We start from the raw sequence: 132,694 nt of genomic DNA on the forward strand, positions 1-132,694 counted from the left end.
TTACCACTAAGTATCTAAATTTAAGGGAAAAAAAGTAAAATTATCTAGAATTGAATTGGACTTTCCCCCTTGAATATAGTCTCATTGGGTTGGACAAAGCAATAGCCATAGGCTTTTTGGTGTGGTTTGGTTTGGTTTTGGGTTTTATACTAAACACTTTTTTTTTCTGATTTCTACAGTTTGCTGTGGAGTTTGGCAGTTTGATTCAAAGGGCAAAGCTGAGGAGAGGGCTGCTTTCTTGCTGTTCTGGTGCAATAGAAAGAAAAATGTTTCCTTTAGTGTTCACCACCATGTTGGGGGTTTTCTTCCATTGGTGGATGAGAAGGTTGAGAGATAAGACTGAGACATTTCAGCCCCTCCTTTTGCCAGGTCATTATGTTTTCTAAAGGCAGTTTATTTCACCTGCCACTTCTAGGAAAGGTGAATAGTGACAGGAGCAAGAAGCAAACCCAATGAAAAGCCATAGCCTAATTTTCAGGATAAAAAATAATAGGATAAAAAATTTTTCAGGATAAAAAAAAATTTTGAATATTTAAGTCAATTTTTTTTGTCAGTTAAATTAATAACATCCAAACCAAAATAATTTATGCCTGGCTCTTGTAAGGTCCTTGAGAAATCAAGAAAATTAGTTATGTTGTATGTTGAACTGTCAATTTAATCTTCAAGTAAGCTAAAGAAAAACTAAAAGGGAAGTAACGAAATACTATTTTTTCATGCTGTATAAATCTCCTTTCCACAAAATCACAGCCCTCTATACAAAGTTGTTTAGCAGGTATAATTTATTATTTATATTATGTTACCAGCTCATTAGCTTGCTTCAACCAAATCCAACTTTTACTGTGCAGAGCACTGCACAAATATATATAAATGACATTTCCTGGAGCTATGTGTAACAGAGACCATCAGTCACACTGTACATATTGAAGTGGAATTACATCCAACTGAAGGCATAGGGGCTGTGTCACTGATTTCAGTAGAGGTGGAATTTCACTCACATAAATTAAGCCACAAAAATTAGTTGACTTATTACCTTGAGGCAAGATAGAAAGAATCTCAAAGTGCAGTGTGGAGAATTTTGTTTTTATTGTTTACGTGGAATTCAATGAACCATGGATCAGATCAAACATTTAGTTTTATATATTCCCATTTATTGATCAAAGCCTGAGATTATCCATGTAGTACAATTTTCCAAGCAGAAACACAGGACTGTATGTAGTGGTTTGGTCCAAGATACTCATTACTGTTTATCTTCTGTGAGATAAGAATTAGGAGAAACGCAAAGCAGGCCCCAAACGTGAAAGAATATAAAGAAGTTTATTAACAGACCTAAAAGAAGGAAAAAGAAAAAAAAAATTATACCACACCTTCAGAACTCTTCTCCTCCCCCCACCTTCCTCCCTTCTCCCACTGACAATGTAAAAAGACAACCCTTAAGATGTTCAGTCTGTTTACCACTTCCATAATAACCTTGTTCAGTCCATTTAGAAAGAGAAGTCTCTTCTTGCTCATGCTATGAAAACATTATCACAACGAGACAGCCACCCACTTCCAAATATTGTTCAGTCCATTTAGGAAGAGGAGTCTCTCTGCTCGCATGTGAGTCCCTTCCCCCGACTTGCAGCTTTTCCCACAACTGCTTTCGAGGGTCCGCTCTTGAAGTTTTCTGGGGTACAATTTTAAGGTTGAGCCGTTCAGAAACAAAAGTTCTCTTCCCCCATCTCTGGGAGCATTTCATCTCTAAGAACAGAGGCCCTTCTCCTTCCCTGGGAGCAAAGGATCTTCCTCAGCATCATCTTTAGGACTATCTCTGGGAGCATCTCTAGGAACTGAGGTTTTCTCCTTTCCCGTTTGGAGCAAAAGTCCTCATCGCTTCCATCTCTCCCTGTTCAAACTTCTCATGAAATTACAGCTGCGTCAGCATCTGCCTATCTCAGCGCAGGTGCTTTTGCTTGCGAGTTGAACACTCCACCCCCCATATCTTCATGAAATTACAACGGGTACTCTGATATATCATAGCTTCACAACAGAATTTCAGCTTTAAGCATCTCCTCTCTCTCTTCCCTCATGTTTTCAGCTCTTCACAGCACTAAAAGGGTTAATCTCACCTCGGCCTTGCAGCTGGAATGTGGCTTATCGAAGTGGAGAGGGGGGAGAGCCGAGCTGCTCCGGCTGCCCACGGCAAGGCAGTGGGGGAGAGTTCCACGGCTGGAACAGGTCCATCGGCTCCAGGATGGCCGTGGCCCGGCCCAGCCTGGCCCGAGCAGGGCCTGGACCGGGCCCACTGGCCCCACACGGGGCCCGCAGCCACCTGTCCCAGCACCGGAAACGAGAGAGAGCTTGAGGGGGGAGTTTGTCTGTTCTTAAGTGTGTATCACAGAGGCGATCACAACTTCAAGTGGCTTAAAGCATTGTCCATATTCAAACTGGCCAGCTGATAGGTTCTATCAGGTCATAGAGGAAGCTGTAAGCACCCCTTTGCAAGAACATCACTTTCGAGACTATGCCTGCTAACCCATGACATTGTATTACACAATATAGCAATTGAAAACATTTTGTGTGTTCACCTACATTCCACACATATAAACAAAATATACAAAATGTAGTTAGTAAATTGAAAAAATTTTTTTTGATGATGAATATATTTATTTGGTATTTGATGCTTGCTAATTAATATATTCATGTTTCCCTTTTGGGATAGCTTAGAAATTCTGACCATTTGTTGCTTGCATATATGTGTGTCACACATTGTATACTGTGTAACAATCCAGTAAACCACTTAGTCTAATATTACACAAGACTAATAAATAATTTTCTATGTTTACACTTAGAATAGAATAAAATATATTACTATATAACAATGAATATTTTTATGTGTTCTATTATTTTTTAAACATTGAGAATATAATTTGTATCTTTTTGCTAATAAGCCTGCGTTCCAACCCTGTACCTTTGTTTCAGTATCTCGCATTTGAAGAAAACAAGATTAAGGTAGGAATTTTAGTGTTGTAGGCTTACTTGCTGTTTTGCTAGGCTGAAGCACCTAGAAGAAGTGCTGTGTAGGACATCCATAAACTCTACATAATAATTATATGAAGTTAATAAAATGATTAATGCACATGACAAAAAAATTCAGGCTTTACAAAAAAAATCCCAAATCCACAACTTCAAATGCTTTTTAATCTTTTTTGTTGTGGTGTAATGGTATGAAAAGTTGAGATTTTTTTTTTGACTAGTTTGTTTTGTGCTGGTATTGGCTCAAAAGAAACTTGTTTTTCTCTTCCAGTTGCTTTTGCAAAGCAACGCTAAACCAATGGACAAATGAAAATTAAATAGAAGTCAGCTGGACCGAGTCTTCTAACTTTGCAGGGTGGTTGTCTTTTAAATCAGGCCTCGCTGGGTCACTACAAAAATCCAGCAAGAGCAGCAGGCACTATTAGCTCTCCACACCACTCAGTGGCGCTTGGAAAAGCCCAGCCTGTGTTCTTAATGGATGAAGGCACACGTGGGCTAAAGAGCTGAGGCTGGGATCTCTTCCAGGGCATGTTCCTAGAAAATTAGGCCTGTGGCAGAAAGATGTTTGCGTGTCACTCCGAGTCACAAAATCCAAAAAGGGCACATGTAGGAGTTTGTAAGCATGTGGATGGTTGACCACTTTTTACATCGAGGGCTGAGATGAATAATCCTGACAGGAGGAATATGGCCAGGGTCCCCTTTCAAGAGATCACAAAAGTTCCATCTGAAATTCACATGCGATTGTCATAGGGGGGGAAAGTCTTATGCTATGAATATTTCATTATCAGAGTGAGAAAGCATTTTCCCCTCAAGCAGATTTTGTTAGTTAGCACTTTTCATCTCTAGCCTTTGCAGCAAAATCCCAGGTTGAATTACATGCTCCCTGAAATATGTTGAAGGAATTCCCCTCTGCTCGCCACAAAGTCATTTTCTGTGGTAGAGCATGGAAAGAAGGATAGAGAAAGAAAAATCAAAGATAATTAGAAGGGGAAAAATGAATAAAATATCACTAAGAAAATTCCTGCCATGGTGCATCAGGGAAATCAAGGAGAAAATCAGTATCTCAAAGACCTCTTTTTCAGTGTATATTCTTCCTTATGAAGAAAATATATAGACAGTAACCCATGGATTAGAAGTTAATGATTTCGAATATAACATGTAAATATAAAAATATTAATTATTTCACCATTCATACCTGAAGAATTCAAAACACTTTCTAACATTTTTTCTCTCTCTTCTGCTTTCACAAATGCAGTATGTAATATTAAAAATGTCTATGGACCATTGTCAGAAGATGGACTGCAAACAATATTTGGCCAGTTGTACACTCGTCTACCTATTTCACACACAATTGTATGAGCACTGTCACTGCACATATGTCCCAAAACATTTTATAGACTGCAGTGTGCAGAATTTTAAAGGGAATTTTTAAATGGATCAAGCTTAAATTTTCCATATAGTTGCTCTTTGAGGCAGTCTTGAATACAGGAGATTTGCTCTAACCACTAAAGGGCAGAGCAATTTTTTCATTTAGACATCTAAACTAATAACTCATATCAACCTTTTTTTTCCTCTAGACAGAGGCTTTTTCAATAATCATAAGCCAATACTTTTTTTAAAGTTTCATTTGGCTTCTTATATGTAGACTTAAGAAAATGTTTATATAAGTTTGAAATGTAAAGTTACTCTATGAGATGTGGAGGGAACAATCCTAATTAGACGATTTTTTATCTACAAGGTATGTGCTCTGAGACAAAACTTAAAGTGCATAAGTAATGTCATCATCTATTGTTTTGTAGTTGTCTATTTTGTAATCTACGGTTCAGTGCTCATCATTTATAGGTTTTTTTTCCTTTAAAAACCCTTTTAAGTCTTAACATTAAACATTAACAATAGGGTCAAACTAAGCACAGAAGGTGCACTTGAAAAAAAAAAAAATAGGGTGGCTGTTACCATGAAAGAAATTTTGAGGAAAAAAAACATTCAGGAAGTGTAGCCTCCTCTGGAAATGTCCCCCATAGATTTCTGTATGCAACACACATGGGAGAAACAGGAACTCACAGTGCTTCCTTCTCTAATTTGCAGGTCTTCATAAGGCTATGCGGAGCTGCCAGTTTTTGGAACATCCCTGGTATAATTACATTAACCTCATCTGGTGAAATCTGAATGTAAATTACATCTTCACTTAATAAGAGGATGTAATTGAAGTGTTCTCAGTCATTGTGTCAGATTTCTTAGGGAAGATTTGATATTATATACATTTTAAATGGTCCTTGGGTTTTAGAAAAAGTCTGTTGAAAAGGAATTTTACATCTCAGTGATTTTTAAGAATGAACTTCAAAGAAGGCAGGAAATATAAGTATTCTTGTCCTCACTGCAGCTATAAATGGTTGGGATCTTTAGTCATGGTAAATGAGAACAGGCATGGGGATTTCTGAATTAAAGTATCAGCCAGCCAATTAGCTGTAGAAATAACATCCTTCCCCTCAGGATGGAGTCATCTCTTCCCAGTTATAGCAGCCCAAATGTCAAATATGTAGTAAATGTTGTGAATGAGAAAATCTCAACACCTTTTTGCCTTATTTTAAACAAAACCAGTTAGGTGTTGCTTTTTCTTTTTTTTTTTTTTTTTTTTAGTAATTATGTTATTTGATCACCCAGCACAATTTTCTTCCTCCTCTGACATTGTCAGAGGTGGCAACAGGGGAGGGGACCAAAGCACTTTTCAAAGTGGTTAAAGAACACTATAATGATTGGCTACTAATTTTCTTCTCACATCATTGAATTTTTAGATGCCTTTGTACAATACTTTATTACTGAATACATTTAGTGGTATTTATTTCCCCTTAATAGGCCTCAAGGTGATGAAAGACAAGATAAAGAACTATAACAGAATTTTCTCTAGCTCAACACTTTTAGCCTTACAGAAGGTTTTTTATTAATTTATTTTTATTTCTTTTAATTTTATTTATTTCTGAGCTGAAAAAACCTGTTAATAACTTCTTCCACAGATTTTTTTTTGTCAAAAGAACTTTCTTTTTGCTAGAAAATAGTTAAAGATTCTTTATATAGAATTTCCCCCCCCTGTTTTGTGAAATATTGCAATGAAAGGAAGACATGTAAGAAGTAATTTCTTATTGAACTGACTACTTAATCGTTGGTCACAAAAACCTCTTGGCATCTCAGGGAAGTCTTATGTGTTCAATTTTTTATTCCATATCTCCCCCCCCCTTCCTCCTCAGTCTGTATCAGTTGGTCTAATAAAGCATATGACCATACTCTATGATCCTTATGTCTCTTACGCCTCTGGATTATCAAAGACAAATCATTACTACTCTTTTAAAAAATAATATCATTTTAAAATGTTTTAATAATTCCAAAACACTTCTTTATTGTAAAAAGAAACATGCTGAATGGAAAAAAACAGTGCTCTGGTGAAAAGATTGGTGATGTTGTCACTAAAATCTTACTGAAGGAAAAAAAAGCATGTTTAATTACAAAACCTCCAAAGTAAAAACATCTTTCTGAAAACAACACAAAGATAATAAACTATAACTGGAATTTGACACTAGACAATTTTCATCCAGAAATAAGATGCAAATGTTTAACAGTAAGAGTAATTAACCATTGGAATAAGTGACATTAAAATGAAGACAGGATGTTTCCTAAGAGGTATCATTTACTTCAGCCGTATTTATGGAACTGGAAGCAAGAATTAATTCAGGGAAGTGCATCCATTAGATGTCATGGATGAGTCAGCAACATCTCAGAAACAGCAGCATCAATCTTCTCATGAAACTATCATGTAGCACTTTGTCTATTACAAGCAGATCATTGACCACAGGCATTAATATCTGCCTTGCTCTGTATTGTAAAATGTCCTGAAACTAAGCTGCTAATAACCTAAGAAATTCAGATGGACTCTGAATCAGACCATCTTCACCATAATTTTTCCTAGCTAGGAGCACTCATGAAAAACAGGATCCTGTTGGGCTTGTTAGCATCAGGTGATGGCTGTTTAACAAATCTCTCTTATTTAAGGGTAGCTGGCTGCCCCAGAATGAGGCATGAGTAATGCCATAGCAAAAAACCCCCAAACGAAACAAACAAGGAAAGCAAATTTTAAAAGGAGAAATGGAGAAAAAGGAATCCACCTCACACCCTGTTATACTGTCACAAGCATAGACCAAAAGTTTGTGCCAGTACTATTTAATATAATATTTTTGGGAACCATTAATGTTGGTTTTATTTTCCCTTTGTGTACCAGATATGCTGCAGGTCTTAAGTGCAGCAACAAGGAGTTTTCTAGGTGGTCAGCTGTGGGATATGCCATTATTTCCCTTCTGAGGTCTCCCTGTAAATTCAGCCTGTCAGATGTTTGAGACCTACCCAGATACTGTGACTCTTTATTGCTGCACAGTGACAGCTAACAGGTTTTTAAAAACAAAAGAAACAGTATTGCAGATGCAGCTGGTGAGAGTTGAAGCCAGTGAGACACAATGTTTGCAAATAGACACACCTCTGTTTTTTATCCTCCCTGTCAGTCCTGGAGGTTTCCTGTGACATATTGCATTGTCTCGTTTACTGCAAAGAAATCACAAGCATCTTCAAAATACAGTCATATGGAAAATGATATAATAAACTAGTATGCTAATCTCAGTCTAACCAGATTCCTTTAAAATAATACTTCTGTTCAGAGTGAGACCTTCCAATCTCAGTCACAGAACCCTGGTTCCATGGATGAGCTTAAATAAGTTATTTTTTTGTAAATCAGGATGAAGAAGTTTCGTTAAAATGGAATTTGTTTAAACTACTAGTCAACAAAATCCTGCAAAGCATATGAGTAATGGCTTTATTTTTTTTTCCCCAACATAAACTTCTACATATATGTGCAGAAACACATGACCAAATGCCAGTCAAAACAAATAATACAAAAGCAGACTGTGCCACTTTTCCAGACACCTTTGTCCAAGACCAGTGGCTCCCCTGTAAAATGAGAATTTAATGTACTGACAAAAGCATGATGCAGGCTGGTATTTTCTACCCTGAAACCAGGAGGTCAGCTGAGTCAGGAACTGCCCTTTCATTTACCGTCAGTGGAAATCATCCTGCACAACATGCCACTGCTTTTACTGGCCACTGTCATGGGAATCCGTAAAGCAAGGCTCCATTTTCTTTAAATGAGAAACTGTGAAACCATCTGTCTAATAAGAGCATTTTACTTACTATTATTTTTTTTTTTGGACAATATAAAAGCCATTTAGATACAAAAGGTCCGAAGCAGCACCTTCAAATTCCTTCTGTTCACTGCAGAGGGATTATTTTATATTCAGATACATCATCAATGTTGTTAATTTGGGAATAAAATGACTTAAAGTCTTGAGTAGCAATATTGATGCTTCCTTTTATTCTTTTTGTAATCAGACAACTGAATTCCAGCTACAGCAATGTGTGCAACTAAACAAGATTATGTTTGTAATTTCTGAAATTATTGATAAGTCTGAGCTCCCTTTAGTATGATACTTACAACTTTTATTCACATTATTTCATTAGCTGTAATGGAGGATAACCAGAAACAAGAAAAAATAGTAGATTTTTATTCTCATTTTTTTAAACAACGAGACTTTATCATGATAGTCACTATATTTTAACATCATCTTCTGACATAGGTCATTGTGCTGAACATTACAGAGAAGTGCCTGGTGAAGGAGCGATTACCCTGACTAAATGGATTTCTAAGCAGGTTCAAAGAGAAAGATATCAACACGCAACAAAATGTACGTTAGTGAAATAAAGCTAAATCAAATGAGGTTTTGAAGACACTAAATGATCCTCAAATAATGCAGTATTCTAACTGCTTAATTAAAAAATGGTTTTCATGTTCAAGAGACTGTGTTACATTGTAGTTCAGCCATAGGATGTGTGAAATTGGCTGATGGGCTTCCTCTATGCCCAGCTTCTCCAGTTGTAACAATCAAAGGAGAGGCCACTGTAACAGAAAAAGAACTTGAGTTATGGCCCATGTGCTATCACCCTGAGGATAAATCTAGAGAGAAGTGGGGACCCTTGTCTCACAGCATCCCTTGGAGGCATATGGCTGTCCATGGATGTGGCTTCATGCTGACTCAATGGCAGCAAGGGTGGTCAATTGTGATGCTGTGTGGAGCAGCATGGACCAAATTTCAATGCACTTCAGCAAGCAAGGTCTGTGATGGGATATAAAACCTGCTGAGTTTCCTAATATCATATAGTGATTTGGGTTGGAAGGGACCCTAAAGACAATCTTGTTCCAACACCCCTGACATGGGCAAGGACACCCACTAGATCAGGTTGCTCAGGGTCCCATCCAACCTGGGCTTGAACACTTCAGGGATGGGGCATCCACAGCTACTCTGGGCAGCCTGTGCCAGTGTCTCACCACCCTCACAGTAAAGAATTTCTTCCTAATATCTATTCTAAAGCTACCCTCTGTAATTTCAAAAACATTCCCTGTTGTCCTATCATTACTCGCCCTTGTAAACGGTTCTCCAGATTTTTTGTAGGCCCCCTTTGGGTACTGAAAGACCACAATAAGGTCACCCTGGAATCCCCTCTTCTCCAGCTGATGCTTAGTTCTTTCTCCTGATGAAATGAAATGCTCAACATTATCAACTTTAATGTAATGCTCAAGTTTCAAAAATTTGAAACTTGATTGCATGTATTGTAATATTTAGCAAGTATTCATAAAAGTGTCATACTGCTGAAGAAAGGCCTGCGAAGTTTCTTTTCAGGTGTTCTAGGACCAGTGTTTTCACTGCACAAGCCATTTCACTTGTTTCACTAGAAATCTGTCTTTTTACTGATGGAGAAAACTTTACATTTGACATTATCACATTTTTCGGTATATACATTTACATAATATTTATTTCTTTAAAGAGGTAAAAGAAAAGAATTGCTTGGTAGGAGCTTCTATATCCATTTTATAGATTTTCATCAGACTAGCCCAAGGTGCACTTGTATTGATCATAGACTCAACACCAAATCCTGCTTCCCTGCATCATTTGGGAAGCCCCACTGTCCAATATGAGACAAACTTGGGCTCTACACATACCAGCTTAGGCTGATGAGGGAATTATGCTTTTGCAGGTTAGGGGCTGAAATGTTGAGAGGATAAAAGACCGATATTAAAGCTCATTTAAGGAGTGTTGTACCGCCCTGCTTCCCTCAGGCCTGCCATTCCCCAAAACAGAAAGGGAGAGATGTAACCTCCATTTTAGTGAAAAGGAGGGCTAGGTGGCCAGCCTGAGAAAGACTTGCATAGAAATTGGGTCTAATAGCATATAGCATAGTAACATTTTAGGCAGAAGAGGAAGTAGAGTATGGGACAACATGCTGCTCAGTTTTATAATTTCTTTTGTTCTGAGACTTTGGGCCATCTAGCACATAGTCCAGACTATAAACATAAGTATAGTCACATCAGGCTTGTGCCTAGAGCTGCTAAGCCTCCTGAAACAAAATGTCCAGGTGACAAATAAGGAATTGGGAATTTAAGCTCCAAGACCAAGTAATGAATAACGTTCTGATTTATCTGATCTTATTTTGACTCACCAGCTATTGTAAGAGAGGAAGGCTACTGACTCCACAGCCAACTCTGTAATGAGATTATTTGTTGGAGATTTTCTTGAAAGACTGCTGGATTTCACTGAGGCTGCAAGAAGTTGGTAGACCATGTAACATCTGTGTGACCTTGGTCCAGATTTAGCAGAGAAGAAAATGTCAAGAGACCCTCCATAGCCACCAACCTCACTGCAAGTTTAAAACCCAATTTGTTATTAGAATTGATAGAAAGGAAAGTCATGCTGTACCCTGAAGGAGACGTAAGATATTCTCAAACTGAGGTAACACAAGAGATTTATGCAGCTGACTTAAAGCAGGGCTGAGCTTTTACACATGCTGCTAATTTACACAAAACAGCTGTTCTATAGTCATGATCAGGAAGTGTTAGGATGCATTTATAAAATTAGACTTTGGAACACATTGCAAAACCTCAGAAGCAGACAACAATTATTCAATCACTATGAAACTGTGTTCATTTCAAGAGAGAACATTTTGTTTGACATGCCAGCTCAAGGCTTCTGCATGCTTGACTATGTTGATCCTTGAGAAATTACATGCATTGGAGGTTTGAATAACATACAGCAGATTAGCTAGAAATTGGAAAGCATTGTTTGAAAATGAATTTCAGACTACAAAAGGCTGAGCTGTGTTGGCAGGCATCCTTGAATTTGACAACTGATGCACAAAGGACAGGAACAAAACACTTTTTTTTCTGGGGGAAATTCTCTAAGGGAGTTGTCTAAGAAAGTGTTACAGAAAGTACAATAATGAAAAAGGAGTAACTACATCTTGTTATCAGTGTGAAAGCAAGAAGAGAATTAATTAGAGTCTGTTCTCGTTGTTTATGTCACAGTGGCCTATAGACTCTCATATCAGTTCACATCCACAGTATATATGGCACTGCACAGAAACAACACTGTGTGTGGCTGTGGGAAGGAAGGAGGGAGAGAGTTTGCTCACGACCTCCTCAGCAGCACTCAGCACCTTGAAAGATTTGACTCAAGATTTTTACCTGAAGTGCCATGCTTAAAACAGTGTGATGCTCTTTGAATATCTGAGCACTAATATCAAAATTTGACTATAAAATATTTTCATTTGTCCATTCAAAATTAATTTTGAATATTGAAACCACTTTTTTGCAGCTATCACGTGAGCTTAAAGGGGTTTGGTGAGAGAGAAGAAAGAAAAGATGATAGAGGAAAGGGATAGATTTTTGTTGACTACATCCCAAAATGATTACAAACTTTTTCCTCTGCAAACCTTATTCCTTCACTTAACCCTCCCCTATTAGCAACCAATCCCCTGAGATGGGATGACTTCTGTAACATATTTTAAAAGATATCTTTGAAATCTACAGAACCATTTTATGTTCCAAATTCCATGAAAGACCACTGATCTCCTGAAAGATATTTTCCTGCTTTATTGATCTTCCCAGGTTTTAGTGGAATCATAGAATGAATATGAGTTTAAACTCTATTTTAAATTTAGCAAATTGTTGAGTCTAAAGAGATAGTGTTCTAAATTTTTAGCTACTTAAACTCTGTACTGTAAACTCCTTTCTTCCAGCTAGTTTCAGGGGACCTTCCCAAATAACACCTGCATTGCTTGACATCATTCCATTCAATGAAATGTTAACTCCTAATCAAATGGCACTCACATGGATGGGTAGTAAATCATCTTCCCACCTCATTCCACTACAAAATATATTCAACCACTATATAAGAATTCTTAAACAGATTAATTGAATATACTGCTTCTTATTAGCCATATGAAAAGGTTTCAATAAATTCAAGGAGAAACCTTTGCTGAAGACCAGAGGATAAAAGACATTAATATTTTAACATTAATAATAAGGCATTTCTAGATGTTTGCTATTTTGAAATATTTTGCATATGCATATACATTAGAAGAACTGGTAATCTATGCTTTCAATGAGTTTTGGTATCCAAGGAAAAATAGTTACCATGATAATTCATTGCCCTATGCTTAAGCCAACACAGAGTAAGTTCAGTAATAATGCCAAGGGGTGATAATTAAAATAAAAAGAAAAGTTGTTGGCTTGGACATCTTAGTCCTACTTAAGTATTGTTGCTGAACCTAAGATGACAATTCTCAAAAGTTTCATTTTATCCTGTCAGTCCTTGCTCTGTTAAGCTTTGGTCCTTTCAACTCATTTGTGACCCACTTCTGCCTTTCACTAGACCTTTTCTCTGGAGATGAGCAGCACCAGATGAGGAGGACATGGGTGGAACATCCCAATTTCCAGAGCAATCATTGGATGGGGTGAGATGTGTGTAAGAGATTCAACTGATAAATTCCACTCTTTAGGCACCATGTATTCGCCTGCGGTCTTCTGAAACAGATATCCACCCTCCAGTCCTTTTGCTGAAGCTTTCTCTTAAATAATGAAGAGCTGGGAAACAAAGTGTGCAGGAACAGTGTGGAGCAAAACCCCGTAACTCCAGCCCCAGGAGAGGGAGCAGGTTCTGGCTTTCTTTCCAAAACCCAAGTGTTGTCTATTATGAGGGACCCTCAAGTGAACCCCCACTGTGCCCAGGCACACAGCCACAGGGCTGAAGTCTGCATGTCCTTTTCTCAAAGCTCAGATTTTCAAGGACATCAAAATAGATCTGATATTGGCATTTTTTATGATGCAAATCATCAGCAGTGGTATTTCTTTTTTAGTACCCAGTTGCTGTCATTCCTTTTGGAAGAGGTGACTAATAGACAATAGACATCAACGTGAATTAACTTGATATTAAAGCAGCTCTCAAGTGGGGCTCCAGAAGTGTTCGTTACAGATAAGCAGTATTAAGACATTAAGGCAAGTCATCCGTTGTTTTAAAGCAATGTGACGTCCCATTCACTCTGCGTATTACATCACCTCATGTTGTTTCGACATGGAACTTAACAGAACCTTGAAAAAAAAGAAAGAAAAGTTATTTTTAATACTAATTTCTCTGGTTGTCAGAATTTATCTTGGAGATATTTTTCACATAATGAGATATTCATTCACTGCATCAAGATCACTTATACAGTCAGACAGCAAACTGGGGACAGTATCCTTTTCTCTGAATAGACATCATTCCAGCAGCTTGGACTGTAGGAATTACATTTCCAAAGTTCTCTGTATGTTCTCACATTACACTCTGGTATGTTTTACAGTGACAGTAGGATGGATTTGATTACCTTTTTGGGTGAAGTATCACTTGCTTAAGTCTTTCTAGAATTTAAACAGAACTACCTGAGAGAAATTTACATTTACATGGTATATGGCAACTAAATAGTAAGATTTTATGATACTATAATATTTTATATCACATAACAAATAGCTATATTGTCAAAAGCACAGCATGTACAGTTGGGGTTAAATTCTCAAAAGAGCTCAATTGTCCCTTTGGGTACACAGATTACTCTTTCTTTTTTGCTCTCCCTCCTTTTTCAGACAGGTTTTAAAATCCTGGTCCTTGGTACTGTGTTTTTGGTATATATTTGGCATATTGAATACTTAAGAGCATAATACCCAGTAAAAAATACATTTGAACCTGACTGTTGTGAAAAAGATGAACTTGGGGGAGCAGCAGAGTTATGTCTAGCTATTTATTTTTATGTAGGAAATAATACAAATTCTAAGACTGAAGTTGAAGGTATGAAAATAGGGCAGGACATAATATAGGACAGAACGAGTTAAGTTATGAAAAATCCAATTTTTTTCCTAGATAAAATGACATTTCAAAATCAGTTATGTGTCTAAATCACATCATTTATTCCATATGAATTAAGCAAAGAATCTAAGTGAAAGTCATGAAAACTGCTCTGTAATTACCATGGAAAGATACAGCCTGCCTATTTGCATTAAAGGGCCAAAAATCTTTTGTGTATCTGATACATTAGCTTCATTGTTAAATCCAGCTTTGAGGGGGTTCCTTTTCTCCCTTTATACTTTATATTAATATAAATTACACTTCAATGGATCTCTTTCAACTACTTTTGGTATTGGCAAATGGCCATTTGAAATCAGAGGAGCTGGAAAGAGATTGGCAACCCTTCACAGGCAGGTCCAATCTTCTAGAAATACAAACAACTTAGAATTCAGAATAAAATATGAAATGCCAGTGTCTCCCATAGGGTAAGTTTCAAGGAATGTTTTAACATACTTTAGAAATATTTCATATAGATATCCAAACTAAAAGATTAGAGATACACATTTGTGCAGTATATAAATAGGGGATATTAAAGTTACTAATTTTTAAAATCATGCTTGTCATAATGGAATTAGTAAACAGGATTACCTTAAGGTCTGTACCAGTTTTTAAATATATTTTTTAACACTTATTCTAGGACATAATCATGAAAAATAAGTATGGATTTTTTCTCAAAAAAAAGGAAGCACTGTGAGTCAGAAGATCTGGCTCTGGCCCCAGATACATCCTGTGATTAATTGCTCTGAATGCATTCTCTGTGTATCAAGGTTCTTCTTCTCTAAAATGGGAATAGTTACCTAACTCTGAATAGTTCAGGTTTTGAACAGCAGTTCAAATTGTTAGTGAGTAGAAGCTGAGGGAATACCTTTGCACATTCTCTGAGCATTGTTTGTGATGCACAGCGATAAATCTAAATTAATGCATTTTTTAGATAGTGTGAAATGATTGTTGTTAAAATAGTTGTCTCATTCAGATTTACTCTTTAGGCACTTTATTATACATTAGGAGAGAAAAGGTTTTCAGTTCCCCGCAAAGAGAAACGTTAATTTCCTGAGCATGCCTTGCAAACACATATATTTTACATTCAGGTCATGGTTCAGAGCACACTTTTCTGAAAGACTTTCTTTAACAGCTCAAGCCATCACTACCCAACAGCCACCCTTGGACCTCCTCCTCTCGCACATACTCCATGGAGGAGTGCAGCATGCAGGTGGCTGCACACTAAAGCCCGTCCAGGAGGGGATTTGTCTGAAAAGAGATGTTTTGGTGGGTTCCATTTTGCTTCCTGATCCAATGGGATTTCCACCTCTTGTGCCCACACATTTTGGAAGATAGCATGGAGCAGGAATGAGCACCTTTGTGTGCTGGGATATACAATACTGCCACAACATGCATAGCCCTAGCAAATGCTATGTTTGTGAAACACATTCAACCACTGGCACTTATGAAGCAAGACAGACATAAATGCTAAAGTAAAATCTTACCTAGGGGCTGTGCAGCCTGGGTCAAGTGGCGTGCAAGGATAAGTACTGAAAGGGGCTTATGAAAAAGAAGGAGAATGATTTTTTCACAGGCTGACAGTGACAGGGCAAAGGGGAACAGTTTTAAACTAAAAGAGGAGAGGTTTAGACTAGATGTAGGAAGAAGTTCTTTACTCAGAGGGTGATGAAGCAGTGGCCCCGGTTGCACAGAGAAGGTGTGGAGGCCACATTCCTGGAAGTATTCAAGGCCAGGCTGGATGGGGGTTTGAGCAACCTGGTCTAGCAAAAGGTGTCACTGCCCATGGCAGGGGGATTGGAACTAGATGGGCTTTAAGGTCCCCTCCAACCCGTTCTAGGATTCTATGAAGGAGAAGGAACCTTTGGAAGAGCAAAAGGACAATCACATCTTCCTGCATCTGCACAGTATCCTGTCAGCTTTATGGGAGTTGTGCATGCAGCAGGCACTTTTCACACATTAATATTGCAGCCATGGGATTAGGACCACGGGGCACAGAAACTTTTACATTTTATCACGTCTTAAATGCTGTGGCATAAACTGATGACTTCTGGAGTAGTATATGTCTTCTCATGTTCAGTGTTGGTTGACTGGCAGCAAAAAATATAAGATCTGGTATTAGCTATTATTTGAAGACAAGATTTTTTTTTGGTGTATGTTGAATTAAGTTTCAAGTGAGAATTAGAGCTTTTTGTAACTAAGAGAGAATTTGATTTAAAGTACAGGATGTGTATAAAGGTCATATGAGAAAAATGAGGCAACTGTAGATTATGTATTATTTATGGATATAGAGAGGAATAAATATTCATAATTCAGGGAAAACAGATAACATGGGACTAAGTTATTGAGTGTTGTCTACTAAGAAAAAGAGAAAGTCTTTTTAAATGAAGAGAGATTATTCCTTCCCGTATGTGTAAAGACAGTTAGAAAAGTGTGATTTGTTCGACTGTGACTCATCCTTTCAACATTTGACGGATATGAATCAGATGACCTTCCCCTGGGAGCATATGCTGAAAACAAACTGAAGTTTCTGATTGTTTAGAACTCTTCAAATATAGTTCTTGCAGTCAACAGGATCATCTTCATTCAGTGCTCTTTTTTGTGGCTTTTTCCTTTTCCTATCAGCCACAGTCAAAGAGTATTATTCCTTGATAATGACTTGTTTCTCCAGTACAGAGTGAACAAGGTACTTAAACAGATTATATACTGGACCAGAGGATGGGAGACATGGAAGGGGAAGGACTCCAGCTGAGCGTGTTGATGGTTGATTTGACACCACTGTGCCACAAGAGGAACATCTGGGGGCACCAAGTCTGAGTGAGAACACTTGAGCAAACCAGTAAATTGTCCTGTGAAAAGGTCTGATCTTCAATTCTTGGACAAGTCACTTACTGAGAAGGTCCCCCTGGAAACCTATTTTAAGTTTTATGAAATGTTCTCCATCCACCTAATGGACAATGACAAAGTTGATTTGTAACCACTCCAGTTCCTCTGAGGCATTTAATTGACCTTGGGAAGAGGTCAAAGAGTCAAAGGAAGGAAGCTGCCAGTAATGAAAAAATATTTCTTTTATTCCCACAGTTACTGTTTTGTCTATTACACTTTCTGAAAGTCAGCCTATCATAGTTGACAAATCTAATTAAAAATCAACCACAGAAAAGTTGATACTCAGGTTGGGATCTCCCACAGCCGTGAAGAATGCAGCTGTGGGACTGAAGAAGTCCATGAGAAGAACAATTTACATTCAATAGGTAGACATTCCTAAGCATTTCCATAAGGTTACTCACATCCATGTGGCTCTGGATATATATACCTTGCACTGGAGGAAGTAAATCCCAACTGTCCCATGAAAGGCAAAAGGCTTTCCAGCTCCATCAGTGACATTTTATATTCTCTTGGTCATAAAAGACAAAGTGCTGTTCTGCCTTAGTTATCTTAATTTAAAAATGAAGATGTCCAGAAGCTGAAGCAGAGCCTAAATAGATTTTATTACTATGAATGAACCCAAAACAGTAAAGTACTGACATTTTTCTCAGAAGGTGGGGGGGAAATTTGAAAGCAGTAATCCTGAACCAAACCTAAGAGAAATATGGAGGGCTAATGGAATGAGAGTTTACAATGAAATGTGGCCAGGGAAATGAAGAAACCCTCTTTGTACTCACCCCTGCCAAGGCACACCATGGAGGACCATGGGCTCCACATAGCATTTGGATATGCTGCAGTTCCCATGGAGGTTTGCTCAGCCTGTGCTTGCTGATGTGGATGCTGCACAATCTAATCTTGGCTGCAGTTTGGGAAAATTACAGGTGCCAAATAACAGTCTCTCTTGTCTGAGTGTCTGAAAGGAGAAACACAGTGGAGGGAGAAAAATTAAGATGTATACAACCCTATCTGGAACAGGATGCAAGGAAGAGAGGACTATTTTGGCTAACTTCACAGGGAAAATATACCTAATAGTGAGATGTTCTGGACCATATTGTCAGCTCTGAAAGATACAGAAGTATCTCTCTTACTTGAGATATTTTAAATTGAATGGAACAAAATACCACCAAAGATGCTCTGGGAAGTAGATTTCTTCAAGCAGGAAGATGTACAAATGTAAGAGTTCTTCACTAAGTTTGATGGAAGAAAGGAGAGATACGTAAGATTTAACAACAAAGGGCAAAAATGCTGGTTAATGAATTATTCTAACAAAATTACCAGGGATTTTCCACAGCTTTCAGAAGTGAGAAAACACATCATTAGTTATTCATCTTTGACAATTCATGCTAGTATAAATCCCAGAGCATCACTTTGTTAGCCCTATCTCCCTTCCTTTTTGACAGATTACAGCAGTGCCTCAGCATGTTGCTAGAAGGTGATGAGATAGTGCAGGAAGCCCAGAAACAGAGTACCATAAAAGATGGGGAAACATATAAATAATTTACAGCCAAAATAACACTGAAGAGATTTCTTAAATTAAGATTCAGGAAATTCAAAAGCAACAATTTAAAACATAAAGATAAAATATTAAATGACTGGTTTCCTCTGCCGTTCAGATACTTTTGTCCTTTCTACATTGCCTTTTGCTCCCTCCCACCGAAATAGTAGCTTGCTCTTTGTCAGCTACCTGAAGTAGGGTGAGGGAATCAAGTTTATTTCTGCTTATGAATAAGAAACTGATTAACCTCTCATTTTAGTGGTTGTAAAAGTTGGCATCTCTACTGCCAAGCAGTGCTGGACAAGATCAACAGCTTTATTGCTTATGTACCAAATGAGTCTCAGCTCACAGGTGTTGATGTTAGGTTGAAATGCTAAATTAGTTTCTGTTACTTCAGGACATCAATCACCATTGTTTACATGTGAGAACCATCTGAACAACTAAATCTAGCTCTCTTCTATAGGCTTTAGCTTAGTCATTTTGTTGCAACCTGGTCTAGTGAAAGGTATCCCTGCCCAAGGCAGGAAGTTAGAACTGGGTAATCTTTAAGGTCTCTTTCAACCCAACCCTTTCCATGATTCTTACTTTATTTTGAATTATGGGAGCACAAATAATTAAATATGAGCATGGCTGATGAAAAGTGAAGCAAGTCCAATGTAAAAGAGAGGAAACCTACATTGTTCCTATTCAGTCCCCTTGGAAAGTAAGAAAATTCCCGCACCTCTGCTACCACTTCCTTTGCTAACCAAGCCAAGTAAAATAGTTTCTAAAGGGTCTTTCTCAAGGCAATGGGTTGGTTTGCTGTAGAGTAGAAGGTTGTGTTCAGAAAGACTTTGGCAGATAGCACAGTTAATAGAGTGCAGCAGGAGAACCCATACAACTACTGACACTTTGGAATGTGGTGTCAAGCACCATGAGTGTAATGGCTATATTCAACAATGCAATTTAAAAGATATACCAATAGACTGCAATTTCAGCCCCTGTCATGAGAGGTTAGGGAGCACATGCTGATTTCAGAGTCAGATGGAGGCACAGTATTGAAGATGGAAATGGTACTGGATTAAGATTATATTGAATTCGTTTAGAAGGAGGCTAGAGCAAGAGATGTGAAGTGCATAAAAAAATTAATGTTTAATAAAGTAAACCCGTAACCTTTGAGGGCATGCAATCACAAGCAGCTTCCAGAGGTCAAGAACTTAATTTGCGCAACTCAAGCCATGTCTACCCTGCCCAAAAAAGGTGAACTCTTAACTGGAGTCAGTTGAGTAAATATCCTGGCAAAGACAAGGCAGTCTATAATTTCCCTGTGAATCATCAAGCAGAAGTGAAGTTTCTTGTGCTGTGAGCTTTTGATTCAACCTGGTAAATCACACAAAAATTACATCATGCTTCATTGTCCATACATTGTCTACCTGACATTAAAACGCATAACTTTTCACAAAGTGAAGATAAAGCTCCATGTGGAAGACAGAGGTAGCTTCTGCAGGGATCTAGATAAGTATTAATGAGCCTCATTTTTAAAATCTGAAGATTAAACCATAAATTCTTAAGCATATGTGAGTGCCCACACAAATAGGTAAGTTTTGTATAAGCCTAGCTTTGGAAAAACCTAGGCTTTCCTTTCAGTTTTGCTGTCATTTCAGTGTGGAATTAATAAACAGATTAATGAGATCATCAGGTAATTTAAAGTTTGATGGTTCTTTAGAGATTAAGGTGTCCCTGATCTACTAAATTCGTAAAGCCATTTTTTCAGGTGTAAAGTAGCAAAAATATATGGGGAAACAGCCTACATTTGCTGAGTATAGAGACAAAAGGTGTTCCTTCTATGAAGGACTTTGAGAGGAAACCCTGTGAGGAGTGGCCAAAGGCACTTGGTCTGTCCAGCCTGGAGAAGAGAAGACTGAGGGGAAACCTCATGGCAATCTGCTGCTTTCTCATGATGGGAAGAGGAGGGGCAGGCGATGATCTCTGCTCTCTGGTGCACAGTGACAGGACCAAAGGAAAGACCATGAAGCTGAGTCAGGAGAGGTTTAGGTTGGATATTAGGAAAAGGTTCTTCACCCAGAGGGTAGTTGGGCACTGGAACAGGCTCCCCAGGGAAGTGGGCACGGCACCATCCTGGCAGAGCTCAAGAAGTGTTTGAACCATACTCTTGGGCACATGAAGGGATTCTTGGGGTGTCCTGTGAAGTGCCAGGAGTTGGACCCAATGATCCTGATGGGTCCCTTCCAACTCAGCATGTTCTGAAATTCTGTGATACCATCTGTAGCTATCTAGCACAGTATGAAGATGCCAAACATTCTTTTAGGAATTTGTATCTACAAAAAAATACTATAAAGTAATATTGGAATGCTTGGCTGAAAGGCATTGATATTAATATGCTGACCCATGTAAAACTAAAACTGGCATTGCAACAATGCATGTTAGCAAATAACAGGGCTATATAAACAAATATGTACAATGAGAAACAATGCTAGTCTCAAGTATTCAGAAATCTCTAAACAGATGAAAAAAGAAGTCACAGAAATCAGTTAAAAATTCAAGAGTTTTATCAAGGAATAAATGCTCAGTTCTAATTCAATTCCAATTTGCTGCACAATTTAGCAGTGTTTTTCAGCTTTTAGTGAAATCCTGAGTGCCAGAATTTCTTAAAAAATCACAGCTGATATTCGTATGAAGTTTCTTGTTTCTGGCACCTCATTTGAAAGTTTAGACAGCAGTATTCTGAGTTTTGCCATAAAACTGACTCTTGTCAAACCAACATGTTTAATCCAAACCAGTATGATAATACAATGGAATCGTGCTTTTTCAGCCTGAGGCTAGAAATGAACTAACTCAAAAATATTAAAAAAAAAAAATTTAAAAAAAGAGGTTAATTGTCCCTCCTGACAAAGGAAAGGAAGCCTCATTCTAACTTTTGATGTCCAGTTTATCTAATAATATCTCTCATTTTTCTCTGTACAATACCCCTGAAACTGGAGTTTATTCAAACAGACAGAGCTTTTATCCAAACTCTTTTATTTATCTCAAATATTGCAACCTCCTACCTTGACAAATGCAGCCTTGCCCCACTGATTTCCACCCTGAATGATCCACCAAGAGAATTTTTCTGACTCATCCGCCCATGCTGCTTCACCTGCATTGTTTATGCTAGACACTCCTCTTACCTCCAGTGCATCAAGCCTAAACTACTCACTCCAGCTGCTAAGGACATTTCTTTTGCCTACCAGTCTTCATTTGTTGGAGTATCTGCTGCCATTCAGCAGCAGGTACATTCTTTTACATGATGCCTACAAAACCAGAATGTGGGCTACTGATGTGTCTAATTCCAGCCTGCTGTGCTGACCAGTACTGTCTTCTTTCTTGGTATATAAAACCACAGAACTATTAAGGTTGGAAGAGACCTCTAAGATCATCCTGTATCATGCCATCTCGCCTTTCAACCATTTTGAGGCAGGGGCTTTCTCTCTTTTGTATATTATACTGGTTTTGGGTCCTGTTCCATGTTAAAACTCCTGAGCACTACCACCACAGAAAAACATATTTAATAGCAATAGTTAGCCATTTAGTAATGGAGAACTCTCAGAATACAGAGTGATGCAATAATGTGATAATAGGCAATGTTCTATCCTTTACAGGGGAGCAGTGGAGAATGCACTATACCTATACCATCACTTTAACCCAGAATGAACATAAGCAGCTTTATGCAGTAATGCTTGTAAACCTTTTTAAATCCTTGTAGAGGGTTCTGTAAGAGCACAAAATTCTTGGTGCTTTTAATGAAAAGGTAGCAGTAGGAAGTTATTAGCTTTATGCCTTTCGTTTTCTGTCTAGAAATACCCATCCATTCAGAGTGCAAGACGAGGCAGAATGTACCGGGTCTCCCTGAGAAAGGCATGCACCTGAAACAGAGCCAAACTCTGCACAGCTGTTGTTTCTGTTCAGCAAATCCTAATTTTCCAAAATGCATAAATATAGTACTTTAAAAATCATAATAGTGGCTACAAATGCATGAGATTTTGATGTTAAATTATCTAAATGTGTATTTAGTGCTTATCCTCTAAAGCTTGAAGTCTGTCTGTTTCATCTGATACTTTTTCCTCAGAGGATTTTTCATAAACATTAATAGAAAAAAAATTACAAAAAATCTTTTTACATTGATAAAGAGACACATGTTTTTGTGATGAGACCAAAGCTAGCAGGCACCAAAGCATTGAATGTTTTAATTGCAGCAAAATCCTTTGTTCTTAAATTTACTTATCTTTCCAGGACATGAAAATTACCTTGTATTGCTTTAACACCTTACCATTTTTTGATACTCTGAAGCTTATATAATGGACTCCACTACTTTGACTAAAAAAAAAAGCAAACCATACCAAAAAGCTCCAAAAAGCAGAAGCTGAAGTTACAAAGTTCTTAAGACTGAGAACTCACGCTCATCTTTAACTTCTTAACATACATTTACATTTTAAACTTCCATCATTTTTCTGAGCTGTTTGAACTCTGGGATTTTAGTGTGAGTTAAGATTCAGGGTCTAAGGCTGAAAATTATTTCCCCTGGAAACACATTTACCTCAGAGCATAATTTCTCCTAGGTTGGAACTTCTTGTTGAGCTTCTTTCTTCTGCTGTGCCAAATTGGAACTTGAGCAATGCTGTGATGATGTTATTGAGATGAAGCTTTACTTAATCTAGTTAGGGTAAATTAAATTTGAAAGAAGAAAGGTATAGGATGCTGTGCCAAGTAGTTTGGTCAAGGTACTGAGAACATAAATGAAACACCTGTTAAAAATGTGTGTGTGTAATCTTTGAATGGATGTGCATAGTATTCATGGACGTGCTGTTGTATCCTCCCCAGTCTCAGCTAAAGCAGTGTCATGGTTTAGGAATGGTATTCCCCAATTTAGTACTCCCAGTAAAAGATCAGTAAAAAACTCTCCTCTCCACCACTCTCCAATGGGAGACATAAAAGGCAGGGATCATGGGTTGACATAAGAACAATTTACTGGAAACAGGAATGAGATAAGAAAAAGAACAGTAACAGCAACAATATTAATAACAAAAGTACACAAAAGAGAGGATGATTCGCATGAAAAAATGCTCACTGAGAACTTTGGGTGACAATGAACAAATGGCAAACAGCTTCCCCTGCCACACTTTGTCAACTGGAAGCCCTGCTCTTCTTATCAGAAGCAAGAGGGTCCCCTGTCCCCAGCAATGATGTGGGGTGTTTTTGAATAACAGGGTCTGGACACACCCCCTTAGCCACTGCAAAATATTAACACTGTCCTTGGCAGAAACCAGGACATTCAGTATGCTGTGCTAGGATTAAGGTGAGCAAACCACAGCCTTTGCTCACTGCATGGAGTAGAACTGTCACTATGCATACCTGTCTGCATGAAATCATCACTTCTACTCATTAGTGCTCATGTCAGAGAATATTTTGGAAAGTCTTAGTCGATATAAGATTGGAGTGTTGGAGCCTGTACCTGCAGGCAAGGTGACAGAAACATGAAGTATCTGGGCTTGTAGAAATGCTGAATGCTTGGAGAGGAAGCAGACATCACAAGTATGAGGTGTGAGGATACCCTGCAAACAAGTTACAGAGTGTGCCACAGCTTGCCTGTTATCCAGCACACAAAACACAGCTCTTCCCTAGGTGGCTTCAAGCTCCATCAGGCATGTACATGTTAGGCAGAAAACCAGAGGAAGCCCACAGCTCCTGACAAAGAAGAGTCATTCATATTTACAGCAAAGGCAGCTAATATGTAGTCACACTGCCCTATAACTGAGGAAAAAAAAATTAATCCCATGCTAGGAAATAAAATAGAGAAGTTTCTCATGAAGAGACATCGTATAGATCCCTTCTGGAGGAATCTGGATAGACTGGAATGTTGGAGAAAGATCAGTATGATGGAATTTAACAAGTCCAAATGCTGGATTCTGCATCTGGGATGGAGTAACACCAGACACAGGTGTAAACTGGGAGAGGAGGGTCTGGAGAGCAGCCCTGCAGCCAGGGATCTGCGGGTGTCTGTCAGCAGCAGCCCACTGGAAGCCAGCAGTGTGCCCTGGCAGCCTGGAGGGCAAACTCCATCCTGGGGGGCATCAAACACAGCTCAGCCAGCCAAGCACAAGAGGTGATTATCCTGCTGAGTCCAGCCTTGGTGAGGCCTCACCTCCAGTGCTGTGTGCAGTTCTGAGCCCCACAGTCTGGATGTGAAGATCCTTGAATGCACCCAGAGAAGAGCAACAGAGCTGGTGAAAGGGTTGGAAAGGATGTCCTATGAGGAGCCACAAGGATTTTGGGTTGGTCTAGTTTGGAGAAAAGGAGGCTGAGGGGTGACCTCATTGCTCTCCACAGTTTCCTGGGGAGGGTAAGAGGAGAGGATGGCAATCTCTTCTCCCTGGGACCCAGTGATGAGTAGAAGTGGTTCAAAGCTGTGCTGGGGTAAGGTCAGACTGGATATTAGGAGGCATGTCTTTATGATGAGGTGGTCAAATGCTGGAACAACTTCCTAGAGAGGTAAGTGATGCCTCAGGCTTGTCATGGTTTAGAGGCATTTGGACAGTGCCCTTCATATATGCTTCAACTTTTGGTCAGCCCAGAAGTGCTATGGGAGTTGCACTAGAGGAGCACTGTAAGTCTCTTCCAAATGAAATATTATAATCTATTCTATCAAACTTATAAGTAATAGAATAACAGACACATAGCATAGCATATCTACAACTCTTGTGTCTACAACTGCCATTAACTGCAAGTATTTCTTGAAATGAATACTCTGTGTAACACAGCCTTCAGTAATTGATCAGAAATAGAAATAAAGGCTAGCAGTCGTTTTAGTTCCTCATGTCTTTTATTTACATTCCTTTCTTTCCCTATATGCAGATATAAGTGCCCATATGCAGATACTCAACCCCTACACCTATATGGAATTATGTTCCCACTCCCATCTAGTCTATAGCATTGCACCTCTAAATGGCAAGAGTAAGACACCATTTCAATTAAACCACATCTTTTATCTCCGTTTCCAGAGAGATCATGTTGGCACTTGTCACAGGTTAGCAAGCATAGTCCCGGAAGGGACGTCCTTGCTAAGGGGTGCTTACAGTTTCCTCTGGGAACTGATAGAACCTATCAGCTGGCCAGTTTGAATATGGACAATTCTCTAAGCCACTTAAAGTTGTGATCACCTCTGTGATCCACATTTAAGAATAGGCAAACTCCCCCTCCAAGCTCTCTCTCGTTTCCGGCGCTGGGACAAGTGGCTGCAGGCCCCGTGTGGGGGCCAGCGGGCCCGGCCAGGCCCTGCCTGGGCCAGGCTGGGCCGGGCCACGGCCATCCTGGAGTCGATGGACCTGTTCCAGCCGTGGAACCCCCCCCCACTGCCTTGCCGTGGGCAGCCGGAGCGGCTCGGCTCTCCCCCCTCTCCACTGCGATAAGAAAAATTCAACATTCCAGCTGCAAAGCTGCAAGGCCGAGGTGAGATTAACCCTTTTATTGCTGTGAAGAGCTGAAAACCTGAGGGAAGAGAGAGAGAAGATGCTTAAAGCTGAAATTCTGTTGTGAAGCTATGATATATCAGAGTATCCTGTTGTAATTTCATGAAGATATGGGGGGTGGAGTGTTCAACTCGTGAGCAAAAGCACCTGCGCTGAGATAGGCAGATGCTGACGCAGCTGTAATTTCATGAGAAGTTTGGACAGGGAGAGATGAACCAGATGAGGACTTTTGCTCCAAAGGGGAAAGGAGAAAACCTCAGTCTGTAGAGATGAACCAGATGAGGACTTTTGCTCCAAATGGGAAAGGAGAAAACCTCAGTCCGTAGAGATGCTCCCAGAGATAGTCCTAAAGATGAAGATGATGAAGACCCTTTGCTCCCAGGGAAGGAGAAGGGCCTCTGTTTTTGTTTCTGAACGGCTCAACCTTAAAATTGTACCCCAAAAAACTTCAAGAGTGGACCCTCGAAAGCAGTTGTGGGAAAAGCTGCAAGTCGGGGGAAAGGACTCACACGCAGGCAGAGAGACTCCTCTTCCTAAATGGACTGAACAATATTTGGAAGTGGGCGGCTGTCTCGTTGTGATAATGTTTTCATAGCATGAGCAAGAAGAGACTTCTCTCTCTAAATGGACTGAACAAGGTTATTATGGAAGTGGTAAACAGACTGAACATCTTAAGGGTTGTCTTTTCACATTGTCAGTGGGAGAAGGGAGGAAGGTGGGGGGGAGGAGGAGAGTTCTGAAGGTGGTATAATTTTTTTTCTTCTTTTAGGTCTGTTAATAAACTTCTTTATATTCTTTCAAGTTTGGTGCCTGTTTTGCATTTCTCCTAATTCTTATCTCACAGCAGATAAACAGTAATGAGTATTTTGGACCAAACCACTACAGCACTATTGAAGGTGTTTGACCACAACTGTTTCTCGTGTCATAATCTCTTTCCTTGCAATAGCCTCACTTCTAATTGCACAGAGACCTTTTCTTCCATGCACACAAGACTTGCAGAGACACTCTACTTCCCTAGACTAAGTGTTGGTGAAGTCATATTGCCTCATTTCCCATATGATGGGTTTAAGGATTTGTCAGAGGATGAAATATTTTGCAAACAATTTACTCAGTGCCACTGAGTGCATGTCAAATCATGGCCCAGACTACTGAAATAGTCTGTTATGACACTTTTGACAGCAAACCCCAAATTTGAAACACATTTGTGTCTGCACAATTTGCCCTAGACAATCACCTAATGATCGAGCTGTACAAGGAATCTTGTCTTGTACTGCTGCTTTCATGTTATATTACCTAAAGTGTTCAATTATTAGTTTACCAGCTTAGGTTTCTCTCACTTTCATTATTTATAAAGGCTCAACCTACTAGGGAAAAAACCCCAACATAAAATTTGAGGAACTCAAAGCCTGAACCTGAAAGAGTACAAAGCAGCACCTAATCTGAGGCTGTCTCATCTTGGCGTCCCTTCAGACTGATCCACAAAAGTACTCTAGGAGACAGACAGAGAGATGCTGGCAGATAATATTTCATTGTTCCTTTGTTGTTCTACATTTAAGTAAACCATGGCAAATGGTCCAATGGCAGCAGGACTGCAGCCCATGACACTGTAGGCAGAATTTTTTTGTTAGCACAGAGAAGGGCAACACATAGTAAATTAAGAGAGTGGAATGCTGCCTCAGTCCATCAAGGAGAGCAGCAGGTGCAGTATAAACACATACCTCCCATCTCATGGATTGATTGTCTTATGATATGGTACAAAGAAAAGGAATCACAGGAGCATTTGGAGTACTTCTGTCACCAAGCTGCACTGTGCCTGAGAGCAGCAAAAAGTGTTTGCTGTTTAGAAACAGGACACCACGAAGCAGGTGTGCCTGCCATTGTATGGATAACCAGACCCCCCTCCCAGTCAGGGAGATCTTGGCTCACTTTCCTCACGCTGAACAAGAGTGACATCTGAAAGCTGGTGAGCAAAGCTATTGCACATCCAAACATGCAGCTTTCACCCACTGCCAAGGCCAAAACAGCCTGAAAACACTTGTGTCCTTGTGACTCCAGGCTCGAATTACACCCATCTGAGCTCAGAAACAGGAGGAGAGGAAGTGTGAAGCAGATGGACAAGTTATAGGTCACCTGAAAGTATTTAATGAACTGAATGTCTCATATAAACAAGAGCCTAATGCTGAGAAGTATTTCTGCCCTCTGCTTTTGCTCTGCCATCAGGCTCCTACATGGTGATGCTCTGATGTTATGGATCAGCGCTGAACGCAAAATCCTTGCTATAAAGTTAGGTATGTCATCAGGAAAACAAGACAAACACAATTTTAAAGCACATTCTTGCACAGCAAGAAAGACACTTTGCTTAGTGTCAATGGCTGAAGATCTCTGGTATTCCTCCCTGAGCTGTCATGGACCCTATGCATGCTTCCTAGATGCACAGAAGCTCCTGCTTCTCCGTCGCCCACACACACTGAATCAAGCCTATCCCAGTGCTGTTTTTCATTGTTTTCCCACAGTAGAATAAGGATAACTTGGGCAGAAACCTTGCACTTCATGAAAATTAGGAATAGATGTCTTCCTTTAGGCCAACAGGAAGATGATTTTTCTGAGGCCAAACAAGCATGCAGCAGGTACCATCAGGCACTGCTCTGATGCCAGCAAAGAGCCCATCTGTTGGCACTGAGAAACTGGTCTTCACAGGAAAGGGTGTCTATAGTGGGGAAAGGTACTCGCCCAGTGTTTATCTAAGAGATGAAATGCACAAAACCTTCACATTAACATTATTCCAGTATTATTTTGCCCATTACCTTCTAAAGATTCCTTTCTGGCTCTAGTATCTTGCTAGTTAGCCCACCTTCACCTTGTCTGCATTAAAATAGAAAGTAAATTTGCTGTCGAATACTAACCCGAAAAGAATGGAGATAATGCCTCTTTAGCCATGTTAAGAATATCAGATGCTAAGCTGTTGTAACTTACAACCAATACCTGTTATTTGATGAGTGAAACTAAATCCACTAACATATATCTGATCAATTATTTTTCAGTACGAATTAACAAAAAAGCAAACTTTGAACACTCTGAACAGCATTTAGATATCAGCAATTGCTCTTAGCATAATGGTTTTATAAAATAGGTATGTTTGCAAAGTAAGGAAAAATCTTGAATGACTTCTGAGGGATTCGAGCTCCCACACATATTTATGTGTATATATATATGTATATATACACACATACATACACACTCTTCATTAGTTCTTGCACGCCTGTTCAAACAACCCCCATCTTCAAGGATCACATTTTCATTATCCATGTTAAAGCACCAGAAAAGAGTGAGAAGGATGACATGGTGTTAGAAGCAAGATCTTGTGTTTTCAACATAAAATACTTTAACTTGTATTTTGGATGTTGCCAGATATACTCTGAGACTTTAGCCAAGGCATTTGATACTCCAGCTTGTCACTATGCATGATTTTTTCCATCTTCAAAAGAGAAATAATACATCCCTACCTTATGTGGTGTTTCTTTCTCATTCCATACGGGAAAGCTTTGAAGTCCAAAGCAAATTCCAACTGAGAGATGGAAAAATATTTTCAATGAAAGTAAAGACCATCGAACTCTACAGATTCACTATTTTTCCCTTAAAAACAATCAAGCAAAAACAAAGTGAGAGGGAAGATTTCTGTGCAGAATAAACCCCACTAAATCTTACTCCATCTTGGATGTCCTAAAGCTCTCCTCAGAAGTCTAGTTATTGGGTCCTCAGCAGAAACCTTTTGCCTCTCTTGCATCTTCCTGACTTTATGAAAAAAATGGCCTTGCAAGCTAGAATTCCTGTTCACAGCTGAAGTGTTAGTACATTCACTTGGAATCACCATGAAGCAGGTGGGGTTTAGTTCGGGTGTCAGTTCAGATCCATAGCTATGCTATTGTCTGCCAACTCGGCAATCTTTTCTTTACTTTTCTTTACAAGCTTTTTCTTTACTCTCTTCCTTCTTCTCTGGATAACAGCAGAATCAGTCAACTATCCTGGCAAGGGAGGAAGGGACAAGTCTGTTGGCCACTGAGTCACTGAAAGATGTTAGGTAAAGACCAGAAAGTCTTTTCACATATGCCATATCACTGCCATCATTTAGTCATAGTATTAAACCCTCTAACAATACCAAGCTATGACCTGTGGAAGGATCAGACTTCTACCCTTAGACTTAATAGTACTAAAAAGCCACTGAAATGGTTAATGTCTACACAAATAAATATGGCCAGATATTCAGGTGTATATAGTGACCTGATACACCTTTCATGTAACATTAGAAATCTGAACTTGTGACTAGGTTTCAATGACAAAGTGTGTTAGACATCACCCAGACAAGCGATGATCATCTGCACTCCTTCTGAAGCAACGAGAAAGGCCTGTCCTCAGGCCTTAGGAAAAGTCAGCTCTTGAAAATAAGTACCAGTTATTTCTGCAATAGCACGTGGTCGGTCTAAGCATTAAAAATGTAAAATAACAACAATAAAAAATAATCTTTAGTTATGCCTGTTTTTTACAGAATAACATCATCTTACATAAAGAAACCAAGAAAGCAAATGGCTTAACAGAAGATGTCACTTATGGATAGGAATGCTAAATAGGACAGTTTGCATTGATTGAATTTTAGTAGGAACGTATTCAGTAATTGAAAGTCACAAAAGATTTATTTTGCTAATTGTTATGCATTTGTTTTTCTCTGTTTCACAAACTGTTAATTACTTGTGCATGGTTTCAGTTGGCACATGTCAGTATATTGAATCTTTGTTGGTTATTCTGCTGGCAAGCAAAGATCTTCAAATGCTGCAATTGTTTTTCTTTGGCCATTTAGTGACAGCAGATAAAACGCATGTCCTAGCATTCCAATGTCCAAATGAGGGAGCCAAGACATCTTCAACAGTCTTTATTTGGCTGTTGAATTGAAGTTAACAGTAAATATATAAATATACTGGATCAGCACTTCAGCAAATTACGGGCAGTTAATACATGTGTAGAATATTTGCCTAAATAAGGGGAGAGAAAAAAGAAAAATAGGCATACAACAGCTAGGCAGAACAAGTTGAGTTCTGATGAGCACCAAATTGCAAAGATAGCCAGTACAGTCGTTCAGGTATCCACCCACTACAGTTGGCACTATTTACAGATAATTGTTCAAAATCCAAGTTTATACAATTGGTATTCTGGAATGTATATTAAATTTGAGTACTAGTAAAGTGAATACTGTGGTAAAAGACATTTAAAAAATGCATTAAAAAAGCATAATACAAGCATTGCCTAGAAAGCCTTATCCTCCTACCAGGATTTCATCACATCTTTTGAAATACAGGAATTCCTGATGCACATTTCACTTTCTGTCTGTCAAGTATCTGTTTTCCCTTAATACATTCCATCTTCCTACTCTTACCTTATAAAAGATAATAAAAACCCTACATCTATTTGGCCATTTGTGCAGACCTCCTTCTTACAGAGCTTTTCCTATTTCTGGGAACCAAGGACTGGTATTTATAATACATTAGGAAAATGCATTGTTGATACATTAAAGGTCTGGTCTTCTACAGACTTTTGCTAGCTTAGACAAACAATGTTTCACCTCCAGAAAAAACATACATATATACAATTTTACTTACATTGCTAAGGTCTCCACACATGAATAGCATAAACTTATCATTGCATTTTAGTAAGAGGTTTATGGACAGAATATACTTCTGGGCTTAGAACGTATCAGCCTCAGAAAAAGGCAGTCAATGCTCTCCTCCTCTTCCTCCAATTAAAAAATCCAAACACAAAGGCAGAGAGCCATTAGGGAAGGTATGGTAAAAGCAAGCATTGTTATTTGTCCCAAAGTCACACTCAAATAAGAGACAGAAAGAGAAATCCTGTCATGTGAGACCACAGCTGGTGCTGACCAAAGAGACTGAATCATTTAATCATTAAAAATTTGAAAAACTTTGAAACTTAAAAACTTGTTTCCTAGCAAGTTCCAAAGATAGAACCATTTGCATAACCACACTAGTTCACAAATTATAGCAGTCTGTGATATACTTATTTCCACGAAGTGAGATTACTGAGGAAACAGTGCATGTGCTGTATCCCTATGAAAAGAACGAAGGGTCAAATAAATGGCATCAACTGTCCATCTCCCAGCAAAACCAGCAGTTATTATAAATCCCTTTTTATTCTAAAATTGAGTCTGGAATCCCACATCCAAGTTAAAAATAACTAGGGCTGACCCAACACGCTGTTAAAAGTTAGTGTTTATCTTTGTGAATGTTTATTACAGTACAGGTAAAGGGAGGTGTCAGTCTTATTGACACATTATCAAGAATTTATTGATGACTATCAAATACTCTGATTAAAGAAGACAAAGAATGCTATTAGACCACACAGAAGCATTATACTTTAACAGTATTGGCCACTTACAAGTATACCAAGGTTCCCAGACTAGCAGCCAAGAAGACAAGAAATCAGCCCCTTTTTCACTTCTAAGAGGAAACAAAAAAATCCGGTATTATAAGATGTTAAAATTCTTGACAAACTGTGTTTGTATAGGGAATGAAGATTAGAAAATTGGAGCATCCTCTGAAATACCTCCCAGTAGGAGACAAGAAGACAAGACAGAAGTTAAGCAGTCCTCATTGAAAATATTTAACTGCATCAAAACTTAGTAACAATTTAGCTGTTTTTAAAAGTATTTTTTCATTATAGGCAAATAAAGAGATTGCAGTACTAATGAAAAATTAATTCTGACATTTAAGAAAATTTTGAAAGAAACATTTATTTTTATGATGATTGACATAAGAGACCTGTTTTATGATGGCTTTGTTAATGACAATGAAAAACACTTCCTTTATAAGAAAACCAGGTGAACAAACCCAAGAGGGGACCATACACATGTTTGCTTTAATTCTGCTCACTGCAGTTATTCCACACAATTAAAATAACTGCCTCAGTTGAGACTGGACACTATTTTCTGTAGTTCAAATAATGAAACAAAAAAGGCCATAGAAGTTTCGTTGGAGTAGGATGAGCCATTGGTTCACAAATTCATGCTATCAAATAGTTAATTGATAAGAAGATAACCCTGTGTACCCCATTGTAGATGTAGAGAGGTTGTTAACATAGAGACAAGCAGTTTTACCATTATGACACTGCAAACATCAGTCCTGATGGAGCTGAGCTTAAGCCAGCTCAGTTTGCCACAGTTTCAACTATGCAGCAGTTAACATTTGTCCTTCTTCCATAGGTTATGCTTCCTGCTTAGCTTATCCTAGTTCTTCTGCTATGCATTGCAAAGCAGAGTTCCGAATTTTTAAAGAATTAGAAGTTTTAACTGACTGAGTTCCTTCAAGGTTCTTTTATTCTCCACAAAATGGACTAAATGTAGTCCTTTTAGTAAGTGTTAATGAATTAACATTCTGCCAGTGATGTCCGTATATAATCTTTTAAGTGTGTGATATCTTCAAACTATTTACACACTGCTAAAGCTCAAAACCATATAATTCAGTTCATTATACAAGCATACTGTGATAATGTATGTAATATTTCAGAAAAAAATCAGACCATAAAGGTCCATAACAGCTCTTCTATATATAGAATTTGGTATACCAAAAAGCAGAAAAACTCACAGTAAAGGATTAAAAGACTGTTAGTACAAATACCTAAGTTTTACTGCAGCATTCTTTCCTAAAGCTGAACACATGTTATTCATGCTTACCTGCCCAAGATGAAACATTTTCTTGCCTCTAAAAGTAGTCCAAAATGTAAATATTGTTTCATATGTTTTTTTAGTGATATATCTTATCAGCAAATTCATGTCAGTGGATGCCCTATTAATCATAGGGAATATTTCATCCATTGTAAACGGTTCTATCGACTGAAATGCTATTAGTATAGTTGCAGATTTCAAAAAGGTTCCTGTCTTTAAGCACATGATTATGGTAAATGCTATGGGAAATGCACAGTGCATATTCTTTTACATATATACATTAAGGGCTGATCAAACAACCATCAAAAAGTAATTTCTGAAAAACTATTTAAATACAAAGGATCTGAAATTTTTTGCATTCTCTTCTGTTGTTGCCTTAATTTTACATCTTTTAAATCTATACATGTTTACGAATATTATAAAATATGTTTATAGCCTTTGACATACTGAAAATGTACTTTGTGGCAAAATAATTTTTAAAAATTATTTTAATTTTAAAAGAATTTCTGAAATTAGTATTTGAAATAAGGACAAATTAGAATTTTGCCCTCATAAAAAAAATGGAAAAGGAGGCTATTAAGCTGTACAGCCTCCTTTTGTTATACTTTTTTCAATAGATCCATATATTATTTAATGGGTTTTGTAGAGATACACTTACATGAGTTCTATATCACATTACAGCTGATGAATGCCCAACACACAGGTATGTTATGAAAGGTCATCAGTTACAAGGGAAACTGCATAATGTATGCCTACTGAATACATTGCAAGTTCTCTACACTGAGACTCTGTAGCTACGTTGGCAACAGCAAGCAGGGAAACTTCGGACACGAATGACCCATGAACGTTGTTTAACTTTAGGGAGTTACTAGTAAGTCTCTTGACTGGGAGGTTGCATTCAGCACAGGCAGGGTTAGGTCCAGTGGGCATTTGGGTTCCTCTCAAGAAGAGCAAATGAAAATGAATCCCAAAGTACTCTAATACTACATCCTAAAATGACCACTGGAGAAATGCCCAGAGATTTCCATAGTTATTACAAAAATTTCCCAACTCCTAAATTTTTCAGATTTTCTTAATGTGAGAAGACCCAAGGAACCATTCTGCATATAGATGAGAATGAGGATGAAATGACTATGACTTCTGCTGTCTCACTGTAACTATGTTCTGCAGCAATTTTTTTGTACTGATTATGAGAATGCCTTGTAACTTGCTCCTGACATTAGGGATGTACTCTCTTTTGCTGTCCAATTTTATTAAGAAGAAAAATCAATTGCCTGCACTCTCCCCTCTGCTACTTGCCACTGCTTGCACTCATACAAACACCTTCCAGTCTGACCTACTGTTTCAAGGAACTCTTGAAGCATAAAAGCTTAGCCTTAGGGAGCTACAGTCACTCATATTTTAGTTGGGAAGGATTTCCACATGCCAAAAAGCATAAAGATATGCAAGTAAACATATGCTCCATCATTCATTAGAAGATCATGGCTATACACAATATTTGAAAACAGAAATTTGATTCTGAAAAAACCCCTATATTCTGGAGAATTTTGGATGAGATTAAGTATTGTATAAAGTTCTCTTGATTGTTTCAGTCAACATGCTTGTGCAACCCTCCACAGAGCCAAGCCTTGAGAGCCCAAATCAGGTCAAGTGGGGCTGAGCACGTGGGGAGAAAGTGAGGTTAAAAGCAAAGCCACCCTGACTGCCCATGCTCATCTTACCTGTGAAATCCAGCAGCCCAGGAGGGTGCAATGCAAGTTGCTCTTTTTCCAGCCTCTGTAGGCATCAATCCCATTAGGACTGTGAAAGTCTGCTTCATTATCCAGACATCTATTTCATTATGAATATCTGTCTAGACGTAGTAGAGATCAGAGTACAGCATCACTCATGGTCCAACACACAGTGCAACGGCCACAAGCAAAAAGCTGCACGGTGGCCTGAACTAACCTCTGTTATCTCCTGCCTGCAGAGAAAACCAAGGAGCAGCAGAGCAGCTGAGGACTCCTCATTGCTGGCATGAAGAAACTTCCTCCCAAAGACTGAAATGAAGACTTGACAGTATGTCTTTGCATACTCTTGCATTCAGGGAGAGCAGAAATTTAAGATGTTTTCTCCCTGTAACAATCGATTTGCATTCAAAAAAGAAAAAATTAAAGTCTAATTAAAGAAGAAAGCAGATTCTGTTGCCATAATATGTCAGTTTCCTATGGCTTTCTAAAGGATAAAAAGGAAGAAACATGGGTTAATAGCTTAGCATATGCCTGAAAGCATTAACACCTTCTCAGAGTAATAGCAGCAGCAGTAACATTGTTAGTGACAGTGTACACAGTGCGGCTGTAGGAACAGTTGTGCATTTTATCACCTTCATTCTCCTCAGAAGCCCCATCCAACAGTTTGTGTTAGTTCTTTGTTTTACCACACAGGCTTCTAAAAAATTGTGTGTTGAAAAAAAGTCTTGTGATAGTCTGGCAGCCTTTTTTAATCTCTTGCTTCATTACCTTGTGGATATAATAGAATCTAGTAATGATATATTTACCTTTTTCTCCTACAAATTGTAGACGCAAATTGTCAGTGTTCCAAGTCTACTCTTAAAGTTATATTGAAACACTTCCAGAAATGGATAGCCACTAATTTATAGCACAGTTTTAAAGAATACAAATTAATTCTCCCTTTGTTAACTTCTACTACCAATTTAATTAACTTTAAAAAATTCATTTATTTGGTGTTATATTTTGGCATTTATTTGTTAATGAATGTGATACTTTACATAATAAGTAAAGGCTATCTAAAAATATTTTCTGGGTAACTGAGATTGTCTACAGTGGAAAATCTAAAACGCTTTTAGAAAATAACAATGATGATGCTGAGAGCAAAAAGACTAATTGTGCATGAATCTGTAGGGGCAGTGTCTTACGTGATCTAATTCTCTTCCTAAAAGTGAACAGCATCTAGAAAGTATGTTCCCTTTTCTGCTTCAGGTTCCCCTTAGGAACTGAAAAAGTTGAGATTTTTTTGGCTAATCTTTTTATAATATAATTTGGTAAAACTTAAATAAAAATTTAAGCCCCCAAAGAGAAAGTTAAATTAGGACACTTGGACTCTCAATTTTACTCTTTCAGTCCTGGATTCAGTGGTATCTTTTGGCAGGGATGCATTATACAGCTATTATTCTTGTTGAGTGTACAATTTAAAAGAACACATATTTTGTCTTCACAAAAAAAACCCAAAAAACTTGACTCATTGAGAAATAAATATTGCAACATAAAACTCTTGGTTTCAAAATTTGTCCTTTTCCTTCACCCCTTATTTTTTTGACATTTCTATTACTGAGAATTGGCAGGTGTAACTACCATTCTTCACAATCCTTAGTGCCTGCCTTACAGATGAAAAATCCACTTGTTTTGCCACAACATAGCATCATCCACTGAAGATCCTTTATTCTTCCTTCTGACAGCTGACAGTGCTCACAAACACCCAACAGAACTTAAATCTCTCAGAATTTGCCCAGTAAATATATATTTCTTAAATTCTCAAGTCAGTTTTGAGCATCTAATTGGCTAGATTGCCTAAATGCAATAGTTCAAGAAATTAACCTTAAATTTCTATATGAATGACTGTTTTGACATCTTTATATAATTGCCAAATGATACTGTGTTTGGTGGGTTTTTTGCTTATTTGTTTATTTTATTTGTTTGACTGTATTTAGATGGTCAGTATCTGTACTGTCTTCACTTTACCGATCTCTAGTCCAGACTGTCCCCACACGGCCAGTTATTGTAGCATGCATTTAATCATCTGACTTTCCACTAGTAAACATTCTTTCTTAATGACTCTCAACTGCTGCACAGCTGTCACCGTTGGCTTGAACATGTCATGTTTCCCCCAGCGGTTGTGTTCCCCCACCTGCCCTTCCTGCCTCTAATTTGTGCCAGACTGATCTCCCATAGCATCAGCTTCTGCAGCCTTGCTCCTTCAGCTGAGGAATGTCCTGACCACATGGATTAATATCACCTACCAGTTTCCACTAATTTTAATGCTTTCTTCCATTCTTCACTATTTAAATGTACACATTTAAAGGAGATGTTAATAAGGTTACAGAAACTGTGCACCTTTGTTACATCCACTTCTAGACTTCTATCAGCCTTCTGATTTCATCTTCCATTATAGCAGCTAGACTGGAATCAGCACAGCTGTTATCTGGAGCTCCTGCTTAAATGTTTACAGCTCTTACAGTTCTGAATAGTTTGAACAATTCTGAGTGGCTTTTTTTTTTTTTTTTAACTCCATGAAACAAAGAAGTTTGGTGTTGCCCAATCTCTAGATCCCCAGATTATCTGTTTTAATGGGATCCTCAGGTTCATGACAGCAATTATAATGCATTTCCCATGTTGTTTCTAGAAATCTACATTCTTTGCATTCACTTTGCTGTGTAAAGCTGACAGGTACTTGAAATATGGTGTGTTAGGTTCAAAAAGTGTAGGGCTGCTTTTAAACCATATTAACAGGATTCTCTCAGTGGATGATTAAGCATATATGTTTCAGTTACTTTAACACATATTAACAGCATTAGCTAGATTTTATACTAAGAGAATGTTTGACTGTCAAATCAAAATCACATTTTTAAGAGTGCCTATGCAATATGAATGTGTCTTTGAGTGTCCAGTCCTACAGTACAGATGCCTTTCCCCATAGCTTCAACGTTGCTTTCTGTACTGCTCCTGACACATGGAGTGCCTTGAGTGGACAGCACTCACAGAAGGAAAGACTACTTTCCAAAAAAAAAGTTCTTTTGATACCCCTTTCATGCAGTATATAATCTTACGTGTTATTGACTTACCACAACCCAAAGCCTACAATGAATACAGAATTATTAATTTCCTTATGGGATTTTGTATGGTGATTTCACTACAGCATCTGAATTCTTTGAAAACATTAATGAACTGATCCTCCCAACACCCTTTTGAAGTTAGAGGATATTTTTATCACTATTTTACACAAGGGGAACGGAATATTTAAGATAAAAGCCAAAATGTTCAGAGTGTCAGCTAATTTTGTTTGCCAGTTTTGAAAGTCTAAGGTTCTGAGTTTTCCAAAAGCTAAGGGGTTTTTTAAGCCTTTTTGTATGTTCAGAGCAAAGAGCCTGATTCCACCAGTTGCTGCCGTGAATGCAAATTGTTGCACATGTTCAACATTATTTGATATCAAGCTTCAGTTGTCTCAAGCACTCAAAATGGAGGAACTTGAAAAGGTTTGTTGTGAATGGTGAGCCCACTTCCTTAAAGGAACCATCACTCTGGCCAAAAACTAAAAGAACATTCTTTCTCTTCCTTTCTGTCTTTCAAAAGATTACTTCCATCTTACACAAGAAATGAGATTTTGTATAGAGCTCTATCCTCTTCGCTGAATGACTCCAGATCATGACTAATGCAATTCCATCAAAAGGGCTAGATATTTAAGAAAAAAATATCAATCTTATCTGTTTAAGCTGGAGACTAGGTAAGATGCCTGTGTGCAAAGGGGGAGAGTTGGAAACACACAAATTATCACACATGGGCATTCTGATCATCATTGAAAAGTCTTAGACCAGGGACTGAGGAATGGGAATTGATTCATTAGGAAAATATTCTATAATTTTGATCTATTTCATCATATTCAGTATATACTTCTGTGAGTTTCCATAGCACCTTTAATTTCTGGATGTATGAATTGTGTGAAGGCAATGCAGCTTTTAGAGCTTTCCAGTGGAACCTTCAGTGCTTAAAAATTTCTTAATCTTTAATGTTTCAATGAATCTCAAATGAAATATCCTAAAGCAATCACAAAATTAATCCCTCTGTATCTTTCAGAATGTTCAACATATATTTTCTCTTCTATGTGAACAAGAACAGAAGAGTGCCACAGAATGTTAGGAAGACTAGGAAATGCATGATTTAAAGGTCAGCTGGAGGGAAGACAAACTGTGAACCAGATGAAAAAGCAAAGCCAGACTATGCAATAAGATTATGATGCAAGACAAAAATCACTATTTACAAGTTTTTGATATATGAGGATTCTGTTTGGTTTTTTTTTTTTTGGTTTTTTTTTTTTTTTGGGGGGGGGGGGGGGTGGTGGGTTTGTTTTAGTTTGTTGTAGCTTTTTTCTGTCACTCTCCAAAATGGGAATTTCTAATTTACATGAAGCTATTACTCTGCTGAGATCAGAAACTAGCACTTGGAGCCCATTACGGTTCCCAGACCTCTTTATCTCAACTAGGGTAGACTCTAATCTAAGACTTCTAATCTCAGAAAGATGTCCAAAATAGGCTATAAGGTCAGAAACTTTAACGTATTTTTCATTAGGGTGCCTTATTATAAATTCACGCAATATATTGAGAGTCAACATAAAATTCACTTGGGAGGAGATATCCAGAGTGCCAGACTTGAAGGTCCTCTAAGACTTACCTGCCAGGTACATGTATTGCCAAAAGAATCCAAGCCAGCTTGCCATTCTGAGCTGCCTTTTGGAAGAGAGGCTCTTCCATGCTCTTTTGTGCTGTTGACTACACAGGATGTCAGGAAGACCACCCTCTTGGTATTAAGAACTTAAGATATTGAGGAAAAACTCAGAATAGACATACTAGAGTTAAAAGTCCCATAAGTCCTGTCTCCTCTCTTTACTAACACCCCTTAGCAGACACTAAAGGAAATACCAGAACCAAAGATAAGAACGACACAGAGCATACTCTCCTGCCTCCCTATTTGTTCACTGCCCTGAGCACCTGTAGAACCAGTCTCTCTGTATTCAACAGCTCCCCATAACCATTTCTTCCACAGATTTGTGTAATCAGTTTTGAACTCAACTCTTTTCACATCCATTGCATTTTAAATTCCAGATTTTGTCAACAAATATGCTATTCAGGGAAGAAATGTCATGTGTTTTGAACCTGCCATTTAGCTCTCATACAGTAAGAAACAGTGAATAATTGTTGCGTAGTCCCTTTTTCCACGATTCGTTATTTCATATGCCTTAAACACAACTCCTCAATCACCTACTTTCCAGGGTGAAGTGCTCCAAAACTACCTTACTTGTATTCAGGCTGTTCACTGCTTTAATTATTCCTCTCATCCATCTTTATACCCTTTGTAATTCAACTATATTTATTTGAAATGTGTAGGACAACACCAAGATTCAAGCAAGGAATTTACACAATGGTTTGTTCTCTATCCGTTCTTGTGCTATTTTGACCACAGAGATGATGTTTTCATGGCATTTTTACAATAACTCCAAGGTCTCTTTCATGAGTAATATTATCTATTTGAGAACCCATTGCCATATACGCACAGTTTGGGCTGTTTTCCTTCTTGTGCATTATTTTGCATTCATTGACATTGAGTTTCATTTGTAATTTTATTGCCCAGTTGACATGGTCCTCCACCTCTTCATAGTTAGCTTTTGATTCAGCTAACTGAATAATTCAATTTAAATAATTTTAGTCAGTTTACCCCTTTTTGAACCCCTTTTTGAAATAATCTGTGAATATATTAAAGCCTATAGATCTAGCATGCTTACCTGGACTGCACCAGTATTCTTTCCTCTGTTCTAAAAACTGAGTATGTATTCCTACCCCTTGGTTTTGACTTCTAAAACATAAATTAACTCTTACATGGATCCCCCTGCCTTTTCCCCAAAGCAGCTTTATTTCCTTAATAGTTACCATGAGCTATGTTCTGGCAGGTTTTGAAAATATAAGTGGACTACACTGTGCAGTTACATCTCAATTATAAGCTCAGAGTCTGTGAAGCAATTTAATAGATTTGTGAGACCAGACTTCCCTCTAATGAAAGACTGGACCATTAGACATGTTTTCTAACAGATTTCTCATTACATTCTTTATTTCTTGTATAGAATACTAGAGCTTCTAAAAAACCCAACCAACAAACCAAACCACAAGAACAATATTGCCTATTTACAAGTCACTGATACTAGGAACAACTGAAGCAATAGGTTTCATATTGTAGTTATTCAGCTGTTCTAAATTTGACTTTTAGTGCCTTTGGCTGGTGAGACAGCTCTATTAGTACTCCTTACAAAAATTGTCAATAGAGTATCTTCTATTTGATCTTCAGTCTGAGAATTCTTTCCTTTCCTTTGAGTCATAGAATGATTCAAGTTGGAAGAAAGCTTGTAAGGTTCATCTAGCTCAGCCTCTAAGTTTTCAATGCTCAAAGCAGGGTCAACACTGATTGAGTCCAACAGGCTTTTGTCCACCTTTGTCCACCTTTTGTCCTTCTTGGCACCTTCAAGGACAGACATTTGACAGCCACACAGGTAACTTGTTCCAGTGCTTAGTTATCTTTACCATTAGAAACACCTCTGGTTCAATTTAGGACCACTTCTTGATCTTCCACCATGCACTGCAGCAGACTATTACCCTGTCTTCTCAGCCCCCTCTGATCTATGCTGCTGTTGGCAGCCAAGCTAAAATCAAACCCTACTCTCTCAGCCTTTGTGTTGTACTCCAACCCTGCCACTACGATGGCCGCAAAGGTTCCTGCTGGTTATTTCCTTTAACTCCAAATGGCAGTCCTGCCCTTGAGCATGTCAGCTGCACCGCCCACCCCATCCCTCATCTTGGTGACCCCTGCCAACTTGATAAGGGTGCTTTTGATATGTTCAAATGACAAATTTACCTATCTCTTGCCAAGAAAAGTTCTGCCAAGTCTCATTTAACATATCTCAAGAATTCCTTTCCGATTTCTACCTCCTTTAAGGTCTCTATCATGGCCTTTTTTCTTTGACTACTTTTTTACTGAACCACTATACACCAGCCCTGAGACAGGGGAATTATTTAATTACTAACTTTCACTTCTAGCAAATGATTTGAAAATTTTATTTTAAATTATTTTTGGTTTTCCTCATATAAATACAGATTCCATGCTTTTACTTCCAGTATTGAAAGACTCAGACTTTGACTTTTAACCTTCTCCTTTATTTGTCTTCTTAAGTATTTGTTCCCTTCCCTGCCCTTCCCCACAAAGGTTGATTTGGTAGATACTTAGGGTGAACAGCTTCAGCATTTATCTGCCTCTTACAGACTATTTTTAAACATTTTTAATTTCCCCTCCCCTTCCCATGTTAAACACTCTAGTGGTTTTTCTGGGCTTCCTTCCCCCCCACCCTGGCTTACAAAAGCCACTGAATGTGAGCATATTAAGAGGGTGATGTATAAACTTTGAGGCATCACCTATGTGCTGCTCAGGCCCTGTTTCTGGTGTCTAGAAGTGTAGTCTCCATCAGTGTCAGGAGGGACTATTGGATCTAGACATGATTAAGCCTCTAATTACAATGGTGTTTTCTCATTTTTAAAGACTGTTTTCCCTATGTCACAGTCTTTATGCAGTTTGGGATGAACAACAGGAATTTAGCTATTCAATTTCAATACAAATATGTTACATGTTAATCATATAGTTAACTCATTCACTGGTTTCGCAGTCTCCTTCAGAATACAGAACTGCTGTTATATCTAAAGTTAGTATAGCTGAATATCTTTTCTTTTTGGGGACATCTTTAAGTAAATGAACCAACTGCTTCACTGAAATTCAAGGTACAGTAGCTTCTACATGCATTTGCTAGCTAGTGGTGAAAACAGCATTTTCACCATCTTACTGTAATACTTTGTGAAATATAACTACAAGTATTCAGTTAACAATAATGCCAGCATGTACCAGAATAAAATTTGAACACAAAATGAAAATTGTTTTAGTTAAACTCTTTTAAAGCATGAGTCATTCTACTGTTAGATTCAATCACTTGCTTGTAGATCTAGATGTACAATAGTCATGCTACATAAAACCTTTAGACCTAATGCATATAGCACAATTACATTTCAAACAACAGGGAAAACAAGAATAATTTTTCCAAGAGCACTACATAGTAGAAAAATTAAATAGACCATTTGTCATTACATCTACTCCCTATTAAGTCAGCTCTCGGAATTTCCTGCAGGGAACACTACATATTTTACACCTCCAGTGGATGAATTTTCTAAGAATGTTTACTTTCTCTAGTTGTTAAAACTAATTTCCTCATGCCTGTTTACACTCACATTTTCAAAAATCCAGTCAAAGTGAAAGAAAACTAATAGAAGTCCACATGGTTTTCATGGTGGATCACTTTGCTAACAAAAATCTATTTTTGCATTATGTTGTCAGGCTTCGAAATAGTACCTGCTGTCTTCTGCAGCCAAAGTACCCAAACTTACAGGTACAAGACACTCAGTTGCCTCAGCAGAGGATATCCCAAAACATTTGTTCCAATGAGCAGATGCCTCATTACCTTCAGACTGTTACGGAAACTTCTCCCACCACCATGAATGACTTTTTCTAATAATCCAATCAAATTACTGTGCTTTGTCAGTTTGACAGGACAGCAGATATAGTTATTTTGTTTGTGATCTTAATCACAGAATATTCTGAGTTGGAAGCAAACCACAATGATTACCAAAGTCCAACTCCTGGCCCTGTACAGTGCAGCCTCAAGAATCACACCATTTCATACAACCTTGTTCAGACAACAGAAAGATTGATGTCTTGAGACATTTTGGAATGCATGTGGGGGAGTAGGGGACAGGTCAGGCCTTGCCATGGTGAGGTACTGAACTGCCCCACGGCCCCCAGCCCTGGAGCCTCTATCCTAGCCTGGCAGTGGTGCCAATCACAGGCACACCAGAGGCAATGCTCCACTCTGCCCTAACTCAGCTCCTGAGTGGCCAAATGACAAGAAGTCCCACCTGGGGGAAAGGCCTAGGAAGACCAAGGGGTATTTAAGGCTGAGCACAAGGCAAAGCATTTGTCTTGACCCTACCTTCATCTTGGAGTTTCTATCTGAACACTGCTGGAAGCCAGAAGAGGAAGTTGTACATATGCTTTTCTGTCTTTCTTCTTCTAATTCTCTCTTCTTGGAATTTCTTGAGTAACTTAAAACTGAATGGGCTTAAAGTTTGCTAAGTTGAATGGGCCAAGTTAATGCTCTGAGAAGCGTCTTACGCTGATTGAATGTTGTGCTAAACCTTTTGCCAAAGTTCCTTGATTGTGCCAGTAAACTTTTGTGTTGTTTTGGCCTCTTGAGAATATCTTGTCAGTATTTCTCCTGTGTGTTAAACTCAGAGTACATGAACCATTGTAAGCCCTTTTAAAAGTCTTCTTGAGCAAATTGATTGGGGCCTTACACTTGTAGAAATCTACAGGTGTCTCTGGATAGAAGTTTGCACAAGTCTTTATTATCAGGTAACACAGGTTGTTACACTTCTATAAAAATCAAGAGAAGTGATTTTTGAATTAATTGATTTTCAATATGCCTCTGCACAAGGCAGCAAGACACTGAAGCATAGCTGTGCAGGCCCATATGCACAGCTAAAGGTAGTTACTCAAAAGGAGTCACTAAAATACTTGCTATTTGGGTGGAAATGAAAATAATGAAAATAATGTTTTGCAAAATGGGTATGAAGACGTAGAGCCTGTTAAAAATGGCCCGGCCTCTATAGCCTCACTGACAACAGTATTGTTCCCTGCATATCCTCTCTCCTGTATCCAGTTCCATCCCCAGTAAAAAATACTCACAGCTTCTCAAGCCTACACTTCAGATAACTCCTATAAATTCATTGGTCCTGCAATGACAATAAGCAAGTAAATGAGTAATAGTACAAACTATACCCTGCACCCTGTACATGTTTTTGTAAGAATTTCCCAGTGGGACAAGATCTTTAACATCCTTTTCACACTTGCAACACGGACACAATTTAACCCTGCACAGTACAACAGTGAAATCAATGAAATGTGTACTTCAGATAAATGCTATTACTTAATTTAGTTTGCAAAGACAACCCAGCAGGTAGCAGTCAAAGTAGATTGGCAAGAAAATTAAATAGGCTATCTCATACCTCCACTACTTCCCAGATACCCTTTGCTTTCTACCTAACTGGCAATCTGACAAAAAAAACTTATCAGGCAATGAAAAGTTATGAAAAGTTTTGTGCCAGCAATGTGTGTGGAATGTGCTGTGAAGCACTTTCTGCTTATGAAGTCTAGATGTGTTCACAGTATGTAAGAAAACAAATGTATGTACAATTAATAGTGCAGAATATTACTCAAGAGCAATCTGAAATACAAAAATCCCGCTTCAATCTGTTATATCTCTGGAAACACTTCATTTACGATAGTTATAAATGGCAAATACCTACCTAACAAACGTATAATCAACTTCTGATTGAATCACTTCTCATGTCAGTTTTTAATTTTCTCAGTATTTTTCTTTTAGCAACACCCTCCAAGTGTTGCAATTCAACCAATTCCACTCAAGGGTATGCAAAAGACATTAAGAAAACATGAGATTTATCAGTTTTGTGTTTTGGCTGACTATCAAAATGGTACATGCACAAGCCTGTCTAAAAACCTTTCAAGGTTGCTATGAACATCTATGTGTAAGTCTTACATGCCACAAGAGCAATGACTGTTATATTTATAAGCAAAACCCAACATGCCTCTTGTATACATGATATCAACAAAAGAAGCTCCCTGTATACATTTTATACTAAACACTGAGAATCTGAAGAAAATCCCATAAAGCAAAAATGGTCTTTACAACTTAAGCCGTATCAGGTGCCAAAATCATAAATGAATTCCAAAATCTTGTTCATTATGATAGGGAAATATTAAAGTGACCCTCCCTCTTCATTCTACTGAAATTACATCACCCTGCTACATGGACAAGTCCCACATTCTAGTTTTTAGGCTTCAAACAAGCCTTTTCCATGGCCAATTGACATTGAACCATGCCATAAATCAAATCCCTCCTGATGGGAGAGAATTTTTTAAGAGTCCTTGCAAGGAGTTTCAAAACTGAGACTTTTCCTGGAGTTTCAATGCTGCCAGATAGTTGTTTATCAAGTCTTATCAGAGGAACAGAGCCACTAGCATGACCCAGGCATAACACAGAGCACAGAAAGCAGGAGAGAAGTCTAATTATCAAGATTTACACGGCCTTTTAAAGATATTTTAACCAACAGTTACTAAAAACGTCTATTATTTTCACTTTCCTACCAATTATTCAGTAACATGGCCAAGAACTGCAGAATTCTCTGTCCAATCCTTCCAAACTATTTTTACTGCAGAACATGGAGTAGTAAAGGAAGAAGGGAGAAAGTTTAGAGAACAACAACAATCCTCCATTTTGATATTTTTTACTCTTATCTATTTTACTAAAAGGAGAAGCCCAAAACCTCTGAATTTTTCACCCTGTGACAATCTTACATAGTAGTCTATCCCCAAATTCACACCACTGTATTTTCCAGTTCTTGTCTGATTGTTGGTAATTTTTTCCAAGGTTGGAGGTTAAAACAGTGTTGTTCAGGGGGGGTAAAAACCCTTCAAAACAGGCAGAGAAATATTGGTTCCTACAGCCAATATTTTCTCAGTTCTCATTACACTACCAGCAAGATCCCAGGCTCACCAGAACTATATCACCTATACTCCTTTTAAAATGCAACTAAGAGGATTCAATTTATCTCATCTCAGTATTTTTAGCTAGTAATGCCTATTTCTTAAGAAATTATTTCTTCGTCTTTGAACTTCCCCAATGAAGACAGCTTCTGCAACATTGTCTGCTCCTTCCACAAGTGGTCCTGAAAGCTTTTGCAGGCAGCTCCCATTTCCTTCTTCAGAAGCCTCTGAAAAATGCTCCTACAATGTGTCAAATATAAATTCTGCAGCATACTTCATATTACTGAACTGATCAGGTTGGAAGCTCCTTGTTTCAGACAGCTGTCTGACACCACTGAAACTACTTACTGGACCTTCTTCCTCTGGCTCTCCCTAGACTGGAGAAATTCACATGCTTGCATTTGCACAGACCAAACACACTAGAATGACATTCTGAAGGCTGGGAAGGCTGTCAAGGTTACAGTATAACTATATATAAATTGCTCTGTCTCTGAATATTAATAATTTACTAGAAGATACATTGTAAACTACACATACTTATAACAATATTTGTCAAAATTGATTTAGGCATTTTTCGTAAGAGAAGAAAGGAACATTTTTGCTACAAATACATTTCACATTATATTGCTCTTAATAATATTAAAATTTATTTGAAGCAATTAACATAAAAACAAATTTACAGCTGAATTAAATTGAAAAAACAGAACAGGAACATTTACAACCAAGTAACAGACTAAAAACTGGAAATATAAAAAAATTTTAAAAATTTTGTAAATATTTTTCTGTCTCTTGGAACTACTTATGTCACCAATAGATGCTAACAATCTAAGAACAAACTGGCATGCTAATGCTAAGCATGAACGTGTTCTAATATTAGCATCTGCTTTACCTGCTTCAAAATGAAAAATAATGTTAACACAAGGAAGCTACTCCAATAAAAATAATTTAGTGGGTCAAAATAATTTTTCTACGATTTCCATCACAAAACTCTCAAAACTATTTACAAGAGGAAAAGGCAATTCACCCTATTCTCATTTGCTATCCATCCATCCTGCTGGAAATATGGACGAACTCAGAACTAAATCCTATTTTTTTTCTTGGAAACATGAAGTAAAAGATTTTTTGATGTCCTTGATTTAACATCCAGCGGCACATTTCCTTGAGAAAGGCTTCTAACAAAGTTTCTTGACATATTCTGTTCTTGCTTCCTGCTCTTTATTTTCATTCCTAGTGAAGAAAGAAATGCTATTAGAAATAGGGAGACATTCAATAAATGTAAGTAGAATTTAGCCTACATAGACCACCGTTTCAGAATATGCTCAAGAATTTTTACACATTTCTTTCCTTTACTGAAAGCCTAATTTTAATATGCAAAAATGTAATCAATTTTAGCTCAGCAATCCAGTGTTTTAATTGTCTAGAAAGTCGCATGCTTAGACCCTCAACTGGCTTGAGATGCTATCAAAAAGGCACAGTGGTCTATACAAAGGTGTAGGAATATGTAAAAATGTCATTAAGCCTTCTTATTATAGAATAGGATTGAAAAATGAACACTATGTCATTAGAGAAAGTTTTGTCTTTTTAATCTGTAAACAACTTTTCCTCTTAGGTATTTGGTTATGGTTTATTCTGCTCTTGTAATGCACGCTCTTGAAAATAAAGTGTATTTCATATTAAGTTAAACATTGAACAATCAAAACTTTATTCCCATTTCAAAACATGCTTTGCATTACATAGTATCTGAATTCCAGAGTCATGATTGAATAGCGCTAACTTCATAACCTGGTCAGTTGTAGTAGACATTGATACTGATATAACCATGTATGCAATTTGCCAAATAAGTAACTTGGTTAGACAGAATTTAGACTCAGATATTCAGTTTCCAGAAAGCTTCTTGTAATACAACCTCAACATTTCTCATGAATTCAGAATAAGACATTTTCATATGTATTTGCTTCCTCAAAGCAATTTTTACTTAAAAACATGTATGTGCTGTAAAATTGGTGTATTGCCCATGCCACTGGAAAAAGCTACACAAAAGAAATATTTTTTCACATCGCTTTTCCATTTCATAAGAAGAGCAGACAAAAATTTTAAAACTAATTTTGGATCTCCTCTAAACAGCCCAAGAAGATCATTAAGTGTATCATTGAAAATAGAGAGGAAAAGGAGACAATTGGGTAGAGATGAAGGAAAATTGTACAGATTTAACACATTAAAATCTGCTGCAGGTGCCAAGCAACTTAGTCCCGTGCACTAGAAAAGGCAGAGGTTTTTATAAAGTTGTGAAGACATTTGTGAACATTCACTGAAAAAATTATTTGTAACTGATTTTATTACAGAAAAGATTTATGCACCTCAGAGAGAAGCCATATAATTGAGGCAAACTTTCACAGAATAGAACTTGCTAATATTATCAGCAGTATGTTAGAAGCAAAATAACTTTTCCTCAGTTATTGTTTTTGCCCAAAATAGCCCCAAATTTTAAGACCAATAAGTCTCCGAAAAAACCTGTTATCTGTTAAAACAAATCAGTGTAGTGTTGCAAAATAAGGCAAACAATTAAAAACAGGCATGGAAATTATTAGAGAATTTTATTTCCTGATAAACCACATTTGGGCAAAATTGGTAATTAAATTCACCAAATTTCTCAACAAGTACATAAACTATTTTAGGTGGAAGACCTTGGCTCTTGGGGAAAAGGTTTTCCCAACAACCTTGTTGAATTTTGATTACATACTATCTATATAACTGACATTCTGATTTTTTTTAAAATAAAGGGATATACTATTCAAACCAATGGCTTAGTATACTATCACAGCAATACATGCTATTAAATTGACAAAATAAATTGAGTAGCAATCGTAATTTTGCACTTGCTGTACAATCACTGTTACCAATGCAGTGTCATCCACTCAAGCTCTGACACTTACCAGACACTTGGGGTACTCGCAAGGCTGCGTGGCTTAACAAGATGTCCTGTCGAATGCGTTTTGCAGAAACCGCGTCTTCCCGGCTGCCCAACACAGTGTTTGATGCAGAACTGGAAAAGTTGCCAGAAAGGTGTTTGCTTTCAGTACAGTCACTAAGCTTATTACAGTAGTTTAGGCCTTGCAGTGCAGAAGTACTTTAAATATTATCCAGTGTTCATAGAATCATAACAGAATGCAAACAATAAACTAATTTATTATGTATATCTGTGGATACTAGTCCCTGTTTTCCTTTTTAAGAATTTACAAAAATGCTTCAACTGTGAAAGTAAGAACTAATGTTGCCACTTGTATTAAAAGGCAAGACAATATGTCATATTTTTTTTGAAACTACAGAAGTCAGTTTGATGGTCATCACATACAAATTATACTAAGAAATAATCTTAAGGCATGTTACAAAATCCTTGAAATGACCAAGCTGTGTTTATTGAACAAATCACATTTTTTTATTGCTACAATAACTTTTCTAGGGCCTCCAACACAGTTGGAGGGGGTGGCTTCATTGCAGACAATACTTTTTAACTAGGCTGCAAGAAAACTGTTACAGCTTCAAATTCATTAAAACAAAACCTCTATATTTTATCCATAGCATTTTATGTGATGGACTTAAGGTCTACAGCAAAAATTATGAACCTATCTGATCTCACCCTTTTGCAACTGCCTCACAAATTTCCTCGGTTCCACTCGGCAAGACAGCCTCATAAACAAGCTAATTGTATTTATGTTCCAAGTTCCTATGCTTTTCCTATTCCTGTAACAAATATTGTATTATTTCCACTTTATAGTCCCCTAACTCACACTTTCTTAATAATAATTTTCTGCCTAAATAAAAATATATAGCAAGCAGCAAAGGCTAAGACTTGCCTTGTGCCAGTCCTAAAAATCTACTCATGCATGCTTCTTGCAAGGGAACTTATGCCAATAAGAATGTAATTTGGTAAAATAGTCTCTCTTATGACTGACTTGCCTCTTACCCCTTTATCCTCAAAATACGACTGTTTCAAATTATACTTCTAACGTGGACAATATGACTGAAATTTATATTTTTATTCTAACATTAGAAAGAGATGAATGACTGGAGAGAACCACTTCAATCAGGGAAAGCACGGGAAAGAAAAGAGGGAAAAAGTAAAGAAGAAAACAGAATGAAGGCACACTCTGAAAAGTAGGAGCATATTCCTTTCCTGCTTCACAAATGTGTTTTCATTCCTTCTCTTCATCATCAACTGCTAGACAAAACCATAAAGAATCTCAGTATACAGACAAGTTACTGAGGCAGAATGATCTCTATAAAAGGAATAAAAGTTGTGGGATTTTTCTGTAGTGGAATTCTAACTTGGAAATTGGGAAATATGTTTGAGACACAAAAGAAACAAGGTGAGCAGAAAGAGCTAGTCTTTTGGGAAGAAATAAGCATATATATACATGTTTTAAAATTATTACACAGTTATTACAAAAAAAAGTACTTTAAAAGCCTGTCTGAGAACTTTTATCTTAAGACTAGATAAATCAGGCTCCAGAAGTTCCCACCTCTCCCTAGAGAGAATGTAGAAAAAACTAGCTTGGTTTCAGAAAACAGGTGATTTATTTTGCTAAATTCATAATCAGCTCTTTGAAAATGTGAGCAGTGCCTCTTTTCTCATCCTAGAGCAAAAGAGTTTATTCCTCATCCTAGCAAGATAGTTTAGAACAGTAATTGATAACAATTGGAATAGTAACATGAAACTAGACCAGCTGAATGTGATCTCCTAGGATAATTCTCTATTTTGAAGGTGCTAATAAACAAAAAGGTGCTACTAAACAAAAAGGTGTTTAAGTTTCTTCCATGTCCTGTGATCTATCTATAGACTTGCTCCAACATTCTTGAGATATTCACCATAACACCTGTGTGATGGCAGCTCTACTCACTGTCTAGCAACAGGTGACTCATAACATGATTTTAAAAAAGGTTGTATCAATTTTTGCTTTTGGAAATAGGAAAAAAAAAAAAAAAAAAAAAAAAGACCAGCTGTTTCATCAGCTGTTCCATAGCTAATCAGGTTTTTAATACATTAAATAAACCCAAAACCAACCAACCACAGAAACACACACACAAAAAAATTACAATTCAACTTATTGTCTATTCAGTTTCAGCTTTTCTGGTGCTCCTACTAACAAGCCTCTTTTAGGGTCATAGACCAGAAGTGATGATATGAAAGTTCTTCCTAGAGCAGATCACAAAAACTAAGTCACAACATATGAGACAGAAAATGAATTATCGGAAAAACAAAGTTGATCATGTAACTATTGTCATGTATATCTTTTTCCCTGCTTTTTATTTTGGTAGCTTCTAATGTGTTCCAGAAAAGGCAGAATGCTTTCAAAAAACTTAGATTTTTAATTGATGACGAAATTTCTCTTTTCAGAATTATGCGCCATCTTTCTATTTTGAGTAGACAAGCAGCTACACAAGACATGATATTAGCTTGTAATTATTAAAACAGAAGTTCTTAAACCAAGATTAAAAAAAAAAAAAATCTACTGAAGTTACCTGGAAAACCAAAAAAAAATTCAATTGAATTCAAACATATTTGAATCACAACATGTCACATGCAGGTCCAAATGAATTGTACAAGATGCTTTCAGATTTAAAATAGAATATAGAAACTGAAGTAAGAACATAAGAAATGAAAACTCATTTTGTATAGAAGGGTTAGTTTAATCCTACCTTAATACTTTTCTTTTTCTCTGAGCAGCTGAAGTCATTGCCATATACGAGGGCTTCTCAAATACCGGAGCAGAATTTTTGTTTCTAAAGGAAGAAAGATCAAGTCTGAAATAAAGGAATTACATTTTTGTAAAACATATTCTTGGTAAAGTCAAGTAAATTTGTTCTTAACTGTAAACAAATATATGGTAAGTTGAAAACCAAAACTGGAAATTCATTTCATTAATGTTGAAGTAGCTTTGCAGAATTCAGACATACACAGCAGCTTTAAGCATGGCATTTCACAATGTGGTTAAGTATCCATTTTACAGACAGGAAACATAAGGCCTAGAGAAAGTAACTTGCCTGAGGCATCACAATCAGTTTAAAAAATGCTGTATTTTCTTTTTGGTACGTATCTTATAAAACAGGAAAAGCTTTCAACTTCATTTGTTGTCACTAACACACTGTTTTCAAATAATGGCAGAATTGAATCTAATGTTGATCAAAATTGAGGGTTTGATTTTCAAAATGTTGGGTTTATTTATAAAATGGATATAAATGGAAAAACCCACCTGTAAAGACAGACAGGATTAAATTATTTGGTAATATTTCTTGCCCATATAAAAGGAAAATACCTTTGCACAATGCTATTGCTGCATGGCTGTGACTCCTTTACAGATGAGTAAGTAGACATTTCAGTTGTTTCATCTGTACCTTCATAGAGAATTACTGTTGAGTTCATGACGTTTTCATCACACTCTGGGATTACATCACATGTAGTGTCCATAATACTGGCCTTTTTGACTGGCATATCTGTACTACATGCACTGACTTCCTCTAGGCCTGCAAGGTGTAAAGCCTTCTTTATCACAGTCTGAGTATAGAAGCTTTGTACTGGCTTTCTGCAAGAGTCTGGTGTATAGACTATAGGGTAGACTTCCTTGGCAAGAGAATCCTCCAGGTGCTGGAGGCTGCATCGGTTAGAGGAAGGTGGAGTTGGAGCTACGACTGGAGAGTCCATCAGCCTCCTCCTAGTTCTTTTCTGTGGTGGTTCTGTACGTTCTAACACTTGTTGTGTATTTTTATTCATTTCTTGTGATGGTGTACCAAAAGAGGTGCCTGTGAAGCGTAAGTAACAATGGTTAGCACATCTAACTGTACATACTACTTAAATCTTGCATTTTCCCTCCTCTTCCCTACTGAGATATTAGCAGAAATTATTACAAATCCTATTTATTTCATATTCACATCAACTTGATCATATAAGTAAAATTATTTCTATTGCTGCTTAGTCTAAGATGGTATTTGCTCTGTGACACTCAAAGTATTATAAATATGCATAGGTTGGTATAGTTAATCCCAGAGGTTATACAAATAATCACAAGTAAGATATGACACATGCAAGAGGGAACGGAAGAGTAGGGGTATTGGAAATTATTGCACTACCACGACAAAACTCATATTTTAAGGTGGAACAATCAAAGTAATCTACATCTGACTCCTGATCATAGCCATTTTTTCCCCAGCAAGTACCTTGCAGAATATTGAGAGACTGTTGAAAAAGGAATGACACAGAACCATTTAGAGGGAAAAAATTATCTGACACTGCAAATGAGAAAGTAGGGTTTTGGAAAGGGGGAAGCAAAGTTACCAGGATTCTCTCACCCCACTCTATCAACTGTGGGGAGCAAAGCTCTACAATATAACTTCCCCCACCCTCAAAAATAAAGCAAGCAATACAGTGTAATTGGCCATTCTCATTCATCCTGATTGAAACTATTTTTCTTGAAGTATCATAATGTTTTTCTTTTCAGGCAGGTGGTAATAAAGGCAATCTACAAAGTAAGACAGAAAAGGCCTTTCTTTTATTCAAGCTTTCAGTGAAGGAGGATCATTTTAAGACACAGCTCACTGTTCAAATGGGTAGGCAACTGGTGACTTACACAGTTAATAACAAAAAAACTATGGAATTTCTTTTTTAAAAAAATCAAGAGCAGGAGAGGGCTGTCAAAACCCCAAGTGCTTTTATATTTAACTTCCAGTGCAAATTTAAGAAATGAAGCCTAGCATCCTTAAAATACCTGTGGATTGGCTCCCCTTCAGCTGGCAGCCACAGATTCATACTTCTTTCTGCATTGCCTACTCCATGCCTATGAGCAACTAAACTGCAAAAAGAACCCCTGCTTTTTAAATTCATGCTAGTTACTCAGGAATTAGCTACGGTATTCCTAGTACAGTGTTGATAAATATTTATTTCTTCTAAATTTCATTCTATTTTTGCCTCAGACTAAGAAAGCTAGTTTGAACTCCTCAGTCTGAATGCTTCTATAGTTCTCTCTCATGCGTTAACACTTAGGGCATTTCAACTGCTCTGAAAACATTCTTTGAACAGGACAAAGACTGATTAAAAACGTGTATGTATGGTATTATTTCACCTCCACAAGCTTGATTTGTTACAGAAAGCAAGGCTTAAATAGTTGCAGTTTTTTCTCTGCTTACCATTTCTCAGGCCCCATTTAATTTTGACCTCATTGACCAGTTGCAACCCAATTTGCCAAGATGCTTTAAAAAAACCAATTCCCCAAGTACCCTGAGAAATCAGATGTCTTGGGGAAAAGGCCCAAGTAAGATCTTCATTGAAGAAAAGCCAATGAGGGATGATCTCGGCACCGTTGTTGCCTACACACTTCGGTACTAGACATGCCATACAATTGGATACCCAGCTACATGAGATGATGCCCAATTAGAAAATACAAAATAGAGCTGTAAGAGATAGCAAAGGATTTAAAAGATCACAATGAGACCTATACCTGTTCCAGGAGGATAGAACAGGTAGTATCAAAGTGTGTACAAGGAGCAAGTAAATGAGATGGTTAGATATAGGCCACATGTCTATTCTATGTAGTCACAACTTAATTCAATATTGAAAACTTAATTATTCAACTTAGAAAAAACAAAGCAAACATTTATTCCTCACTTAGGGGCTTAGTGTCAGAATGAACAATGTTTAAGTTCCTTATGGGAAAAGTAGTGTGGACAATTACATGAATGATTACAATTCTATTATGTTGCTTCCAGCTTTGAAGAAACAAATACATAGAAAACTTGGGCCTGAGAGGACTACATGAAATAATTGAACTGTGAATTTGTCTATGTGTGCACCTATGTAAAGTTCACTTTATGTATGTAAAGGACTTTTTCTCGGTTAAAATGCAAAATATATTATTTTCTTATACCACATCTAATCCATGACCAGCTTTCACCAGGTGAAATGCAGCAGGTTGCTGACATGCAGTGCCTTGATTGTAATCTAAACACTAAGTTAATTCATATATTCTCCATGAGCAGTGGAATGGAAATAGCAGTAAAACAGGGCCTGAATGTTGCCCAAAAAATCTTTACCTCCACCCAAAATAAAATAGGCCCATTGTGATAAAGACATATTTCTCCAAGACTTGGTAGGATTTAGTAACAAACAAGAAACTTACTTATGAACAATTTAAAACAACTACTCTCTGACACTATCAACAATGCTAGGCCTCACTACTGTGCTTGCTTTTTAATTTTGTTTTAATGAGTACAACATATACTTCAGTGTAATAGACTAACAGACCTTTAAAAAAAAAATTCAAGTCATCACAACCAAAAATTGAATCCAAACCTTTTTTAAAAAGACTTTTGATGTCTTATATTCGTAAGTACAACAATAAGGTTTATATAACCTAGTGTTTGAAATAACTATCCATTAAACGCCTCAGGACATTTAAAATATTCATTTATTAGATTTTATTCCTACTTATATGCATCTGAATGTCTGTTTCAGGAAAAATAATGGTTAGAATTCTATTAGTCCATTGTTACATTAGGACAGGGAGGTTTCAGTTTCAGAAAGTTTGCTTACTGTAAGACACTGAGGTTTTGCTAATGTCCTAAAGTTACTAGAAGGAAGTCTGATGGAGAAACATTTTGGTGGGAGTGCCAAGGTTTAGAAGCTTCTACAGGCCTAAATATTGGAAGCATTTTAAAATTAACTGTAAATGAAAGCATTTAAATCATTAACTAAATACGTAAAGAACACAAAGATACTGCCAACATAAATAATTTGATGAATTCCATTATAATGGACAGCATTTTGTACAGTAATACAAGTAAACTAATAATGATAGTTGCAGGAATTCTATATAAAGCAACTATAAGCTGTTAGCAAAAACAAAGACCTATTTTTAAAATTTATTTATTTCTGAATAAAACTCGTTGTAAAACTAAGTTAAAACACAACAAGCTTTTCTTGTCATTAAAGTGTTAGAAATCATATAAAATACTTAAGAAGTGTCCCTCCCCATAGCTTTTTGTGAAATTATTATGTTGCTCCTAACACAGTAAACAGGTAAACAAACATCATCAGCAGTATCGTACTTAACTTGGCTTCACTAAGTAACATAAACCAAATACGATGCAACAAAAACAACTCCAAAATCCTAATTCCACTTTAGCTTGTTGTTCTACTGTATATAGCTCCAAACAATTACAATCTCAGGTAAAAAAAAATACAGCAAGGAAAACATTTGGACCCACAAAATAAAGAATTGCCAGTGTTTCTATTTCCATCTTATTAAGGAAGCAAGATACTGAAGCTTCTTTTTGCAAATGCTTTTAAAAGCTACTATTGAGAAGTTTATGCAAAAGGGACTCAGACAACTGAAGCTGCTACAGAAACTCTACTATATCCATAAATTTCTAAATACATGGTACTGAAGATGATACAGTGGAGAAGCAAGTAGGGCTATTTATATTTCCTTAAAGAACAAATCTAAACAGTTCCTGAATGGATGTCTAAGGGTTGTCATTATTTTCCTACTGAAAGATAAACAACATGCTCCAACTTTAAAAAAAAAAAAAAATTTCAAACGTGTTCCATAATAAGGCAGAGAAATTATGTTTATAGTCTATATTTGCTTCATGTTTTATAGCTACTTCAATCTTTTGCATCAATGTCATCATAATAATTCAGTAATATTTTTTATTTCATATACAAAAATGAATCACTTATGTACTTTACAGAACAGCCAAAGTTAACCTGATGAAGTAGCTTAAAAGAAAAATTTGGAAGTTTTATTTCCGTAACTAGTACTTTCAGCTACAATGCTTCTCTTTAAAAATTAACATTATACCAAACATATTTTAGAGTAGAGATCACATATTTGCTGATCCTTAATTTCAGGCTGATGTTTATAAAACACAATTGTCAAAATTCTTTAAGATACTATTTAAGAGATTCACTCAGAAATTAAACATAAAAGCCATCATCCACTGATCAACCACCAGTGATATGAGGTGGTTTTGTTCCGTAGTTTGTTGTATCATTTGTCCCAAAAGACTACTCGGAAGTACTGATTTATCTGACAAGAAACACAGCAATATCAGATATTTACAGCCCTGTGCATTAATACAAGAAGCAGAATGCACTATGTGTGAAACATGAGTCACAGCAAAAGTGAGCAGAGCTCATGGCAAAACTACTCTGATGAATTGAGTTAGTTCTAATTGACATTAGGGACAAAATAATGGCCAAGACTTCTCTTCTTCTGGAACTCATGCTAATACATGCATAAGGGGAGTATTTCTGGAAACTGTGCTAAATTAAGTCTACCAGGTTGTTCTGCTAAAGTGAAATTAAATATTAATGTATGCATTTCAATAAACATTTCTGGGCTACCACTGATTGATCAAATTACAATTCTAATCATACATTTTCATTCTTTAACAACTGACTCATGGAATTCCAAATTGCAAATGAGGTCTAGTCAAGGCATTTCAATTATTTAATATTCCTTTGACCCAAAGGCATCATCACTGTGATGGCAAGTTTCACAACAGTTTCACAAACAACAGCTGTGAACTGAAAAAGGCCCATATCCAGGCTGCATTCTTGCAAGTCCCAGTGATCAGGTGTACTGTTTTACACAGCATGAGAAAAAATACTTAGAAATCACATAAGACAGTAAGAAAGAGCTGCTTAATAAGACAAATCTTTCCTATTCCAGACATGTGTTTTTCCTGCTTTTAATCAAATCTTTTACTATGTACAACTATACCCCAATTTTTTCTGCCATACAAAATAAAAAATTGACTTTTCAGATCAGAATGTTTGTGACAAGGGGAGGCAATAGATGCCTTTTTTTCTTCCTCTCATAAATCAGTTCCATTCTCTCAGAGGTAACGTACAGTAAGGCTTCTGGAAATGAGATGCTTGAAACAGTGCCAAGAACTTCCCCATTCACAGAAATACTTGCAAGTACCAGTCAGAGCTCTCCAGCCCTCAGTCTGAATTCTGAATACTGTATGGCTCCCCATTAATGAACACTTCAGAATGGATGCCCAAATACATTCTTAAATGAACCTGTTTCCATAGCTCGTGCTTTCTTTGACACAGTTAAATTGTTCATCACATTGCACATTTACGGTTACATGAAGCGTACAGAAGCTTAATCTAAATTTTTAATGTATGTGTCAAAAAAAGAGAGAAGATATTGGAAAGCCAGCATTTTCTGTAAAAAGCAACAATTTTTACTTTTAATTAAGGTCAGAATTTTAAATGAGGTATTTAAAGGTTTCAAAGGCTAAAGGAGAAACAAGATAGAGAAGGAGGCCAAGTCCTGGAGTGAAGCACTACACGTGCTTTAACAAACCATATGAACTTGAATTATCTTTCACTAGAAATCAAGAGCTGATTCACAAGAATTGACTATCTTGATAATTTGACCATAGAAACAGATATTGAATGAATGGCCAGAAAACATCTTTATCTTTTCCTCCCACACTACGACTTTATTATATTTAAGAGACTCTTTACACAGAAGAAATCTTCATTAGAAACAAAGATTTAGGCATTACTGGAAATCAGCTGAAATTCTTTGCTATTTAGAAACTCCTGATAGGAAGAAGGATCTTATAACAAGATAATACCAAAATCAATTAATACAATAAAGTAAGAACATTTAGGATTATATTCCAAGAACCTACTTCATAGAAGACCTTTAACAAAACCTAGAACAAATCCCCCTACCCTTTCAGTTTTGCTATCCTTCTCTTTACAATTTTTAAATTCCTTTTCCACATCAATTACTAGTTTGACTTCCTTCTTCAGGACCAGCTAGCAAATGCAGTTAATTCCAAAGAAACACACAAGAAGTTAAGGTCTTGGTTTCATAGTTTTACCTATTCTGCAGAAATTATGTAGCTGCTTTGACCTTTGGGAGACAGTGCTTGTAAACAGAAAAGTTATTTGTGTGACTTAAAATACTTTTTATGTGAGAACAGCCAATAGCAATTAATTTGCATTTGAACATTGTCATGGTTCTCCGAAAGAACTGCAAGCAAAACTTTAGTGTCATTAAAAAAGTTTCTGCAATGATTACTACCTCATGTTCTGCAACACACAGAATTCAGCACCGTCTTTAAATACAGATGGTTTCCTGCATCACTACCAATTTAAATACATAGTAACTAAACAGGGACCTGTAGTTTGTTAATTACTGAAACTTCCAAATATGGATAAGGCACTGATACTTACGGCATGGGGTGTTTGGTCTGCTCACAAGCTGCGGGAATGAAAAGATAGCTGACATTTCTACTTCATGGTTTTGATTTTGATTCTTTTCAGTCTGGTCAGCCCAAGCTACCGATTTTTGCCTTTGAATCAGTTGCTCAACCTCTGCAAATTCAGTCTCACTTAAGTCATTTGTCAACCCAGCTTCTTTCAAAATCAGGTATTGCTTGCGAAGAACTGGAAGTGCAGTATTTAGTACTCTGTAAAACAGCAAGAGGCACGACAAGTTTGCTTAAGAAAACATAATTTTAACTCAGAAAACAAAAAGTTTGAGAAAAATCTTACTTCTGTTTCAATTAAAACTAAATTCTCTAAATAGGTCTTCTCAAGTTACACATGTCAGAATGTAAGTCTTATCACACCTGCCCCGAAACCATACTTACTTTTCTGTTTGCTTATAATACTGATCTTGAAGGGAGACCAGAGACAACATGTGTTCAATCTGGGCTTTCAGGTCCTGAACTTCTAGGTTTAAATGCCAATACTGCAGATCTTGACAAAGTTCCTTTGGCAAATTAGGAATAAAAATGAAAATCAAACAGCTATACATCAAACTGGTAGGAAGAAACTAAAATTTAAACTAAAAATAATATTAGATCACCCTATATTGAAAACTAAAGATGGAGTGGAGCTATATTACTGTAATAAAGTTTTATGGTAGAAAAGTATGAATTATTTGATTTTTATTTACATCCATAAATATAACTTTGTAGAGTCCTTTGACCAATAGTGTGTATGGTGCAATTAGCATTAAGAATCCCACAGGCACACATGGATGCTTATCTATGCATACCAAAGATGTTTGCCTCTGTCTGTTTACTCTCCCCATACATTTTACTTTATTTCACTTACTAAGCTGTTCTTAACTCAGAGGTTTTACCCTTTTACCAATCCTCCTCCCCATCCCCAACCATGACAAAGTGAAAGGCATTTTACTTTTGGAATACACCCTTCTTGACCCAGAAGGCGCATTTCATTTTCAACACGGTGCAGCCATTTGGTATTTTCCTCAAAAAGATTGGTCTCCTCTTCTTTTTTCTTCTGCATGCGTACATAGTGGCTATTAAGTGCTGCAAGCCTTTGATCCCGCTTGCAAGTGGCCTTAAAGAAAAAATCCCCCCCCCCAAAAATAATCAGCATTTAAGGTGGAAACTTTCAAATTATGTTCACCAAATTCTCTTTATATATAAATTTTTTTTTCCTTACTTTTATATAACATAACCAAATAGTTCCTAGTAACTCAAGGATGAATATGAAGAAGCAATTTTTCTGTTTTCCTTATGCAGTATGTCCTACAAAAAGCCTGCTAAAGGATAAAGCATTGGGTAAAAGGAAAATCCTCTATCTTCAAACATCAAATTCTTCTGATGTTTGTACTGTTTCTGAAATATGAAAACTAAAAGGCACAAAACCAGCAACAGCAAGTTGGATATGAGCAAGATAGTGTCCTAACAAGGCAAAGGGCACTCTTTTCTAGTCAGAAGACAACTATACTCTGCTGTTACCTCAGAAATTAGGTCACTACATCAATAGTCATAGAGGAGTGATAATCTGTGTGTCTCATTTTTAATTCAATATTTATGCATTAATTCATTACACAATTACTTAAGCAAAATTTACACAAATATACCAAAATGAAGAGATGATACCCTGCACTACATTACAGAAAACTCACCTTTTCTACTCTTTCTTCAGAGCACATCAGTTGAATTTGTTCATGACATTGATTCTGGTAATATTTCTTTAGTGTATTTTCTTTCAGTTTCATTTCCACATTGAGGTACTCTTTTCTGATTTCCTCACGGTTTGCAAATACATTTTTAAGGATTTCTTTGTATCTAAAGCCAAAGAATAATAATTAATTATGTATTGATGACTTTTTATGCCCATCTCCTTTGGTAGGGGAATTTTCAATTCCAAGTTAATAAGATAAGTATGAAGAAATTAAAAGGAAATGAGTAAAGCCTATTATAGATGAGCACTAAATAAAATGTCAGTAAATCTGTAAGAATGTTTAAGTATTTGAACTGAAAATGGGATGTGAAATTTTGAAGGAGTCACTAAAAATAAACCTTGTCATACTTATGAAGACAACACTGGGATTTAAAAGAAAAGACCTATGTGAAGAAGCTTTAGGATGCCTTTCTCTAACTCGAAAAGATACTAAACACCTATGTTCTCTACTTCTTACATCAATTTATTAAACAGATCAGACTACTGTTGCCATAGACACAGTGTTCAAAGAACCTGCTAGCTATCCTCAAAAAAAAGGAAAACCAGAAACGTCTTCAGTTACTCACTTTCCCTGAAGCAGCTGTACAATTTTCATCACTAACGGACAAGAAAAATCAGAACACTCATCATGTTTTAACACATGATAGGCTAATAGGGGGGAAAAGCAAAGTAGTGGTAGATGGTACTCAAGGAGTTACTGAGTAACCAGTTATCTGGTTACCCCTAGTCTGCAACACAAGTCAGAGTAACAAGAATAAGAAGACCTGGAAGCATTGCCATACTGCAATATAACTTTCACTCGTGGTACTTTTTCACGTCACTCCTGAATACTGAAAATGTTTCAGTACAGAATGGCCAAAAGATACTGTATATCTCAATAATGACCAACCTTATATACAAAGTATTTCATTACATGCTATGTTGTTAGAAATTTACATAAAAATAAAAGTACAGCTTAACATGCAACTGTTCCAAAGACAAGCAACGTTAGAGGTTACACAGTTTTTAGTATTAAAAACCCCCCACAAAATTAAAAGCTGTAAAAATGCTAAAAAAACCCAGGTTCAACTCCAGAACAAGTTGAAGAGACATTCTTGTCATGTAATTGACTTCTTGCCAGTGTTTCAGAAGTAGCAATTCTATTTCATAGTCTAAAGTTTGAATAACTGAGTCCTTTATTCTAGTGTTTTATTACTCTCCTTTTAAAAAGAAACAGAATTAAGAAAATAATTCTTCTCCACAGGTTTAGAAATACAAGTTTTCCCCAAGTGTCTAGAGGATGCTGTTGATCTTGGTAAAAAAGTGTACTAGAACTCTCACAGAATTTAGAAGTATTATTTCTTTAAGGAACTGATGCCTTTTCCTGGTCTTAAAATCAAGACTCAAACACGGTTAGAAGGGGAAAAAGGGATTTTACCTTGGTATTTATTTTAAGGATCCTTAGGTGCACACATCCTGGTGGAATGCACCGAAACGCACCCTGCAAAATGCCCACCCCAAAAGATCTGGTACAACATTATAGGTTTTACTAATTAGCATATCTATCAAAGATTCCCCAACGGGAGGCTCAAGTGAGCCCCTCTCCCCAAGGAGCCCTCTCCTGGATGGTTCTATCTTAGTTTACAGAATGTGTTCTGGAGAGGACCTTGGGGTCTGGGGCACACTGATCCCTAGCTACGAAGCTTCTAAAATGTTTAATCTCTCAGCTTGACAAACAAGTCCAAAAATGTAGGCAAAAAGCACTATGAATACAGTTGTAATAAGGTATAACAGGGGTATAAAAGAAAAGGCAAAAAATCATCATGGCATCAGAACAGTAACAGGTTAATGGTTGGACTCTATGATCTTTGAGGTATTTTCTAACCTAAAAGATTCTATGATAATGAAACAGTCAGCTGCAGAGTATCAGAGTTCTTACCCTACACTGTTCCTATCTATACTAACATACCACTGATTGCACACTGCTTGGAGAATTTTTGTCCCCCATAGTATTCATAGAAACATGGTTCCTCCCAGCTGCTTGGGAAACACAGCAATACAGAACCAAAGTGAATCCTCTCAGTTTCCATCACAGTAGAAAGCTGGGTATAATTCAGACAAGGGTGCAGATTCTGATTCTATATACACTCCTTATAAGGAGCCATGACTGGTAAACCAACCTCTTGTGTACATATATTCACCAGTGTTCCAAATATGGCATAAAGTATAGAAGCCTTTGTGAAGTTCCTGCCCTGAGCTGGATTCAGTCTTTCAATAAGCACACTTCTGTTCTTTACTTGAAAAATTACAAAGTTATCCTGTAGGCATATCCAGGGTGTGAACCCCCTATACTACCTAGTGTCAAAGAGGTCAAGGTTGTAGCTCTTGAGACAATGTCCACTGTCTACCTCAACAGGCTCAAGACTTGAAGGATTGGCAGATGACACATCTCCAAGCTTTAGGCAGAAGGAGGAATGACTTTAAGGTTTGAAGAAGCAAGTGGTGTACCCAGTGAGTCTCTTTCAGATAAAAGTGACACAAATCATGGGTAGTTGGATGGAAATACAAGATCATGGATATGGCTCTCTTCCCTGTCCCAACTAAAAGGGAGAAGGCAGCACAATACCTTCAAAACCTGTGGGAGAAATCAACTCATTACCTACACCATCAGCATGATGAACCTGGCAGGATACTCATCAGAAAGAAGAGAATGAGACATCCACATCATTTCTGATATCCAGAGGGAATGGGATAGGCTTACATGTGGCCCTGTGGATATTCCGTAACAATAAAATGCAAACAAACACTCTCTGACCAGAAAATCTTGGCATAGACTATGTCCAGCCTTTTGAAGAGGTATTTTAGAGACCCTGCCTTTGACTGACTCTTCCCACACACAAAGAATGAAATAAAGGGCAAATCACAGGAAATTAAATCAATCTTAAAGACATACAGTGCAAAAATATGCAGGAAAACTGTCAGAACTATCAACATGACTTAGAAACCCACACTTCTTTTGAAAATTCAGTTTAAATAACCTGAATGAAAGGGTTTATTGAAATGTCTGGAATGCCACTAAAATAAAGCACAGTTAGACAATATCTTGCTTCGAATGGTTTTTTACTTCACCTCAAAGTTTTCCAGGTTAAAAAATAGCACATTCAAAGGGCTAAATAAAAAAAAAAAGTTAGCTGAATCAACTTAGGTGAGTAATTGTCAGAAATATGAGATGGGATATGCAGAGACACATCTCCTGAAAGTCTTCTGCTCCAAAACCTACCCTCTTCATAGAATACAGTGGCTTCTACAACAAATTGATACCTCACATTTTAGTTTGTAACTTTTTATGTTCTCTCATGAGACGGTCACATGAGAAAAGATAAGACAGGAACATTACCAAGAAGAAAAAGAGGCCAAGAAATATTAAAGCAGTAGAAAATAAGGAATCTACAAACATAAATTGAACTCTTTGTAGAAAAACTTCCAGGTTTTGTCACTCTCAAACCTTGCAGGAAAGATACCACTTGAATTAGTGTCTGCCAACAGTCGTAAGAGCTGCTGTCATTTATGCAAACTACATTCTGCCTACCCACAAACACAACCTGCTAAGAAGCTTTGCTGGAAGTCAGCATTCATATGCTCCTTCCTGTCACATGTCATTTCCTGCATCCCCCTCTTTCATTTTAAATCCACCACCAAATTGCTGTAAAAAGAAACAACATGTTAAGCAAAGCCATACCTACATCTAAGTAAAGCAATGTTAAAATGAGGAAACCAATATTGAAGAGAGTAGGTTTGTTTTACAAATGCTTTTACAAGTTAGACAAACTCCAGCCTGCAAGCAAGCTCATGATATGATTCATTTACCTTTCTATTTCCACTTGCTGGTTGTTTGAAAGTTCTGCAGTATTATGATTTTCAGGAATGCTTGCTTGCTTTTCTTCGTATTTTCTCAGTTTCTCCTTCAACATTAGGATCTAAACCAAAAGAAGCACCTTTTAGTTGAAATAGGTTGTTTTTTCTTTTTTTAAAAACTATCATTCTGTGCTGATATTCAACAGCTTTACAAATGGCAGCAGGTGATACTCCTCTCAGAAGACAAAATTCTCTTACTTCAAAATACATTAGAACCATATTACCTTATAGATTCAATCCCATAAACTACTTTTTATATTCAAATAAACAGTTAACCTTTCAACTTCTTAACAACAGATTTTTATACATACCTCTTGCTTTTGTTCATTGCAAATTTTAACATACTGGCTTATGTAACCGTCCAAACTAACAACGTTGCTCTTCAACTGTAAAGAAACGAGTTAGAATTTAAAGGCAGCTCCTTTGTGTTTTCATGCATAATAAACACACTGTGTGTAAGCACTACATAGTTACATGTACACTATATTATGAGGAAAGAGATTAATAAAATCCTGACTTGCACAACAAGAATAAGACTGTCAGCTTTTGCTGTCATCTGTTGCACACCCATGGCCAGGACATTTCCCTCAACAAACTGAAAATAATCACATTTACATGTGCAAGCATATTTTGCATTTATTCAGATTAGTTTCACTATTTAATGCCTATCTTGTGCATTTTATTATAAAAGCTGCCATTAAGTATGCAACAAATGGAAACTACAGTGAACCCTGTATTACATAAAAAGAATTAGGAGCTACAATAAAAAAAGATGATGAAAACTAAAATTAAAGCAATAGAGAGCAGAAACAGGACACTCCAGCTTTTCATCTATCAATACAATCTCACTGAGCTACTTGACTCCAGCTGAATTCTACCGGTACAAACCTGGACTGGCTCTTGTACAACTGGCCAGAAATTTCTTTAATATACTTTACAGTTCTCTGAGAAAGTAATAGCAATATACTAAAAAAGGATGTGAATTCTACCAGCTAAGGATTATTTCTAGATTTCATGCTCACAAAACAAACTGTTTCAAACTGGCAGCATCATCTCATTAACAAAGTTATGTTGCTTTTAGGCCAGATCTAGCATCTACTATATATCTGCTACACCTATCACTTAGATAAGGAAGAGTTGACTGTAAAGAAAGATGTAATGCAACAAAATTTTGACACAAAAGTGAAGAAAAATATAATATTCCAAAAGAAATCATTCTTCTTTTAATACTGCATTATTGTACTTTGACAAGAGATAATAGATACCAATATACTCACAGATGACTTGATATCCTTTGCTCGGTTTGCATACTTAAGAGTATTATAGGTATCATCGTAAAACAAAGAAGATGGGCTAATAGCAGCTATCATTATTGTTCGGCAATTTCCTCCAAGAGAATCTTTCAATAAACGAGTAAGCTTGCTGTTTCGATAAGGAATGTGTTTCTTGCTCTAAAAAGAGTAATATATATTTTTATGGTTTAGTCAACTGTACTTTAAATAAAAGTCTGCTTAGAATTTCAAGAGTGACACAAAACATGACAAACAGCCATGAAACTTTTCTTTGACATAAGTAATTTTTCTTAAAATTATCTATACATCTCAAACAGTTTAAATCTCTTGGAACTGTTCAACACCTTTACAACACATGTATTAGCTAGATTACTTTCTGACGTCTGGATATGTAACTCCTATTTTTGTGATGGGGCAACTAACAGAAAATGTAAACTACATTAAACTACTTTCAGTTTACAAAATCATCCAGATTGGGAAGGACCTCTAAAATCCCTCTAGTTCAATACCTCTGCTCAAAGCAGGGTCAGTTAGAGTAAGATGACAAGGACTATGCCCAGTAGGGTTTTGATTATCTCCAAGGATGGAGAGTACACAAACTTTCCAGGCAACACATACTCTGCTTTACAAAGCTACAGAATTTTAATTTCATTATGCTAAGTTTGGCCACTAGGAACCCAATCCCACATCAAATAAATCAATATGAAGATTCTTTCTTATGTCCGTGGTAGATTATAAACTCCACCTTCCACTCCAACAAGATGATGAGGACATGCAGCAACAGGAAGGGAAATAAAATCTGATTTTCTCCTGGCATATTTGAAGGAGGAGTTTGCTAGTTGAGGAGGACAAAGAGTGTCATGGTAGACAATGCACTTGACTCTATTTATGCAAAAGTTCAGGAGGTTTTGCCATTGTCCTACACAATCATACCTATTCCTTGCCTTGAGCTGGTGAGCCAGATCAAGAGATTGACTCACTGCTTTGAGCAGGGATTTGAATGCGAGATCCCAAAAGAATAACTTGGAAGAGGGGCTGTTTTTGCCTGTAAAAGCTTCTTCCCCCCAAGATTAAAGCTTAATTTTAAGGTTATTCATTTACTCATGCAAGCTTCTCTATATATGTTTGATTTTGAAGAAGGTCTATAAGAAAAACAGGTACCATTCATCTTTGACACTATCCTTAGGTAGCTGCACATCATTTTTAAGAATTCTCTCTCTTCAGGACTGTCTTTCAGCTATCACAGACATGATGGTGGAAACCCTTGAGACAATCTTACATGAGAATGATGATGTGAGTAGCACTGACAATGTAAACTATATTATTCAAGCAGTTTAGCACTTTTTAAAACGTTTTCAGAACTTTTATCTTTACTAAAAGGTAAAGACTGCATGGGAAAGCAGCACATACCTTTGGATCTGCCAATGCATTAATGACATTTCCAAGAGCAAGCAGGGACCTGTTAATATTTGTTCCTTCTACAAAACGAGCCCCCTTGGCATTTGTTGCATTGGCACGTTCGGATCCTGCCAGGTCAATGAGAGACATCTTGGCAATACGAATATTTTGATTAATACTAGCTGTTTTATCTTGCTGCCGTAGGTAAATCTACAATTAAAAAAAAAAAAAAAAATTAAAAAATAACCACTTACCAATCTAAGCAATAAGTTAATTTCATAGTGTAACAACTGTTTTTGGACATTTATATTGGAATCCTTGTAATACAAGTTAAATCTTGTAGTACATATCTAATGTCAACAGTCAGTTTGACCTAATGGAAAATAGTCAATCCATTTCTGACACCATTTAAAGTTCCTTGTTTCATGCATTAGTAAGGAAAGAAGCAGAGTATAGTTGCACTGAGTTTGACTGAGGTAGAGTTAATTTTCTGTGCAGCAGCCCACATGTTGCTTCCAGACTTGTGAACAGACAGTGCTGATAACACACACTGATGATGAGCTTTTGCTGAACAGCAGCTGTATGGTGTCAAGGCAGTGGGCAAGAGGTTGCAAGCAAACAGCTGACCCCAACTGACTGCAAGTTGCTCTGAGTAGCCATTGCTTGAGGAATGACTGGGCACTGGTCTGATGGCGGCAAGTAATTGCCCCCCCGGCACTTTCCCCTCACTTAAGTGAATCACAAGGTACCTCCCTTCTCTTGCTTCTGATTCTCTCCTCCGTCCTGCTGCAGAGGATTAAGAGACCAACTGGCCCAGGCTCACAAAGCAGCAAAGATAAGTGAGTTTTTTACCAGGAAAATTAATTTCACAGCTCTTGATTCTTCTGCACTAAAAATGCTTATCACACTCCTGAACTTTAAATTGAAAGAGGTGTTCCTTTTTCAAATGCACGTTTAAGGGGTATGCCATAAAGATATGTATAGGGATAAACCAGGAAAAGGCTGGCCTTTCAGTGATTTAGACTTAATTGTATCTTCCATTAATAGGAAACAACACTCATTTACTGCTGTGAAAATACACTCCAGGATTTTTTCAAATGTGATGCCTCTTGAGGCCAGTTGTTCCCCTCCCATCTTTCTTGAAATTTTCATGGTACCAAGATGTACAAAGAACCAAACGCTTTTGCTTCCTTCTGCTGGTGAAGATGTTCTTTCTTCAGGTTTATAAGGAAGTAGGCAAAGCAGGAATATACGGTCAGTAAGAAGAATCAAAGTTATCCTCACATGGCTTTATACTCTTTCAGGATTCTCTATATATTTCCCCTTCTTCCATGTTGAGTGCCTTGCCATTTGTTTATATGGCTAATGGTTACTGACACATTCATGAACGCCCTTCTGGACAATGAATTAGGAAAGAGCTGTCATGAATACAAGGTGACTGACTAATAAAGACAGTATCTCTCTACTTCTGTAGCTTTAAGCTTTGTGCATGAGAAATGAAGTCTTCACAGTTACCTTGTAACAGGAAACAGATTGACAAGAATTGTGAATGAATAAAATAAAATTCTTATGACTTGCCATGAAATGTAGATCTATTTCAAATACATATGTTTCTATATCAAACAGTACAACTAAGTTCAGCTGTACTATTTCCAGTATAACAGACAAAAACCCCAAGAACCTCAGGCTGAGAACCTACTACCAGAACAACACAGTAACTATCATTAATGAAGTAGGGAAAGGTGGAGTGACAGCCAAACTACGTTGTACACTCAAGCTTTTGTAAAAATTCAAAAGATACAGGAAATGCCCCAAAACAGAACCCTCTCAATAGAACAGTGCGGCAATATGAATTTTCCTCTCAGATGCAGTGATTACCTGACCCAGACAGATAATTTAAACGTAAGACACATGTTACAGTAAGGCAAAACTTGCATCTCTAAAATCAGCTCAGAATGTCCTGGGCCAATATTTAACCAATTTCTGAGTAAGTTTCAGAAAATATCCTGCTCCCATAAAGTTAACAAGAAAAGTAAAAAATACCATATCTCTACAAAAAAAGCAACTCTTAATAGAAACATTAAAAACAAAGGGCAGTTATGACAGCACTGGGGACTTCTCATCACTTACATCTCTGGAAACAATGACACAATTCTGTTATGCAGAATGTCAGGGATTTGTGGAAATAGATGAGAAACTGATTTATTTAATTGCTTGCCACTTTTAGAAATGTACCAAGAAAAATTCTGCTGGTAATAAAATCCAGAGCTTTTTCCTGAGTAAAGGTAAGGGAGATAAGACATCCCAGCCCAGCAAGTAAACAAACAGAAATCAGCAGTTCACTCTGATCTGTCTCTAGCACTGTATCTTGAGTCTTTCTAAAGGCAGCACACACGCACAACAATGCAGCTCTCAACCCAAAGAACTTCAAAAGAAGTCTTTGTGCGATCATGTACAATGCACAACAAGGGCACACCTCAGGGGAAATTAAAAACAGGAAAGGCAATTTCAAACATAAGTTTAAGGTATATAGGAAAACAGAAGCTTTTAGAGTGTCAATGACCTTTGTTCTGTGACATATTTAGAAGCTATTTTTCTTTTTTTTAAACTTTGCTATAGTTATTTAGCATTATCTAAGCCTGCAGATAACTGTTAAAAACTTCCCAACGGTTAAATGCTGTAAGGCAAGGACCAGAATCAAATTTATTTTAATATTTTTCAACCCAGAGTGGATCAAATAAATAATTCAAGGTATTGCTTTGCAGTATATAACAGCAAACAGAAAAAAACCCAAAAAAAAGACACTGCTGATAACAGGACTAGTTTTTAAATATCACAGGTTATATTTAAAAAGAGAAGTCAGAAGAATAAGGCAGTATAGCCAACACCAAAAATCTTTGGAGAAGTCTTTAAGTTTTAGCATATTTGTGATGCCTAGGTTTTAACTTTTATATTTTCCTGATTCTGTACTGCTTAGAGTGTAACTCTGAGGTTTCTTGTAGCTTGCTAATTTCTGCTCACTTGTGCTAGGCAGACTAACAAAGCCTCTCCAGACCTGCTCTCCAAGGTCACCCAGACCATCCTAGGCCCAAAAAGTATAATCAAAAGAGCTTCTAAGGAGGGCCAGCAGAAGAGAAATTACATCACTGAACTGAACCTTTAACTGGAGAATTAACCCTGATATGCAAATGAACCAAACCTATAAAGGTGTGAAGAACTCGTGACCTGTTGTCCATCTTGGGGTTTATTTTGGCAATAGCCTGTGGCTCCCAGGGTGTACCTTTGAAGGCCTTTCAAATAAATACCTATTTTATTCTTTTACTCCTGTCCAGTCTCTGTTTCTGGGAGGCCTCTTAAGGCATCAGTTCTTTGGCACTCCAGATGGGACAACGAGGCTTCCAAAAATCCTCTGGGACTCAGAAACATCCAGCTCAGCTCCCCCCCCCTCGGCTGGCAGCTGGGGGGGGAGGGGCAGTTGCAGCAGTCCAGGAGGCAGAGGAGCTCCAAGAGCCCAGAACTCTCCAGATCCAGCACAGAGGCCCGGTGAGTAACTGAATAAAGGTGGTATTCTGTTGTTAACACCTGAATTAGGTGTTAAGAGATCTCTTGTAGTTAGTTTGGGGACTCGGGAGGGTCCAAGGGGGTTTCCTTTGGTGTTTCCCCTTTCTGTTAGCTTGGTAGCTCCTGAGAGCTTATCAGGGAACGTCCCATTCAGGGATTTAATTTTCCCTGTGTCAGTTTGTTCCTGCCTTGTGAAAAGGTTAGGAGGATTGTAGCCAACACCCTTTGGTACACAGCCAGGTGGTGCAGAGGCTTAGGGCTTAGATCATATTTCCAGCCACAGTTTGTATCCCCAGGATTGTGGGTTCAAATCCTACCTTCTTTAGTTTTCTCTCTTTGCTTTATAGAGGGTTCTTAGATCTTGTTGCTTTATTTTCGCAAATTTTCTGTTTATAAGCATAAAACCATGGGTGATAATATTTCTTGTATGGGGACTGAAGTACCACTGAACACTCCTTTAAAATTTGTATTAGATAACTGGGCAAAGTTGATTGGCAAAGATAAAACCACTCTTAAATTGGGAAATCGCTTTGCTGATGAAACAGCAAAAAGGGCTGCAGAAAAAGGTGTTCTTCCAGTAATTCCACAAAAAAAGATTGACTTGTCAGGTTTCACCCCAAAATATGATCACGCAAACCACAAGTTAATTAAGTTTCTTAAGGCTGAGATCACAGAAAATGGATGGGCTGTCACACCCGCACATCAGGTTGTAGTCCCACCTCTTACCCTTCGAGAGCTAGCTCGAAGAGAACATGAAAGTACACATTTCGGGGTTGAAAATCTTCTGAAACATCTAAAGAAGGTAGTAATAGGAAAGGGAATGGCAGATTTGTACAATCAGTAGTGAGCAGGTGTGAAATCTGCTGCAAAACCAATCCTGATACAAGGAAAAGAGTTGTGTTAGGAGTAACAAAGGCAGGGGATCTTCCCGGAGATTACTGGCAAATAGACTTTGCTGAGTTACCATGCAAAGAAGGATACAGGTACATACTGGTGTTGATTGACACTTTCAGTGGATGGCCTGAAGCTTACCCCTGTCACACTAACACAGCCAAGGAGGCAGTAAAGTTTTGCTTCATCATATAATACCAAGGTTTGGGGTTCCTTTAGGTATGTCCTCAGATAGGGGACCACATTTTGTTGCAAATGTGATTCAAGAAGTTAGCTGAATTTTGGGAATTGCTTGGGGTCTGCACCTTACAGACCCCAAGCAAGCAGTAAAGTGGAACGCATGAATGGGACCCTTAAGGCACAAATTAGCAAAATTTGTCAAGAGACATCCATGACATGGGTTCAGGCCTTGCCTATAGCTTTGCTGAGGATCCGCATACAACCAAGGCGGAGGGATAACATCAGTTATTTATATATATATAACATCATATATTTCCCTATGAAATATTGTATGGCAGGCCATATCAAATTCCACATGTTCCAGGTGAAATTCACATGAGGGGAAAACTTGATTTGCAAAGATATCTAATGGCTTTAGGTTCTACTTTGCAGAAGCTCCAGAATTACATTGTGTTATCCAGACCCATAGGACTGGACACTCCTGCACATCCCTTCCAGCCTGGAGACTGGGTCTATGTCAAGTGGTGGGACAGTGATCCTCTACAGGCCAAGTGGAGAGGACCATTCCAGATTTTGTTGACCACCCTCACCCCAGTCAAAGCGGCTGACAAAGGACCCTGGATTCACTACTCCAGAGTTAAGAAGGCTTCTGCTCCTGAAATAACTGAGAAAACAGAGACTGATACAAATGAAGATGATGTAGTTTAAATGATTTTTTTCCTGTGCTTATTATTTACGCAGTTGGTAACACTGACTCAGGTTTGGAACCAAATTTTGCATATGATTCTAGTCCAGAATATATCCAAAGACATTCCTTTGGATACAAAATTAATAATTGACACGTGAACTGAAGTGGAAAGATCAACAAAATTTGTTTACAATTTGAGAATCAACTTAGATCTTACAACCATCTTTGAATGTTATCCGATGTATCTTCCACATCCTGGTTTCATGGTTACCAAACTGACCCTAGATCACAGACTGTTTGTAATGATTGTAATCATAATTCTTGTTTATAGATATATACTGCTGTTAGACACATATTATTAGTGGATATTAGAATATTTAAAATAGAGTCTAGACAAGGTAGAGGCCTTGTCAAGCCTCTAAAGGGGGGAAATAGTGCCTAGGTTTTAAGTTTTGTATTTTCCTGATTCTGTACTGCTTAGAGTGTAACTCTGAGGTTTCTTGTAGCTTGCTAATTTCTGCTCACTTGTGCTAGGTAGACATAACAAAGCCCCTCCAGGCCTGCTCTCCAAGGTCACCCAGACCATCCTAGGCCCAAAAAGTATAATCAAAAGAGCTTCTAAGGAGGGCCAGCAGAAGGGCCTCCCCAGGGGAGGGGAAATTACATCACTGAACTGAACCTTTAACTGGAGAATTAACCCTGATATGCAAATGAACCAAACCTATAAAGGTGTGAAGAACTCGTGACCTGTTGTCCATCTTGGGGTCTATTTTTGGCAATAGCCTGTGGCTCCCAGGGTGTACCTTTGAAGGCCTTTCAAATAAATACCTATTTTATTCTTTTACTCCTGTCCAGTCTCTGTTTCTGGGAGGCCTCTTAAGGCACCATTTGTACAACTCATTTCTGAAAACTAAGAATCATGATTTAATTTTCTAAAACTTGATCCGTACCAGGATATTAGAAAATCACTTTACTGTAAAAATTAACATTAACCAAAAAAGTAAAATAAGAAAGTACTACTTGAGATTCTTATACTCAGACATATAACTGCATTCTGTAAATTATTTTTCCCAGAGAAATGCTAAGCAACTTCATGAAAACAGAAAGCATTAAAAAAGCCACCAATAACTTTCAGTTTATAACATTACAATATCGAAGTATATTAAAGCTCAAAATTACCATTTTACATAACAGTTATTTCCTCTAAGGAACATATGTTAAGAAGGTATAAGTACATATTTTATGTATAATAAGTTTGAACTATTGGAACTAGAGACCTTTTCATTGAATTCATTTTTTCAAACATAAACACTACGAACCATTACATACTTCTAAGGAATAAGGAGTCAACAAGAAGAGTAAACTGGAAAACTTCAATCCCCTCTTCTCCAAACTAAGGTTCAACACAGTTTAAAAGTAAAAGCTTCCACTGTATCCAAATTTAAACAAAAACTGCAACTCACAGTAATGTCCACCGTTTATTGGCTATATCATCTTACCTGAAAGACAGCATGGGACCGGGAAGAGGAGGCATTCACATCTGTAGGATGCTGAGTTCTATTTTTATTTCCATAATCCAACATCTGAAGGATTTCCTCTGCTGATTTAGGCTTTAAGAGTAGAGCACAAGACAAATGGAGTTTTCTTTTCCATCAATTATAGGAATACACTGATTCTAAAATACATTTACATTAATATTCACCTTCAAAAAAAACCCCACAAACTTAAAATTTTAGCTACCTAGCAATAAGAGAAATGGAGGCACTTTTGAAATGGAGGCACTTCAAACAAATATTCTCAGCTAAAAAGTAGTAAGGTACGAAAAGCAAGCACTTAAGCACAGCCACTTAAATCAGAAAATATTTTTAGTAAAGAATTCAAACAAATCTGAAAGATTCTCCATAGTTAGAATCAGCCTCTTTTAAGAATGTCTGACTTAAATTAGTATATCACTATTTAATCCATTAGTACAGGAAAAGTTCTTTCCTCACAAGACTCAAGGTTTGGGAAGAAGGATGTTTATAGACCTAGCCAAACTTAGAATATTGTTTCCTGTCACAGCATGTAACATACACTAGAAAGCTGCAAGAAAATCGGTCCATAGGAATTGATTTTCCGATTGGACAACTAAGTTCTATCACTGACCTTACCAAAGACTTGCTGTGCTGGCCTGGAAAAGTAATTTAACATGGAACTTTTCAAACATGGTTATTTACAAACAGAAACAACCTTTAGTCTTCACAGTGGTGTAGAGCACTCCAAGATGGCAATGATGGCAAAGCCAAGATGTTTTAGCCAAAAAATAAATCTTCCAAAACTTGCTGGATGAGCATCCAGCCAAGGGTACCGTTTTGATAATAAGGACTGAATGCTTCTATATTTGCATTCAATAAGATTAGCAGGTTTTTTCCACAATGTGCTTTTAACTAATTAATTAGGTTTGCAAGTTACTGATGCTTATGGCCAGAAAAGAAACTCACCAGGAAATTACCAAATTCCATACAACTTTCAGAAGAATGGGGATGTTTCTCAATCATCTCAAGCACATTTTAATTGTCTATTGATATTTACATACCTGATGTAATGTCAGACCTTGAACTACCACCCCTTGCTGGCCATCTTCACGAACAGCCAGAGGCCCAGAGTTGACCAGCAGATCACGTATCTGTTCATTGTAAACCTTTGAAATGGAATTTAAAATACTTTATTAAAATATCCTCCCATAGATGACAGAATTAAACTTAAATAAACAGAAATCACCTGTCTGTTTTAACACTCCTTTAAGACAAAGTAGTGAATTCATGCTGTAATTTTTTTTCAAACATTTTTCCTACAGCGAGCTTAAAATATTCAATTCACTTGATTTCTTTTTAGATTTTAGAAGTAATTCTTTCTAGTAAATAATCTTAGTCTTTATTGGAAAAAAAAAATTGCCTTTTTTTAACAAACCCCAGTTTTGCAACAAGCATGAATCCAAAGCATTTATTTCCCTCCATTGTTCATCACAACCCATACTTCAGCAATATTTCTTAGCTCAAATCTACTTCCATTAAAACTGTTAAATGTCTTATTACTTGGTCTGTGGAAGTATATGGCAATGTAAACTTTCTCCATCTCCTTCCACCCCTCCCAAATACCAACTGGAGTCCATTAAGACTTTGAGGGAGCTCAGAAGATAACCATTTTACTAGCACTGCTCAGCAGCAGTGCCAAAACATTTACTTGTAGAAACAGAACACCACTTTGTTGTGCTTTTACACAATGCTTATAGGATGTTATTATGCAGTCCTAAAATATTACCCTGAAATGATATTTTCTTGTACACATCAACAGATGTTTAGAGGCATGTAATTGATCAGCAAGACACAAGTCATGAACATTCAGTGAATATATTAGAAGCAGTTGTCCTTTATGGGCAGCCTACTGTAAAACAGTAACAGGTGCCTAGGAACACCAAGTTTGCAGAGCACAATACAGTTCCACTCCTGTAAGGACACATTTTGTCAAGCCCCAGAAAGGACCAGTGGAAAGCAAAACCAGCTTGTCTTTATTTATAAAATATGACTTATTAAAAGCAACACACCAAATGCAGGAACTCACCTCTAAATAAGAAACAGCAACATCACATGTTTTATCTTCTTTTATTTGATCCATGCGTTTATAAAGTGTCATCATAGTTAAGTACATGACTCCAGGATCTTCAGGAGAACCTAACATTGTATGCGTCTTTCCAGCTCCTGTTGCACCATATGCAAGCACTGAATTTTCCCCACAAAAACAAGAAAGTAAAAATAATTTATTTGTAAGCTAATCAGGAATGCAAAAGTCAAATGAACATTCAGAGACTTCTGTCATGCTGCACAACTGTTTCATAAACAGATCAAGGTTCTTACTTAGGCTTCACCTTTCACATCTATAATTAGAGAGAGGTGTTTCAAAAAACATTTTTAAGTTTTCAGTTCAAAATTCATTCACTGACATGTTACATGAAAATATTATTTACTTACTCTCGTAACCCTGAGCCATCAACTTACTGCTGATAGCCACTTCATTTCCTCACCACATTCCAGTAGCCAATTAAAAAACCCCAAGATCTTAAAGAGCTCATAAAGTAGGTTACCACACACTCAGTGACACAACTGCTTCTGCTTGAATAACTCTATAGGACTCCCATTAGCACATATATTTCAGATAAGATTCCCAAGGCTATTATAACCTTGACACAAACTTCTTTTAAAAGGAGTAGATCTATCCTAACTTCCATATACTAAAAAGTCAGCCTTTCATACCTATGAATTAAAACACAATGCTTTATTTCTATCTCAGGCTTTTTTGAATGCCTCTGCAGCCATTGGATACAATGGTAGAAACTTTGAGAAATTTATTGAAGTTTTTTAATTAAAGAAGATAAATAGCAAAGTTACCTGTACAGTTATATCCATTTAAGAAGCCATCAATTAGACTTTTGGTAGTGTGCTCAAAAACTTCCAACTGGGATGAACTCTCATCAAAAATGGCATCAAACATAAATTTAAGATCTTTCCTTTGTCTTTTGTTAATGTCCCTATGGATCAGTCTCTTCCTGTTAAAGAAGCTAACTTCTTCCTCCTTTGGGTCAAAGACCAATACATGCTGGTCAATAACATGGACAACCCTGCTAAAGCTGCCCTGCTTTTCCTTTTGGGTCTCTGGACGGACACGGACTACCACTTTCACATGATTACAGACATCTTCCTTAGCAGGAGTCATCCCTTCTGTCCCCCAGCTTCACTTCGAAGACTCTTTCAGATCGAACAGCCAAATCTTTTCTGCAATTGACAAGATAGGTTTTATTTGCAATACAATGCCTTTTACTCTTTCAAACAGTTCACACATTTGATCAGGCACCTATTCTGGATCCACCCACCACTTGTCAGTGGACTGCTCCAGTGGCAGTGCGACTTTGGGAAACATTATAACTGGCCTGAAAGGTTGACTTAATTCAGCACAGCTTTCAGAAAGCCAACTAGCACTTCCCCAGTAAACTCTTAAGTTTATTTTAGAATTTAAACTACTAAATTACGTACATGCTTTCCTTTATAACAAACCAAGCTTTCAGATGAGATATCTGATATTTCAGATTTCTGTAGACCAAAGCGAGTAGTTTCTTTGTTCTTCAGCTGAAAGAGGAGCTGCCTATGTTGCACTCCCCGGCTTATTGATATAGTCACGTTGCACGTAGGTTTAAGGAGAGCTAAAGCGGGATTTACGTTAACGTGCCTTGCATGGGATACAGTAACCGATACCAAAATGGAAATTCCTCTAAATAGCCCATTTTTGTTGTTGACAGGGCTGTTCATTCACCCTTAGAAGTGAGCAGTAACCTACACGGTAAACGCTCTCAGTGACGCTTTTGCCGCTCCAGGGCCAGCTCTCTCAGCCCCCCGGCCGCGGCATAACTGGGACACGGGGAGAGGGAACACCCGGGGCAGGTGAGCAGCGGGGCCGCGGCCCAGGCCCGCTCGGCTCTCTCGGCCCCCTCCTTACCCCATTGCAGACAGCTCTTCCACGGGGCATGCTCCAGGCTCGACCTAGGAGCCAGAGAATTGCCCCTCCATGCCCGCCACAGAAACGCCTGCCCCGGCACACGCCCTCCGGGCCGCGCCCACCACCGGTCTCACCCCGGCATTCACCCTCCGGGCCGCGCCCATCCCTGGTCCCATCCCTGATCTCACCCCCGGCACTCACCCTCCGGACCGTGGCCACCGGTCACGGTGCCCGGTCTCACCCCCGGGCCGTGCCCGCCGCGCACTCACCCGCGGGCCGCGGCCACACCAACCGCCATCCACCGGCTGCCGAATTCAAACACAAGCAGGCCGCCCTCCTCGCCTTCTCATTGGCTGCCTCCCGTGACGTCAGCAGAGCGACGGCGCCAGCGGTAAGCGCGCGGGGTCCGCGGGGCGGAGGCGGCGGCAGCGCTCGCGGGGAGGGACGGGGCGCGCTCGGGGCTGCCGGGCGCGTGGTCGGTCGCTGGGTCGGTCGGTCCGCGTGTCCCGCTAGCCCGGCTTGGGCGGGGACAGCCCACAGCCTCTTCCTCCCGCACCCCGCCGTGGGGCCTGGCGCGGGCCTGGGTGCGGGCTGCTCACGCTTCTCCGGCTGCCTCTGATAAAAAGTGTTAAGAGGTGGAATTTTAATCCTCGCTGCCTTTACCTTCTGCTTTAGTACAAGTCCCGATCTTCAGGCGGCAGCCTGCAGTTGTGCTCGAGTGCTGCTTTAGACGTGTGGTGTTATACGTTTTTTGCTCACTTCTAAGGAAAAGATCTCCAGTTGTGTAGAATGAGGGTGGTTGTAAGCAAAGTGTGTCTCTCGTGTTAACCACACGTCTTGGGCTCGTACCAGTGTCGGTCAGTGTGAGTAGGATGGTGGAACACACCTTTAGTGGTCTAACCCCAGGCAGCAGCCTAGCCCCAGGCAGCCGCTCCTCACGCCTTCACCAGTGGGACTGGGGAGAGAAGGGGAAGGGTAAAAAGGTAGAAAACTTGGGGGCTGAGATAAAGAGAATTTAATAGGGAAATCAAAAGCTGTGCAGACAAGCAAAGCAGAACAATGAATTAGTTCCCTACTTCCCACGGGCAGGCAGGTGTTCAACTATCTCCAAGGATACAGGTAACGGTTACTTGGGAAGACAAATGACATCACTCCAAACATCCTCTTCCCTCCACTCTCTATACGGAGCATGATGCCATTTGGTCTGGAGTATCCCTTCAGTCCAGTTGGGTCACTTGCCCCAGCTGTGTCTCCTCCCTGCTGTGTTTGGCAGAAATCCAAAACACAGCCCCATATTAGCCACTGTGAAAAAAATTAATCAAATTAACCACCCCAACCACAACCAGCACAGCATACCATGGTAATATGTGTGTTTTCTGGAGACGCACTGTGGTTTGTTGCAAAACCTCACATCTGTATGTCTGTTCAAAGTTAGAATGATATGCACTTTCAAACTTAAAGTAGGGGGAATTACTGCCCAGATGAGGCTTAAATTATCAGGAGAGTAACTTTCTCAGCCTATTCTTATGCAGGCAAAATACTGGTAGCCACTGGCAAGGTAAATTCAAGAAAAGCATGTATCTGATAGTGAAAATAATCTGCTTATTGCTTGAACATGATTGATTTGTAGATAATATTGAAAGTTCTGAAAACGTTTTGCTGACATGACATCTATAAAGCTGCCCAACTTGGAATGTGTATTGCTTTACCTATAGCATTTCCACTTTATTATTTAAACAAACACACTATTTCAAATACTTGTTTGAAAGTAATTCCTGACATGTACTGCTCTTATAGGTCGATCAACTCCAAAATGTTATCTCAATGTCTGTGCCAAGTTTGCAAATGTTTGTTTCTGCGCAACTTGAAACTGGAGTCAGTAAAGGTGGCTAGTTTGGCCAGAAGGATCCATTCTTCATCAAATAAGCTTTCTGACTCGGAGTCAAAGGAGCAAACTGTCCGGAAATGTGAAACTGAAGAGTTGCCTCAGAGTACAGAAAACAGTAATTTTGGAAGACTTCACATACCAGTGATGCTGGAGGAGGTTGTTAATTGTTTATCCCCCCAGCCAGGTCAGGTGAGTTAAATGATTGATTAACATTTGTGATCCATTAACAGTCCAGCAGAAAAATTCGTGCAGTGTAGGGAAAACTTTTGTTTAGAGAAATAAAGGGATGCTCTTAAACAATCAATTGTAGCTTTTAAAGGTTCTAAATTGTTTTGAAGTTCGAATTAAGACTCTGTATTCAAACTAATAAAGTTCTGGTGTCTGTATGCCTGAATCCCCAGGTAGGTGGTATTTGTTAAAACTGTTGAATTTGACTATTCTGTTGCTTTTGTGCTTGTCTTTCTGAATTGCACTTGTGTATTCTTGCGGTTATGTTAATTACTCATAGTAGTGGGAAGTTCTCATATAGGGTTACATCATCAGTTTTTGAAGAACCCTCTTCCTCTTGTATGAGAGGCGGTAAGTATGTAGGTTTTAAAAATGGTCATCATCCCTTGTTCTGAGACAGTTATTTCCATGGTTGGAGGTATTTCCTTAAGATATGCTTTCACTGCATGAGGTGTGCTGCAGAGGTACTGTAGGTATAAAATGGCTCTGTGGTACCAGAAATGGTTTCGCCTCATTAGCATGGAACTAGTACAAGCCTTCATATTTGGGTATGGTACTGTAAGTAGTGTGCTTTTGTTACCTAGGCTAGTTCAGATCTTTACACTGCTGTATTGATATAGCTACATAACGTGTATAGTCCAAGTATATGGTTACACACGTCCTTGAACAAAAATGATACACAGTGAAATGTTTTTTGTCTGGGTGGTGTTACTATTCACTTGAAAGGATATTTTATATAATGCAAATTCTTAAATAATGTTCACATTTCACATACTTTCATCTGGGATGTTAGTGCTTATGTTAGCTTCATAGAATCTTACTAATTTAGGCCTATCAATGTGTAGTTTTACTACAAAGACTGAAACAATAGATAAAGAAGTAGAAAGGTCAAAGTCTGTGTATGTTTTTATTTTTATTTGAAAACGGCATCATCCAACAGTGGCAAGTTTGAGGTGGATTCAGTGATGAAAAATTTGCAGTCAAATCTTGTTGTGTTGCCTTGTGTATCATTTTAAGTCTTTGAAGAAACTGAAAATGCAAATAGTGTTGATACACGTTTGTCGCTGTTGTACCGAGGACGGCGAGAAGAACGACACAGAATTCAAGTCCAGGACAAAATGGGATTATTTAATTAATTACAAACTCGCTTATATAACTTGGTTTGCAATAGAGGAATGATATGATTGGCCCATTGATCAACCACCTACCAGAGTGATTGGCTGAATGGTATAACACCCATTTCCAAAATATTTTTCCCAGTATACCAAAACATTTCTGCACCTGCGAGACAGTTTACAAAATCTGAAATCATTTCCCAGCTAGTCTGCGTGAGAAGGGAGACTTTCACAGGTGGCTGTAGAAAGCTAGAAAATTTCTCTGCTAGCTTTTTAGTATCCACACACATTAGCATACACATTGCTCTTGCATGTGTCCTACTATTGAAGATACCTAAATTAGAGAAATACATAAGGAACTTTTAGTTCAGATTTCATTCTCATGTCAGAACGATGGTGACGTTTTCACACATTAAATGAACATATAAACTGTGATACACTATGTGAAATATTTTTTTCAGTTGCGTAAGTTTTTACTTAGATAAGACGAGCCTGATGAAGTGACTGTTCATTAAGCTCTGTTGATGTAGAAAAACCTTACCTGGAAACAGAACTTGTAAAAGAAACTATTCAAGGTTACGAACTATGGAGAGTAACTATTACTGCCCCTGAAGATTTTTTTATAATTTAAATATTTATGGATGTAAAATAGCTTATTATTGGGCTGGGATTTTTTTCAGGTCTGTGTATACATGGTTTTGCAGATTCCTAAGCTAGTAGTGAACCACTAATGACTGCTGTAAGAGAGCCCAAGTGTGTTTACCTCAAACAGAAGCATTTATAATACTGCTAACCTGTTCAGCATGACTGAAACTGGAAACTGTTCAGCACTTCCATTTTTCTTTTTCTGTATGTATTTGCAGCACTTTCTGAAGCCTTTAAAAATAAGTAGTGTGCAAGAGGATGCAATGTGTCAACTGAGTTTTGCTAGTGTAAGTGAAAGTTTTAACACAGGTTGAGACATTTTCTCACTAACCTGAGTGGTGGTAATCAGTTTGTATTAATATGGTTATCAACTGTGAGTGTCATATAAATTAACATGTTTATAGTCATGACAGGGAGGTCTACGAACACTTTATTTTGTGGGCAGGAAAGGTAGTGCTCTGATCTTGAATTTAGTTTTTCTGCTTTATTCTCTCCTATGCACATAAAGATTTCCTTTACTTAGCTTTAATAGAGTTATATTCTTTGTTATAAAATAGCTGATTTGGGCCTCTATTTCTTCTTGTGTCTTAAGACAAGGAGTTGCCAATATAAAGAAAATCTAATTAGAAAGATGATGTTCTCCCTATAGTTATGGTCACTGAATGGGATTTTCATTTTACTTATAGAGGTTCTTACAAAAATAAATGTTACTTAAGAGTGAGTCACTGCTGAGATAAAATGTTAGTGCCCTCCTACTGAATATTCTTGTTGACTGTGTCCTTTGGGAAATCTGTTTGTCAGGAGTTTGAGCAATAATACTTCCATTTATCTTTGAATCTTCTTTTTATGCCTTGTTTCGCAAAGTCCCTGTAGTAGTCCTGTCTTTGAAGCAAAGACTACAAATTAGTTTTTACTAATCTACCTCACTTCTCAATGAAAAGTCTGTTGCAGTAAGTCCACACATAAGTAATTTCCTCTTTTAAGTTTACTGTATTGATTACACTACATTTTAATCTTCTCAGTCCACAAGTGTTGTTTGCAAATACCTGACCAATGTTTTTGCAGTTGTCTGGACAATTCTCTCTTCTCTTAAAGAACCCAACATATTTTAAATCAATGTGTTTGGGCATCCAGAAGCATGTTTCCCCAGTTTTCAGCCTACTTTTTCCTATTTTTTTCCTTTGCAATAGTCCCTTGTCTTTTAAACAGAGATGTGGATCTTTTCCACACACTGTGGCTATAATGTTAAGTAAAATAATTTAATTAGTAGTGAGTTGTTGTATGAATGCCAGAGGATGAAACTCTGAAATTTTAACTGTTCTTAATGAGAATCTTGAAGGTTTTTGAGTTGGGAAGCTCTAGGAAATGATAGTGCTCCAGCACCAACAAATACTTCTATATATAATATTTAAACTCCAACTGGAAGAAAAGCAAATATTGTGCCCTTCTCAGATTATATGGGGAAGCCTGTAATCTGGTGACATCTATGGTTTTATATGATTGATTTTTATCTATGGTTGAGTATGATCTAGAAGAGACTAAAATGGTGATACTATAAGGTCTGCTAGTATTATTTGGTTTATGATAGTTCTAGAATTTTTTTTTTTTAGTATCTGTAAATTAAATGGTAGGTGGTCAAACTTGAGGTGAGAAACAATGAATGAAACCTTTCATTTTCTCCAGTGTTTAAGTGGTTCATCAGAAGCAGTTATTAGTAGATGATTTTTTACCTCATTATGTTAATTTGTGTCAAAAAAAGGAAGGCAGTTAATTTTCCCCAAAGGGATCTTGTCTGACATCTTCTTGAGTTAGCTGGGACTTACTGTGGATATTTCCCTTTTGATTCTCCATAAAGTTATTCAGATTATTTTTGCTACTTGACACTCATTGAAGAAGGTATCCTCTTTGTCTTGGAAATAACATGTTATGCCTAGTTTCTAGAAAGAGACAAGTATTTCCTGAAAACATGCAGCTTTGCCATGAGCTTTCCTTTTGCTCTTTCGGGTACATATTGCTTTGTTTACAGGATAGTTACTATTTTCACACATCCAAACATCAAATGATTCTTTTTCAGAAGGAGTGTGAGCATGGCCTTCTAAAATAACAGGAAGGAAGTATAAGACATTGCTGACAGTCAGACATTGTTCTGTTGTGAGTGAAGTGCTGCTTGAGCTCTGGAGTTCAAGTTTGAAGACAGTAGCTTTTCACCTCCTGGAGGTTCTGTTGCTCTGTGGGATGTTGATCTGGAGCATGGTCATTTCCTTCCTTTTCTGCAGAGTTAGTTAGTCAAGTAAGAGATGACACTTGAAGGAAGCTGAGGTAGACTGCTGGTGTGAGAAAGCAGAGGCAGTTCTAAAATTGTTGTCTTAGTTTCTGTGTATTCTTGACCATATATCAGTATTCTCTTTCTGCCTTGTACTGAGTATAAGTGCTTTAAGGCAAAAATAACCTTTCTCTGTACAGCACCCTGCAGAGAGGACTTCTGTTTTGTGACAAAGGTTTCCAAGTACTGTGGTATATAAATAGTTATATGTCTGTGCTGGTGACCAGGGTTCTTATCATAGTATCTCCAAAGCTATCTGCAAATAATTTATAACTGGAATGACCTGTTTACACTAGAGGTTCTCAAAATTGAAGTTTTCTGCAGGGTGTCCAAAGTAAACAGGAATTGAAAAGGGATCTGGAAAAATTAATTCTGAGTTCTCAAGTTGTTCTCTGAGTTTTTTTGTGAAATGCAGCCAAAATACCAAGTTTGGAAGGGAATATTAATTGCATCGTGATGCAATTAATATTCCCTTCCAAATACTTGTTTCCAAATACTTGTTTTGGAAAAGCACAACACACACATGGTCATAGTAAAGTTTTCATTGTTTTAGCCTGTTTTTCACTGGACTTGTAAAATGAGTAAGGTGACATAAAGCAATTGATTTCCATAATGTTCTTTATTGTAGAAACAGCTATATTTTTTTTTTTTGGAAAGCATGCTGAAAATATCTTTCCATATGCAAATCTTATGGCTGATTTTTCTCTGTCAGCTGCACAGTGATCTCTGCAGTGATTGTTGTGAAAAAGGAAGATACAGAAACTTGTGAGAGTCAATAACCTAATACAGAGTAATTCTGAAAATACTCTGGGAGCTACAGAACACACTTTTTTTCCCATGATACTTGACTGTTACTGAGGCATATTGAGAGTTATTTCAGTTGATCATGTAGTTCCTGTGTATTCTTTCTGTCACTCTTATCTTGCCTGATGTCCTGGCTGCACATATTGTAAATTTGCGGAAGAGGCTAGCTGGGCTTCAGATCACAGCTGTGTATGGAACTGTGTAATAAAATGTGTATTGAATGTATATATATGCAAAGTGTACTTCTTTTTGGGTGTATCTAATAGGAAACTACTTAAATGGATTCTCAGCAGATAGCACTGTTTAAAATACTTGGCTAAAATCATACTTTAAGTGGGATTTTTTAGTGAAGTTAGCATTTGAAGCTAGTACATGAAAATGGAACACATTTTTACAACAGTTTTAAGATAGTACTTCAAGTATTTATTATTATTTTAAATAATAATATTGTCTGGTTTTATGATGGTAGTATATATATGCAGATTTGAAAAAGCAGACACCATTTGCGTACATTCCTTGACTTATAGCCAATTGCTCTGCTGTGACATGCAGTCAAAATAAAATGTAGTAAGGTAGAAGGAGTATTATTTAACAGTGTAATGCCAACAAATATCATACATGTTTTACAGTATCTGCATCTGTGTGAGTTCCTTCATAAGATCAGAGAGGAAAGAAGGGGACTGGGAAGAAAACAGGACAGGAGGTGGTATTCACAAACAGCTTGCTAGCTGATGAGGCAGAGAAAGACAGACAGTCATGCTCTTCAGTTGTATTGTTGTTTTGCTGTCTTCTGTAGTGGGCCCTCCAAAAATACAGGGACCTTAGATTCCTTTTTGACAGATGACTTAAAACACATGCCATTTATTTGAGAGCACTGCATAACTGTTCTCTATGTTGAAGCTCCTACTGTTGAGTGATTAGACTGTGGTACTGGGAAATGAAAAATGATTTGAATCTGAATGTTGGCAGGATATGAATGAGGCATGGTGAAGAAGACCCTTCAGATTTTACATTTTTTCCTTCAAGAATTTGGTCTTTAGAGAGAAAATAACTAGAATACTTGGATGAGAGGAAGAATAAGTTGATGGCTACAGCTGCACAGGAAGGAATCTTCAGGTTGTAGTTCTTGTGCATCTGCCTGACCACTTCATCTTCCCACCTGCATCATGGCTCTCTTGAAGGCATGTCTAAGTGTTATCAGCAGCCACAAGTAGAAGAGCTCTCACCAACTTTGTTCTGCATCTTTATTGCAGTAGAGGAAGGAAAGCCTGCAGCTGCTATATCCAAAGAGACCAGCAAGGGAACAGGGTCTGCCTACTGAAAACGACTCTGCAGATGTGCAGATTTCGTTTTATGGTGATACTGGGCTAGCTTGCTGTTACGGTTCTATCACATAACAAATGATAGCGCTTCAGGAGACTATTTAAGATGCTGTGTTATAATAAAGCAAGATTCAGTGCTTTCGGGTGACTCAGCTTGTAATGATGCTGTATATGCTCTCCTTTTCTGTTGTGACAGCATTAGTCTTTGCACCTCTAGGGGAAAACTAATAAAATTCACCAGAAAGTAATCTAAGCCCTTTAAATTTTAACTTGAGTGAGCCTGTGTTCTCAGAAAGGGTGATAATTAATATATGTTGCTACTCATTTCCTCCTCATCTAGTACTGTGTGTCTTTAGTCAGCCTTTTGGCTAAGCTTTCTTATTAAATATTTGAATTTGAGTTTGCAAACAGGAATGCAGACTTTTTCTATCACATAAAATATTACTAGCAATTGAAGATCACAGTTGGAGTATGGGAGATATCTGCAGGTTTTGTTTTCTTACTTTGTGTTTTATACTGTTGGGAGTAGTTTTGCACAGAATTGTTCTGGATAAAGAGGTGATTAAAAGGTTAAGCTATTAAATTTGATGTTTAAACGGGTATCTGAAGTCATGCAAATATATGGTCTGATTTTTTTTTAATATTTTTTCTTTTTCCCAGACTTTCTGAGCATGTTATCTTCATTATAGTGATGTTTGCTGATGCTCAGCGTCTTGGGAAAATACTTTTCTAGTAATTGTGTTTTAAACACTGAAATAAATCAGTATTGTTTCAGGCTGACTCTGTATAAAAATAGTATTATTTAATGTCAAATTGATGTAGGAACCTGGGAACCAAAACTTACCAAAAACATGTCCATGGCTTTTTTTGGGTTGACTTACCATAGATAATAAAGAATTAGATTTTTACTTGAGCCTTTCTAAAATTTTCATTGCATCTTAAATATCTCCTCAGTTATAATTGAGGAAGGAAGTTTCTTATGAGGTAGCTGAGGAAGTCAGCTTTTTCTTTTTAAGTCTGATGATTAGCTGAAGTCATTCAGACACTGAAATTTTAATTTCCTATGGAAATGTTAATAATGGTGTGCTTGAGTCATAATGTCATTAAATCTAATTCCAGACAACATTACTCTTAGGAAAATGAGTGAAGTAAATAATGCATAGTGAAGCGAGGTTTGCCAGTGCTGTCTAAAAGCAGGTGACAAAGGCAGGTGGTGGAGGTTTTTGTTTGCTTCTCTTGCCTCTTATGCAAGAGCGAAAGGGGAAGGGGCTTATCTGTGTTCTCTTGCATGGAAAAAACTTGCTCCCAGTAATCTTTCTGGATGTTTCACTCAGCTATGTGAAATGCAGTGTTTGGCTGCAGGTTTCTCACTAAGCAAGGAGTGCCACTTGGCATACATGAGAGGGTCTAGGACATGGCTCCCTTTGCTTCTGGATGTGTGAGGATTAGAGTGGTTTGCCAGTGACTGGACTTTTGCCAGGCTTCTGTGATGAACCTACAATTGATGACTGAGAAAGATGTCATGTACTTTTAGATAAATTGTAGATGTCTTCAGGTGATGTATTCCAGTATGTTCTGTGGAATCAAGACCCCAAATTAAGGTATGAGGCTTTAGAAATAAGTGAAGAGGGCAAAACAAAGAAGAGGTAAAATACCTTTTTATATGTTTTCGTACAAAACCTGTTCTTTGTGTTCATATGTTGTTTCATATTTAGCTGTAATCGGAAAACTGAACCCCTGTGAAGAAAATACATTGGAAATTATTTTGAGGCATTAAGTGGTTATGATTGATGGGTGCTTCAATATATGTTCATAGCAATCTTTTTTCTCCTCTATGTGAAATGATGAAGAGATGGTTGGTAGTGAAAGTTACTGCAATTCTTGGATATGCAAACTTAGGGATTTTACAGATATTTAACTGTACACTAGTATAATTTAGTAGCATCCTCTGTTAGTGTACCAATGTGATGAATGTGAAAAATGGGAAATAATGGTTATGTTATGTTGAATTGTTGAATAGACCAATACTGGAAAATCATTTTATATTGTACTTAATACATGATCTGAGAAGGTTGTTTTCCTACAAAATGCCACCTATTAATTTATATTCCCTTTGTGATGTAGATTGTTAGACTTGGTGTGTAAACAACTTTTTTATCATTCCATATTCTGTCAAAAGTACTTTCGGAAAAAATTAGTCCAGTTATGTTTTGGCTATCAGTCCTTATGTTCTTAAATTACAAGTGATAACTTTTTATGTAGATGAAAGACGTGTACTGTATAGAATTGATAGGAGGTATCTTTTGCTTGCAACCAAAATTCTTCTTTGCTGTGTACTGAATTTGATTTTTTCTTTTTAGTAGGTGCCAGAGAAAAACAGGTTTTATGGTGTAATATATTACCATTAGCAAAAATACAGAACTGTAAATTTTCACTTTTTTGGTCAACTTTATTTTCTGGCAGGTCATGTCATCCTGCATAATACCTTTTAATCCCTTTATAATATTTTCACTGGTAAGTTCAGCTCTTGTATTCTTGAGCAAGCTTTGAATGGAAATTACGCCTGTATAGATCAGTAGCTGCTCATAATTTTCATAGTGGTGTCATCAGTATCATCTTACTGGTACTGGGTCTATAGATTTGTATAAAGCTTGTTTACCTTGTGTAGGTTTAAAACATTTTCAAGTTTACTGCAGGGAAACCCGTAATGAGGCTTTGCTCTACAGGGTAACCTTAACCATTTTTTGCCACAGATGTTTTTATTTTCCAGAAGTTCATTTTTTATTCCTTTTTATTCCTTTTTATTGTTAAGTAATTTTATGTTACAACATGTCAATATTTCGTTACTGATTGATGTTGAGATGACATCAGAACATACAGTCATATAGTAAGTCATCTTTCATTTTTAGAGTTCTTACAGAAGTAACAGAATGCAAATGAAAATTGCAACTTTTCAGGATGGGAGTATAGCACTATAGACCATGTGTGATTCACTGGATTTGTAGTAATATTTTCCCTTCTATGAGGCAATGATTTTGAATAGATGATTAAAAATCAAAGTGCTCTAGTTTAAAAACAGAGATCAGGTATGTCTGGTTTACTTTATGAAACTGAACATATTTGCAAAATATTTTGAATTCTCATAAAAGAAAGCAAAGGTTATAAGCATGCTAAAGCCTAAATATTGCTTCTTACTAAATCGGAATAAAATAGTATAAAAATGCAAGAATATCTTGGTCTCTTTGACCTCTTATTTTCTTAGTTCTAGGATAGTTTTTCTTATTTGCATGTGAATAGCAGCAAAGCGAATGTTTTAATAATGTTTTCTGCTGAAACTTTGTATAGTTTCTTAGTTAATTTAGGGAAATAGTTAGAACTCTTCCAGCATTTCTGTAAAAGTACATTTCTCTACTAACAAATCTTTGTTGCGATCTCACAAGTAACTTAGATATCATGTATCACGATGCCAATGATTTTTATCAATGTGGTTTATTTAACATAATTTTAAAAACCTTGCCTGTTGTCAGACATAAAACAAGGATAGTGCTTTAATTTTTGTATATTTACTGGAAATTGAGGACAAATTCTTGGATTGTTGTGCAAAAATTAAAATATAATCCTTTCTGTACATGGTTGATCTATGTGTGTATTAGGTAGGACATAGTGGTAGGTGCAATAAATAATTTTGAGATAAATTGGGAGGATACAGGATACTTATGCATTTTAAGTCACGTCTTGAATCAACCAAAGAAACAGTGCTTAGAATGGAGAAATATAATGGAAATTTGTAGAATACATGATTTGGACTTGATCGGGGTAGGCAGACTTTGATTTTTAAGATTTAGTCTGAAGTCCTTGTTAAATGGCTTTGAGAAGCTGCACATATTTCAGCCTACATGACTTACATTCATTCAGCAAAGGTGAATAGCGGAGCAGAATAGAAGAAAGCTTCGTGGAAACTTTGTTTTCTCCCGTTGGAGTTTGAAATGCTGACAAGGGAAAAAAAAGATCTGCAATTTCTAACTCTTCTAATCAATATTTTTGCTTTACCAGAAGTAGTTCTAGATTTAGAATAGTTCTAGAAACATGATCTGATTAAATAGTTTAAGTTTTGATAGATGCCATTATCTAAAACCAGCAATATTGCCATTGCGAGTTCGGAAGCGAATGTACATAGTGTATATTTTGTTTGAAGAGAGAATGCTTATCTCTTTTTTTAATGAAGAATTTTGTACATGGGTAATTGTTCAGCAGGATTGAATGCTGACCTCTGCTGGCATTGAATTTGTAAGCAAACTATTATCTAGGGAAGGTATTAGAAAAAGAAAATGACCTTGGAAAATGGTCTGGAGTAAAACCTGCTGGCCTTTGTGCAGGGGCCTGGGCAAAATGGTGGTTCTGTCCTTTGAGAATCTCCTTCCACTGGCCTGTTCAGGTAGATATAGCCAGACAGTGCTGGGGAGATAAACTAAATATGTTGTTTTGTTCTTGCAGATGGACATGTCTTATATGCTATTTACCTTTGAAACTCTGCTTTGAATTTAGATTTTTGTCTTTTGAATTATATCCCTACAACCTTTGAATCATTCACAGATTATAGATTAATTCATTCAAAGTCATTACACAGAATTGATGTTTACAGCTCTCTTATACAGTAGCACAATAGTATTGCTTCTACTATGCAGAATTTAGAGGCAAGAATACTGAAATTATGCTTTGGGTGCCCAAGCAGAAATGCCTCTTTTCCTGGTTTTTCGCAGAGGTTAGCATTTTGGTTTAGAGCTTTGCAGCACATTGGAGGGACATCCACTTGTAGCTGTTGAGGTCACAGTGTGTCTGGGAAGCAGATCTGAGTTTCTGAGTTTTACAGACAGAAAAATGAGAAACACTGTGACCGACCTGCTTGGTGTAGTGACCTTCTGAGAATCACAGGAGCTGGGTGGCCAAAGTTCCAGTGTCCATCTATCAGCTGAGTGCATTTCTCAATTACTGTGTTGGATATTGCAATTTCTAGTGTTATTTCACTTTTGGAAAGAAAATTTAAATTGAAGTGGTTGATTCATTCCTTGGGATTTGCTGGAAGAGCCAAGCTGAACAGAAAGCCAGTTAAGTGTTGTGCTGCCACTGAAGGAGACAAGTCCAGCATTCCTGCTCCTCCCATATCACCATCTCCCTAAGCTCCTGTCCCTCCCTGACTTTTGCAAATCAGTTAAACACACTAATATGTCAGAAAACAATACAACTTTTTCTCCTGTTTTAGTTTTCTGGGCCATGTTTAATTGGCTTATGGAATTACACAGTAAGCACCTGTGCTGAGAGAAATGAACTACAAGAGAGAAAACACACATGAGAGAGTAATTCCTAATTACTCCTACAGCTAACACTTAATGTCTTGTGCAACCGTAGTCTTAGTACCAATCTTTGGTAGGTTGTTGCTCTTTGACTTTGCTGTGAGAAGGTGACATATGCCTGTTCTGAGTTATAACTTTTTCACTTGTTAAATTAATGTTAAATACTGAGATTTGTAGGTTCTAGTATAGTTCTGGAGAAAATGTGCTTTAATTTAAAAATATCTCTTAATTGCAACATTTGTGCTCATTTTAACCCTCAGGAGCCTTACCTGTTCCTCCCTTTCCTCAGGCCTAAAATAGAACTCTTACGTTCTTACGTGTTAAAGGCTTAACACATACCCAGCTGCACTGGATATGCTGCTCTCTCTTGACATACATTCATGCTTCGTCTTCCTCTTCTGGTTGTGCAGCCACGGAATGAGCTCACACCAAAACTGTCCTTTTCCTTGCACGTTGTTTTCAGGTGAATAAGCCTATTTAACCTCTGTGAGAACAGGGCCAGTGTGCAGCTAGAGCTGAAGATGATAGTGAGCAGCCATCTGTTTTCAGAAACAATGAGCTGTTTGCATCAGCTGGTACATACGAACTGAAGGGCTTCTCAACAGCTTGTCTGTATTGAGTCTGGACACCTCTCATCTACTCACCTCTTTGATTGCTTGCACTGTGTCGGCACCATCATACCACAAGCTGAGAGCAAGAAATACAGCTTTCCTTTTCCAGGATCCTGTGCTTTCAGCATTGGCATCACAGCCTGAGCATTCAGAAAGAACAACTGGGACAGAAGTCTTACTTTGAAATCTAACATGTTTTTGGAGGTCCATGAGAGTATCAATAGAAGACTCTTTCACCCAGGATTATCTTCTTGTTATTTTCATTGCAAAACTTGAAAATGTCATTACTGCTCTAATGTCAGTACTGCTTAGTGCAACGGTAGAATTATTATAACTCAAAAATCTAACCAAAGATTTTTTTTTCCCAAAACAGGGAAGTGACTGAAGACATTTTGTCACTCTTTCCCACCCCCTTCCATCAGCTGATGACCTTACTTCTGACAGAAAAAAATTCAGCCTTCAGTTGTTAAAGTCAACCAGGACTCTTAAGTGACAGAAAACAGCATTTTTCAATGGTAGATATTTTTATTTATAATAAATAGTGCTACTTGAGCAGCTTGTAAAAAAAGATTTAAAATGGGCTGCTTCAGCTTCAAACTGTACAAAGCATTATTTGTATTTTGATTTTTTTGAGATGTTTATCTGAAATGGAGTTGAAACAGTGCTCCTGAAAGTCTCCTTCAAAAAGCCTACTTGAGCAGTTGTGTCAGTATACACTTCTGGTCATCTAAATATAAAACAAGACTTTTGCTAAGAAGGTCAATGTAACTACTTTCCTTTTGATCTTGCATCCTTGTGGGTGCCTGGGTAGTTCTGTAGGAAAAGTTTTACTGAATGAGTCAGTGCACTGAGTCATAGGCAGCATGAAGCCTGTAGTGCTGTAGACTAACTAATTGGTAACAGTCTCAAATGTAATTAAAGCACAGTTGTCAGCTCTGTGTTACTGATTGACATCCCACTGAAGTATTTTGTTTTTAGCAACTTAGATTAATTGTTCTTTGCTGTTAAAATTTGTGTGTTTTAAGAAGTTGTTTCTGTTGACTAGACCTGCCATTGCCACTATCTTTTACTATCCCCTCTTGATTTTTATAGTACTCGGTTTGAATTTTTTCCCTGTGTTAGGTCATGTATTCAGTAATTATGCTTTTTACCATGCCTGTGCATTTACAGATGTTTAAAGTCCTTTGAGGACTTCTTAAAGTTTTCGTCATTAAGAACTGTCCTATTAATACTGATTAATGTTTTTTCACTCTTCCTAAACTCTTTAAAGCATCATTCAAAACTTTTTAAAAATCAAACTTAGATATATTTTTTGTGTTGACTTGCAGGTTACATTTTAAATTTTGCTAGTTTTCACTTGTATTGTGCCCTGTTTTATAATAATAAATGGCTTTTCTTTATCCCAGTGTGTGGCCACCATCTCCAGGTGATGGCAGTGGTTTCCAATATCATTGGAGCCTTTCTTTCTCCTGTTCTTCAGTTGCTTTGTGTGTGTGTTTCTTACCATCATGCAGCTTGAGGCAAAGGGCTCTATGGGGGATGTGGGAGGACATGTCTTGAAGCTGTCTCTTCTGTTAAGGAAAATAAAACCACCTTAAAGTATTGGGAGAAAAGCAAGGTTTTAATTTTTTTTTGGTCATTTGCATTATTAGAGAAAGCAAACCTTGCTGGCTTTGCGCAGTACTCCTGCTTGTTCCCACAGAGAAAAGAGGAGTGAAAACATGAATGGATGGTTGCAATTGAGTTTCTTATTTCTAAAAACCACCAAGACAGTAATTTTGAACTTTAAGAAAGGTGCATGCTACTTCCATATGTGATGAATACTGAAGCTGGGATGGTGAACAAATGTCTTTTTAGAGATTGAAGGAGGTAGAGGATTCTTTGATTATATATTCTTTTTCTCTTGAACAGTTTTTATTCTCACTGAAGCTCTTTAAATCTAAAGATACTGCTAAATCACAAGACCATCAGTAATACAGCACTGGTTCACATCAGGAGTGTACCTGACCAGCTGTCCAGTCTCTGGCAGTGCCCAACAGCAGGTGCTAATGGAAACCTAAAAGAAGGGGATGGGAGAGAGTGATTATTTTCTACCTTGTAGTTCCTTCACCTGACAACAGTAATTTAAGGACTTCTTGCAGGGGAAAAGTTGAGGGTTGTATTTGTATAATATCATTGGCATTATGTTTTTTCAAGTTTGATCTCTCTAAAAAATGTGTTAAATACTAGACTTCTCCCCACAATGTTATTCATAGTTTCAATATTTGCATGAAAGGCACTTTTATATCTGTTCTAATTTGATGCTTGATAATATCATCAAGTTCCCTGAGCTCTTGTATTTTGAGATAAGTGAATCATACCATCTGCTACAGCTGTATAAAAACAATGTTAATAGTGCTCCATAGAAAACTGCTGGAGCTTTCGGATGTTTTATTGGACCAGAGAGATGTGTCCTATGGGAATCCTTTTCCACATTTCCTATTTTCTTGTCTTCATCTAAGCCCAGTTTCATATAAAGCAGCAGTGATGGAAGGTGTTCTGTTCTCTCCCAAAATGATCGGTTGGCTCTGAGATTTGTTCTTTGAATGTGATTTTATTGTTTTTCTGGACTGTAGATTTCCCTCATATCAACTTTCTCCTATGAATGCAAGGCTTACTGATGCAGTTCTTTTTCAGTCTCCTTCCTTTTTAAAGGATTTCCTCCTTCATGGATTTTTCCCTTGTCTTTTATCTTGGTTTTATCTGGTTTTGCTCCTTTTCTAACAGTTTTTTATGTTTCCCCATTTTACTCTTATTGTCCATCAAAGTGTTTTTGCATGTTATCTAAATTTTAAAAACTAAATTTTTAAATAGATTTATGGCTGTAACTCTTTAATGTAGGTATTTGTTCTATTTCATCAGTTTGTGAAGATGCTTACATGTTTTGAATATGGTCACCAAAATCATATTTATCCTAGAGACTAGCAATAAAATTAGTTCTTGAAGAGTAAAATGCAGCATATTTCAAAGCGTCTTTTTTAATTTGAAAGAAGCAGTAAAGATTTAAAGCCAAGCTTTCACCTGCCTTACAGCCACTGAGGAGAATAAAGCTCTACTTGGAAGTATTCTGTTTCTAGATAATATCAGATAAGTTTAGCTGAAATGGAAGATTCTTTTCCTGCTCTGTGCAGGAGATTTAAGAAAAGATTTCTGTGGTGGAGACTTGTAGCTTGGATTTTAAACTTAGTAATTTGGGAACTACTCTAGTGTGCAGTAGTTTTGGTGATAAAGTCGATTACTTTGTAAAATACTATTCATATAATCCTGATTATAGAGTTAAAAGTGGTGCTGGTTTCCTATTTGTTCTCATCCCATTTCTCACACACCATTAGCACATACATTTTTTGGGTTTTAGCACTTCACAATTCTTTGGATTAAGTTATTGCTTGGCAGAATCAGTCTGTTCTAAGTTCTAGTACTGAAGATGAAGAAACAAGATTCCTCACCTGTTAATGGCATTTTTGTATCTCAGTACAAAAGTCTGGAAAATCTCACCAGTAGTGGGATTGTCATTTGCTTTAGGTAGAACTTTTCAGGAATGTTTACATACACTAATTAATAAATCATGCCTTTTGAATTGTGTGGGACAATGCTTTCTTCGTAACACAAGCAAATAATTAATGGTGATAATATACTTAGTAGAATGCTTAAGTATTTAGAGGTTGTCTTCTGTGTACATTGACATATTGCATGTTACAGCCAATGGTTTTGCCTTACTGCAGTAGATGGATTTGTTTTACAAATGTTGCACAAAATTTCTACTGGATTACTTTGTTCTTCTATGGAGAAAAGGAAAAAATTAAAATCATTAAGTGGCATCAGTAGCACCAGTCTTGGAAGTATTTGTTAGTCTTTTATGGTAGAGAGAATAACTAGCGACTCAAGACTTCATTTCAGCAAAGGTTATTAAAAAATTTTGTCTTGTTGACCTGTCTCTGAGTGGGCATGAATAAGTGCTCACAACCTGATGGAACTGGCATTTAGAAAATCCAGAAGATAAATTTTAACACCTACTAAGGCATGAAACAATTAAGGTACCAACTTTAGAATAGTTACAAAGACTGTAACAGTTACAATAATTTAACAAACAGTCCAGTAAGTACACTTGGAAATATATTCTTAGTCCTGTGTTTTTTAAGGTTCTGTAAAGCATTTTCCCATGCAGTTTAGGAATGCCATCATTTTTGCTCAGCAAGTCAGGTTGCTAGTTTTCTATTTGAGTAGTATATTAAAATATATGCATGCTAAAAGCAAAAGAGTGGAATACAATGGTCAAGTTATCAAAAACAACAACATTATTTTTAACCAAATATTAAAAGTTGTATAAAACAGTGATTCTTACCAAAAGCAGTGTATACCCATGCTGTTTTTTTAGGAGCAAGAGCTCACAGCTACAAGTGAACATATCAAGCTAAGTTTAAAAATACTGCCCTGGTTCTGGCCAGAACAGGGTTAATTTCTGCAGTAGCCAGGAAGAAGCATGACTAGGATATGGAGGTTATTCCATACCACCTCATGTCACTGTTGGGGGGAGGCGGAAGGGACTCACTCTCTTCTGGGAAGAAGGGGTTCCTTTGGGTTGAGAAAGCATGGTGGAGGGAGCTGTCTGGTATTCTCTGTTATCGGGGATGTTTGTCCACGTAAATAATTTCTTTTCTTATACCTTTTGTTATTAATACTGTTGCTGTTCATGTTTGTTTTCTTATGTTGTTGCTGTTTCCAGTAAATTATTCTTACCTCAACCTGTGGTCTTTACTTCTTGTGCCTTCAATTCTCAGTGCCTCTTTACCTCTTCTGCCTTGAATTCTCAATTCCATCCTGCCACAGCGGGAAGGGGAAAGAGGGAGCGAGAGAGAGCACCGTGTGGTTTTGGAGAATCTCGGTGTGGGTACTGAATATGGGAGCACCATTCCTAAACCATGACAGCGATATTTGGTGCCCAGTGTGGGTCACGAAGGGTTGAGATAACAACAGATCTGCCCAGAGCCGGTTGGAAACAAGTTTGATCTAAGCATTTGCTGTATTAAGTCTGGAGCCACTGGTCACAATGTTGCTTGGTCTGTTCATGTGGGTGTGGCACCTAACCCTGTATATCTTCCCATATAAGCACTACATGCCCATCATGGAGCTCATTTTCAAAGCAGGAAAAGGGATCAGGATTGCTTTGCTGTGCTGTGGAATATCAGTCTATGACACGACATCAAGGGCAATTAGGGTGTTTTGAGATGGGTATGCAGTGCTGCTCTCCTGCCCTTACCTTGGGCACTACCTTTGGGAGTCCATTAATTATCGTATCCAGTCTGTGGAGGGAACAGGGGAGGATGATTTTCCCCAGCCTTTTACCCCCTTTTCCTCCATCACACCTGTTACAACAGCTTTTGAGACTTGAATTCCCTTTGGATGTTAAGGAAGGCATATTCTTGTTGCTAAGTCTTCCAGGTCTCCTCAGTGGGGTCCACACCATGCTTAGAGTCATGAAAGACATTTCTAGGGAGATTCAGAGATCTGCCCCAAGAGTGGATAGACATGAGTGGCATGGAATGTGGGAGAAAATGGGTCATCTTTTGAAGGATTATTCTGCTCCAGTGGTTTGGAAGTTCACCCCTGAAAAACAGCAGGACCCTGATAAAATGGCAGAAATATTTGACTGAAAAAGGCTGTGGTAATTCCAGAGAGGCATGAAGGTATGCAGCCTGATAGGCCTTGGCTACTACTTATCAGACACTGCCTGATACTAGTCAGCACCCTCAGGGAGGAGGAGGAAAGCAGAGCAACGGGAAGCATGGCCATTCAAACTGCAGCTGAACCACAGGAACAACCTGTGCCGGTAGCAGTTGCACCTATACAGCCGAAGAAATCCAAGACCAAATCAGTTTGCCTAGTGAGGGATGAAGAGGAAATAAGGCCCTCAGGACAGGAGGAAGAGCTGAGCCAGAGGTAATTGCCTGATTCCTATCCCCAGGTGAACTGCAAGATATGCAGAAAGATTTCAGCTGCCAGTCACATGAGCCCCTGGTGACCTGGCTGCTCCAATGCTGGGATATCGCAACCCAAAATATGAAACTAGATGGTAGCTGAGCAGCTGGGGTCCCTGTCCTGGGATGCAGGCATTGACAAGAGGATCAGGAAGAGGACACAAACGCTCCGCCTCTGGAGGTGACTCCTGTCAAGTGTGAGGGAAATGTATCTTTTCAAGGATGATCTATCAGTGCACTGAGACAAGTAGAACACTGTGGAGAAAGGTATCCAGTCCCTGAGAGAATTAGCTGTGCTGGAGATACTCTATAAGGATTCAAATAATGAGTAGTCCCCTGTAAATCCAGATGAAATCCAGTGTAAACAAATAATGTAGCAGATGTTCCAGTGGAGTGCACCATCGCCATATGCCAACTGATTGGCAGTGATGTCATGGAAAGAACAACGAAGTGTGTATGATTTTGTTACCAATCTCTGGCTATATGAAGACTGTCTCCCTCTACAGGCCTGTGTCTCATCTGTGGAAATAGTGTCCAAGGACTTCTAGCAATTTAAAGAGGACTCAGAGCAATTTAGAAAAGAAATGTCCCATGCCTCACCAATACAGACCGGAGTCTCTGCTATTGGGAAGAAGCACCCCCTGCTTGAGAGAGAGAGTACACACCAAGAGGTAACCTGTGGATTTACCTGCCTGACCACGGAGAGGAAGTGGAGTGGAAAACCCTCCTCTGCCCTAGCAGCACAGGTATGTGAGTTGAGAGGAAGAAATTCTTCAAGGATAAATGCTGCTCCAGTTTCCCGGGGGCAAGTCCTCAGGTCCTCAGACAGAGTAAAAGGGCTGATGTTACTTCTGATCCTCTTGAAAGGATGTCCAGTTCATATCTACAAGAAGTGAGCAATGAGCACTGTGACCAGAACTAGAAAGGCCCCGCCTGCAGCGAGGTGGGGGAAAGGGAAATCAGAGCTATTGGATGGTGTGGATCAGATGGTCTGGCAAATCAGACCCAGAGTAGTATATGGCTTTAGTTGACACCTGTGGGAACAATGTACCCTGATGCCATCAAGATCCGTAGGGGCAGAATCCATCTCTATTTCTGGAGTGACAGGGGATCTCAACAGCTGCCTGTACTGGAAGTTGAAGTGATCCTGACTGAGAGTGAATGACGAAACACCCCATTGTGACTGGCCCAGAGGCCCTGTGCATCCTTAGCATAGATTATCTGAAGAGAGGGTATTTCAAGGACCTAGAAGGACATTGCTGGGCTTTTGGGATAGCTGCCATGTAGACAGAGGAAATTAGACAGGTGAACACCTTGTGTGGTCTCTCAGAGGGCCCTTCTGCTGGGAGATTGTTGAGGGTCGAAGAACAACAGGCACCAGTCACTACCACAGCAGTGCACCGTCGACAACACTGCACCAACTGGGACTGTGTAGCCCCCACCATGAGATTATTTGTGAACTGGAGAGCCAGAGTGGTCAGCAAGCCTCCCTTATGTTTTAAAAGTCCTATACGGCCAGTGCCTAAGTCCAGTGGAGGGTGGAGACTGACAGTAGATTACCGTGGCCTGAACAAGGTCACACCATCACTGAGTGCTGCTGTGCTGGACATGCTGGAACTTCAGAACGAACTGGGGTTCAAGGCAGCAAAGTGGTGTGTAGTGTTTTGGCCCAAAATACTCTTTACTGTTTATCTTCTGTGAGATAAGAATTAGGAAGCAGGCACCAAACTTGGAAGAATATAAAGAAGTTTATTAACAGACCTAAAAGAGGGAAAAAAAATTTATACCATACCTTCAGAACTCTCCTCCTCCCCCCCACCTTCCTCCCTTCTCCCACTGACAATGTAAAAAGACAACCCTTAAGATGTTCAGTCTGTTTACCACTTCCATAATAACCCTGTTCAGTCCATTTAAAAGAGAAGTCTCTTCTTGCTCATGCTATGAAAACAGTATCACACTGAGACAGCCGCCCACTTCCAAATATTGTTCAGTCCATGTAGGAAGAGGAGTCTCTCTGCTCGCATGTGAGTCCCTTCCCCCGACTTGCAGCTTTTCCCACAACTGCTTTCGAGGGTCCACTCTTGAAGGTTTTTGGGGTACAATTTTAAGGTTGAGCCGTTCAGAAACAAAAGTTCTCTTCCCCCATCTCTGGGAGCATTTAATCTCTAAGAACAAAGGCCCTTCTCCTTCCCTGGGAGCAAAGGATCTTCCTCAGCATCATCTTTAGGACTATCTCTGGGAGCATCTCTAGGAACTGAGGTTTTCTCCTTTCCCATTTGGAGCAAAAGTCCTCATCTGGTCCATCTCTCCCTGTCCAAATTTGTCATGAAATTACAGCTGCGTCAGCATCTGCCTATCTCAGCGCAGGTGCTTTTGCTTGCGAGTTGAACACTCCACCCCCCATATCTTCATGAAATTACAACGGGATACTCTGATATATCATAGCTTCACAACAGAATTTCAGCTTTAAGCATCTCCTCTTTCTCTTCCCTCAGGTTTTCAGCTCTTCACAGCACTAAAAGGGTTAATCTCATCTCGGCCTTGCAGCTGGAATGTGACTTATCGAAGTGGAGAGGGGGGGGAGCCGAGCCGCTCCGGCTGCCCACGGCAAGGCAGTGGGGGGAGTTCCACGGCTGGAACAGGTCCATCGGCTCCAGGATGGCCGTGGCCCGGCCCAGCCTGGCCCGAGCAGGGCCTGGGCCAGGCCCACTGGCCCCACACGGGGCCCGCAGCCACCTGTCCCAGCACTGGAAACGAGAGAGAGCTTGAGGGGGGAGTTTGTCTATTCTTAAGTGTGTATCACAGAGGCGATCACAACTTTAAGTGGCTTAAAGCATTGTCCATATTCAAACTGGCCAGCTGATAGGTTCTATCAGGTCATAGAGGAAGCTGTAAGAAGAACATCACTTCCGAGACTCAGCTTGCTAACCTATGACATGGTGCCACCATTGACACTGCTAACGTGTTTTTTTTCCATTCCTCTGGCAGCAGAGTGCAGGCCACAGTTTGCTTTCACCTGGAGGAGTGTCCAGTACACCTGGAACTGACTGCCCCAGGGTGGAAACACAACACAACTGTTTGTTTTGAAAGTTTAGGAGTCTCTGTGATTCCTTTGCAATACTGGTGGCCTGTGTGGCATTCATGGAACATGTTTTGATTCCTTTCGGGAGCAACTATTAAATCTCATTTCTGGAACTGACTAGATTTTCATAGCTGCGGTTAAATTAAAGCAAGTGTTAGTGCTGAAAGAGCAGAAGTACTAAAAATAATATTCCTTTTCAAGCAAATTTACTTGGTAAATACATTTTGCTGTCTTTTGTTAATTTTATTGGTCACATTCAACACAGTTATCTGCTGAAAAGTGCGAATATCTGATGCATTCAGTGCTTTCAATATATGAACTTTATTCATAATTTGGTGGTAATTAACGTTTGTGTGGTGTTGGGGTTTTAAGAGTTCTAGGTTTTTTTTCTGTTAAAGGAATTTTCCCCATACTGTTGCTAATTGCTGGGTACTTAAGAAACAAAGAGTTACCCACTGGGGGTGGAGTGTGCCTGGCTACTCTTTTGTTTCACCTGGGTGTGTGGTCAGTTTGCTCTAGGCTTTTGGAGAGAGAAGCTGTTGGTTCTTTTTGGCCGTTTTTCTTTCTTTGGAGAAAGATCCCAGGATCCCCGGGGGCCCACCTTCCCTGCCCCACTGGAGGCCGGGCTGTGGCCACCCTGCCCCGCCGCTGATTCAAGCCTTCGCTGCGTTGCAGCCGTGCTTGCCCTGCCTGCCCTGACCTCCGGGGGGGAGGGGAGGGGGGGGTGTTTGGGTGTTTCTCGGTTTGGATACTCCTCGACTGCCGTCCGGGATTTGTGCTCGTCCCTGCCGTTCCAGCCTGCCATTCCAGTCTGCTGTTCCCGCGGGTCTGGCCGGACACCGGGGCCAGCTGTCCAGGGGTTTGTGAAGATTCTTTGTTCCATCCCTTCCCGGGATCCCAGGCCACTGGTGCCGCGTGCTCCCCGAGCTCGCTCCGGAGCGCCCCCTGCAGCCGCGGGGGAACCATCGCACCTGCCCTGCTCACCGGGAGCCGCCAGCGCCCCTGCCGGCTGCGAGCGGAACTGCACCCGAGGGGAAAGGGCCCGACAGCCGAGAAGGCTGGGACTGGGTTTGTGATTGTTTGCTGTTACTGCCAGCGTTATTGCTGTTTGTTTGACTGGTTATATATATAATAGTGAAGAACTGTTATTCCTATTTCCCACATCTTTGCCTAAAATCCCTTGATTTCAAAATTATAATAACTCGGAGGGAAAGGGGTTATATATGCTGTTCCAAGGGAGGCTTCTGCCTTCCTTAGCTGTCTTTCAAACCAAGACATGTGGTGTGGGGCTTTTTTTGTGATTCTGTGTGCGATGTTTACATTATGTTTAGAGATGTCCCTTTTTTGCTGTTTGTATTCTTAGTTTCAAAGATATTAAATGCCTATACATCATGACCAGAATAGTTGGAGAATGTATTTGTGCTTATCTGTTAGTTAAGGGACCTACTGGTCTGTTCCACGCATGATACTTAATTTTGCAATGCTTATGTAAGTGCTGTCTCTTCATCAAAGTGAGGCACATTTTCTGTGTTACTGTAGTGTCGACATTTGCAGTCTTTGTTCTTATATAAGTTTCAAAATTAGTTAATTTCCCTGCTTTCTTCACCAGGAGCTATATCAAAGTGCTTGGATTTTCTGGAGGATCTTTGTAGGTTCATATCCTGCAATGTGACATGCTAGTTTTTTTAGCTGAAGTACAGTATCTGTTGGATAGGGTAGGGTGAAATTTTCTGTCTCTTCTGTTTTTGTTGAGATGTTTTCATGCAGATCCTTGAGAATAAATTTATGATCACTGATGCTGTCAAAAGTAATTTGCAGAGTCTGGGGTGATAAGGGATATAGATTTTTGGTAAAGGGATGTGACCTCTTAAGAAGAATTGCCAGTGGTAATTCCTTGTAGCGTAGATGTACATGTGACACTGACAAGCTTCCCTCCCATGTTGCATCCTGTAAAGAATGCTGATAGTGAGACTTGATCAAGTTTTCATACCTGATATCCTCTGGTTTGTTTCATTTTAAACCTGAGCAACTGGAACATAGCAACAGGGTCCTCTAGCCTTTATGCCAATTTTTGAATTAAATGTTATTTAATGGTTTCTGGAGAAAATGTCCATAGTGCAGGCATCATATTAAAATTAACCTTCCAACTATTTTCTGTTGTTAAATTTGTACTTCAGCTTTTTTTAGGAAGCAGAATAAGATTGTAGCATAGAATAAACATTCTCTTTTTGAAGTAGGTTATTTTTAATGGCATTTAAAAATCTTGCACAGTCATTTTTTTCCTAATGCTTATAAGAGAAAATGCTGATTAACAGGGTCAGCTGAAGTTTCAGTAATGTAAGAGTTTGTCAAAGTGGACTCAATGAAGCATATACTTCAGATTCTTGTGGACATAATTCCATTCCTCAGTGATATGTAAGTGTATATATATATAAATATGTATAAAATATTATACTACCAGGAAGAGTGGACAACATATACATTATTTTTATGGAAAATAAGTTTCATGTATGAATTGTAGGTCATGACTGGTGTAGTAGCAAACATGACTATCTTGTGCATTGCTTTTAGAAAAGCCTAAACTATCTGAAGTATTAGGATTTGGTTGTTTTTTATTCAATGAACCTTCATTGAGTTCTAATTTGCCTTTAGACTTGTTCAACTGCACTTAGGTGATTTTTGTGACCTCCCCACCCCTCCTTTCTGTTTTATCAGTAGTACTTGACTTTGCCATTTTTTTTGCATGAATTTTGGTACCATTTCTGAGCTATTCCAAGTTGTGCTGTTGCCTTCCTCTGTAACTCTGGTATGTTGTTGTTTTATTACTTGCTGCTGAATAACATATGCAGGACAGTGAATGATTTGTCATAGGCTTTGACAGTAAAGAAATAATGGTTCTAGGGTTTGCATTAAGGTATTTAACTTTTTCATATAGTGATTTTTAGGATGATGACATACCTATGGTATTTAGAGTAGATACTGCTATCCTTGAGTGATGCCACTCATTGAAAGAAAATGGAAGACAATTCAGATTGGTCAGCAACACCTCGTACGTGCTCTCTTTTGTATCGTGTTTGTACAGGCAGAGTAACTGGGTGCATCCACATGGATGAGGGTGTTGTGTGGCTAAATATAGTGTGTATTCAAAACAGAAGAATCCTTCCGTCTTAAAATAAGCTTAATAACATAAGGAATTTTATGTAAGAGTTCATTAAGAAAAAATGAGTACCACTAGGATAAAATTTTATTTTTAATCCTGTATCCTGTTTGAGCTGTTAAATGTCTAACATGGATTAGACCACACTTGGTGGCTCAGATTCTGCTTGTCGAAGACATGATTTAAAACTATAATTTAATTTTTTTTAAATTTTTCTTTTCTTGTGGAACTTTTGGATGAAAATACAAGGTAGAGCTAACAATTACAAAACTCACAGACCCATCTAGTTGTGCATGTTGATTCCAAGGTAGCTAAGCACTCTAGGTCTGAAGATAAACACGTTTAATTGCTTTGTGCTGAGGGAGATCTGCTTATCTGCAATTACATGGAATTGGTACTGTTATCGGTATGGTCTTTTCTACTCTGTCATACTCATTTGTTTGATCTTGGGTTAGATAACAGGTTTGTTTGAAAAGAACTGTATTGTATGTGTGTACAGTTCATAAAGCAAGTTAGTTTTGCTAATGGTAATTCCTTTGGTCTCTAATAAAGGATTGTGGCATACAGGCATCACTATAAAAAAGAGAGTAAAACAATTTGTTTGCAGGCAATAAATAATAGACAAAGGGGAGTAAGGAAGTTTACTGTATTTATACTCTTTCTTTTTGTAGTAAAAGCTGTCTTATTTTCTGTGTATTCGTAGGGATTTTTAAAATAGTTTTTTACAGTAGGATGTTAAATATCATTGGGCCCGTTTGTTGTGTTTTCAAGCAATGCCGTGTTAGAACTGGTTAATAAAACTGTCTATATCTAATCTGTGTAATTAAGTTAGACATAGTTGCTCTATGCTTCTTGTTTCAGCTGCTAAGAACTAACAGAGGTGAGCCAAACCAGCTCCTCCTTGTGTAACATGTTGCCACAGGCAGTACTTTGTTGGTAAACAAAGCATTACCAGAAAGTGAAGTTTGGTATGTTGCCTCTTTCCAGCTTTTGGCGTATGATAGTATCTATACTGTCATGTTGAAATGCAACCAATTAGTTCAACAACTTCAGTGCAAAATGTGATTTATTATGTTCTTAATCTACTTGTTTATTCTTTTTGTAATTAACAGCTGAATATCTTATTTTTAAAAAAAATAAAATCTCCACTCCAAAAATTTGCATAGTTAAGTCATGCCATTGTATTCTGTGATTTCCACCTTGGCATTCTATATTGAAGTACACAGGTGATAGAATTGAGAATGGTTTTGCCTTAAAATGGAAGTAAAGGGGCCCTTGTTCAGACTGCAGATTGTGCATTCACATTCTTTTTCACTGACTTATGTCAACACTTTAAAGATATTTTATTATTATAACTGCATGCTGCTAAGACTTCTACTATTGAACCACCTGTACAGTTTCCACAGGAGGCTGGGAATTCCTGGTGTTTGATTTTATGCTCTGAAGGGTAGGTGCCTTCTCTAATCAATAGATTATATGAAAACTGTATAGTTCTACAAGGTCTTTATGCTCATTATTTTTTGTCAGTGGTGAATGACAGTTTTTCTCAGGGTCTGTATTGTGCTTTGATTGCTGTATTAATGTAATAAAGAGTATAAAAGTAAATTACAAGTCATGCTGTTCTCACTAGGAGTTTGAACTCATATTTGTGGTAGGAAATTAATCTGGTTTTAATTGCCTGTGAGTCTGAAGTATGTTCCTTTTTGTAAAGCTGATCTCACATAAATATAAATCAGTAACTGCCTGTTCTTTAATTATGTATTAGTGTATTGTATCTGCATACTAGATGAGAATATGAACATCTCCAGTTACAGTGTATTGGAGGTCATTAAATCTTCTGTCTTGATGAAGATTTGCATTTCTAAATACTGAAAAATGAACTATGTTGCTACTTGTTTTAGAGTGTGACTGTGTTTAGCTACAGTTAGAGTGTTACTTTATGAGTAGTCATAGGGTTTTTTTACAATGTGGCAAACAATTGCTGTAAAATACCCTATAAAATTGAAAAAAAAAAAATTAAGTAATTGTAAATTTTTTGAGGTATTTTAATGTAAAAGAAAAAAACCAAGTATTTGAAAATATTTTTTGTTATTTCATAAATACATGGCTGAATTCTACCATGTATTAATTTTTTGAAAAGAGGACTAATGTAACCTGCATTCTTGGTAGCAGTCTCTTCTTCCCTTGCCATTTTATACTTGGTCTTGCCAAAGACAAATATCATGGTCCTTTCTGAATTCGTATTATGACAAAGACTTCAATTACATGATAACTTTCTTATGAAATGGGACTTCTGTTGCATGCTTCAAAGAAAACATGGTACTTCATGTTGTTTGGAGGCTAACATTTCCAAAAAGATGACAAATGCCATGTTACTTTGGGTTTCTGCATGTATGATACTTTCACCTTTGGATAGTGAGATTCAGAGTTTTTAGTATGTTCGCATATGAGTTACAAAGAATGAAATTAAGTAGAGAGAGAAGGAGAGATGAGAATTTGCCGACTTGGTTACTGGAAAAACAGATAATAATCTTATTGCATGAATGATGTTAAAATCAAATTGGAGATTATTCCCAGATGACTGCCTTTTGACTTTCTCTTGTAGAAGAATAATCTGTTTGAAATTTATTTGAAAATCTGTTGTGGTTTTCTGATTTTTTTTTTTTTTTAATGGCAATTACTTAATCAGTAAGGAACATTAAGTGAAATAATATTACTATGAGAAAAGTGTTTAAAATGTTTGGATGAGTAGATTTTTTTGATATTAAGAGTAAATTACTTTTAACAGCAACTTTCATTCATACTGTAATTGAATTGATAACTTTGTATAACTTATGATCTTGGATTTACACTTCAGCCAAATATGGGCAATAAAAATACATAATTTTTCAAGGAGATTTTGTTCTTCTGGAGAGGGCTGTGGATTTTGATTGTCTTTTTTTGTTTGTTTGTTTGTGATTGGTTTTTGGTTTTGTTTAATTGGTTGGGTTTTATTTCATTACTCTGGTATGCTCAAAATAAATTGAGCATATATTTGCATTGTTATTTTCCTATAAAAGTACAATTAGAAGAAAGGACTGCTATCAATAAGTATTATTTATAATGTTACAAAAATAACTTTTAGCTATTGACAGGAGAATGTTTGTGAGATTTCTACGCACTGTAGGGTTTTAAGCGTGTTAGTCCGATCAGAGTTGTAAGCTGAGTCCAGCCATGAACTTCAGTTGACAGAAAAAAGACTCCATATGTCTTTCAGACGAAAAGTGATCCTACTTCCATTAGTGTCTTTTAAATAGATTGTTTGTTACCATAATAAGATGTTCCAATGTCAACACCGACCTTTTGGATTGTTTGATGTAACTGAGCTGGTGTAAGTGACTTTACCTGTGTGTGACTTTGCACTGGCACTGCAATTAATAGGTTTGGTTGGGTTTTTTTTGGTTTATAAATGTTCATTTACATAAGTTTTAAAGATGTGCTTTTTATTTTTATTGTTATTTAAATATGTTCACAGCGACCTAAGGGGAACGGTTCAAAGTTCCTTTTGTACATTTGCTGCACACAATGACCATCATAGTTTGTTCAGAAATAATTGTAAGCAACTTAAAATGCAAAATGATGCCCGAAATAGATTCTGTGTAAGGAGATTTGGAATTATTTCCTTTTTATCTCTGACAAAGTTATACCTTAGAAGTGCCTTCAAAATTATTACACAATTAAAATTTAGCTTTCTGTTGGTTTTTATAATTTTCTGGTCTGTGTTGTTCAGAACATGTGTTAAGAAAGGACAGTCCTAAATTTTTTTTTTCTTTTCTGGTATATTTGGTCATGATCTGTCCAAACTGCTCCAAGACATGTGGCTTCAAAAGTGATGAGCTGCAGAACGAAGATTTTCTGTAGATATCTCACATAATATCTTTTAGACTCATATGTTTTGCTGTACTTTGAAATTTTACTGATAGTAAAATTTCTTTAAAAAAAGCTCAGTCCATTTAGGAAAGAAGATGAAATGATGATTGTCTGCTTTAGTGGGAAATTACCGACAGAATGATATGTAGTGCATATATAGTCCTGTAAGAAATGCAAATGTTGAATGCATGGTAAGTGTTTAGGAGAAATTTTTTTCTTCAATGTAAAAAACTTGCCTTTTCAATTACTGTTTTCAGGATGTCTAAACAATACTTTTAACATGTTTGTCATGTCAGAGAGCTCCAGGGGATAATCTATACTGACATAATTTGATTTTAAATCAACAGTTTGTGGAAATCTTGATTGTAGGCTTGAATTGTGCATGCCTTGGAGGTGATCTGGAGAAAGAGGGTAGGAGATTGTGGGTGCTAAAAAGCAGGAGCAGAGGAATTTTCCAGCTGCCTTTGCATTTTACGAAGTTTCTTTCTCATACAGCTAGCTGAGAAAAACAGCTGCTGAAGCACTTTGTGAAGTTCTTCTTTCTCATGCTTTAGCTGAGAAAGAGTGAAAGATGGTTTTGTAAACTAATTCTGTATTTTGCACCTGGGTTTGTTTTCCAGCCTTGTTTTGGTACTCTGGAAAAAATATTTTGAATGGGTGTTAGAGAACGTCAGCCAATCTCTCTAGGGGGTGGCTGGTCAAGCGACCAATCGTATCATTCTCTCTCCCGTACAAAGATACATGACCTAGCGTGTAAATAATAATTCCTTTTCTCCTTGGATTTGGATTGTGTCGTTTCTCGCTGGTTCTTGGTAAAACAGCGACTGGAGAAATGTACTGTTTATTTTGTTGGTGAACAATTTCAGCAGCAAATGAGGTTTAGATCAGATATTAGGGTGAAAATACATAAACCTGACACTTCTGCTTTCTTTTAAAATACTTTGCTATGGAACAGGTTTTTTTCCTTTCATTCAGTTTTTTTATGAAAACATCTGCTTTAGAGCATAACATCATCTCAGAAACATTATATTATCTGTTAATTGAAAAACATTTTCTATAGCAGGTATAGGGTTTTGGTAGTGTGAGAATGCTTTAAATCACCTTGGTCCCAGAAATAGCTTAACTGACTTATGTGTGTGTGGGAAATCACACTGTGAAAGGCCAGCATCCACAAAGGAGACAGAGGAGTCTTGCAAGAATCAACTTTATTTGAATAAAAAGAGAGTGTCCACTAGGCCATAACCTTGTGAGATCTCTCTCGAGGTTTTGGAGGATGCAGCCTCCTTTAATCCTAAACTCCCGGCTGCATGTTGCCCTCCTCCTTTCCTCATTGGCTGAGGGACTAGGAAGGCAAAGCCTTCCCAAATTGCCTACCAGATATTCCTCCTTGAACATGTATCCTCCCCACATCGTGCATTGTATGACCATTAAATGAGCTTTCAGCCCACCCTGGGCAGAGAAGTTAATATTCATAAGTCTATTAAGCCTGCGCACTTTTCCTCTAAAGTTCAGAAATTCACTGTGCTGGACTATGCAACAAATGTGCTCAGCTTGGTGTTCGTAACGACCCCCACACGCACTCTTCCAGGGCCCGATTGGTCCTTTCCGATCAACTCATTTGTGAAGACATTAACACCCATTTCTCCTGTCACGTGGAACTAACACCTTGCCATGTTAAGGCAGTGGGGCAAAATAAGTTTTAGAGCTCCATGGTACTTGGTTGTCCAGCTTCTGCAGCTTGAATTGATTTTCATTGTACAGCATATGATGCATGTATATACAGTTTAATGATAGTGAAAAGCATTAACTTCAGTTTTTGGAGATTGTAAATTAATTTGGACTAAATAGCTTAGTCTACTTTGTTGATATAGAAAGCTAGTTGTATCTTTACATAGTATTTAAAGTTACTGAACACCATTTTTTTAGTGTTCATGGGTTTGCATGTACTGAACTGAACTATATATATGTAATCTCCTTGTGCATTAAAAATAGTATTAAAAAAGAAAATAATAATATTTTTCTGTTCCTAAATTATAATGTAATATGTTGCTGCATGTTGCAACATGGGAAGTTTTTTTCTGAAAACATTTTTGTTTCTCCATCCACTTGGACATTTATCTTAAAGCACTTCAATATCTCCATAGATTCCTGGTTTTTAAGGTGCATCATGGTAAATTCAAAGCATTTTGATGAAGTAATAAAGAAGTGGAATTAAAGAAAAACCTCAACAACATGCAAATCCTTGTACGTTTTGGCTGTATCCCAAAGAATGTCAGAATAGCTATTAGAAGGGCCTGAATGAAATGTTAGTAACTTAATTTGGGTAAGTATTATGGATTTCAAAGCAACAGAACATTTTTCCTGTCTTCTGCCATATAGACCAGATGCGTTCTAGGATGAAAAGCCTTTGCTCATCCATTGAAGTTGTAATTGGTCTTCTGTTGAAATTCAGAAAACTAGTCAGAATATCATGAGGCGTATTTATTGTCATTAATTACTACTGCTATCTGGGAAGAAGGAGGCAGCAGATCAGAACAGTTCTAGCTTGATAAGTTTGGGTTTTTAAGCACTAACTTTTTCAAATGGTAGTTCTTTCTGCTAGTAAGATTTTGTACATGTGTATGAATTTATGTGTGCACTAGCTGTGTTCTTATTGATAGTCTCGTGGGGTCAGAATTGGTGTATTTGCTCCCAGAGGTTTCCCTTTGTTCTCCATGCATACCAGTCTTAACATCTGTAATTCTGTGTGGAGACTGGTTGTGGAGTGAGCTGTGGTTTTGGGAGGGTTGCCTTCTTAAAGAAGTGTTTGCCACTATCTCCTACCAGATGCCTGTTTAGGATTTTGGGTATTATAAGTCTGGCCTGTTGGCTGGAATAGGATTGGAAGTTCCCTGTAGTATAAGTTCTGTTTCATGTTGTTTTTTAACAGAATCCCTGTATTTAGATGATTGGAAGAAAATAAGCTGAAGTTTGCATGTGTTTTTCCTTCCTCTTAGAAGGAAAAGATTATAGATTTCATTTGTCCTTCTGATTAATTTTCTCTCTGTGTTTATTGAAGCTATAGGTTCAGTGAGGTTGGTTTTAACAAAGGCCAGCACTGAACATTAATTTTCAATTTTGAGCTTTGCAGAAGGAAAATAAATTACTAAGGAGCTAAAGCAGACTTTAAAATATGTGCCCAAACAATGGTCTGTGTGCGTTGTTCAAGAAACACTGACAAAAATAACTGTTTTTAAAATGTCTCTATTCATACCTTTGCAGTGATTAGTTGTGAAAGATGTGGTAATAAAAGGATAAAGCAGACCAGCTATTTCTTGGAAAAGTCACTGCTAGAAAAAGACTCCTGTAGAATTTGTTGTCACTACTCCCCACTTCAATTCAGCTTGTTATACTTAGTGTATATTAAATAGTTGACTGTCTTAAAATGGTAAGCTGTAGAAAATTCAAGGTGTTTGATTAAGAGGTCAGATGTATTTTATTGCACTTAGAGTTGATATTTGAAAAGTAAAGCAGAGTGGAAAACAAGTTGTGTTGTGACAATGAACAATTTCTGTTGTGAATAACAAGGAAATTCAGACAACAAGTTTAGAGAACATGACTCATCGTAGACACACCAGAAGAATGAAGTAGCAAAAAGCATCTTTCAATGTTTTGATTATTTTGTTTCTATTACTTTTCTGTTCTCAGGACTTTTTTCCACAAAGAGATGGAAAAGATACAAATAAAATAAGAGTAAATACTTTGATACGGACCAACAGTGCCTGGCAATGCAGTAATAAATATTTACTGTTAGCCTTAACAAACATCCTAGTTGTTTGACCTTCTTTGCATTTACAAGCATACACTAGCTCTCATTTCAAGTATGAAAAATCTATTACTGCGAAAAATGTTGGCTTGACATCCCACTGAGAAAGATCAGTAAAAGCAGAGAGAAGCACTTTGACCTAGCTTTGATTGGCTTGGAATACACTAGTTGATGGTGGCTTTAATATTACAGAAATATTACAGAACCTATTTCTCTCATCATGTAACCATTGCCCTCATCATGTACCATTCATTTTTGTGAACATACTTTTGTTAGACTATTCAGTATAATAATACTCCAAGAAAAAATATTGTTACCTTGACATTTGCATGCATGAAAGAGTCTCCATTTTATTTTTCTTCCTTCAGGAACTAGTTTCCAGGTGTTTCCTTTTCTTCTAGCGAGCTAAAAATTAGGCAGCATAGGTTGAATGCTGGATAGCTGTTCTTCAGTTTTTCTTTGTAGCATGTTTTAAATAAATCGGTATTCTGTTTTTGGGTTTTTTTTCAAGCCTGTAAAAAGTGGAAAGAGTACCATTTTCAAAACAAAGATGTTATGCAAGTTTCTTGAAAATATTCTAATTTCATAATTGGTAAAACTGAAAAGATACTGATTTCATAATTGTCATTCTTTGTAACTCTTGTTTTTTCTTCTGGAAGATGAAATGTGAATGGTGAGGTACTGGGGCTGTGTTCCTGCCTGTTGCAGCAGGGTTTGTGGATATATTTCCTTTCTCCCACAGGAAAGTTCTAGTTTATCATTTGTGAAACCCAGTTTTGAGTGGAAAGTCCTCCATCAGGCATGTCTCACTGTTAAAATGTTGTATATAGTATTGATACGATACTGGCAAAGTGTGTAGTTTTTGCAAGTTAATTTTTCTTCTGCTCATATTTTAAACTTGGTATTCATTTTTTTTGCTGTTCTTCTGCTCATGTTTTAAACTTAACATTCATATTGTTTTCTATTCTGAAAACAGCATTACTTGTTTTTTTGCAACTCAGGAAGTATGTCTTTCCCGTTAGGTAAAAGAGGTAACTGATTAGGTAGGATTCTTTTTCCTTTTTTTGGCTATTAAGTAAACTTGGAGTAAGGTTCTCCTCTGAAAACTATACCTGGACCAATTTTGATACATAATACTGCAAATGGCAAAATTTAATGAGTTTTACATTATACAGAGGTCATGCACTATAATTTATGTCATGTCAGTTTGTCTTTCCATGACATGATAGCTGTCTTCATTACCTTCTAAGTCTGGTGATTCTTATGAGCATTTAATTTGGGAGGAGTACTGCAAAATCTTCTACTCACTATACTTGAATGGCTGCCATTCAATGAAACATTTCTTTAGACAAAAAGGGGACAAATGCCAACAACAGGATATAAGAGTATCAGAGGGGAATAGTTGTACAGTTGTCTCTTCTGTGGTTGTGTGTTAAATCATTGAAGGAAGCGTGAAACAGGACTGGAGGAAGGAAAGGCATTTTCCCAGGAAGGTTGTTTTGAAGTTGATTTTTATTTATTTTATTTTTAATCAGAGAACTTGGAGGTAAGATGGTTTAGGTGATTACACTTGCTGAAAGCAGGTGAGATGGTCATTGTCAATTCAGATTTTTAATTTGTTTTTTTTCTTTAGTAGAAAAAGTGGATAAACAGGACTGGGGATTGAATAAATAATTATGCAGTGCAAGGTCACTTTTTGGGGAATAACAGGCTTTCTGTTTTTACAAGAAATTAATGTTACCTGTTGGAAAGAGCTGTGGCAAATGCCTTGTGTGCTAGTTTATCATAATGTATTAATGATCTTTTGGTATTGTGTAAGTGTGAACAAGGCTATACAATTTGTCTAAAAAAAAAAGGTAAATGGCAGGAGTTTGTCGCATGGTCGACAGTGGAAAAGAGAGGGACTGCTCATGAAGTACTGATACCCAGGACAGAAGATTGTTTGGCATAAGACTTCATGTCCTATATTCTAACTCAGTATGTCTTAGATATTTAGTGCAATTTACCAAAGTCTCTTTGAGATGTTGTTGTCCAATATGTTGAAGTACTCTTTCAGACAATGTCAGGGTTGTGAGAGGAAGAAAAAATGTTTTTTGAAAGATCGTCTGATGGAGCGCTTGAAATAATTAAGGTTAGTAGGGGAAAATAAAGTTGTGCATCTAAGGGATCAAATTACTTTAAAAAGGGTATAAAGTTCTTGCCTTTAAAAAGATAGAAAGAGCAGAGTGGAAAATACTGAAATAGTAAGTTTTTTAAAATGAGTATTATGTAGTTTCAATTTATGTATGTCACGTTTGAGTTTCAATTTTGTGTAAGTTCTGCAATCTCATTTTGTTACACAGCAAAGGAAAAATAATCACAAAGGCTATTAAGCATTGTGGAGTAAACTTTATTACATGTGGAACATAATCACTAGAGGAATTACAGATCAGTCATAGTAAAATGAAATACTTAAAAGGTATTTATTATTAGAGCTTTTCAGTAAAAAGTTTTGTATAGTAAAATGGTAAACTCTTTGTATTTCTATAACTATACTAGAGCTAGTTGTAAAATGAAAGCTGTGAAATGTTTGTTGTTATCTGTATGTCATGAAAGAGCCAAATTGTTTCTAAAATGTACAGTCACAAACTGATTATAAAATTCCCAAGGGGACTCTGATGGGACTGTCATAACTTAGCAATGGAATGGTGAGTCACTGCAGGAGAAATTCATGTAATAATCTTTTCCAGTATTTATAGGACCAGGAGGATAAAATGTAGTTTAATTTTATTTGATTAAAAACTAGTAGGCAAGAGAGAAAGAGGAAGAAAAAATGAAGCATCTTTTATTTCAGGCATGAAAGATGGATGGAATATATAAGAAGCATATTATGAAGCAGGATACTATAGTGATTAATTTCAAATCTGATCAATGCTCCAAAATGGTCATGTTAATATCATAACCATTCTATTTGATAACTTAAGGTGATAGCTGTTTTTTTTAGGTTCTGGATACAAAGAGTGGCTTCTGAGTGGAACAGCTAGATTATGAGAAACTGAATGTGGATTGAATCCCAGCTGTATCCTCTTGTATCTAGTGCCCTCTGGTTAAAGATCACGTCTACTGTTGCTTAAAGGTTTGGCTGGTTTTTGTTGGTTCTTTCAGAAAGGGCAGTGGAATTCAGTGGGCATGTGTTCATTCACAGGTGCTTGCATGGATTCTTAACTAAAGCTTTTCAATGCTGTCAGATTTTGAGAGTTTGTCACTGTGTCATGGTACAATGACTCCTATCCTTCTCTTCTCTACTTTGCATTGCTAGTATTTTCAAGATCTTCTGTATGGTTCATTACTATTCAGCATGTATAAAGGGCTTATCAAGCTTAAAGTTTATCAAATTTAAAATGAATGAAAACAGAAGCAGATGTCTGTGAGGAAAGGTGAGACTGTTAAACAAAATATAAGTATTCTTGAATGAGCTATAAGATCTTCAAAAATTCATCTGGAAAAAAAACCCCAGTATTACATATTGCTTAAAAAAATCAAAATTGTCTGGAGATTTGGCCAAAAAGGTACCTAATTTATCTTTTCATATTTTGCTGTTCAAACATGATGAAACAAAGGACTTTCTCTGTGGTATAGAAGTGTTGGTGAAAGAAGGATCAAATCTGTTCAATACTTTCTGGAGATGACCAAAGAAGAGTTAGATGTTTAGAAGACAGACATGCAAGAAATAAACCAGTAGTTAAACATATTAGTGGGAAAAGACTATTTCCTGGAAATTAATGTTACTAGTGAGTTTAAGTGGAATAAAATTATTATTCCAAAGTATTTTATTTTAAAGATCGAAGTAGCTCTTCTGACACTTCTATACCTTCTGTGACTCTTTCTGCCAACACTGTAGGTCTGTTTTAGGAAAGATAATATTGATGTTTTTGAAAATTTTCTTCCTAGTTTTCTAGCTATGATAAAGAATAAGAGCATTTGTTTGTTTTTTTAAACAAAACAACCAAACCTAACCATGAAGACGTGACTCATGCTGATTAAACTTTTTTTTTTCCAAGAGGAATTATGATGTAATTTAGATTGGTTTTGATTCTAATGTGTTGCTGCAGAATAAGTGCAATCCTAAATTACACTTGGGACTGTTGTGACTAAGTTTTTTGAGTGCATTTCTGAGTGGGTTAATCCTATACAAAAAAAATAAAAAGGTGGTTTTAATTTTCTGTTGTTCCTCCACATATTTCTGAAGGGATTTTTCTAAATGGATTTCCCTACAGAATTAGAATTTAAAAGTTGGAGGTCTCTTTATTGCTTATGTACATTACTTCTGGTAAGGATTAAATGGAAATAACTTGAGTGGAAATCAAAGCATATCAGATTTACCTTGGAAATTTTAAGAGTAATTTAAGAGAATTTGTATATTTTCTAGAACTCATGTTCATTTTTGCAATTTTCTAAGCTAAATGCAGAGTTAACAATTACATTTTTATATTAATAATTTTCATTGAAGAGAGATAATTAAAAAGTCGCTAATTAGTTTAATATCCCTTTCAACAGCCAGTATTGGATTTTTGCGGGTGTAGTAGAAGTAATAGTACAGTGCAAAGAAAGCCCAAACTGATTGGAACCTTTGTCATAAGAGAGCTTCTCTGAATCTTAGTGGTATATGAGAACTTACAGAGAAAATGCTTGGAATTTTTAGCATATGCAAGTATGTTCAAACTCTAGCTAAATTCTTATGTTCAGTTGTATTAAAGAAACAACCACATTTTTTAACTGTTTCAGTTTTGTGTTTATAAATTGGGTTCAATGAGTATACTTTTGTTTTTGTTATGGCAGAAGATAAATCAGAATGCTTAAATAGGTTGTGGGAGCATTTATATAGTATGGATGGTATGTCTTCTGTAACATAGTTTTGTCTTATAGATATTGCTTACAAAAAATTCTGGGTCAGTGCTTTATTTCTTCATAGGAGTGATGCAATTTAATATTGGGTGATCACCCAACTAAATTTTGTTTCCTTCATTAACTTTGTAAAACACTGTAGGAAGTTTTTCCTTCTAGAGCATAAGCTTAGGAAACATGATAGTATAGCACAAAGAAATTGTGTTGAATAATGCAGCCTAAAGATCTTAGAAGATCATAATTTGCTCTTACTTTTAGCCTCAGTAGAGTTATATTATTAGTCTCATAAGTATTATCATAATATTATTATTATTATTATGGGATTTCCATATGTAAGTCTTTATGTTTTCTAAAATATGTTTCTGGAAAAATGTTTGGCTCTTCATTGCCTTTGAATTTCCGTTCTTATCCAAAGGAATTTGTGGTTGAATCTTAGTTCTTTCAAGAGTTAAATTGGAAAATTTCACTTAAAATGTGCTTATCCTTTGGGTGTATAATTTGTGAGAATAAGTTTAGGTCGTATTAATTTCTATTTAATATGATTGTAGCTGATAAGTAGTCTTCAAAACCTGCTTCACATAAAAAATAATTTGAGAAGTGGGACCCCCCCCTCCCCCCCACAGATATTAATATTGAAATATCTGGAGAATTTGTTTTTCTAGTTTAGCGTGAGTTTCCCCAGTCAACAGAGGTCAGTTCAATCAACTGAGAGAAAAGTCTTACGGGAATACCGAGGTGGGAGAGTAAGTCACATTTCTAGTTTGGTTTAGATACATTGTCATAAAAGCAATAAAAATCCTTTTCTTTCTGTGCTCCAGTATGCTTTCGCTAGACTATAGAATTATAGATACTTACTTAGTAATTTTTAAAGAAAATATTTCCTGAGTGGAATTGCGGTCATACAACCACTGCATTGCTAAGTGACGAGCCAGTTATTTCTGTCAACAAAAATAGTTCCTGACTTTTAATCAGTCAAGTACCAGTGTTGTTAGGCCAAAGGAAGAAGGGGCATACGGCAGCTTCTAGAAACACTACTGCTCTTTTGTAGGTGAAAGAAGACTTAAAACAGCATTAAGTTCTACTAATCTTCTCCCCTTAGACTTACATAGCCCAGCCTGTCTTGGTTCAAGGTGGCTGACTGTGTCCCAAGTCACTGTTTCTTTGGAAGGTCTCAGGAGCAAAACCTCCTGGTCAGCCTGTTGGTCAGATGGACACTGACTATAGAAACTTCTCTAGAATGAATCTACAGAAACTGCAGAGCTGTCAGGAGAGCAGTGTTCACCTTTCCAGAGTCTTATCTCAGCTGCCTTTCTTCTTCTTCCTTTCTTTCTCGAGCTGGGACCAGTTGGAACTTGCTCACCAGTTCCCTAGACTCCCATCTTTGCAGGCAAACTGTTTGCTCCAGACATTCTCTTCCATGATGTGGCTGGGAGTTAGCAGCCTTTTCCATTCACTTTATCTCAATATGAAGTTTGATGTCACAATCACCCTTCCCAGGTACGAGAGAGAAGGCTTTTTTTTTCTTTTGGTATTGTTTGGTTGGGTGTTTTTATTTTTTTGTTTGTGGGTGTTTGGTTTTTTTGGGGGTTTTTTTTGTTGGTTTTTTTTTTTTTTGGCAAAAGATTATTCTGACACAATTGCAATTCTGCAGAAAATACAAAAATATTTCCAAAAAGGCAATGGTATATTTTCCTCTAGTATATTAGGGAGATTATCAAAATAAGTTTTAAATCAACCATCAGTTTATCACTGCTCTAAGATAAAAGGTGTTTGTGTTTTCACTCAACAGCGCTTCCTCGATATGACGTTTGGAGCTGGAGGCCACACAGCAGCTCTTTTAGAGAAAGCCAGCGACATCACGGTGTATGCACTAGACAGGGATCCCACAGCTTACAAAATAGCTCAGCAGCTTTCAGAATCCTACCCGTAAGTTGTCTTCTCCTGTCTTATATATGGTTAAGATTGATACTTCGGTATTTTATACATAATGTAATGTATTTTTATTGGTTTTAATAGCATATTGTAGAATAGCATTCTATGCTGCATGTACCCTGTAAATAAGAGATCCAATTCGATTTGTTTGAGTATTTGCATGCAGCTTCTTCTTAGGTTTTTGGAGTTAAATGTGTATTTTGTAGTTTTAATTTTAAGCATGCATCAAGAGGCTAATTTTATATTTAAAAATAGATTTTGAAAGATTGATGTGTTCTGCTTGCCTTGAGATGATTCTGATTGCAAAGTAGTACAAAAACTTATCTTTGTGGTAAATATTTCACAAAAATGATGGAATAATATGTTTTAAAATAATTAGGTCATTTAAATATGGATTATGACTATTTTAATTTTAAAAACCCCAAAATAATTGTAATTCAGTATTAGGTTTGCTAAGTACTTTGCCACTGGCTTCAAAAACTACTGAACAATTTAATAAGTTATGATTTCTGTGTATAGCTTATGCTTCAATTTTTGTTTTAAATAAGAGTGCTGAATTTGCTAAATGAACAAATGCTAAATGCAAATTTTTTACATCTTTTTTAGTTATGCATAGTTCTTGTTCCTTTACTTAATTCAAGAAAGAACTCAGTCAGAACATCAATGCATTCATGCAAAAGTGTGCAATATAATAAAGAGTTGAATATGAGCTTTTCAGAAAGTCAAATTTTCAGATCTGACCAAGAAGTGAAAATATGTAGATACAAAATTAAATAATAGGAAGTAATCAAGACTTAAGAAATTTATGTATGGTAGTAAAGAGAGAATACTCACTGTCAGGTTGAAAACATTGTTTATTTCAAAAGAGCTTTAGCATGAAGAAAAGCAAATATTTCCAGTAAGAAGAAATCTGGAAGAGGCAGATAAAAACACCTGGTTGTTCAGTCATGTTTTCCCACATAAAAAGAAGTTCTAAGGCAGCAGTAATCTTTAAGCAATGCAGAAGGTATTCCTCAACTTTTCTAAGATAAAAGGCTAAGCTGTGCATTCCTTTCTTCACATGTGTTTGACAGAGGCCCAGTGGGAGAAATGCATGCATGTGTCAAGACAGCATAGCTCAGTTTCTAATCATCCTATTCTGCAAGACCACTTACATGTATTTCTCTAAATTTTCAGCTCTTTTTGGGCTGAAGTGACATGCAATATATACTTACAAATTTGTGGAATTCCTCTCTCTCTCTCCAGAGAATGCTCTTTTTGACAGAGTGCTGTGGAGAATTTTGTCAAGGGAAGTCCATTTTCTTTTAAACTAAGCCTGCAAACATGTTCTGCCAAATGTCATGGGAGTTGTAAAGTCTTCTGTTCTTTGTGTCATAGAAAGAACCCAGTCTTTTAGAAACATTCACACAACGTAAGGCAACAATGAACAGTCCTCTGACTCAATATAAGTCTATCTGTAAAGTATCCTATGCAAACCTGGATGTGGAAAGTTTATTTTCCAAATAGACTAAGAGATTTTACAAGTGCTGGATGCTCTTCTGCCAATGATCAGCATCTGTAATTTTCTGCTTGCTTAGGTTTGTGAAAAGATGAACTTTGTATAGCAGTTGATGTAACTTATTATGGTTTAATAGACAAAGGAGGCCTCAGTTCTTATTTTTGATGGTAGTGTCTACCTTTACAGATGCAAGTTATCCTTAGAATGAAGTGGATTCTTGAATAACATAGTGGTGTTGGTGAAAAATCTTAATCATTGAAAGGTGACCGTATGTCACCTGGATATGTATTGTAGGATACAGAGCTGTATTCTTATTTGCTCTGGTGTTTTCCCTCATTTTCTGTCTTTCTTATTAGAAAGAACAAGTGGGTCCTTTTCCAGAAGGTAAATATATCTTTTCTCATAGCAGTTTGTGTTGAAAATTATTGCAAAAGAATGTTCTATATGTGCTAATTATTAATCTTCTTTCCCTGGGAAGTCAGTTGCATAAACCATTGTCAAGTTAAAAGGAGAAAGGAGGCACAAGAATGTAATTTATAAACAGGTAAAGCTAATGTCTGCTTACAAATCAGTTGAGTATAAAGGATTTACTTACGAGATATGGAGCTTTTATGAATTTTTTTAAGTATTCATTAAAAGATGGTTGGTCTAACATTATGGGATTTTATTGTCTATTTCATGCACTGTGTTAGAAATAAACCTTGTATCAGTTCAATTCAGATCTGTGTGGGCATCAAAGTCTCAGGGAATTCATCCGGTTGACATCTGTATCTGGTCAGGTCTATTCTCACATTAAATAGTTGCCTGGCTCACCAGGGAGCCACAGAAATAGTTGTGCTATCTGAAGAATGGCAATGGCAGCATGCAGTTGCAGTCTAAGAGAAATGTAGGGCTACCCCTTCTGTAAGATGCACAGCCTTAGATGTGCATGACTGAATAACTGCAACACAGAAGTATAAATATCCTCCACTTTTTTCCTGTTCTAGGTTTTTGTTCACCTCTTCTGTTTAACACTGATGTTCTGGGAGAGGTTATTTGACTTGCTGAAGTGGTTCATTTGCTTTGGAGGTGACAGCACAAAATTGGGGAAGAGGCTGTTGTGTGACCATAACCAGTAAAATTTTATTCCCACTGTCTGAAACTGTGAATGCAATGGGCAAACTGAAAGTCATACGAACTGAATTTTCTGTTACCCTTTGTTTCCTACTTTCCTACTATTCCTAACCAGAATACTACATGTGTGAGTTGGTGATGTTAATACCAACTGCATGATGGATCTTGAATCTTGCAGTAATATTTGCAGTAGTCCATTTTACCATAAAAAATTAAAATTCTAAATATACAGTGTTAATTGTTATTGCTTATTCTGGTTAGATCACATTAATAATCTTAGTAAAATTATATAGTTCCGACTGTTATTCACTATGTGGCTTTGTTTGTTAATGTAATCTTTCTGGATTTCAGTAAAGTTTTTTATACAGCCTCTCACCATATTCTTCTGGACAAAATGCCCATTCCACAGCTGGATAAGCTCATCATGTGATGGATGAGCAACTGGCTCACAGGTTGGGCACAAGGAGCTATACTGAATGGGGTGACATCAGGCTGGTGAATGGTCAATAGAGGGGTTCCACAGGGTGTGAATACAAATATGCTGCCAGCAAGAATTCTTTCCAGTCCCGTGAGATATTTTTCTCTCTCACGGAAGATATTAGTAGAGTTCTATAAACTATGAACACCTGCGACCTTGCAGAGCTTTGTTTATAGTACAGTAGGAAAATATTTTGACAATGGATGTTTTAGGATTTTAGCCAATCACCCCAAGGGGTGGCTGATTCTTTGACCAAATAGACTATGAAGAAAAAAGTCTATAAAAGAGTCATAAAATAATTAAATAATTAAATCTTGCTGCACAATTCCTGCCTGCTGGATGTCTCTCCTCCCTACCACTGCAGGATATCGCGACAACAGGGCTCCATCTTTGGCCCTGCGATCTTCAGCGTCTTGGTAAAGGGCTTGGGTGCAGGACTTGACAGGATACTAAGTGAGTTTGCAGATGATGCAAAATTGGGAGGAGCTGCTGATTCCCTGGAATGCAGAGTGGCCCTGCAGAGAAACCTGGACAAATGAGAGGGCTGAGCAATCACCAGTCATACGAAGTTTAACAAGGGTAATGTGAGGGACTAAAATGTGATTGGTGAATACTCAAAACAGTCAGCCATTTGTGGAGGCACTGCTGCTTTGCTGACGATTGCATGGTAACAGCCCAGGTGCAGAGGCATGAGCGCCACAGGATGACCATGACAAACCCACCTTTGTTTATTAAGAATCTGAGCCAGATAAAGGAAGAGGGCAATAAGAACCAGATGTGCAAGGCCGAATAGTGCTTTTTATCATGGCAATCTTCTCCCTTACACAACTGGCTCAGTTGTAAAACTTCCCCCCAAGGGAGATAGTGAGACATGTAGGCCTGAAGGCATCCATCCTTTCTGAGGGTGTGTTACTGGCTCAGCTACACTGACCTTAGAGATAACTGCCGTATCTTAGGAGGTGTCATAAACCATCAAAGACCCCTGAAGTGCCCCCAGACTCATTTCTGGGGCCTTCCACCAGAGGACTCCATGTGATCCACAGTGTTGCAACACAGTGTAAAATTTCCCCCCCCAGGGGATGTACCTGGGCATTCCCACCTAGCCTAAGCATATATTAACCCATTGTACTTTGTGTTTTGCGGGCTTTCCCCCACCCCCAACAGGTCAAGACAGCAACCATCACTTCGACTAATGGACATCAAAATTGCAACAATCAAATCTTGTTGCTGGATCCATGAGTGATAATATTTTTTTCCACTGTTATCCTTTCTTTCTCTCTCTTTCTTTCCCTTACACATTTTCTTAAGTGTTATTTTTATGCTCTTATATTACTGTAGGTAATGATAACCAAAACGGCTACATACCTCCTTTTGACTGCAGCCAAATTCTTATAAAATACACTCTCTCTCTCTCTCTATATATATGCATATATAGATATTTAGATATATCTATACAGATATATATATATATATAAAAACACTGGTCATTTAATGTCATTTCACTCTAATCCACCCCAAGGGATCACAGAATCACAGAATTAACTAGATTGAAAAGACCTTTGAGATCATCAAGTCCAACCTGTGACCCAAAATCATCTTATTAGCTCAACCATGACACTGAGTGCCACATCAGTCTTTTTTTAAACACCTCCAGGGACAGTGACTCCTCCAGCTCCCTGGGCAGTCCATTCCAGTGCCCAATCACTCTTTCAGTGAAGAATTTTTTTCCTAATGTGCAGCCTAAACTTCCCTTGGCACAGCTTAAGACTTTGTCCTCTCATTCTGTCAATGGTTGCCTGGGAGAAAAGACTGACCCCCACCTGACTACAACCTCCTTTCAGGTAGTTGTAGAGAGTGATAAGGCCACCCCTGAGCCTCATTTTCTCCAGGTTAAACATCTGCAGCTCCCTCAGCCACTTTTCACAGGGCTTGTTGTCCAGACCCTTCACCAGCCTTGTTGCCCTTTTCCAGATATGTTTGAGCATCTCAATGTCCTTCCTAAGTTGGGGAGCCCAGAACTGGACACAGTACGCAAGGTACGGCCTAACCAGTGCCAAGTACAGGGGAAGAATGACTTCCCTGCCCCTGCTGGCCACACTATTCCTGATACAGGTTGGGATGCCGTTGGCCTTTTTGGCCACCAGGGCACACTGCTGGCTCATGTTCAGTCAGCTGTCAACCAGCACCTGCAGGTCCCTTCCTGTCTGGTCGCTGTCCCGCCACTCTGTCCCCAGCCTGTAGTGCTGCCATCTATCCAGCCGTTCCAGGTCTCTTTGCAGAGCCCTCCTACCCTCCAGTGGATCGGCACTCGTTCCCACCTTGGTGTCATCTGCAAATTTACTGATGGTGGACTCAATCCCATCATCCAGATCATCAATAAAGATGTTAAACAGAACCGTCCCCACCACTGATCCCTGGGGGACACCACTGGTGTCTGGCTGCCAGCTGGATGTGGCACCGTTTGCCACCACTCTCTGGGCCTGGCCATCCAGCCAGTTCTGAACCCAGCAAAGAGTGCACCTGTTCAAGCCATGGGCTGCCAGCTTTTCCAGGAGTTTACTGTAGGAAACAGTGTCAAAGGCCTTGCTGAAGTCCAGGTAGACAACATCCACAGCCTTTCCCACATCCACCAGGTCATAAAAGGAGATCAGGCTGGTCAGGCAGGACCTGCCCTTCCTACAGCCTTGCTGGCTGGGTCTGATCCCTTGGCTGTCCTGTAGGTGCTGTTTGATGGCACTCAAGATGATCTGTTCCATTATCTTGTCACGCACTGAGGTCAGGCTGACAGGCCTATAGTTTCCCAGATCCTCCTTCTGGCCTTTCTTGTGGATGGGTGTCACAGTGGCCAACCTCCAGTCATCTGGGACTTCCCCAGCGAGCCAAGACTGATGGTAAATGATGAGAGTGGCTTCGCAAGCTCATCTGCCAGCTCCCTCATCACCCTAGGGTGGATCCTCTCTGGTCCCATAGATTTGTGAGCATCTATTAAGAATAACCTGAATTACCCTCACCTTCAGGGTCGAGTTGTAACAGTATGTTGATGGATTCTGCACCTGGGACAGGGCAACCCTGGAATTATGTACAGAGTGGGGAACGAGAGGCTGGAGAGCAGCACTGCAGAAAGGGGCCTAGGGGTCCTGCTGAATTGAAGTTCAAGTTGAATTGAAGACCTGTTGAAGATGGCAAGCTGAAGACCTGTGTATCCCTGTGATCAAGAAATCAAGCAAAGGGGGCAGGAGAGCTGCATGGATGAGAAGGGAGTAGTAAAATCTCAAACGAAAGAGAGAAATGTATGGGATGTGGAAAAGGGATAGGCCACATAGGAGGGCTATAGGAGCATCATTAGGTATGCATAGATGAGTCAAGGAAGGCTGAAGCCTACTTGGAATTGAATCTGGCTAGGGATACCAAGGACAACAACTTCATTTACAAATACATCAGTGGCAAAAGGAAAATTAAGGAAAATGTGAGGTCACTGCTGAGTCAGATGAGTGTAACAAGACACAGAAAAGGCAGAAGTACTGAATGTCTTTTGTGCCTTAGTTTTTACTGCTGAGAATGTCCCTCAGGAGTCCCAAACCTCAGAGGTAAGAGAGGAAGGCCAGAGAAAGGAGAACTTCCCTTGGTCATAGAGGGTTGGGTTAGAGACCGGTTAGACAAACTTAATGCCTATAAATCCATGGGCCCTGATGGGATGCACCCATGGGTGCTGAGGGAGCTGGCAGATGTTGTTGCTCTGCCACTCTCCATCATCTTTGAACGTGGAGAATGGGAGACATGCCTGATGACTGGAGGAATGGCAATGTTATTCCCAGATTCCAAAAGGGCAAAAAGGAGAATTTGAGAAAATACCGTCCAGTCAGCCTCACATCTGTCTCTGGAAAGGTGATCAGATCATTCTTGAGGCCATCACAAAGCATGCAGAAGAAAAGAAGTTCATCAGGATTAGTAAGCATGGATTCACCAAGGGGAAATCATGCTTGACCAATCTGATAGCCTTTTATGATGGCACGACAGGATGCGTCAGTAGGGGGAGAGCAATGATGTTGTTTGCCTCGACTTCAGCAAGCATATCCTCATAGATAAGCTCAGGAAATACAGGTTAGAGGAACGTACAGTGAGGCAGATGAAGAATTGGCTGAAGGGCAGAGCTCAGAGGGTCGTGATCAGTGGAGCAGAATCCAGTTGGAGACCTGTACTCAGGGGTGTTCCCCAGGGATCAATACTGGGTCCGGTCAGCCTGTTTATCAACGGCCTGGATGAAGGGATAGAGCACACGCTAAGCAAGTTTGCTGACAATACAAAACTGGGGGGCGTGGCTGCTATACCCAAAGGCTGTGCTCCCATTCAGGGGGACCTTGATAGGCTGGAGAGTTGGACAGAGAGAAGCCTAATGAGGTTCAACAAGGACAAGTGTAGGGTCCTGCACCTGGGGAGGAATTAATCCAAGCACCAGGACAGGTTGGGGGCTGACCTGCTGGAGAGCAGCTCTGCTGAGAAGGACCTGTGAGTTTTGGTGGATGACAGGTTGACCACGAGCTAGCAGTGCATCCTTGCAGTCAGGAGGGCCAATGTTATCCTGGGGTGCACTGGGAAGAGTGTGTCCAGCAGGTCGAGGGAGGTGATCCACCCCCCTCTACTGAGCCCTAGTGAGGCTACATCTGGAGTGTTGTGTTCAATTCTGGTCTCCCCCAGTTCAAGGAAGACAGGGAGCTGCTGGAGAGGGTCCAGTGGGTCCATCCATCCAGCTACAAAGATGGTGAGGGGTTCTGGAGCATCTCTTATGAGGAAAGACTGTGGGAGCTGGGCCTGTTAAGTCTAGGGAAGACTGAGAGGTGATCTCATCAATGCATATAAATATGCAGATGTGAAGAGGGTGGTGCCAGATTTTTCAGTGGTGCCCAGTGACCAGACAAGGAGCAGTGGCCATAAATTAAAACACAAAGTTCCACGTCAACATGAGGAAGAGCTTCTTCACGTTAAGGCTGGCAGAGCACTGCAACAGGCTGCCCAGGGAAGTCATGGAGTCTCCCTCTGGAGACATTCAAAACATGCATGGAGGAGTTCCTGTGACATCTGCTTCAGGTGACCCTGTCTTGGCAGGGCAGTTGGACTGGATGATCTGCAGAGGTCCCTCCAACCCTAACAATTCTGTGATTCTGTGAAATATGCCCAAAGATACTGTGGCAAGAGGAGATAAATATGGCTAAATTAAGGGATTTTTCTGTACTCAGAACTTATAAATGAAATCCTCCATATATTTAACTGAAAGATAGCTGGAGTAATAAGTCACTGGAGGAGAAAACTGAGGAAAAATACATTTGATGTTTGTATTTTAAATGTGTCTCTGTTTTTTGATAGTGATTTTGTCAGAACTTAAATCTGAAGAGGGTAGAGTTCCAGCTGCAGATCTCACATTTATTTAGTGTCTCTGTTTATTATTTTTATTTTTAAAAATATGTAGTGCTGCTTTAATAAGGAGAAAATGGGTCAGGGTCTGTTAGATATTCAGTGTGTGGGTGGGAATCCTTTGACGTGCTTTCTGGGGAAGCCGCTAACTTGGGAATTGCTGCTGAGAATCCAGGAGAACAAGATAAAATTCAGTCAGTAGCAATATATATTACAAGTAAACCCTTTCACACCCACTGAAAGGAAGAGGCTAGAGAGGTGGCTGAAATCTGGCAATTAACCAATATAATGGAAAATTTTTAAGTACGAGAAACTCATGCAAAGCCAATGCAGAGGAAAAAATACGTGCTTTGTAGTTCTCTGAGCAGAATAAGAAATTGTGCCCCAGAAGTATGGATAAATAGTATAGAATTCCTCATACAATTTAAATACCATTTTAATATAGTTTTAAAGTGATTTTGAGGTGTGAGGGTGCTTGTGGAATTAGCTTTCAAAGTTACACAAAGTTTGCAGAAAAAATGTGGTAGATCAGCTGTGTATGCTCTGGGGAAAATAGATCTTTTCCCCAGTCCTAGGGAAAACAGAGGGGTTTTTTTCAATTTTGATATGCTTTTTTTATGTGCTTATGAATTGTAGCTGAGTATTATATATTGGTGCTTTTTCTTGCTATATTATTATTTTTATTTAACTTTTAACTGTAGTGCATAAGAAATACAATTAATATGCAATCAAGGCATATTCATTGTAATGGTGCCTTGACTACCTATAAGTATACTTAATTAGTTACCTATAGGGTTATTTCTTTCTAAAGAATTCTCCATGTATGTCAACATCTGGCTGTCTCTCAAATGCAGGCAACAAAGATAAGTGAGTTACCTTAAATATGAAGTGGAAAAATTCAATTGAGAGTAGTAAAAAGACCCTCAAATGCCATTAATATTAAAATACTACTTTTCTGATGTTTATTTTGCTTCCCGAAAGATTTGAGTAGGAAACCCAAATGTATTTATGTATCAAAACATAAGGAATAAAAATTCTTTCTCTTGTTGTTGAAGTTGCAGCTGTGCAGGTTTCAGAATGACTGGAAAACTTTGCTTTCTTTCATACATACAGTCTGATCCTTCAATACACTGAGTCGCTGGTTTAAATTTGGTTCAAATTCAAAATTGCCCTGACACAGAAAACACATACAAGACGACTGGTCTCTACATTGTTGGATATCTTGTCTAGTGCTTTCTTAAAACCTTGTCAACTTTCAAGTGAAAGGCTATGCATGTCGTTTACCTGGACTTTAGTAAAGCCTTTGACACTGTTTCCCACAGAAGTCTCCTGGAGAAACTTGCTACTCATGGCTTGCAAATGTGTACTCTTGTCTGGGTAAAAACTGGATGGATGGCCAGGCCCAGAGAGTGGTGGTGACTGGAGTTAGATTAGCAGGTGCCTGGTTATGGGTGGTGTTCCCCAGAGCTCAGTATTTGGGCCTTTTAATATCTTTATAGGTGATCTGGACAAAGAGATTGAGGGCGCTCTCAGTCAATTTGCCAACAACACCAAGTTGGGTGGGAGTGTTGATCTGCTGGAGGGTAGGAATATTCTACAGAGGGATTTGGACAGAGTGGATTGCTGGGCCAAGGCTAGTTATATGAAAGTAAACAAAATGAATTATTTGGGTCACGACCACTTGCTGCAGCGCTACAGGCTAGGGGCAGAGTGGAAAGCTTCCCTGCAGAAGAGGACCTGGTGGTACTGGTCAACAGCAGCTGAACATGAGCCAGTGTGTGCCCAGATGGCCAAGTAGGCCAGTGGCATCCTGGCCCCTATCAGAAATAGTGTGGCCAGCAGGACCAGGGAAGTGATTGCCCCCCTGTACTCAGCACTGATGAAGCTGCACCTCAATTCAGTTTTGGGCCCCTCATTACAAGAAAGACATTGAGGTGATGAATCATGTCCAGAGAAGGGAATGGAGCTGGGGAAGGATCTAGAGAGAAAGTCCTATGAGGAGTTGACTGAGGGAGGACCTTCTTGCTTTCTACAACTACCTGAAAGGAGGTTGTAGACAGGTGAGGGTCAGTCTCTTTTCCCAGGTGATAACCATAGGACAAGAGGAAACAGCCTCAAGTAGCACCAGGAAAGGTTTAGATTGGATATTAGTAAAAATTTTGTCATGGAAAGAGCTGTCAAGCACTGAAATGGGTTGTCCAAGAAAGTGGTGCACTCATCGTGCCTGGAGGGATTTAAAGGCTACATAGATGTTGCACTTAGCGACATGGTTTAGTGGTGGACTTGGCAGTGCTGAGCTAATTGTTGGACTCTGTCTTAGAGGTTTTTTCCAATCTAACTGATTTTGTGATTTGAGTATCAGTCTTCTCTTACATAGCGTAATTACAGAAATTTCCCTACAGCATTATATTGTTTGAAACTGTAATTAAATAGTTTGTGTGTGCCCTTCTTAATTTTCTTTTCGTCTCAGATGCAATGGATTTTGATTCATTGTGTGGGCTGCAAAATCTTTACCTGTAGACTGTGGTCTAGTAAGTTCAAGTTCAGAAAGTTTTTCTACCACTTTGTGTTGGGATGACTACGGACCGTTTCCAATATTAGTTGAGTTTACATTTCATATACTGGTTACATAATAGACAAGTCCTCATTTGCACTTATAAGAACTTACAGGGTACAGTTGCCTGTCTCAAACACTGTCAAAGCCACAGAAGGAACTTGCCATAAGAAAAGCCACCACAGCAGGAACTTGAGATAAGCACAGAAGGGAGGAATTTGTGACGGGAAGGCACATTCCAGGCCTGGTGGAGGTGAGATCTGGTTAGTACATCCTGGTTAACACATCCAGATAAAACTGGGAAAGGAAGCAACTTCTCATTACACATATCACCAGTCAACCAAGATCACCCCAAGTTATGGGACAGATGGCATCTGTGACCACCGAAGTACCCCCAAACTCATTTCTGTGGGGTTCCATCAGAGGACTCTGCATGATCCACACTGTTAAAACTACCCCCCAGGGGAGGTGCCTGGGCATTCCCACCTGAACCTGAACATGTATTAATTAACCTGTTGAACTTTTTGTTTCATGGGCTTCCCCCATCATGACAGATCAAGACAGTGACTATCTCTTCAGCCAACAGACATCTGAATTGCAACAATCAAGTCTTGTAGCATGGTGGTGATATTTTTCTTCTCTCCTTCCTTCCTTCCTTCCTTCCTTCCTTCCTTCCTTCCTTCCTTCC

The 132,694-nt window shown here is 37.9% G+C and overlaps 2 protein-coding genes across 6 annotated transcripts; one reads left to right on the top strand and one right to left on the bottom strand.

Annotated features, from left to right (window-relative positions):
- Positions 1–48,057: 48,057 nt before the first annotated feature.
- Positions 48,058–80,228, bottom strand: LOC121672680 (kinesin-like protein KIF18A). 3 transcript variants are annotated; one of them, XM_042045416.1, is made up of 17 exons: positions 80,154–80,228; positions 78,783–79,166; positions 77,959–78,116; positions 76,934–77,038; positions 75,858–75,968; positions 69,051–69,248; positions 67,626–67,799; positions 66,660–66,734; positions 66,301–66,410; positions 62,396–62,558; positions 61,657–61,821; positions 61,104–61,225; positions 60,685–60,920; positions 53,747–54,230; positions 53,130–53,234; positions 50,366–50,475; positions 48,058–48,659 (listed from the first exon to the last, which is right to left on the bottom strand). In XM_042045416.1, exons 2-17 carry the CDS (start codon positions 79,105–79,107, stop codon positions 48,511–48,513), a joined length of 2,790 nt encoding a protein of 929 aa, XP_041901350.1. In that variant the 5' UTR covers positions 79,108–79,166; positions 80,154–80,228; the 3' UTR covers positions 48,058–48,510. The 3 variants fall into 3 exon arrangements, with proteins under 3 accessions (XP_041901350.1, XP_041901349.1, XP_041901351.1); XM_042045415.1 differs by having other exon boundaries at positions 80,086–80,221; XM_042045417.1 differs by lacking the exon at positions 80,154–80,228 and adding an exon at positions 79,885–79,975.
- An 83-nt stretch (positions 80,229–80,311) lies between these two features.
- On the top strand, positions 80,312–120,972 carry LOC121672682 (putative methyltransferase-like protein 15P1). Of its 3 annotated transcripts, none has more exons than XM_042045419.1 (3): positions 80,312–81,003; positions 81,682–81,961; positions 120,812–120,971. In XM_042045419.1, the coding sequence occupies exons 2-3, from the start codon at positions 81,698–81,700 to the stop codon at positions 120,950–120,952; spliced, it is 405 nt and encodes a 134-aa protein (XP_041901353.1). In that variant the 5' UTR covers positions 80,312–81,003; positions 81,682–81,697; the 3' UTR covers positions 120,953–120,971. The 3 variants fall into 3 exon arrangements, with proteins under 3 accessions (XP_041901353.1, XP_041901352.1, XP_041901354.1); XM_042045420.1 differs by lacking the exon at positions 80,312–81,003 and adding an exon at positions 100,692–100,931 and having other exon boundaries at positions 81,879–81,961; positions 120,812–120,972; XM_042045418.1 differs by having other exon boundaries at positions 80,312–81,961.
- Positions 120,973–132,694: the final 11,722 nt, after the last annotated feature.

The sequence above is a fragment of the Corvus kubaryi genome, unplaced genomic scaffold (genome assembly GCF_017639235.1).
Source record: "Corvus kubaryi isolate FWS band 111438036 unplaced genomic scaffold, C.kubaryi_AGA036_p1.0 64844, whole genome shotgun sequence".
Lineage (NCBI taxonomy): Eukaryota > Metazoa > Chordata > Aves > Passeriformes > Corvidae > Corvus > Corvus kubaryi.

Bases quoted from the DNA above. Each gene is read 5' to 3' on its own strand.
- LOC121672680 (XM_042045416.1), bottom strand. From the start codon at position 79,107: ATGACTCCTGCTAAGGAAGATGTCTGTAATCATGTGAAAGTGGTAGTC. The intron at 77,039-77,958 runs GTGAGTTCCTGC...TCCATTTCAAAG, and splicing joins TTGCTGTTTCTTATTTAGAG to GTTTACAATGAACAGATACG. The intron at 75,969-76,933 runs GTATGTAAATAT...CTACTCTTAAAG, and splicing joins AAGGTCTGACATTACATCAG to CCTAAATCAGCAGAGGAAAT.
- LOC121672682 (XM_042045418.1), top strand. From the start codon at position 81,578: ATGTGTATTGCTTTACCTATAGCATTTCCACTTTATTATTTAAACAAA. The intron at 81,962-120,811 runs GTGAGTTAAATG...TTCACTCAACAG, and splicing joins TATCCCCCCAGCCAGGTCAG to CGCTTCCTCGATATGACGTT.